This window comes from Phoenix dactylifera, chromosome 16, assembly GCF_009389715.1.
Source record: "Phoenix dactylifera cultivar Barhee BC4 chromosome 16, palm_55x_up_171113_PBpolish2nd_filt_p, whole genome shotgun sequence".
NCBI lineage: Eukaryota > Viridiplantae > Streptophyta > Magnoliopsida > Arecales > Arecaceae > Phoenix > Phoenix dactylifera.
The window spans coordinates 6,283,716-6,426,914 of NC_052407.1; the positions used below are offsets into that span (position 1 = coordinate 6,283,716).

General features: G+C 39.3%; 10 protein-coding genes and 1 long non-coding RNA gene across 20 annotated transcripts in view; 8 read left to right on the forward strand and 3 right to left on the reverse strand.

Annotated features, from left to right (window-relative positions):
- LOC103709162 (putative B3 domain-containing protein Os03g0621600) overlaps positions 1 to 3,630 on the reverse strand; it is a 6,872-nt gene extending 3,242 nt beyond the window's left edge. Inside the window, exons 1-4 of the mRNA XM_008794390.3 lie at positions 3,141 to 3,630; positions 2,669 to 3,047; positions 2,292 to 2,425; positions 1,365 to 1,635 (exon numbers count right to left, since the gene is read on the reverse strand). Of these exons, the coding sequence (XP_008792612.1) occupies positions 1,365 to 1,635; positions 2,292 to 2,425; positions 2,669 to 3,047; positions 3,141 to 3,209 (853 nt within the window). The 5' untranslated portion in view covers positions 3,210 to 3,630. The remainder of the gene's footprint in view (positions 1 to 1,364; positions 1,636 to 2,291; positions 2,426 to 2,668; positions 3,048 to 3,140) is intronic.
- Positions 3,631 to 6,175: 2,545 nt separating this feature from the next.
- LOC113462860 lies at positions 6,176 to 13,889 on the forward strand. 6 transcript variants are annotated; one of them, XM_026805442.2, is made up of 4 exons: positions 6,181 to 6,355; positions 6,436 to 6,600; positions 6,789 to 6,861; positions 13,592 to 13,889. In XM_026805442.2, the coding sequence occupies exons 1-2, from the start codon at positions 6,201 to 6,203 to the stop codon at positions 6,584 to 6,586; spliced, it is 306 nt and encodes a 101-aa protein (XP_026661243.2). In that variant the 5' UTR covers positions 6,181 to 6,200; the 3' UTR covers positions 6,587 to 6,600; positions 6,789 to 6,861; positions 13,592 to 13,889. The 6 variants fall into 6 exon arrangements, with proteins under 6 accessions (XP_026661242.2, XP_026661243.2, XP_026661244.2 ...); XM_026805444.2 differs by having other exon boundaries at positions 6,183 to 6,355; positions 6,436 to 6,554; XM_026805441.2 differs by lacking the exons at positions 6,789 to 6,861; positions 13,592 to 13,889 and adding an exon at positions 9,380 to 9,531 and having other exon boundaries at positions 6,176 to 6,355; positions 6,436 to 6,554.
- A 4,488-nt stretch (positions 13,890 to 18,377) lies between these two features.
- LOC103709192 (cis-prenyltransferase 4, chloroplastic-like) lies at positions 18,378 to 28,027 on the forward strand. The gene is made up of 4 exons (XM_039114346.1): positions 18,378 to 19,115; positions 19,396 to 19,463; positions 27,125 to 27,580; positions 27,703 to 28,027. The coding sequence occupies exons 1-3, from the start codon at positions 18,393 to 18,395 to the stop codon at positions 27,573 to 27,575; spliced, it is 1,242 nt and encodes a 413-aa protein (XP_038970274.1). The 5' UTR covers positions 18,378 to 18,392; the 3' UTR covers positions 27,576 to 27,580; positions 27,703 to 28,027.
- Positions 28,028 to 30,180: 2,153 nt separating this feature from the next.
- On the forward strand, positions 30,181 to 37,245 carry LOC120104043. The gene is made up of 2 exons (XR_005506445.1): positions 30,181 to 30,737; positions 36,572 to 37,245. It is a non-coding gene; the product is annotated as an uncharacterized LOC120104043 (long non-coding RNA).
- A 2,618-nt stretch (positions 37,246 to 39,863) lies between these two features.
- On the reverse strand, positions 39,864 to 44,099 carry LOC103709160. The gene has a single exon (XM_008794387.4). The coding sequence runs from the start codon at positions 43,207 to 43,209 to the stop codon at positions 40,378 to 40,380; it is 2,832 nt and encodes a 943-aa protein (XP_008792609.2). The 5' UTR covers positions 43,210 to 44,099; the 3' UTR covers positions 39,864 to 40,377.
- A 12,714-nt stretch (positions 44,100 to 56,813) lies between these two features.
- Positions 56,814 to 60,968, forward strand: LOC103709159 (CCG-binding protein 1). Its single transcript, XM_008794386.4, has 3 exons — positions 56,814 to 57,119; positions 60,257 to 60,330; positions 60,428 to 60,968. The coding sequence occupies exons 1-3, from the start codon at positions 56,888 to 56,890 to the stop codon at positions 60,752 to 60,754; spliced, it is 633 nt and encodes a 210-aa protein (XP_008792608.1). The 5' UTR covers positions 56,814 to 56,887; the 3' UTR covers positions 60,755 to 60,968.
- Positions 60,969 to 83,196: 22,228 nt separating this feature from the next.
- LOC113462856 (dof zinc finger protein MNB1A-like) lies at positions 83,197 to 84,167 on the forward strand. Its single transcript, XM_026805429.2, has one exon. The coding sequence runs from the start codon at positions 83,244 to 83,246 to the stop codon at positions 83,976 to 83,978; it is 735 nt and encodes a 244-aa protein (XP_026661230.1). The 5' UTR covers positions 83,197 to 83,243; the 3' UTR covers positions 83,979 to 84,167.
- Positions 84,168 to 88,012: 3,845 nt separating this feature from the next.
- On the forward strand, positions 88,013 to 110,519 carry LOC103709190 (nuclear pore complex protein NUP58-like). Its single transcript, XM_039114348.1, has 6 exons — positions 88,013 to 88,463; positions 89,021 to 89,135; positions 107,871 to 108,332; positions 108,773 to 109,268; positions 109,974 to 110,014; positions 110,106 to 110,519. The coding sequence occupies exons 1-6, from the start codon at positions 88,033 to 88,035 to the stop codon at positions 110,145 to 110,147; spliced, it is 1,587 nt and encodes a 528-aa protein (XP_038970276.1). The 5' UTR covers positions 88,013 to 88,032; the 3' UTR covers positions 110,148 to 110,519.
- Positions 110,520 to 114,761: 4,242 nt separating this feature from the next.
- Positions 114,762 to 118,293, forward strand: LOC103709189 (thylakoidal processing peptidase 1, chloroplastic-like). Of its 2 annotated transcripts, none has more exons than XM_039114350.1 (7): positions 114,762 to 115,898; positions 116,360 to 116,428; positions 116,536 to 116,604; positions 116,719 to 116,805; positions 117,085 to 117,152; positions 117,464 to 117,625; positions 117,868 to 118,293. In XM_039114350.1, the coding sequence occupies exons 1-6, from the start codon at positions 115,086 to 115,088 to the stop codon at positions 117,582 to 117,584; spliced, it is 1,227 nt and encodes a 408-aa protein (XP_038970278.1). In that variant the 5' UTR covers positions 114,762 to 115,085; the 3' UTR covers positions 117,585 to 117,625; positions 117,868 to 118,293. The 2 variants fall into 2 exon arrangements, with proteins under 2 accessions (XP_038970278.1, XP_038970277.1); XM_039114349.1 differs by having other exon boundaries at positions 117,464 to 117,620.
- Positions 118,294 to 121,973: 3,680 nt separating this feature from the next.
- On the forward strand, positions 121,974 to 124,259 carry LOC103709158 (protein DMR6-LIKE OXYGENASE 2-like). The gene is made up of 3 exons (XM_008794384.3): positions 121,974 to 122,521; positions 123,335 to 123,662; positions 123,793 to 124,259. Exons 1-3 carry the CDS (start codon positions 122,025 to 122,027, stop codon positions 124,060 to 124,062), a joined length of 1,095 nt encoding a protein of 364 aa, XP_008792606.2. The 5' UTR covers positions 121,974 to 122,024; the 3' UTR covers positions 124,063 to 124,259.
- Positions 124,260 to 133,985: 9,726 nt separating this feature from the next.
- LOC103709156 (autophagy-related protein 101) lies at positions 133,986 to 139,020 on the reverse strand. Of its 4 annotated transcripts, none has more exons than XM_008794380.3 (9): positions 138,741 to 139,020; positions 138,550 to 138,619; positions 138,186 to 138,222; positions 137,768 to 137,853; positions 135,661 to 135,756; positions 134,903 to 135,062; positions 134,605 to 134,767; positions 134,357 to 134,448; positions 133,986 to 134,230 (listed from the first exon to the last, which is right to left on the reverse strand). In XM_008794380.3, the coding sequence occupies exons 2-8, from the start codon at positions 138,580 to 138,582 to the stop codon at positions 134,367 to 134,369; spliced, it is 657 nt and encodes a 218-aa protein (XP_008792602.1). In that variant the 5' UTR covers positions 138,583 to 138,619; positions 138,741 to 139,020; the 3' UTR covers positions 133,986 to 134,230; positions 134,357 to 134,366. The 4 variants fall into 4 exon arrangements, with proteins under 4 accessions (XP_008792602.1, XP_008792603.1, XP_008792604.1 ...); XM_008794381.3 differs by having other exon boundaries at positions 138,550 to 138,605; positions 138,702 to 139,020; XM_008794382.3 differs by having other exon boundaries at positions 138,550 to 138,605; positions 138,692 to 139,020.
- Between the last annotated feature and the right edge of the window lie 4,179 nt (positions 139,021 to 143,199).

The window sequence follows — 143,199 nt, forward strand, 5'->3', positions numbered from 1 at the left end:
TCAAATCTTTAAGTGATATACCAATCAAAATCAAGCTTCCACCTAAATAGTAAGAAGCTATTGTGTTATTGTTTCCAAGCTTGGCCTGCTCTCCATGCACTTGAATTTTTTTCTAAAGGTCTAATGTACTCTTTTTTCTTTTGTGTTTGTGTGTGTAAGAGAGAAAAGGAGCGTAAATTCCACCTGCTCCATTTGAAAAAAATGAAGCTATGAAAAGGTGTAAACTTGTGAACTGTGTGCTTACGAATGCACTGTTATTAATCTAATTTTTCTCAAAACTAATAGTAAAGATCTTGTAAGCCTCCCGAAGTCCCAATTGCTTGACAAGGTGGGGAAAAATGGACAGGTTTAGTGATGTTAATGCTTAGAACCAACCAACCTTGTGGTACCAGTATTATAAGCTTCCCGGATCTTTTATATAGTGATGAAACAAAAGTGAAAACCTCACCTGAAGGCCATATCAATTGTTGAAATAAGCATCTTCAAATACCCAAATATTTACATAGATGAGGTTTATGAGAACACTGGGCAAAGTGGCATAAGCAGATGTTATGTGCATCAGCTATTAAAATTACAGCAATAGCGCTTCATAACAAAATACATATCAAAGAACTTAGGTGTTCTAATAAATTACTCTGTGAAATGCAGTTGCACCTCAACATAGCATTAAAGCTGATGACTGCATCATGATTGATAAGCCATGCAACTGATTATACTTACATTTATCTGCCTTGTTATTTTCCTGACATGTGCTAACTAATTTATCAGCAATAACCCAAAAAAATGCATAACTAGCGCACCCCCATTATTCAAATAATGCAAGAAGGGATAGATTGATGTACCTACTACAAAGTAGGGAAAACCCAATCTCAGTGGATTCCCAAAAGAAGGCACTCATAAGCTGATAAACAGAAAACAGAGCAAGGAATTCTCCAAGGATTAAATTCACAACCAAAATCAAAATCAATCAGTAAGCCAATTTCTTTCTTTCACAGATCTGATCTCATTCATGATAATCAAGCAAGATTTTGATCTGTCTCATCTTACGTGTCCTGCTGTTTAACAGTTGAAGCTTCTACGCTGCGCATGTAGCATTTAGTCCCAGGCATGCAAGTATGATTAGATAAACCATCAACCACACCTCTATACATGGATATTATAGAAAAAGGGCTCACTAAAGCCATCCATTGCGAATAAAAACAATAATTTAACATGATTGGATAACTAATATATTCAAAGCACCAAAATTAAAGCCACAAATATGGAAGCATGTAAAGATGATACAAAGAACATATAGCAGCTTCAAGCAATAAATCCATCCCACCATCATGAGATGGCAATAACAAGATTGAGAAGTTTGTTACCAGGTTTTTCATCCACTTGTGAAGTAACTTCCTTTGCTCGGAAAATGTGAACATGTATTAGGCTGCCATTTTGAACAAACTCAAAGACACAAACATCACCTTCTTGTAAGCAGTTTCCTTTGTAAAAATCAGACCACCCAGTTGCTAAGACCAATCGCCCACTCCTCCAAGATGCTATGCTTACAGGCCATGAACTTCCCAGAGGATCTCTAAGGATCACTAACTGTTTTCCAGTAAGGCCGTATTCTCTGACCAATGCCATAGGAATTGTCTGGGAACAAAAGGCGCAGCATCTAACATACACAATCTCATGCTAAAGGTAACATAACTTCAAAAAAGATCAATAATAACAGGGGAGAAAAGATGGAAATAATATCTACTCAGATGCATGACAGTTATGAAATAAAAGCATCTATTTTGCATCAAATAGAATAACGTGAAGTTTTAAAATTCAATTTTGGTTGCAATAGAAGTATGTTGTCACAAAAATTGCGATGAAAATAGAGAGTAGAAATATCTGCATGCATATACACATCTGAGAACTTATACATGAGAATGCATGAAGCCAGCAACATCAAAGATTGACAGCGTCAATTGAAGTGGATATTGCTATGGTGAAGTGAAAGTGATCCATCAACCATGTCTTACTAAAACATAGCCAAATTTCATTAAAATTTTCAACGTGGAGTTAGCAGTGAAACAGAAAATCCAAAATTCCACAAAGATTGAAGCCTTCTTGTGCTTTTACTGTATCAAAAAAAAAGAAGCTAAAACTAAAGTAAAAAGGAAAAAAACTTGAGTTTTGACATAAATTTTGTTCCTGTTGCTCCAGTCACAATATCAACCCCGGCTAACAAATCTAAACGGATTTATCCATTGTAGAGTGATGAAAAGAGCGAAAAATTTTGAGGAATGAAGCCCACAAACCATATAACTACTTCGAGACTTCCTGCAAGTAGCTATAAAATGCGGATGGATGAACTTCGTGGAGAATGCGGCCTCCAAAACACTCTCTCTTTCCACCTTAATCGACGGCCTTCTTGTTGCCTGGAAACTTCCACCTATCACTCATCACAACTGAAAGCAGTTAAAATTCACATTTTTTTCTTCTGAGAATGTAAGAATCGCACCTTTTTCTTTTGAGAAAGTAAAGAATCACCCGCTTTTTCTTTCGAGGAAGTTAAAAATCACACCTTTTTTTGTTTTCGGATTGTTAAAAATCTCATCTTTTTTTTTTTGAGAATGTTAAAAATCACACCTTTAGTGCAAAATTTTCACCAGGAAGCGAATCAAGTAACACTCACTGCTCGTTTTCCCGAAAATAAATTGCTTCCTTCTCTCCACAGTAGTCGTGGAAGGGCCGCTGCTCCGATTAGCAGGGAGGCACTGGACGAGTGTCTCGCTCGGATCCTTCTTGGGGGAAACCACCGCCTCCTTCTCGCACCCGTTCTTGCCGTAGATCTTGACGTCGAACCCGATGTCGCCGTCAAAGACGAAGACGAGGAAGTCGCCGACGGCAACGGCGTGGTCGACGACGAAGGCTTCCCAGCCGCGCTGGAAGAACCAGCCGTCGCCGTCGCTGCCTCCCACGGCGACGTGCCAGAGCCCGCCGCGGGCGCTTCGGAGGACGGACTTGGAGCGAAGTTTTCCTCTCAAACGCTTCTTAAACGGTGTCGGAATCCGCTATAAAGTCATTAACTTCATGAGATGTTTACAACAAAACAGAGCAATGGAGAACACACACACGCACACACACAGAGAGAGAAGGGGGGCTACCAGGTTCGTTTTGAAATCTCCCATCATGACCTTAAAGAACGAAGCTCGGTCTCTAAATGCCTTGCCCATATTGGGAGGACGGGGGGAGAGAGAAAGCAGGAAGGAAATGGAGTAGTTTTTTGCCTTCGTCTTGGAAGAAAGGTGAGTCCAAGGCCCCTACTTTCTCCTCTCTCCCTCTTCTCCGCTTCTCTTCGGTTCTCTCAGTTCCAAGAGTGCTAGTGCTGAGTTCTGTATGATTTGATGGGAATGAGATTGGTTAGATGGACGGATGTGGCGGCTACATGGAGAGCGAGAGGAGAACAGCGTGCATTGTTGTGCTTGGACGGAGTGCTGAGTGTTGGTGAGATGGTGACGGGATGAGTAGGGAGTGGCGCCTCCATTTTGATCAGCGTGAAAGCTGGTCGAGACAAAGCACTCCAGAATTGGGACGAGAAGTCTGTCTGCCTCTCTCTCTCTCTCTCAATTCATCTTTTTCTCTGTCGTCGTCTGTGACACCTCACATTATCCTTCTGGTGGAGAGGAGCCAGGAGGATCAATGGTGATTAAATATTTTTTTATAAATAATCTTCTAAATATCAAATTTTACACAGATATTTTCTCAAAATTAATATTTATATATATACATTTGTAAAACAATTATTTTGCCATTCTATTATTTTTTATTCTTATTTTTACAAAGATACCCATCCAATTTAATACCGTTAAAACAAATTAATAGTTTTAAATTAAAATAATTAAAATATCTTTAATGAATAGATGGTTACGGTGGAGACCAGAAAGTAATTTTAAAATTTTATTTTATTTTTAATTAAAATAAATTAGTTTTATTAATGGCGTTAGAAAAAGCGTTTTATTATGGATATTTGTGAAAAATAATATTTTATAAGGGTACAAAAATAATATAGATTTGAAGAGAATATTTGTTCAAATTTAAATTTGTAGGAGGATATTCATTAAAAAAAATTCTATTTTAAATAAATAGGATGATTTTATGATCATGCATGATTAAACAAATTATTTTAAATGGAGAGGAGGATTTTTCAGAAGGTGATCGAGGTCGGATATATATATATATATATATATATATATATATATATATAATTTCTTTGTGGGTGCTCACGAAATGGCAGTGTCTAAACTTAATTCGAAGGGACACCCTGAGCAGCCACCTAATGGCTTGGAGTTTTCCATAGTTCTCCGACATACGAACCTAGAGTCCACCACGTGAGATCCATGTACGTTTTTAAAACAGCCATATTTTATAAAAAAAAGAATAATAAAAATATTTTATTTATAATCTTATTTTAATGCATAGATCTTTTTGTACCTAGTTAAAGAGTTATCTTCGTGTTCGCAGTCTCGAGCCTATGCGCCTGGAAAAGTGAAGCCGAAATCGGGCATTCCATTGTATGCCAGTAATTCATAAAGTATTCTCATGAGATTTTCCTTTGGTTGGCAAAAAAAATATTAATTTTAGTATATTTGATTGATTATAAAAATATGGCACGTTCCAGGTTATATTTAGTTAAATATTTAATTTTAAAAAATATATTAAATATTTATTATATTCTTAATAAAAAAAAGACATTACTCATAAATTTTTGTGGCTTAAAGCTACTTTTAGAAAAAAGAACCCTAATTTTCAGTAGCTTTTCTATATATTTTTCTTTTCCGTAAAATATAAAAATTTTATTTCTTACTTTTTATTGAAAAAATTATATGAAATACCTATTATACTTTTAATAAAGAGAAAAACCTTATCAATAAATTTTGATGGCTTAAGGATATTTTTGAAAAAAAAATTCCAATTCTCAACTGATGGAAAAGTGGCTTTTCCATGTCTCCAATGAATTTTTCTTTTTTCTTAAATATATAAATTTTATTTTTATAGAAATGCAACTTTCCTATTTTCTTTCTTTGAAACCTTCAACTAAATAAGAGGTATTTTTTTGTTTTTTCATGGACCACACTTTTTCTTCTTTTTTTCGCGAACCAAACAAGTCCTAAAAGTTCTGTTTATCGTACACATATAGAAAGCACATATACCAAAGATAGCGTATCGTCCTCGTATCTTATATATATTGGATAAATATCCGATATGACAAGTAAATATCTATAATATTTTAATATTTATTTGTGGATGAATATATTTGGCTTAGGATATTTCTTACTTAAATATTGGGTCATGAAACTCAGGTCAAGAGGGTTTTGGACCCGGATTTGCATCCATCTGGTCCAGTAACTTAAAAAAGCCACCAAAATAACTTGATTATCTTTCTTTCCAATACCATAATCTAAGAAGAGAGCCAAACCTTTTGTCTCATGATGCTAACGAGAGACAGCATTTGTGATTCAGACTCGCCAATCTGCATGAACTGGTATTTGAATAATTAACTTGTATATGGACTAATTAAGACCAACCGAATTATAAATAGGTTATGTATGGGATTGGCCCTTAATTTCGATCCTGTGGCCCATCATGGAATGGAACAAACTTTTTAAATGTTGATTCAAATGTTAAGAAAGTCCACATAGTTAATGTTTTTTTAAAAAATGTAAATAATATTGCAAAAAAGGCACATGAAACATAGTGCCTAAGACTTGCCATGTTTGCTGCTCCACTTTAATTTTTTCTTGTTATTTTTTTTAGATACTCCCCCTAGTGATCATAATTATTTTATTTAATGAGACATACAATTGACAAGTCAAGTTGTAATGATTATAAAATATATTTGACACTTTTTTTTTAATTTGATTATAAATGGATAGGATATAGGTGAAGAAGAATTTTTAATCTCAACTAAATTAGATCAAACCTGAACCCAGTCCAACCGGACCCATTGCTCAGATCAGCCATAGCTCAAAGTCCAAATTTTTACGATCAAACATGTGACGGATGGCCTACGAAATCAACGGCGTATGTTTCTCAGTCAATTTTTGGCACGTTTCATACGGTGTCACGCTTTTTACGGCCACCGCGTCCTCCCCTGAACCCTAAACCCTAAACCCTTGGAGCCATCGTCGACGGAGACTTCGTCTCTCTCTCTCTCTCCACCCGAAATGGCTTGGCGCGGGTCGATCTCCAGATCGCTGCTCGCCACCGCGCGTTCGTCCTCGTCCACCCTCCGATCGCCGGCGGCGGCCCCCCGCCTCCGCCCTCCGCCGCTCGCCGGCCCTCGCGTCCAGCGCCGCCGTCTCTCCTGCGCCCCTCCCAGGTGAAACCCCAGTTCTAAATCTGTCTGTTTTCTCTTTCTTTCCTATAATTTTCGATTGCTGAAGTGGTTTTCTCCGGTAGGACTTTGGGAGAGCTGGCGTGCGCCCAGTCTCTCCTCCCGCTCCACAGCGTGGTCGCCGTGCCTTGCCTCACCTCGCATCTTTCCGTCAGCGCGAGAGCGTGCTGTGAGCTCTCTCAGGGTACCTTTCGTCGCACTTGTCAAGATCGCTAGTTATGTCCTTCTTTGTGAGTCTTGTTATTAGTCTAGTCTTGCTTTTCTGGGATGTGAATCGCACGATAGAAAGGAACAAAAAAAATGCTATATTTTTTATGTTGTTTTGAATCTATAAGTCTGATATGAGGGGATCTTGAATTATATGATTAGGGTTTTGTAGTTTCCTATGTTTATTGTTTTCGGGATTGAGATTTGATAGGGAAAAATGGAAAAGATGGTTGATGCAAGAGACAGGCTGGCATTCGGTGGGAAGCTTTGACTTCTAACTTGATGTAGGTTTCCTCTTTCTTAATTGCTCTTCCTGCAGTAAATGGCTAGGAAAGTTTAAATTCAGGGAGAAAACCTGGAAATTTGAATAATTTGAAGGGAACAAAGAAAAAGAAAACACAGTCCTGTTCTGTGGGTTACATGCGACTGATATATCTTGTTTCTATCTTTTACGTTATCAGTAATTCAGTATTGATCTTAATGCAGCTTTTAAGTTTTTGACATTTTTAAAGTATTATATATATGCTTTATTTTACATTTTGGGCTTTGAATTCGATGCAGTTGGTTCACAGATAAATCAGCATATTTTTACATGTACTTATGGATCCATTCTCATCTTTTTCTCATTCTTGTATTAACTTGCAGTCGGTACTTGACTTTGATATTTTCCCTTTCTTTGCAATATTTTAAATGACTATTAGGATGAACTAAGCAACTGAAGTACTTGGGAGACCATTTGAGGTATTGTTTATTGACTGACAATGGGATGTTAGATAGTATGTAATGGGATTTGCAGAGACATTCTTTACTGCTATCCTTTATTGATCCTTGTTATATGTTTCTGGGATGGCGTATATTAGAAAGTTATGACCAGTCTACTCTTTTTTCAATTTTTTTGTTTCACTTGAATTGATTTTTGGTTGATTTGAGTTAATTGGGATTGAGATTTGATAGGGAGGAATGGGAAAGAGGGGTGATGCGAGAGAGAGGACAAGATTCAGTGAAAACAGGGGGATGGTGATGTTTCAACCACTGTAGGTTTTCCCTTTCCTAATTTTTATGCCAAAGTTAAACAAATATATTAGGTATAAAAAAAAGAGTGGGACGGGGGAAAGAAAATTGAACAAATGAATAAAATGGAACTCTTTGGTAGAGATGATGTTATTGATATTGTATCTTGCTTTTGATATTGTACTAAATTGGTAGCTCATGCTAGTTTAGAATGGATTTTTTGATTTGGTTAAGAGGTTTCTGTGCATATCTTTGGTTCTTGCCAATTGAAAAATGTGCAATTCGGAGCATGATGTAAAGGACTTGGATATTAATGCAGTAGAGTAATAATGTAGCACATGAATATTTTCTTTTTTCTTTTCCTTTATTTTCCTGAGCTGCCTTGTGGAAGATGCTGTAATAGAACATATGCTTCTGTTTTTCAGATCTTCAAAAAATTATGTTTCAGAAATGTTATTTTTTATCTTTTTCTTCAGATATGAATGTGGAGTGGTGAGCTTTCTTGCATTCAAATTGATCTTTCCCTTATCCATGCTCCCACCTGGACCTTTTGTTACATTCCCCAATCTGAGTTTTATGCTTTGAAAATATGAAACTCTACATAGCATTTCGTCATGAGTTTTAGCAAAACATTGAAGAGCCTGTTTATTCATTTGATGAAGTCGATATTGTATGGCTATTGTTGGTTTGAACTTTAATAATTTGACATTTAATGGTGAGGACCGTCAATTTCAACAAACATTTGGCTGATTTCCATGACTTTTTGCGGGAAGGCAGAAGAAACATCCATATCATTAAATAAAAGAAACACCCTTGGTTCCTATTCTGTCAGGTTCCTTTTCTAAAGCTGATGTGCAACTTAACTTGAATGAGCCAATTGCCTTGTTTCATTATCATGTAGTACTTATTATGAAGAACCAAGTAGCAGTGTTTCAAGATGTTGCTTTATGTTTTCTTACGGCTATGGTGCTAATTGGTTAGACTGATATTGCTATATGCTTTTTTTTTTCAAAAAAAAAAGATGGAAAATTATGGGCAATGAGATTCTACACTTTTTTTGGAACTTTAATGCAGTGTCTGGTGCAAGTTTGACTGGAATTGTAATCAATGTTGATGCCTAGGATGCCTTGTTCTGTTGTTGTTGCTATTGTTTAATCTATTATTGTTCTGATCATGGAGAGAGAACAGGGCATCTAAAAACGAAATGGTGCCTAATGGATAATGTTGGGTGTCTTTTGTGGTAGAGGGTTCAGGAAAATATGTGCATTGTGGCTGTTTTGATACTATTGATCCTGTTATCTAATAAATCTGGATTTGAGAATATTTGAAGTTTATGTGTTGCCCACTCGTGGATATAAAGTGGAGCAGGATCTAGACATGCAATAGGCATACGAAATGAACTTTTAAGGAGGGACTGTCAAGGAAAGTGGCAAGGTTTTAGAATGCCAATGCCAGATAGTTCATTTACAGCTAACATGTGTTTCTATGCTTCAGTCATATGCAAATTATTTGTTCATTTAGTAATAAATTTTGTCAAATCAAAACAAAGATTTGTGACATAAAATCTGTTAGGCAAATAGTTAATCTGTATAGTTAACTGGTAGCTTTTCACTCTTTGGCACCTCAAGAAAAGAATATTTAACATTATGGAGGAGAGTTGGCTAATTGAAAGAAATGTTGCTAATTTGGTGGAATGAGTGCATCTTTGTGATTTCTTGCTGATGTATTTTTTGTTCTTTCTTGGTAGCTTGGGGTTTGAACATGGTTTCTCTAAAATCATTTGAGATGCAGAGGGGTTACTGAGGCTCCAAGTTTGTTATGGGCAATCGGCATGTGTTCTGGATGAAGGGTTATTAGTAGGCTCTTCGACTTCCAGCATCTTTCCATTTATAATGAGTAGTATGGAGGTAGAAATGATTGTACAGTAGTCTGCACTTCCCCTTAAAAAGTGCATTTTTGTTGTCCCTTTCTCGCCTTTTTGTGTATTCTATGATGTCTTTTGCATTATTGAAAACTTTGCATTTCTAAGAAACTTGAAAGGTATTATACTTTGTAACTTTATGGGACTATTGCTGGTTTATAACTAAATTTTGGGGTTTAGGGTGATCTTCTTGTTTTGAGATTGTTAAGCCTTGAAATGTATTTCAATTGAAGGTGACACTAATAATTGTAGTTTTAGGCTCACATTTCCTTCGTTTATTTAGTTTCTGAATGTAATAACAGTGTCATAACTGCATATCATGTGATAAATTTCTATCAAATGTCAACCATGAAACCTTACACATGAATTTGGTAGCTATACTCGCACCATCACAATTCTCTTTGAGTTTTCTATGCTTTGGTGTCAGTTTCATTTTTATTTATACTTATTTGTGTTACATGGACTCGGTTTGTCTGGCCGGTGCGGGCGTCTAAAGGATCTGATCCTTAAAATATCAAAGAATCTTTTCTTGCAGAAAGCCGTTTTGAAGTGTCACGCTAATGCCCGTGTTGAAGTGTCTGAAGACTAGGTGTTACCATATTGAATATGAATAATAAGTAATAACAGCATGACACTTCGAGTTCGATATGAGCAAACCATTATTATCATTTTTTTCATAACGTGAGATCTTATGTTGAGATAGTAATATGAAACAGAGATCATTTTGGATTTGATCTTGTGTCAGGGGCAAGGTACGCTGTACTAGCCCGAATCGGATGGTACGGAACGTACCATACAGGTTCGATATCGGTATCTGGTATGGGTGATATACCGACATTCGGTAGGTCAAAAAATTTCATACCGTATTGTACCGACACTCAGTATGCCAAAAAAAATTTTGTACCGTATCGTATCGACACTATGCTTGTGTGGCATCGATACGGAGTCCAATACTGAGACGGCAAACCTTGGTTAGGGGTACATTTCAGCATCACAAACCATTCTTTTCTCCACCAGAATTCTCTTTCTGATATTTATATTATGAAAGAAAAAGTACAAAAATAAAGAAAAGATCATTTTTTTCCTTATTTGATCATATCAGAAAGGAACTACGAAAGTAGTTGTTACATTTGGGGAAATGAAGATTTAGAGTTATGGTTCTGGCTGAGAAGTGATAGAAGATTAGGGTTATTGTTTATAGGAGTTTCATAAGGGAAAGGTTAATGATATTTGCAACAAGTCAAGCCTGAGATTGGGTAAAATGCGTCTATAAGTTATTGAAGATTAGGGTTAGAAATAAAAATAGAAATGGGCCTCTAAAGATGCTTAAAGGTTGTAGGTGACGAAGTCCTTTGGGGAACTTTGAGAATATTTATAAATAGAAAAGATACTATTTTTTTAATTCAGGTTTGGTAATGAGCTTTTAGTTAAAGATATTTTTGCATATGGATGATAATAGCAGATCAGGCTTGTGCAAGCAAGCTATTAGATCGAGACTTTCAAGTCCGAAGTGAGTTAAGGTTCCAAAAGTAGATGAAAAGTGCATAATGGATGGACATAGTGAAGCATAGTCGATTTGGTTAGTGAATCATATTCTTTGGGTTTTGACAGACAGAAGAATGTAAGATGAAGTTAAAAGCACAATATATTAAGAGCAAAGGGGAACAAGAATTTTAGACTGTGTTCTGATAGTTAGCTATTTATATGATATTTTAAATCTATCTGGGAGATTAGTCAAACAAAGACTAAACAAAGCTATTTTGATGGATTAGTCAAACAAATGCTAAACTGGAGTATTCAAAACCTAGTCCTGATGCGTAATTGGAAGGTCACTCTTGGGGCAAATCTCCTACTCAGGTAGTTGGTGGATTATTGTAGCAATGTACCTGGATATGGTTTTATTGATAGCTTGGCATATTGTGATAATAAGACAGTGTATTTGGAGGTTAAGTGGAAGGGAAAAGTATAGAGTATATGTGTTGGTAGTGTGAAGGACATGAGGAGCAACTCTATGCACTACATATGGAGCGGTTAGGAAGCTTCCAGCATGAAGAGGTCTTAAGAAAGGGTTAAGCTTTAACTGCTTATCTTAGCTAGGTTAATAATGATGTTAACTCTTTGATAACATAGGAGGTCCCAAGGTGCATGTTAATCAAAAAGATGCGGTATTATTTGGCAAATTTTAATCTTTTATTTATTAGAGTAGTTTTGTAGGAATAGATGCTTAGATGTCTGGAAAAATTATGATCTGTGGTAAAGTTTTCAAAGTCAAGATACACATAAGCTTGAGAGAGGGCAAATGATTCCTAAAATAAAGCAGAAAGATGTGGATATAGACAAGAATTTCTATTTTAGTATGAAGGCAATATATGGATGACGCTGAAATGGTAATTGAATGGCCCTTATGATCTTTATAATCATTGAGGCAAAGGAAACTTTTTAAGTTATGGATATGAATGGTCTTCAACAAGAATCAAAGTGCTAGGCCATAAAGATGTTGAGATTAATGTGTAGTACAAGGATGGATATAAAGAGAAACGAATCTTGCACAAGCTTATTAGATGAGGTTTATAAGTAGCACCAGTAGAGGATAGAGTGATGGGCGACTGTTTTTGCCATGTGAATTTTAGGATAAAGATGATCATGTTTAGGAGACTTTGGATTTAGATTGAAGGGGCAGCATAGATGAAAAGACAAACCTGATTGATGCAAGTGTGAAAAGGGGCATTGGAGATTAGTTGAATTTTGGTGTTGGATAGAAAGAATGGGGTAAATGTGATTCAGAAAGCATTCATAAAGTATCTTTATTCAACTTTGTAAGCATCTTTGTTTCTCTATCATGCTAGCACTTGATGATATATCATTACCTCTTTGATCTAATGATCATTTCAATGTCTTATGCTTTACCCTTGTCAGAGTCCATAAGCTGCTTTCCTGTTTGAAATAGTGATCTAATATGCAATCTGAGATTTAAGGAATAGTGATCTAATATGCAATCTGAGATTTAAGTTACCCAGCTTTGAGCGGAGTTGCAGAATTGTATTTGCACTTGACATAGCAATTGACTTGCATGTTTAAGTTCTGTTCGATAGATTTTATTGTCTCGTAAGCAGTGAACATTCTCTATGACATAAAACATTTTTCCTACCTCCAGCAACAGGATTGTAGAAACAAGAAACTAGGAGGTATAAATATCAGCATGTCATCTTATAAGTGCATAAGTTGAACTAGATGGTATAGTTAATCTTCATCGATATTTGTGACCATGGAAATCAAATTGAAGATAGTCCCATCACTATGGAGTATCAATTCTGCCCAAGACATTTTTGTGGAAATCCATTAAGCAACATATATGTGCTATGTCTTGTTCTATTCTCTTGGTATTTGGTCTTTGGTTCCATGTAAGTGCTGTGGCTGCAGTTAAGGCACTTGATTGTGCTGTATCCTTTCTCACTCCTTGGATATTTGGTACATGGGGAGTCAACCTACACCTGTTATTGTGGCTTGAATTTATGATCTTAATTATATGATTGTTGAAAGATATTACTCTTATGACCTCTTAAAAGCAATAAAAAAATGTTTAAATGCAAATATAGAATTGTACCAATTGTTCTATACATGGTAGTTAATTTGTAGTTGCATTGAATCATAATGATATTGTGTTTCATATATGTAGGTCAGAGATCATTGAGATAAAGAGTAATTTTTACATTGAATCTAATTACAGTGTTGCATATATGTAAGCCAAAGATCATTGAGAGTAATTTTTTACCCAGGTCAAATCCCTATACATGCTACGTACTGCTCATTTTTTTAAAAAATTTTATTTGTATGATATAAGAGCAGTTAGATGTCAAACATGCCTGAAAGCATTAGAGTAAGTCATGTTTGTGCTATAAGGTTTAGCAGCATCAGCATAAATTATTTATTACAGGAGCTTGTCCGCACAGTGGAAGTCTTCATCATGATTTTTTGAGATCACATTAAATCACAACTAATATGTTTGTCTGTGCTTGATTTAAATCATTTTGACTAAGTCATGATTTAAATTACTTGCTGAAAGCTACGTTCCCCACGTGCAGGTACTTGAAGGCAGTAGGATTGATGACAAGCTTGTCAAGAGCATTTGGAGCAGTTGTCATATGGGGTGTCTTTGAAACCTTTGAGCTAATATCGTTAGCTGCAGGACTAGAACAAACATACAAATGATTCTGCTTGTTTTTTATAAAGTTTGAATTCTTCCCAACTCTTGGATTCCCAATTCATGTCTTAGATGCTGTCTGCTTTTGTTTCATGTGGAACTCTGAAATTGGTGGCTTGCATGTTTGGTTGTTTAGTTCAGTCCTTAAAATGCAATGTTAAGGGAAATTTTGAGGTCCAGAGACTAAATTAGGTTCCTATATAATTAGGTTACTTTGTGTCATTTATTTATTAAATTTCATTTTGGAGAACAACTTTAGGTTTGCCAAATCTTGTAGTATAAGATTAGAGACTAGGAAACAGCGGTTATCGTGGAAACGAGCTTCTCTGTTCATTCCATAGTCTGCTTATTTTCCTCCTGACAATTTCAAATTTGCACTTTCACTTCTGTAAGCATCTACTTCTTTGGTGAAAAGAACTCTAAATGTTTTTGGGATGAACAAAACATTCTAAATGTTATGCCTCAGGGTCTGGACTTGGTTTCTATTTACCTTAGATTTGCAGAGAATGCAGTATGCATTGGTTGGTGCATTGCAGCTGGTAAGCCGTGTTGATTGTTTATTGATGGAAAGGGGTACGCAGGCACAGAGCTTGTTATTAGACCTCCTTAATAATCGAATCCGATGGCTAAACCAAAAGAATTTTTGATAAGTAGCTTTATGCTTGGATCATTGATTACCCAAGGGGAAATCAACTTGCATTCATTTATGTGAAAAGATGGGTGGTCGATGTGTGGGCGAGAGACTTTCAAGCTGTGGTCTACGTAGATTGCCAAGGTAAAGACAACGGGCTAGCAGCAAGTTTTTCAAGTTAGTACATAATGCTTTTCAGAGTTTATCCATGCTATCAATATGTCGTTTCTTCTGAAATACAACATAGTGCATTTGGAATCATTATGCTTCATGTTTTGATATGTTTTATTGATCTAAAACAATTTGTGGTATGTAACAAGAACGTTTGGTAGCGTAGTGTAGAATCATAAGGAATGAATCAACTGCTATGAATCTCAATGGGGTTTGAGGATCTCTCGCAGTATTCTGCTAATATTCATACCATATCATTGAGAAGTATAATGGGTTAATTTTTGCAAGCATTGTGTATGTAGCACTTTCGCACTATAATCGTTGCTATTCTCTTTTGATTTTTTTTTTAATAAAACAAAAATATGGAACTCTCCATTGTTCTAATTACAGTTCTTGTTGATAAAAATAAATCTGAAGTGTACATAACCAAGAATCTAATGTATAGTTAATAATTCTTATAGAGACTGTACTGGTCCAACTAAATTTTTTATTGAATATAAAAATTCAAAAAATAAATAAATAGAATGGATTTGGATTTATGTAAAATAAATAGGATGGGTCAGGTCTGGGTTAGATGTTTTTCTTAATTAAATCCGCTTTGATTGATCCGATCCAAACCCTGACTTGACCCATTGCCACCTCTACTGTAGTCTGTGGTTTTGTGGAAGGGCATACAAAAATTCATAGGCCCACAACTGGCGACCTAGTAACTCCGCATTTAATGAGCCATGACATATGGTAAAAAATGGTTGAATTGCATCAATTCCTCTCTCACCTAGTAAGAGGATTGTCCATGTAAATTTTATAGGAGCTGCATAGCATTTTTTGTATGCATAAAGTACTGTCATTAGTTTCTGACATAATAACTCAGAGTTAGGTGGATTAAGACATCATATTATCAACAAAGCAAGAGAAGATTCGAGGCCTCTCTCTTTTGTACTTGTTTGGAGAGGGAAAAAATCTTCCAACCAATTTAGTGGAGCCCAAATGTAAAATGAAAGATGAAGAGAAAAATATATGGCGCAAATATGCTGTAAAATGACCATTTCTTCGGCATACTAAAATATAGTCGCAACCTCCTTTGATGTAAATCTTCCTAAGCTTTGTTACATGACAATTCTTTCATATAATGAATCAAGAGTAAATAAAAACAACAAAGAAAAGGTCCCAGTCGATAAAGAATCAGAAGCTTGTTGTATTGGAAGTGTAGAACTAAATTAAAATACCTTTAGGCCCTCTCGGATCTTTTTATATGGCACCGAGAGGCCAGTTTTACTCATACCCTTCCCATCCGTGGGCCCGGCTCGGTTACCCCTCTGAGCTCCGACACGACCCCTCCGTGGAGTACGTCACACCTGGCACTACCAAGGCTATCAGTGGACCAATAAGCCCTCCCATTCCACGTGTCCCAGCGGGGAGCATTTGATCTCCATATTTAATCGACGCCCGCGTGTTTCGAACTCGGACTGCACGGGTGGCTGTTTACTATCTCTTCTATAGCTGTATATATATATATAAATATAAATATATATATATATATATTATATATATATATATATATATATATATATATATATATATATATATATATATATATATATATATATATATATATATATATATGCACACATACATAAATATGTATGTATGTATGTATATCCATTGTTACACATCTCTAAACAAGCCTTTTGCCTCGAAAATCCTTCCAACTAGAAGATTACAAGAATGTATCTTGCAATTTTTGTCAAACACTTCAAATGTTACAATTGGGGTCCTTTAGTGCGAAAATTTGTGAAAAATTCTCTAAAATGCTTCTCGAACTTCTTCTTTAGCATACACTCTACAGGCCAATCATCAACCCAGTTGAATGTCACATTGTTGTAGAAGAACGCAATTGCAAGCGGATGAGAGCATGGTTAGTGATACATGATGCCGTTACCATCTCGCGAGCGTACGTGGTATCGTATCTGTGATACGAAAAAGATCCAAGATTATAAGTGCAAGTTGGGTACCAATTCTGAGGGCATTTCGGTAATTTCAATAAGATGGTGCGGAACACACTGAAGATCTCCGATTCGAGGCCAGGCAATGCTAGTGTTACTATTGTTTATCAGAATAATATGTATATTTTTGCCTCCGTTGCTAACGCATCTCTAAGTAAGCTTTTACCCTCCAAAACCCTTCCAACTATAAATAATATTACCAGCATGCATCTTGCAGCCCTCATCAAATATGCCAAATGCTTCAATTTGGATCTATTACTGTTGGAAATCGATCCGACTAAGATGCCGAGCTAGTTGAGCTATTGAAGTACTTGGACAGTCAGCTGTTTAGATGCTCTGTTGCTCAGATTGTGGAGATTGGATGAAGATTGTGATGTGTATCCAAGATGATAATTTGGTGGCTGTTGTGCTCGGATGGTGATGGCTCCGTTGCCGGTCGCTCCTAAGGTGATGCTGGATGGAGGAGATCGTGTTCGGACCCTCAATCCGATGTTGGATTCGATCTGAAACAATAAAGACAGAAAGTCCGCTTGCTAGAGAGTATCCTATAGAGGATCCTTTGATGTTTAAGTCGGACTCTTAAAAAACAACGGAAGTGCTGAGAAAGGCAGAGTGGCAACCCAAGGGTGTAAAAAGGTGCTTGAGGGTATTTACTGGGAGGATCTTTCAGGAATGATTTATATAAGCTAGGATCGGTGTCTGTTGCTGAGAAATTTAGGTGTGCAAAATTGGCCGATTTTGGTAATCGATTGCGCATCTTGAAGATCATGCGCAAGTGTTTTGCCTGTGCATCTCACTCGTTCGTCACGCGGTTATGGAAACCATTCGCGATCATGGCCAAGCTGTCACCAATTAAGAAAAATATTTGAAATTTGAAGACCTTTCTGCACATTACCTTCATTACCTTGTGTGAAATTGCCTTCATTACCTTCATTACCTTAGAGAGATTACAGTTATGGAGACATGAATTCTCTCTTCATCCAAATGGCTCGAGTAATAACTTTTCCTCTTATTGTGTGAAGCTCCAACAACCCACATGCATTTGGAAGTGGTATGAACATTTTAGTTGTGGAAAAATAGAGAAAAATAAGCATTTCCCCCCTCCACTCTTCTTTGACAAAAATAAAAAAAATAAATATAAAGAGTTTTCTTTGTTGATGTAAAATAACATATCCTCCTCTCAGAATACTCCTTTTAATGAGATTGGTCTTCCTATAGATTTTTTTTGTTTGATAAATGCCTATAGATATTTTTATAGGACCCCTTTTTTGTTGAGATGAAGGAACTAATACATGTTGAAATAGGCAAATATGACTTTAAATCTCATGGAGAATCAAATGTTTGCATATTGAGATTTCATTATTAAAACGGTAAATGGAAACCAGAAAAGAAAGAGATTGACTGGCTTATACTTTTTTTACTTTAGAACTAAGGACGAAAGTATACCAAGTAATATCCATTTAGATTTGCTTTTGTATCCAAATCTAAAAAAAAAATAGATATGATATAGCAAAACAGTTACCTTATTCATATTTAAAAGTCCTATTTGATATTATTTGTAATTTTATTTAGTTTTATATAGCACGAACTTTAAAGAAAAATAAGTGATTAACTTGTTTTTTACTTATTTATATTCTAGTGATATCTTTTTGGTGGTTTACCTCTATATATATATATATATATATATATATATATATATATATATATATATATATATATATATATATATATATATATATATATATATTAAGGTATAATTTCTCCGTCTGAGCAGCGTTAAATCCACCACGACCCACAGTACCTACTCGAATAGTGACCCAATAATGGAGGTACGTATATAGGCAAATAATGGAGGTACTAGTTAGATCTGTCGCGGAATGGGAAACCGAGGCCCAAATAATTCCAAGAAGCTCCCCATCGGAAAACGACGTTTCTTCACCTATTTCACTGTTGTTGCATCAACGGTACGTGCCTTGAACAAAGAATCAGGCATAAAAGCAGTTTGCAGAGAAGGGGAAATTGAACAAACACTAAACGCTGGAACCATGCCGCATCTTTACTGGTATCGGTTTGGGTTGCCGCTCGCAGCTCTCGCCAACAGTAGCGAGCATGCATCCCATGGAGCTCTATTTCCAATCCGGCAATACTTCCATGAATCACACCCTTTGCGACGTGCACCATTGCTGCCATTTGCTACTAGTGGCAAGCCAACCCATTTCCCCTCCCTTCCCTTGCCCTCGATCCCACATAAGCCCCCCTTTTCTTCTCCTCGACACCACTCCAAAGCTTTCCTCGGCAAGTTGCTGAGAAGGTCAAAACATCCGGAGAAAGAGAAGATAGAGGGAAAAGAAAGTGCGAGAAATGGAGATGATAGCTGCGAGAAGCTGCCATCGGGCGTGCGGCGAGAGATGCTGCCAAGGCATGTGGCCGTGATCATGGACGGCAACTCCCGATGGGCGAGGACGAAGGGACTGCCAACTTGGGCAGGGCATGAGGCTGGTTACAGGTCCCTCCAGGAGATGGTCAAGCTCTCTTGCCGATGGGGGATTCGGGTTCTTACCGTCTTTGCCTTCTCCTTTGAGAATTGGCTCCGACCTAAGGTCTCTTACTTTGGATCCGGAACTACGCAGTGCATGTTTTGCACCACAGAGATTGCTCATCTCAAAAACGGAGAGCTCTCAGTTTCCAAGATTAGCAAAAAGCCCTCCGTTTTCGAGACGAGCAACACGACTGCTATCCGAGCATGCATTACCCTCCGCATTGCAACTCATGCATGCAACGTAAAAGATCTGGATTCCTCGCACTCCTCCCACTCCACCATGCAAAGTCTCTAATTTACTTGCAGCTTAATTACGTACGCATATTCTTGTTTCTTTGCAGGTAGAGGTTGATTTTCTGATGGTGCTAATTGAAGGTGCTCTCAAGGAGAACATTAAGTATTATCTGAGGTAGGTGTGGTTTGAAGATTTTAAAATATATATATATATATATATATATATATATATATATTGCGACCTTTATAGCAAATTTGGAGGCTTATCCCTTGCATATATAAGAGTAGAGTTTAATAATGTAGTTATTTTTTAATATAGATTCAAAGATCTTGATCATAATAATTATAAGGGTCGATTATATACTCAGTGTAGGTAAGAAGCGAGATCCAAGCCAAGATATTGGTCTGGAGGAAAATCCTGATACAGATGATGGGATAAACGTTTTTGAGTAACAACTGTTATTTGTTAGAACATAGAATGGGAATATTATACAATGTGAACAATAGATGTTAGTTGATATTTTAAACGTGTATAGATAAATATAAAATTTTAAATTGTAAATCTTAATATCAGTTTTAGATAACATGTATGCACCATTTATTATACTATTACAAGAAACTCTCTATGTTAATGAGTCTCCAAAATTCGTGAAGGCGATGCCCAGCAGGGCTCAAACCCTCTCTCCCCTCTTTAATTTTAATAGTAGGGGACCATGGATGGCCCATAGGAGGAGTTAGAGAAAGGACTGCCCACAAGCCCATAATCTGTCGGCCATAATTAAAGCGACCATGTGAAGCGGTCGTATGCCATAATTTGTTGGCATTAATTCTTCCTAGCCCTTGTATAATGGGAGGAGTTGCCGGTTCATGCCACATCAATTCAAGTAAACAATAAAATAAACTTTTTTATATAAAGAGATAGTTTGAGAAATCTTAGGTAGGTAACATCATTCACAGATAACTCAATTCTGCTAAAATCTCTTCCGTCCATACTGTTGTTTTTCTATTCTAACTTAGACATCGGAGGGTCTCCTGCTAGAAACTCTCCGACAGACGGACTTTTTGTAGGTTATTTTCGAAGGAGATTAACTTTCTACATCTCAGCCAACTACTTCAGCTTGGCTCCTACCGACTTCAGGGTCATCCGAGCTACGCTCCGACTTCAGTTCGGAATTCAACAGCAACAGATTGACACTAGAAGAAGGATCCCCAACTATACCACAGATCAAGTGAAGGAATAAATCGCCAATATGAGGTCGTGTGGAGCTCACGGTGCATCTCACCCCTCGCAACGCCACTCTTCGGCCTCGCGAAGCTCACTATAGAGCCTAGAATATATTCCGCCAGAACAACCTGCCGCACCGGTGAACAACGAGCAGTTCATCCTGCTCATTCAATAGGTGCAGGCATTGATTACAGCGGTTCAGGGGTTGCAACAAGCAGCAACACGACCAGAACCAGTTCGGCCGGAATTCGGTCAACCTAGCCACCATTCTTAGTCGTCGGTGCTCCACATGCCCCTGGATAGTCGCCACTCTCAAGGTCAGGACTCGGAGTGGTCCCGTTAGGGTCGGCCCACTCAACAGAGTAGTCCTAGTGGGGGCAAAAAATGGTGTACTCTAAGCCCCCATTCTGGCAAGGACTCCACTCCAAGCCTCTCGCCTCCTTGCCACATGGAGCTTTCGCCCCAGCAGGATGCCAACCTTGATAGGAATTATAGCATATGCTCTCATGAGGAGTCATTTCTCCGACGCTCTGATGATGACCTAGGAGCTGTAGTCATGTAAATTTACGGTGTGGGCACCATTCGCATGGGCGGCTTATGGCACTCACTGTGCGCTGGATATAGAGCTGCCACAACTGCCAGTTGCTGAAATTATTAGTTCTTGCTGGCACGTGTTGATTGGCTTCTTGGCAGGGGCTGAAGTTGTTCACCTCGATTTATGCCCAAGGTGAAGGAGGTTGATCCGGTCCGAGGTCGAGGTGTCCAATATTTTCTCTAGTGCATTAACATTTATAGAGTTGTCTAGAATAATATGTCTCACTACTTGATTACTTGCACTGGCATCCTGAGCAAACACTTGTGCATTTCCTTTTGGTTTATAATCGGCTGGTTTGGTAAGTTCTAGATTATCCTTTTTCTTGATAGGGCAATCTTGTACCATATGTCCCACCTCGCCGCACGAAAAATATGCTCCCAGCTTCTTAAGATAAGGTCCATGATGATTCTTATCACAATACCCGCAAGTGTTCGATCCATTCTTTTGGTTAGAGTTGTTTTCTAAGATTTTGCCCCGATCATTTTGGGTTCTTGTTATTCATTTTCTTCTTTGATCTCTTCAACTCTGATTCGACCTTCAGATCTCTTTCCAGTACATCTTTATAACTACTGAATAGGTGAGATGACAAACGCAACTAGATCGGATGTCCTAGGCCCTGCTCAAACTTATTAGCCTTGCTCCTTTCAGATGCCAAGAGTTGGGGACAAAATCGACCTAACTCATTAAATTTGTTTACATATTCTAATACTGTCACGTCATCCATCTGCCTCAAAGACAAGAACACATTCTCTTTTGCTAACTTTACTGACTCAGGAAAATATTGATCATAGATAATTTTCTTGAACTCCTCCCATGTCAATTGATCATCCTCATTCTCGTTTGAGGCTTTCATAGCCATCCACCAAAATTCAGCATTTTTCCTCAATATTGGTATTGCCATCCTGACCTTCACACTTTCGGAATATTGTAGTCCATTGAACATCTTCACCATCTTCTGAATTCAGATATTTGCGGCTAGAGAATCAGCTCCACCCCCGAACATTGATGGGTTGAGCTTCCTAAATCTCTCATAATAGGACTCTATAGGTGGTGCAGGTCGAGGAGTGGCCTGCATCTACTGCTATTACTGAAGGAGCTGAGCCACCACCTGGCATACTCCAGCAATGTCTGCTTGGGTGGCTACCGCAGTTGGAGCTTGCTCAATCAGCTGGTTGGCATCTTTTCTCATTGTAGCTCCTCTCCTCCTAGCAGTAATATTTGCCAAGACTTTATCATCTCTGTAGCTCATTATCACCTATTAAAATACTAACATTAATAAATTTTCTATGGTTAATCAATAGTAGAAATCAGAATATCTATCTTTCCTTATTCAATTACGCGGAACCTAACTACACAAGACCTAACTACCCATAGCTATATTTTAAGTTTTACCCATAATCAAACCTATTGCTTGGATACCATTTTGTCGCGACTCGGATCTGAAGTTTGTTCTGTCGCGCTCTAGATCCGGAATATGACATGGTCGTGTTACTGTAGAGTATTGCCCACAATAACACGAAGCCCATGATAACAATATTCTTTCATATAGCATGATAGAATTTGTTCGATTCCATTTGCTAATCAAAAAGAAAGGAGTACAGAGCATCTAAAATCCAACATCATGCCTGTAACAATCTGGAACCTTACCCAAAATGGCTAGTCGGAAGATATTATTTGGGTTCTTTGATTTTGTATAGGTACCCAAGATCTACCAAGCGAATAACCAATGTGGAACTAAACACACATCCGCACGGGTCCTCACATACCCTCTCCGTTCAAGTCCTGACGTCCTCGTTAGGCTAAGGGTTCAAATTCATTCCAATTTCATCACAAACACCACGATTGGCTTATGGTCAGCCTCAATAAATTCGTGCCGCAGTGTCCTCTAGTCTACATAGGTTATGAATCGGATTTGCTCTGATACCATTTGTAACAACCTATAATCTCATCCAAAATGACTAGCTGAAAGGTATTATTTGGGTTCTTTGATCCTGTATAAGTATCCAAGATCTACCCAGTAAATAACCGATGTGAGACTAAACACACACCCGCACGGGTCCTCACAATGCCTAACCCATCATTAGCTACACCACTAAAACTTTTCCATAATATTGTCAAGCTTGCTAGTGCGACCTCCAAGCCAACTTTCGTCCCTACTGATCTTATTTGCCTAGGGAGAAAAATAAAACAGAGGTATATAAGCGACACAGCTTAGTAAGTAAACCTTTTACTGTCTTACCGGATCAAGTATAAATTTAAGAAAAATAATAGATATTCTAAAATAAGCATTTCATAATACCGTATATTAAAACAAGTCATAAGCAAATCATGCATGCATAAATCATTTATAATTCATAAACATAGCTTCAAATTTATTTTTCAAATAAATATATAGATTTTTTTTTCCATTTAGCCATATCGTAGTTCAAAACATTCCTCGTAGATATTTGTGCTATGGTTCTTTTATATCCGTAACAGAGCTAGTGTTCATAATCGATATAGATTTATGTTGGTATGCTAATTTTATACTTGTTGGCAGGGCCAGTGTTTGTATGGATGCTAGATCCGAATGTCGATTTTTTCAATTCAAAGGATCATACATAGCTATCTCAGAGCCTTTCGAAAACTTATATATTTTTTTAAAACATACACATAGATAGGTGAAAAATACTAAATGACATGATCTAATTCATAACAAAGTTATTTTTATCAAAATATTTATGAAACTATTTTTTATAATAAATCATGATTTTTATAACACATATGTTGATCCATAATTTTTAGAAAAATATGATATTTCTACAAGTAGATTTTATGTATGAAAAACATAATCATAACTTTGAAAACTAGCAAGGAATATAAAATTTACTTACCTCTATTCGCTCAAAGATTTCTAGATTCAGTTGAACAACTCCGCTGCACCTATCAAAATTGTTTTAAAAAAAATTACTCGTTATTCACCATTTAAAATCTAATTAAAATATCTAAACAATCCGAAATGGACTTGAGCAGACTTCAGATCCTGACTGGGTAGGTCGGACCTAGATCTACAAATCTAATAGAGAGAAGATGATTTCACCGAGGACGGAACCTCTCTCTCTCTCTCTCTTTAAATATTTTATTTATTCTTTCCTATTTTTTTCTTTTTTTTCTTCTCTTCTTTTTCTTCTTTTCATTTTCTTCGTTTCTTCTCCTTCATCACCCTCCCCTCTTTTCTTCCCATAAAACAGAAGGGGGAAGGGCGAGAGCCCCCCATCAGAGGGCAAGGGAGAGGAAGGGCTGAGGGCTTGCGCTGTCTACAGTGTCTGTGGCCGAGGGCCGTAGCGATTGTGGTCGCTGTGGATCGACCACCGGTAAGTCCTTCCCCTTTTTTCTTCTTCTTCTTCATCCTTATGTTGGTGGCCCTTTGTCGGATTCCGGCCATTGCTAGTTGATCGGAAGGAGGGGAGGTAAGGGAGGAGATGTGAAGGGCACAGGAGGCCTTACCTTGCTTCGATGGCATCCGACGGCCCGATTTCCAGCAGACACAAGTTCGGGCAGCCGTGAGCTCAATCAGGAGAAAGGAGAAAGGAGAAAGAAGAGACAAAGAAGAAAGGACGGAAGGAAGGAAGATGGAGGAGGAGGAAGGAAGGGGAAGAAGGAAGGAGAAAGAGGTTGTGGGAGCTCGGTGGAGTCGGAGGTTTTTATAACCCCCTTTCAGAATGGATAAGGATGCCAAATGGCTATAGCAGCCATACTGGCCATACCGGTCGGCCGTTGGACAGTTGCAATTGCCTCTAACGGCCGTAGCCTTCTTTCGGCCAGCCGTTCGGAAGCTCGGATAGGAGATCATGCCTCTGTTCTTTCCCTCTTCTTCTTATCTCTTTTTTTTTAGCCTTTGAATCAAAAGCTGGCTGGGCTTACCGACTTTGGTCCAGGTGAGGCCTAACTAGCTTGGTTCTTACATATTTAGAAGGCAGCTTCCTTCCATAAAAAATAATTAGGAATACATTCCTAAAGATTATAATCCTATCTTGTGCGTAAAAAATCCTCTCCCTCTAAACCTGAATGGGAATGCACGACACTTCGACTAATAAAAAAAAAAAAGCTTTTCAAAACTCCTCCAATGTTGACATAGCAACTTATAGTTGAATTTACATGTATTGCACAAATTTCCACCAGGCACACCAATCCCACTACCATGGGGCACAAAAAAAAAAAAAAAAAAAAAAAGTCATGCAACTGAATAAGCATCCCCTCGCTATCGCAGTCAACTGTAGCAACAAAATTTATATTAGATTTAAATGTCATTGAGTCATAGCTTAATTGTGCCTGATTAGAGGATGCCGATATAAGAATTTTGATTTTCAACTGAACTTCCGGTACTTGTGTTTTCAAAAAAATTAAAAAAAGAAGCAAATAACCTTATGTTGGCAGCAGCGTTTGGACGACAGTAATTGGAAGGTTGCCTTTACTTGCAACTCATGCGCAAATATAGTTTTCCTTCAAATGTCAAATGAGATTATTTTCATTCATACATAACATAAACAAACATAAACGTATTTAAATTAATATTGGATAATTTCTAAATGTAGAAAATCTAATTCTTTCAAGATAGAAATGCACAAATTGAATGCTAGCAGAAAATTTTTACAATAACAATATATAGTATCACCAAGCACTTGCTCACATACTATCATCTCTTGCCACTTGAACAAGAAATCTAAGGGCTCAGTTCTGGTAGGAGTCAGCCCTCAAGATCTGGAGTGAGTATACAAGGTGGGGATTAGTCTCCTCTTACTCTTGAAATGACAGAGAAGGAAAGAAAAGTAAGCGGAAAGAAAAGAAAAGAAAAGAATGGTAGATTTTCTTTTCTTTTCTTTTTTTTTTGGTACAACAGCGATTCACATCCTGCAGGTATGGATGCGGCAACAAATTAGAAAACAATAAAGTAGATAAAAAAACTCGACACTCTATCAAATTAGAAAACAATAAAGTAGATAAAAAAAACTCGACACTCTATCAAGCTCCATCCATGCAACCCAATCAGCTGCATCATTCGCTTTTCTGTAGGTGTGTGATCTGATGGGTGCTACACTCCTGCAGTAGTTTGCGAATATCGAGGAGCAGCGGCCTACCCTTATTTGCACGGCTCCGATTTCGGATCCAATCAATCACTGTGGCCAAGTCGCCCTCGAGAATGAGCCGATCTGCATCCAGTGTCCGTCGAGTAAAAGAAATGCCCTCCCAGGCAGCTATGAGCTCGGCACATACCACCGAAGCATCGAAGATCCGCTGACCCCCTGCCGCTACTAGTTTGGACTCGTGATCTCTGATGACGAAGTTTACGCCTCTGTATCTCCCATTGTCGGCTACATTGCTATCGAAATTTACCTTCAGGAAGCCAGGGGGTGGGGGCACCCAAGATACAAACATATAACTGGGCACTGCAAGAGCTGGAAGGGGGACCCAGATATCCCTGGCTAACCCGATGGGTGAAATCTCAGCAGTACTAATGAACTCTGCTGCATGTAGTAATGCTCTAGCTGCTACCACCCTCGCAGGCGAGCTACTGCTCTCAAAGACTCAAGCATTCCTGTCCAACCACGAGTGGTAGGTCAGGTAGGCAGCACGAGTCCCTCTCTCCTCCCACCTAGATCCTGATGCTGAATCCTTCAGAAAAAGCAGGAACTCGTCAATAGACGACTACCTCTGCTACTGATCATGATGTACCCCTGCACTCCTCCATATCTAACTAGCCCGTGGGCACTCGATCACCATGGTATATGGACTCCTCCACCTTTGGGCATGCTCCACAAGCTGTAGCAATCCTCACTCTCCGTCGGGGCAGATTTTCTTTGATTGTGTCATTCATGACTGCATCCTTAATTGACATTGTATTGGTTTTAAATTAAATAAGAAAAACTGCCCTAATCCATCACATTTTTTTTTTTTGCCGTTGCCTATATGTGAAGGGCTAAAATCCAAATGCTGCTTTGAAGAATAACATAAATTAGACTGCTTTTGTTATTGACAGCGAAGGTATTCGGGTACGCATAATTGGTGATTCCTCAAGACTCCCAAACTCTCTACAAAAGATTGCCAAAGAGACACAGGAGAAGACAGAGACCAACTCACGGCTTGAATTGAACATTGCAGTAAGCTATAGTGGAAGAAAGGACATAACACAAGCATGTCAAAAGATTGCGTGGAAGGTGCAGCATGGTTTGCTGGACTCAGCAGACATCAGCGAGTCTCTAATCGACCAAGAACTGGAAACGAATCGTAGTAACGAATTTCCTTGCCCTGATCTACTTATCAGAACTGGTGGTGAGCTGAGGTTGAGCAACTTCTTGCTGTGGCAGTCTGCTTACACTGAGCTTTTCTTTACAAAGACGCTGTGGCCTGACTTTGGAGAGCCTGAGTACATTGAGGTTCTATGCTCTTTCCAAGAAAGAGAGAGGCGCTTCGGCCAACGAATCACCTAAGAACGGTATAACATCCTCCAGTTCTCTTGATCAACATCTTTTGTTTGACACTTTCCTCGGTCAATATTTACCTCATGACTTGGATGTCAGATTTTTCCTACAATTGACTTGTTTGATGCTTCTACAGAACACCATATTATTTGGCCAACTAGATCCCGAGTGAAGCTGTCAATGGATATACTCAATAAATTCAGTCAGATATACATTGCAAGTCCAAGTAAACCATATATGTGTAACTTTTCACTATGTCCTTGATAGAGGGTGGAGGTGTTCATGCCTCTCGTAATGCTTTATACATGAGTGCCTTCTTTTCTGAATTAATCTGATAAATGAACTCAGCTTGCCTGCATGCTTTTCTTGTACTGAAGCATGGCGTGGATTAATTACATTATCTAAATTGGCGCCCAATTCTTTAGTGTTGAAATGGTGTTCGATCTCAGTATTGTTGGGTACTTGAAAATCTAACAGCTTAGGGTCCTGGATTGCAGTTTACTTGGCTCGTTTTTATTTTCCTTTATTTTGTTTAATGAGCAATTCTCTCCACGGAAGCATGGGATAAGATATTATAAGCAGAGGATGGTCATTTGAAATTGCATGAAGGTTTAATTAAAAAAGGTTATGAGAGGAAAAAGAATAAAAATGCTGCCTTCTCTCTCTCTCTCTCTCTATGTGTGTGTGTGTGTGTGTGTTTCCCTCTCTCTGCACACACTTTTAGCGATGGACTATGCTCTTTTGAGAGCACGTATTTTAATCTTCAGGGAATTATCGGGTACCCAAAGCAAAAATCTACATGATTATGATTAATATGATTGGAGATATCTATAAACTAAAAGTTAAACGTTTTAGCGGTATCTAAACTATACATCAAGGAGGCACAAAAAGGAAGGTTTTCATTATGCTAGTGCGCTGAAATACGAAAATTTGTATAAATTAAAAATTAATAAATTTTAATGCTTAAACCATAGCAAAACATAATTTTATATCATCTTAATTGTATATTTTTCTTCTCGTTTAATAAATAGGTTTAGAGACCACCAAAATATGCGATTTTTATTTCAGATACTTTTAGCGGTATTAATCATGATGAACGTGTAGATTTTTAATTTAGATGCTTGGTTATTTTCAACTTGAGAGGAGTAGTGCACTCTCCTCTCAAGAGCGGAGTAAGCCATCTAATATCCTACTGATTCTCTGTGAAAACATTTCAAGCCATCCCTCCTATTTTAACTTGGTATATTTGAGCTAGTTTCTATAAGAGGAAATTTCACGCCAATAAGATCTAGTAACATCTTACCAAACCTGGGGTTTCATGTGTGACGGCCTAGATTTGGAACATAACATGATTGTGCTATCGAGAGGTACAACCCACGAGAACACGAAGCCAACATTACTTTTAGCTTTCAAATTATCACAACAAAATATAATAATTAAATATCTAATTTTATTATTTATTAAATAAAAAAATTGGTTCAGAGCATCTAAATTCAATATCAATATCAAACCCATCACCCTCAACATTCAGAAGATCATTAACTACAAATTTGTAGTCAATAATAAAATTTTTCTACAAAATCATCAAGCTTGCTAGTGCGAGTTCCAAAACTAAACCAACCTTTGTCCCTACAGATCCTATTTGCATAAAGAGAGAAAAATGAAAATAAAGATATATGAACGACACAGCTCAGTAAGTGAACCTTTTACTACGTTACTAAATCAAGGATAAGTTTTCTATGCCAATGCATCATTGAAGAAAAATAACAAAATTTTCAAAATAAACATTTCATAATACAATATATTAAAAACGGGTCATAAAGCAAATCATGCATGAACAAATCATCCATCTTTCACAAACATAGTGCCAAGTTTATATTGCAAATAAATTCGTAAATTGTTCTTCATGTCATGTAATTCTATTATGGATCAAAACAATGCTCACAGATATTCATGCTATTGTCACTATAATCCGTGACGGGGTCATCTTCGTAATCGACAAGATATCATAGTTCATATCCGTTACCAACTTTAACTCGTTGGCAGAAGGTCATTTTCATTGGATGCTAGCTCTAGAATGTCGATTGACCCATATTTCTAGAGACGGTCATAGCAATCTGTGAGTTTTTGAAAAATTATATCTTTTTGTTAACATATACCTATAAATAGATGAAAAACACTAAACGGCACGATCGGATTCATATTTCATAATAAAGTTATTTTCATCAAAATATTAATGAAACAATTTTTTATAATAAAGTATGATTTTCATAATATATATTATGATCCTTAATTTTAAGAAAAGCATGATATTTTCATAAGCAAATTTTATGTATGGAAAATATGATCATTTAAAAAAAAATAAGGAGCGCAAGATCTACTTACCTTCTCCGTCTTAAACCATCTAGGTAATTTAGTTAACCTTATAAAAATATTAAAAACATAATTAGTTTCTATTTGACAATTTTAATCGAATTAAAATAATAATAAATAGGGACAAACGTTCGATGATTTTAGGTGGATCAGGTCTGAATTAACACCAAAATAGCGCATCATCAGTGGATTCCATGGATCTTGGCAAGGCTGGGTGATCAATTCAGCAGGCAGCCTCGGGCACCAAAGCAGTTTAAGGTTTTTTTCAGAGTCCAACTCCGATTCGAGATGACTCGCCTCTCCTTGGGCATTCTAGAGAGAGAAAGTGGAGAGAGGAGAGAGAAAGTGGAGAGAACAAGGGAAGGGGAATCGTGAGGTCCCTCTCTCTCTCTCTCTCTTCTTCTTCCCGTGAAGTGGGAGGAGCTCGGCGGCAGAGCCGGTCATGGCCGGCGACCCCACGAGCCTAGGGGTACCGGCGGGTTCCCTGCCTGGCGACGGCCGGCCGGAACGGGAGAAAAGAAGGCGGAACAGAGGAAAAGCAAAGAAACTTGTCCGAGACCAATCCGGTGATTCGCCGACCAGATTCGGGGTGGTGACAGTGGCCCATAGGCCGGAAAAAGGGATAAAGGGGGCTTACCTCGTCTCTGGCGAGCTTCCCCGGTCGGATCGACGGCGAAACCTCCCTAGATCTGCTGCGGAGAAACAAGAGATCTCAACCTTTAATGGGAGATCTTCCGAGGTGGATGCCAAAGGAGAGGAAGAGAGGTCCTTTTATAGATGAAATTCAGTCCGAAGATGGTAGGTTCTTAAGCTGCCAGTCTCTCACCTTTTTCAAATTTATTGATTCATCAACGTTTTATTCATCTTAAAAGTGACAGTTGGTACTGAAGTTATCTTAACAAAATTTGCAGATATTCTTTTTTCTTTTAATAACAGAGCCCAAGAAATATCATGCTGTAGATATGAAGCTGCCCTCAGCCTAAATAGATTTCTTCATCACACTATTTTGCAATCCAATTATTGATTTTCTGATCATTAAGTTTAAAGAAACCCAGACATTCTAGTTGAAGCATAGTCCAAAAAAAAAAATGTTGTAAGGTATCTTGGCAATTACCATAAAGCACCCATTCTGATCTATGTTTCATTATTGTGAAAACAATTTATCCCCTTGTACTGAAAGTAGACCAAGGCATTCGCAACCCAAGCAATGTAAATGAGGCTCTTTTAGGCTTGCCTCCCAAGATTACTTCCAGTTGAATCAGTTGAAGTTTCTTTGTACCTTATCATGAAAGGAGATCCACATGAGTTCAATATTTTCTGAATACAATTACTTTCAGTCTTCTAATTTAACATCTTTTGGAACTTCTTGCCTAATGCACCTCCTTGTCTAGAAAGAAACCTCCACTACAGCTTTCCTATCAGGTGGTTCAGCCACCTGATTGAAGCCATGCAAGGAAACATCAAAAAGAATATAAGGGAGAGTAGGAAAAAGAAAACAGAATCGGGAAAGTTGTGCGCACTAGCCTAGTGTAAGCAGTTTCCTTAACAAGCTAAAATCACTAGAAACTAATGCTTGTTGAATTCGAATAATATGTCACTCACCTTATCCACACAGAACTCATTTGCTAAGTAGTATTGATTGCATAACTCATCCTCACATATGGACTGCCCACAATTGTTATCTTTGTTGGTTGGCACTGCTACGCTAAGGGCTTGCTCCTTAGATGAGGTCCAGAGTTCAAATCCTGCTTATTTCTCAAAATAAAATAAAACAGAATAAAAGGCTCATGTATGTGCTACTAAATTGGTGATTTATAGAGAAGCATCATTTCTCAGGGTCACAATGTCCGCATAGCATTGCTCAAATGTGTTATAACTATTACCTTAAAAAAAAAGAAACTGTCATAACTAAGCTTTTGATTGTTCAATAACAAACATCAATCTAAAGTAATCCTAGATGAATAAAGGTGCATACAAAACATCACTATTTTTTTGTAGATGGCCCAGCCAACTTAGCGGGTGATATAACCTATTATGTCATACTCAAAATTATATGTTAGACACACATCTCATGTTGGTTTTGTAGAATGTCATTCTGATGCAATTTATGTGTTTGCACAATTTTATGGTATACCACCGTGTCTAGTTTACAGAAACAAGAAAAAGGACTATATACTAGCATTTTTGGGAAATGCATCTAAACAATATTGTTAATGTAAATCTCCATTCATAGGAGACTAGCTAGGCGCCGCCCAAGAGATTTATCAAATTTGTGTAATTTATGCAAATTTTACAGTATTACCAAAAGAATCATTTTGAGCTAGCCAGCAATTTGCTATTTAATAGAAGTGGCCTTAATCATTAGTAGTATGAATGCGGCCTCTTGGGAATGATTTTAATTATTGGAGGTCTAGCTGCATATCTTTGGGCGAAGGCAAAGGAGTCTTTAGCATCGGAGAGCAAGAACTCACAAGAAGTTTCATATCAAGCCATAAGAGAAAATCTTTGAGGGCATGAGGTAAAGTAGCCAGCTTAGTCTTTGATTTTAAAGCATCTTCATGATTGCGCAAGTTTTGCCATGTTCAGGAAGCCTACCTAACAAATGTCTCAGGTGAAACTCAATGAGAACTTGATTGGAATTATCCTAAAATACTATGATTCGATAAGATAATCTAATCACTGATAGGGGCTTTTCCTTTTCTATTGTAGACTTGTGATGTTGATTTCTTTCAATCTTAAACATTAGTGTAACTTTTGATAATTATGTTGTTAACCCATGGAGCAGTTTAGATTTCAGAATATGATTGGATTTTTGGACATGAAAAAACACCATTCATTTTCAGATTGGGCATCAAACCCAGCCCCTATCATACAGCCTCAGGTCAGTTTGCCCTTTTGCCTTGCCTGAATTAACTTCCCTAGCCTATTCCCTTCTTCACCTATCTACGGATAAGTGGATAGTTTCCAATTCAAAGGGAAAAGTCCCACCTGCTCTAGCTTTGCTAGGCAGTACTGGAAACAAGGCTTGCATTTTAGTCACTGAATGATTTCAGTTAAGCTGATTCTTCTTCCCATTTGTTTCTTCCCCTTTTTGGCTATGAAGTTTACCATCTAAGTTTTGATGGATAGAAGCATAGGTGTTGAGCTCCCAGCTTTACATGTGCTTTTAAGAGAAAAAACTTTGTCAGTGGTAAGAAGAGACTAAGAAAGGGGGAGAGATTCTGCTGGATATATGCATGTACAAAGTTTGTGCTTATATGCGCCCACATAGATGAGCATGTCTTTATGATAAATTTTTGCATGCATGCTCTTTTAATTTTTATGGCTTGAGTTTTATTTCAAATTCGTAATTTAGATCAGATCTCAAAGAATGCATCAAATCAAGTCATGAACAGCTTATCTTCTAGTCATTCAGGTCAATTGCATATGTTAGGCCCTGATGCTTATCCTTGGAGGTGTCCTTAGTGCATGGAAACCTATGGACACATCACAGTGCATAAAAATGAAATATTGCCAGTAACTGATGCCCAATGCGGTGGACAGTGTCCTAAAGAGCATATAGTTACCGATATACTGAGCCACTTTTGCAGTTATAGGATTTGAATATACTCGACTATGCTGATTAATTCTTGCTGCCTTGCATGGTATGCAGCATGAACTTGTTGCAGCTTAGTCACATCGATTTGTATTCATAGTATTCCATCACCAAGCACATCCAATTTTAAAGTCACCCAAAACATCCTGAGTTAGTAAAATAAGTTTTCTTATCTTTTCTTTATGCATTTGTAGAGGATCCATCCCTGGACAAGGCTGCATAGGATTCCATTTTTTATGCTTGTATCAAGTGCCAATATAGTAAGGTTGCTTCATTCTAACCTGAGTGTCGCGGGTTTGAAACACAGAAATGGTGTCATTGGAATGGAAACAACCTCTCTGCATATGGGGGTATGGCTGCATATGTCTGACCCTCCCAAATCCCGTAGTGGCGGGAGTCTTGTGCACTAGGCCGCCTTTTTCTATCAAGTGCCAGTATGGTATGACTGAACATATAAAATTGATCTCATGTTTCATTCTATCTCGAACATTAATGAATATCTTCTGCCAGTGTCTTTGATCTGATCTTCCTAGTACATTTCTGTCACTTTGCTGGGTAATTTTCCCTTTTTAGATGGCTGCAACACCCTTCTTTACCCTATTTTACCTCTCACTCCTGTTGATTTTGAAGAGTTTGGCTATCCTGTGGATTTTCTTGCCATCAAGAAGTATTCCCCCTATGATAATATTTCAGAAGGATGTCCTTTGTCCATCGGTATTGGTACATCATCTTTCAAAACAGGGCAAGTTTCATCTGAAATTTGCAAATTAGGAGTATTAAAGTTATTGTTTAAGAACTGAAACACTTTTTTCCCCATCTTCACAAATAATAGGTTTGTTTTATAAAACTAACTACTTATGTTGTCTATTGGCATATATATAGGTAATATAATTTCCTAAGGTGGTTTATGTCTGAAATAACATTAAATGCGTCCACCTTTGCAGCCATCTTAATGTTTTGCATCTTATGGAGTCTCACCTTGATTAGTCAAGTGCCCCTGAATATAGAGATGATACGCCATGGTTCTGGAAATGACTATCCTTTCTTCAAGATAACTGCAGTTTAGACTTGTTATAGGCATCAATTAGATTAAAGGAAGCACTGGAACCAGCAAACCTTTATCAGTTCAATTAATCGTTTGTATAAGACTGTATATGATTTAGGTTTTAGCCTAGAAGAGTACACGAGTAACAATGGAACTTCAAACAAGTATTTCTTTTTATCAAACTTATTAATATCTATAGTTAATTTTCTTTAATAGTATATTTGTATTTCTTAATAATGCACCTAATTCATGGCTTAGTCAAGTGCCCCTGAATATAGAGATGATACGACATGGTTCTGGAAATGACTATCCTTTCTTCAAGATAACTGCAGTTTAGACTTGTTATAGGCATCAATTAGATTAAAGGAAGCACTGGAACCAGCAAACCTTTATCAGTTCAATTAATCGTTTGTATAAGACTGTATATGAATTAGGTTTTAGCCTAGAAGAGTACACGAGTAACAATGGAACTTCAAACAAGTATTTCTTTTTATCAAACTTATTAATATCTATAGTTAATTTTCTTTAATAGTATATTTGTATTTCTTAATAATGCACCTAACTCATGGCTTAAGTAGGTTATGTGCAACTTAGAAATCCTTGATTGGAGGCCATCCTACCTTAGAAACATTTTCTTTTTCTCCCTGATTGTTCCAACTTGTTAGAGGTTGTTGATGATGACCCACTTCATTGCCATTATATAATTTGAGCTACAGTAATTCCAGTGGAATTTGACTGCAAGTCCTATCAGTACAATTTGCATGATGGGCATAATAACTGAGATTGTATCCACTATTAAGATCTACGACATTAAAAGTTGCCTAAAAATCGAAGTTTTTGGAGGTTTCTATTAATGCCTGAACTGTAAAATGGGCAGAAAATGTATTTTATTGGTATGGCTTGAGAGCTGGAATGCATGAGGGCTATATAAATTTAGAAGCCGCTGCGTGAGCTCTATCATCTTAAGCATCCAAGGACCAGGTTTTAGAGGTTTTGCCATAGTTACAAGTGTAGCCATTGGGAAAAGTTAAGCGGGATGTAATGATTTGGAATTTAAAAAAAAAAATCCAGAAAATTCATTAAAAGTTCAGAAAGAATTTGGATAGCAAAGAATTAGAAAAGAAAGAGAAATCGAAAAAATATGGACTCTCTAAAATTCTTTTAAGTGTGCTTACTTAAAAGTAAATTTATGAGAGGAAAAAATATCAAATGATAGGAGAAAACATCACCCCTGGCAACATTATATGGTATTAATAATTTGTAACACACAAAAATTTCTTAAATAAGCCATCAACAATTCGTGAATAAATTGTAAAATTCATGTTTAATTGGAAAACAATTGAATTGTTCTAGATTAATTTGTTTTTGGATAATTTGTTCTAGATTAATTTGTTTTTGGAGAATGAAGATAATTGGATAATTTTTCAATAATTTGGAGAATATTGTAACTATGGGTTTATTTAGCTTCTAAATCATATATCAAATTAATATTGTATATTACTTATACCATAGGTGTTATTTATTTTGAGGCCGCTCTATGCATAGTTAAGAAATCCCTAAATACGTGATCTTTTGGCATCAAGCATTTTAAATGGAGTAGATCATGATAGATAAGGTGGAATGGTCATTCAAATGGTTCATCATATATTTTGTGCTCATGTTTTCAAATCCTATTGGTGGGGAATCTACTAGCTAGCGAAACATTGGCACAGCATGCATGCACAGTTATACTAGCCAAATTGTATACTTCCAAATCAATTGTGGAAATGATGATAATTTTGGTGCATATATTATGCAATATATCTATTATTTGCATCTTGTTTTATATAATTCCCCTCTCATGCTATTAAAAAGTAGTTGCTTTGTATTTTAGCAATATAAAACCACTTCCCTCTGAATGTTAATTGTTATCAAATCTATTACTATGCATAAATAGACTCATCTATATGCACACTCAGAGACAAAAAAATTTTATATCTAAATGGGTCGCAGAGGTACGTGAGCACGCTATATATGACCTACAACATCCGATACTGCTCAATTTAACAACAGATACAGTTAATAAAAACAAGTATCTACAGTCCAAGGAATCGGCATTGGAGACTGCTTTTCTTATCAGATAGGTTACAGAGAGCTAAAATTTGGGCCATCCTATGCATCTCTCGACAGCTAAATCTTTCAAAGTTTATGGGGCAGTTGTGCTATATGAGAAATTGTTCTTTGAAGGGCTTCATATTGCGATCCCAAATCAAGTGATGCTTCTGCCACCAAGCTAAGTTGATTGATGGCCTGATTTTGCTGCTCTGCTCAGCCCAGAATTGTTATGAAGAGGATGACAATTTATTCATCTACTTATGATTCGATCCGCAAGATGCTTTTGCAAGACTTTGTAAAGTTTCCTTCCATCATGAAGTTAAAATGGGTTCATCATCTCCACTGTCGTCATCACCAAAATCTTTTCCTGTCATATATAACTAAGTTGAGTTCGCCCCACGTAGGCAACTGGTTCTTTCTACAAGAAATGTTGAAATTGACGCAAGAGCTCGATTGCGAAAAAGAAAAAAGGGGACCAGAGTGATGCTGTTTGTCGTGTATGAATGTAATGTATACTCAGCCTTTGATGTCTTAATGGAAGAAAGAAAACATCGAAATAATTTGAATTCAAATGGCTACCTGGTTTGCGTGGCTGTTGTCAATGGCTGTGAAGGGCCACGCAATTGCCAATTGCCATCCGTGGAGCTGGTATTACAATTAATCCTTTGTTATCTCATATTTTATTATGTTCGTTTTGTTTGTCAATGCCTGTAAAGGCCCACGCAATTGCCATCCATCGAGCTGGTATTATGGGAGGTCTCGGGGAGTTGGCATGTCGATTGCGCAGTAAAAAGTCTGATGATCTCTGGAAAAAAAAAAAATTTCTGTCAAAATATGCTTTTTAAAAAAATATTTGATTGATCATAAAAAAAAATAGCCATTTCAAAACAGCCTACGTTTGGGTGAACATTTAATTTCTTAAAAAAATATGAAATAACTATCATACTCTTAATTAAAAAAAATATTATTCATAAAATTTGATGGCATGATAATAATTTTTTTTAATACGCAAGTAGTTTTTTCATATTTATCATAAAAAAAATTTTATAAAATATGGCAATATCGTTTCTATTATTTTATTTTTGAAAAAACTCCAACTAAATATTTTTTAATTTTTTTATTAACTATACTTCTTGTCTTCTTTCCTCGGAGAACCAACCAAACAAGTCCTATCCTAGAAGGTATCAAACCTCCCCTCTCTTATCAACGGCCTACCGTTCTCTCCTAAAATGTCAACTTTTACCGAATTCCTTTGTACGAGAAAGTATGGAGGAAAGTGCTCGGAAAGTAGCTTTGCAAAGTCCATTTCAACTTTGAATAACAGGGAGTTGACAGGTGGATCACGACAGGTTTGTTTGTCTAAGCTGCGTCCAACTTCCAATCAACAGACCACAGCATTCGCGAATCCAGGAAGAGCATTGGCGAACTTCGGAAATGTCAAAGAAACGAGAGCGAGACTTTTGGACGCTGGTTTGACTCCAGTAATTAGCTGTGAAATGTGATAACAACGGAGGCACACCTTCACATCATAGCTGACCTCCACTGCTGCATGCCGGACACAATATGGAACCGAACTTTTGCCGTTTAGCTAGATATCAAGTATTTGTACTTCTTTGACTTCAATCCTTGCTGATGCCAGTGTTTTTGACTTGTTCTCAGCAGCGATTTCTCAAGCAACGACTTCTTCCTGTCTTCCATGCTGTAAAATGTGTTTTGACTAACATCTCTTAAGCACACAACATCCAAAGAAAACAAAACCAGAGGTAGCGAGGGAGATTCCAGTAGCTGTATCATCTAAAAGGATGTGAGAATGGAATACCTCAACAAATGGAGGAAAAAGAAATGATGCTGCAATTGACTGCCACAACTGGTGGGGGGCTAAAAAATTCCATGTTGCTTCCCATTCAGTGTTGCAAGTATGTCTTCTAAAACATGCAATTGCCACCTGTTATGAAGATTATTTATAATCAAGTGGAAGATTATGTATAACCAAGTGGTGCATCTTCTGGTTGGCCCTGCAAAGTATCTTTTATTCCAGAAGGGGAACTAAGCAAGCTCTACAATCTTGTTTTATCTCTCGGCTCTTCCTCTCACATCACTGGAGTAAATGTTTTGCTCCTCTCCACAAAACAAATCTACTAGAAAAGTTAATCAGCCATTTAGATCCAGGGGCCCCCTATGCATGTGTCAATGAAATAGATAATTCAAAAATTTTCACAAGTTCTCATGTCACGATCTCTTACAATAGTTCCCAGCCATTTCTGGGAATGAAACTTTGGCACCGGCTAATGGAGAAACTGACCTCAATGTATGTCCCTAGGAGAAAGAACAAGCAAATTCAGAATATAATAATTATTCAGACAAGTACATAGACAAACAAATAAAATAACTTTCCTATCATATATGTGGTTATTGATGTGCCAGCATTGCAGGTTATTCCTCCTTGAATACAGGTGAAGCTTGTGTGCTCTCGCTTGAAGAATAAAACAGTTTATATGCAATGAGACGTTGGACGATGAGAGGATGACCATATTATCTGTATCTCATTAATCAATTGCCACTTGTTAGTGTGTATCATATACCTAGACTTAAAGAAAAACTTGGCCTACAGAGATTTATATATTGATCCTTTCTGGTCCGCACAGAATCTGACAAAAGAAATCAGTTCTCATACTCTGTTAAAGTATAACCTCAGGACCAGCAAATTGGACTGAACACATGCCTACAGGTATCTTTGCACACTAGGTTACAAGCAACAAAATTTTTATAAAAGCCATCATGCCATCCTTCCTATCAACTAATTTCCATTTATATCAGCAAAATAATGGAATTAAGGTTACTGATGGAAAAAACTTACCCTGAGATGGTAAATGGAGTATAGTTCTGCTTGGCATTCATGACCATGACTCCAACCAATTGATTCAACTTAAAGAAACAGATAAACTGCACTCCGATCTCTTTTTAGTGAAAATGCTAGATGACATCCTAGATAGTCACAGAAAAAAAGTGTGACACAATAGGGATAAAACACAAAGTTAGGGAAAATCAAATATATATATATATATATATATATATATATATATATATATAGATATATATAGATATATATAGATATATATATATATATAGATATATATATATAGATATATATAGATATATATATATATGCAAACAAGTGTACTTGAAGATCTCTCTGAATAACCGATACACTGAAAACATTTGATACATCACCGATTGCAGACATGAAACCAAACCCATAAGAATGGAAAGAAAAAGGGTTAAAATTGTTTGCTTCATCTTCCTATCTAAGCAATGAGAATCTTACAATGCAGCAGAACTGTTCCTGCTCATTCACTTCTGCTTTACAAACATATTTGACTGAAAAGGTGCTCCACTGGTAACTTGGTGATACATAGCTTTTAACCAAACTCTACATGAAACAAAATGATACATATCCAAGGAACAGTCCAAGAATAAGCAAGTTCACCTGCGGAACCATAAACTATCACCCCTTTCTGATGGGGAAACTCCTCTAGGATGCAAAACAAACAGATGAAAAGTTAAACTACCCCTTTGGTTCTGTTACTGCATCCCCCAAACAAACCATTACCAGCATTCATGATTATTCTTGTATGTTCGAGCTAACCGGGAGGCCGCAGGCCTCCATAGAAGTTTGACAGAATCTGCATACCAAATTGTGATGGCTATGTTTTCGATGCCTCCACAACTGTGGATAGTCTATCACTTTCAAGAAAGGCTGGATCCAAAAATTTCGCCACAAAAGCCCACATCCTGTACACATCTTCAAAGTTTGTGAGGAACCCAAGGGAAGCAGTAACAACCTCCACTCTGATAGCAGCATTCTTAGTTTTGCTGTCATGGCGACCATTTGATGTAGGCCGGCAGAATGAAGTATCAGTCAAATCCACTGCCCCGTGTAACTGTTTCTGGTTTTCCATGACCCTTATATGACTAAGAAAGCCGATGCCCAAAGAAACGCCATTCTTCTCAGCCAGCCTTTGAACAATTTCTGGGTTAACCAGCGATCCACTGCTATTCTTCACACTGAATGCCACAGCTGCACCTCTTTCATACTTGATTTTTGGACCATAGATCTGGACAAGAGGCAGGCCATTGCCCCCACCTGCATCTGGAAAGCGCAACTGCAGTAATGAGGTAACCAGCCAATTGATCAGATAGCGCAATCTAAGTGTGGTCTTGTTGAGACCCATCATGTTCACATGATCAAGATGCCTACAAATTATTTCAGGCTCCCTTCTGCTCCACTCTTGAGCATCCTCATCATCACCATCACTTACGGCATCATCATCACCCAGTGCATGCGTAGAAGCTTCACCAGCATCTGAAGTATGATGTAATCCTTCTGCATGCTTGCCGTCCTCCATGCTGAAGGATACCCTACGTCCCATGCTTGTGACCCCTTCACTCTCTTCTACACCGAAAAATCTACCTCCAGCAAATCTGTTATTATTTCCTTCTCTCCTTCCCAACAGCCGAAACTCACCTTCTGTTTCCCTTCTTATGGCACTTTCTTTTGCCTCAACATGGCCGTCTGGGCATATTTTAGATGTTGAACCATTCTCATGACTACTGTGGCACCCAAACACAGAAGCCGAGATGCCGGTTTTCATTCCATTGGCAGTAGCAAACTTCACAGCTCGTGTACGTGCTGCTTCTTTGGTTACAGGCTCTTCCTCAATCTCACTGATATTCTGGAAATCTGCATTCATTTGGCCTTTTTCTGGATGCTCTTCTTCAAGATCTTCCTTAACATGGTCTAGTTCTTGTGAGACTGATAAGACAGCTGCATCAAAAGATAACACATGATCATCATAAATTGGGCTCTTTGATATCTTGGACATTTTTGGCGATACCTTCTTATGGTTTTTCCTCCCAGCAAACCAAGTAGGTGGTAATGGAGATCCCAACTTCCCTTTCTGCAACTGCCCTGAATTGTCTGACCCATACGGGCTCTGGCCCAAATCAATCCAGAAGGAGTTCTCCGATGACTCATCCTCGCTAAAAACTGGGCTTTTCATGACCTCCCCGACAGAAATGCTCTCTGTCTCCTCGAAGATGGTACTCGCCTGATCCCTGTCAGAGCTGTTATCATGATCTATCTCACTTTCAAACACATCTCTTACTTGAGCCGATGTGAATGCACCAGAGAAAGCTGGCAATCGGGATCCTTGGTGGGCATCAGACTGCAATGATTCATCATTTCCATTGACTGTCTCATCTTCAAGCCCATCCAGTCCATCCAGACCATCCACAGAGTCACTCAGATACTGGGGAAACACTGGAACAATCCTCACCATTCCCGACCCTGTGCCACCACTTGGGTTATGCAAGCTTCCCATCACTGACTTCTTGATAAGGAGGCATCCGAAACCAGTTGGGTCAGAGCCGAACACCCGGTAGAACGACGTTATAATGAAATCTGGCCGGAAAAGGGACAGCCCGAGTGAATCCATGTCCTTGGGACCCAAAGAACCGGCGTCAAGCAACACATGCCAATTATTCTGCTGCGCTAGTGCCATCCACTGATAAGAATACTTAGCTCCAGTAACCCTAGACTGAACTGGGAACACAAAGAGACCAACAGCCGAATCCCGCTTCCTCCTCTTCTTGGTTGAGATCTGCTTCCTCAACTCCGTGGAACAGATCTTGAGCGTCGGCCATTTGAACCATGCATTGCATATCTTCGCACCCTTCTCCCTTGCAGCCTGAGCCATCCAATTCACAGACTGGCTCTCATGATCAAACATGGTCAACAGCTTCTTGTTTGTGTGAAATGGGTAAGATTCGGCAAGCAATTTAAACGCAGAACCTCTGCTGACAGTAAAGACCAGACCATACTCGCTCTCGGGAATGTTCAAGTAGTCCATTATCCGGGTCTTGATATCATGTTCGGCAGTGCCCTTCTCAGCACCACCATAGAGAGCATGGTTGCTCAAATTGGCGGTGATCTCTGATAGACTAAAAGCAGAGGACTCCCAGCTCTCAAAGCTCTGGAGGTTAGAGAAGAGGCCAAAGCCACAGTAATCGAGGCATACCTTGGCGCCGCCATCGGAGAGGTGAGAGTACTCGTCGGATCTCAACTTGTCGATCTGGCTGGAGGACTGGTACTTGGGGTACATGGTGAGGAACTTGGAGAAGGCTTCGTCGAGGTCGGGAATGGCATCGGCGGCGTGGAAGGTGCGCTCCGCAGCGAGGGCGGTTGCTCGGAGGAACTCTCGCTGGGCGTGGAGGCGGGCGAGGGACCGCGACCGGCCGATCGAGCCGTCATCAGGGTTGCCGAGCTCCGAGTCGACGTCCTGGGACTTGAAGAGGGAGCCATCGTCGCAGGCCTCCTCGAGGGCCTCCCGGAGCTTGCTCTCCTGCAGCTGCCGGAGCATCGAGGGCCGCCGCTTGCCCTCCTCGGACAACCCGGACGACCCGTCCCGCCACCGGTTCTTCTTCTCCAGGATAAGGGCGGCGCAGTGGGATATCGGCTTCCATAGAGACAGATGCATGTACGCCACTCCTTCCAATCTCCTCAGAAGACCATCAAATTTGGATCAAAACCCTAATCCTGGAAAGCACGGAGGGGGTCAAAATCCGAGCTTTCGTTCAAAAACCGAAACTTGAGACGGTGGGGTGGGGATTAGGGAAAAGGAGGGAAGGAAGCGCTAGAGATTCAACAACATTCCCTAACTTTTAACGAAGTTTGAGGACTTTTGGAAAGAAGAAAGAAAAAAGGGCATTCAAACCCTAGAACCAGAGATTCCCATTGACGAAACCCCCAAAGATGAGAACTTTGAGAGGATCAAGAACCCATTAAGAGGTAAAGAAGAGAAGAAAAAAAAATAAAAAAGAAGCAAAATGGAGCAAGATTTGATTTTGATTCCAAAACTCCCTTCTCTCCTTTTCTCATCAGCTCAAGAAGTCCAAGAGCCAAACCCACGTCAGTGGATTCAAATCAAAGGCTTTTACTTCCTCTCACAGAAGCCTCCGAAACCCTAACACCTGAACCCCATTCAAAAGCAAAGAAAAATACAGCTGAGATCCTGCAAGAACTAAAGAATCCAAAGAAAAAAAGAAATTAAGAAAAAAAAAATCAGCAAAAAAGTGTCCAAAAACAAGTCCCAAGAACCCTATTTTAAGCCCCTCAGAGCAGCCAAAAGAACAGATCTTCCCCCATCTCAACAGAACCCAGATCCCCCAAACCCCTTCAAGTGAAACAGATACCAACCCCTCACTACTCTCTCTCTCTCTCTCTCTCAATCTTCTCTCTCTTCCCCTATTTCTGTTTGCTTTTCTCCACCAACCTCTTCCTGCATCAAATTAAAAGATGGCCAGCTCCATTACTCCATTGGTCAAGCCATTACAAGTTTGCATTCATTATTCTCTCCTGTTCCCCTCCCTTTGCCCATTATAACCCCTACCACAGCACCACCTACTCTCTCTCCTCTTTATCAACTCACAGTAAAAAAGAGAACAAATAAGAAAAAGACAAGTAAAACAAGGCTTTTATTAACTAACCCACAAGTAGAGAGCATGGTTATTGACTTCCCATGACAAAAATATTCTATTTTTCTTTGTTATGGCCCCTGCCACATCACTCTCATCAAACATCCAATTAAATACTTGTGGGGTGGGGGCATATCTTGCCACCTTTTATTGCTAGGCCAAAAGTCAATCACCAGCCTTGGTGCAATGCTGGGCGCTCTCATGGGGATGTCCATGTTATCTTGCATGTTGTTGAAGAGATCTTGGCACATGACATGGCTTCCAAGTTCCATTTTTCCTGTTTTTGTGCTGACAATTCACGATTCGTGGGTTAGCAATTAAGCTCCTTTGCTTGGCAGCAACGCATTGGTTGCAGAGTCATCTCATTGAGCATTAGAACAGGCTTGTTCCTATCTTTGTAAGCACGGTGGAAAACTATTTTGGGATGGTAGGTGAAGGGTTGGTTCCTATCTTTGATATCTTGGTGCCAGAAGCAGAGCTGAGAGCAGCCTAGTTAGTGTTGAGATATGTGCGACACGTGTTGCGGGCGGAGATGTTCTCCTGGAGCACGACTTTGCGACGATCATTAGATGGTTTCTACAGAATTCAGGCGGGGTCGGAGACTACCATCTGTTGGTGAGAGATGTTCGGGCCATAGTGGGTGATAAGATGATTATTCAGCCAAAACATGTGTTCAGAAAGGCAAATGCGGCTACGGATTGGGTGGCGTCCTTTATCGCCAACCATTCAGGAGACCTTCTTTGGATAGGAGAGACGGAGTTGCCTAGTGCCCTTGCGATGTTTTGCTTTTTAATTTTTTTGGCTGCATCCATATATGTTATGTATGATACTTCTGTTCTAGTGTTAAAAAAAAAAAGGGAAGAGAAGAAAAGAAAAGAAAAGAAGGAAGAGAGAGGCTGGTTATGGTCGCAATTTATGGATTGAAGCCAATTGGGTTAGAGGTCAAACCATGGCAGCTTGTTATACTTGGCCCGTTGGTGGCATGAGATGGTAACTGAGCTCATGCCCATTTTTTGAAATGGATAAAGATATCACTTTACCAGCACTTTAGTAGCAGCATTATGAAAAACGACCACATGAATATGTCGTACCTTCCTGTGGACCAAATTTTCAATTATGTTATAGTTAAGTGAGCATGATTTTTTTTAGGTTGCTGTTGTCACGAAACTGCACTTATTTAACCACTATAGATATATTGGAGATATATATTTTAATATGTTTTAGATATATTTAATATATGAGCTATATTTTAGATATATATTGTCTAAACAATATCTATTGGCTATGCTCAATCTTGGAATGCGACCACTGCATGCCACTTTTTTTTAAAAAAAAAGGGAAAAAAAACCTCAAGAAAGTAAGAGAGTAGAGAAATTATTCATAAAATACTACATACATACATACATATATATACATATATATATATATATATATATATACATACATACATACATATATATATATATACATATATATATATATATACATATATATATATATATACATATATATATATATATATATATTAGTTTTCATGTAAGTTTCAAAGCCACAATGATGACCAGATAAGATCAAGTAACCTAGTGTTCCAGCATGTTTCAAAGCGGCAATGATGACCTAATAAGATTAAGTAACCTAAATCAAGGCCTCCATGTTCAATGTGCATCATCAAATTTCGACATCTGATAATCTACAATCTGTCTTTAAAAGCTGAAAGTAAAATTTGTTTTCTAGTTCTTCTAATCCAAGGTCCTTCATTGGTCATTTTCACTTGGTTACAAGTATATAAATTTCTATGAGTCAAAAGTGACACATCTAGTTGAATTAATTAGCACTGAAACACCCAATCAGCAATAAATTGGAAGCTAATACAGGACCTTCATTCCTATCCCATCTCATTGGATCATTTATTTTTATCACTATCATCCATGCAATTATGGTCATTTTTTAACCCAACTACTCGAAATCACAGTATAATTAAAGCATATAAGTCAGTTTCAACTGTGGAATACCTTCCATCACAATTATATATCATATGCCAACTTTATTTTTTCCTATTCCCTTCGGCATTGATGAGTTAACAAACATAGTTCTATTCTTTTCTTCGGAAAAATACAAGCTTGGTGGAGTGTCAGATATTTAAGTCACCTGTTGTTGGTGAGGATCTTTTGAGATGGGAGAAGTTGTGTAGGTCAGCGCATACTTGGAAGGAGGTAGGCAAGTTTATTCATCCATCCAAGGAAGAAGCCTTCTCTAGCCTTGGGACAAACGTTTGACCCATTTTTTACGTTTCCCATGTACAAAAGTAGCTCTGATACTTGAAACAAAATACAGCTGGGGGCAGTCCAATTTTTGCATCATAATATGCAAACGAGTACCAAAGCAATTTGACCGTTGGAAAGGCATGTTCTTTTTGTTACTAAAATAATAGACGGTAAGAAAAAACTTATCGATTGAGGCGTGATATCACTGTCCTTAAGAATAGATCGCGCCTCTCGAAGAATAAATCTCGGTGTAGCAGGTAATGACGGCCTATCCTTCGGAATACAACAACCGGATCACTCCAAACATATACTCGCAGGTGCAGTGACGCTAGCAAACAGCCCATAATCGCTCAGGAACACAAAAAACAGAGAAAGTATGAAGAGAAGAAAGAGATAAGATTTACTTCTTATAGTCCTCGGATCGAATATAGAGTAGAGAAAAAAGAGGCGTTTATTTAAAAGACACGATGTTTTACCAAGAGACACAAAAAGTTATAAAATTTAAATTCAAACAAACCAATTTTGAAGATTATATAAAGAACTTTTGAGTTTCATCTCTTTTCAATGTGGGACTAAAGAAAGTACACTAGACAAAAAACAAAAGAATGGTAGACTTGTAATTTTGAAATACTCCAACACTTTCACCACTACATTGTATGTATATGCAAATGAGGTGTAGGCTAACTTCAGTGCTCTTTTCCATCTTTTCAAGTACATAATCTAGACATTGATCGATGAATAAAATTCTTCTCTCTTAACCAAGTGACCTATTCTTCTCTAGAGAGAGAGAGAGAGAGAGAGATAGATGAGTCTGGTTGCCACTAAAAGTTAATTTGATTTAGGCACCAAGCTAACTGAATCATTGGAGAACTTGACAATCGATTGTTTCGATCGTAGAAATCGGCAGAAAGTTGTAATGTTCCGAGACCATATGGTAGTCGATGTGCTTGGATGGCGACGGCTTTACTTCTGATATAGTGTTGGAAAAAGAAAATCATGCTCAGACTTTCACTTCAACATTAGATTTGATCTGAAACGGCAAAGATGGAAAAAAAAAATTTGTTGAAGAGTTTTCGACGGAAGACCATTCGATATCTAATATAATACAGTAAAATGACTTGTATATGATTTTCGGAATGACCTACTTCTTGTGAACCAGTGACCAGTCAATGTTGTCACGCGGCAGATCTCGTTATCTTTTTTTTTCTCGATGAAGACAGCATATCCCATTATCAAGTTTTGATATTCATTTCCATCAACTTCCCAGAGACTATTTATTTTCTCTTTTGTACTTCATTTTTTTGTGTCAACGTGACATTTAGAAGTTCTCCGCCTTGGCTTATGCAAGGACTCAAATATATAAAGAGCATTCTTGGTCTTAGCAAATCACTGTAGCTTAAACAATTGCTACGTTGCTTTTCAAAACGTGTGTTTTAATAGTGGGCCACATAGTTCAAAACTTCAGTTACGTACACGCAATTGTGAAGATTCCAAGAAATGAGACACATTATCTTGCAATTATACTTCCAAAGTTAAAGCATATATAGGCTTGGTCTCCTGAAAGAGAGCATATAATCTTGGATGGAATTAGTAAAAACTATCTAAAATTTTATAAACTGATTTTGCATTGAAATAATTTGATTCCTTTTTTATGCTCATGCGAAGGTGAAGGCATGATAAAAGTTGTGGAGTGAAAATCATGAGCTTGCAAGGGCCTGGAGAACAAATTATAATTTATTTTGACTGCGTATTTGGGTGTGTTTTGTGAAGGAGCAAGCGATTTCCTTTTGACTTGCAACTGGTTCTCTCCACTTTACCTACTAATTAGCTGGAAGATGCCGACTGGTTATGCTTACATATTTTTTCATTTTTTTGGGCCTCAAGAAGACTTGTATTATATGTCAGATACGAGTGAAAATATCTCAAAAGGGATTTACATGGACACTGGTACTTCAAAAATTTAGGTGTTGCACCCTCTAGTGGGAAGTATATTACATCTGAAAAACTTGTGATTGGGACTCAGCCCAATCCTCTACTAATTTATTAACTCAAATAAGTCAATTCAATGAATCAATATATATAAAGAGAGAGAAAGAGAAAGAAAGCTAGACTTTGCTACACTCGAACCGACATTCATTCAGATCTGATCAAGTCTATATTGGACAATAAAAGTGATCCGTATCATTAGATATAATATATTATCTCTAAATTACTTATATACTAAAAATTATATAATTTAGTCGCTTTGCCCTATACATTAAGTAATAAAAATATATGTAATTTGGTGTTATTTAGGCTGTCCATTTTGGACCATTTAATGCATAGGTTAGGCCTTTCCAATTTATATGATTTTTTATTCATAAGCAATCTATAGGTAGTTGGATGTGAGATTTCTATCGTCCAAACTAAATTTAATCAGATCTAAATGGAGTTAGTTTGTTATAATTTTATATACAGAGAGAGGGACTTGCAAGTTTTTTTTTTTTTTTTCCTCCTTGATACTCTTGCATGGTGAAGTGTGCCTCTTGTGAAGTTTCAATGCTAGAATATTTGGATATCTACCCATCTTCTCATTTTCCAGATCACAAGGCAACCACAAAAAAATAACCGTGCGACGGAGTAGACTTAATTTTTTCAATGGGAGCATGTCCGGGAAAAGTCTCCACCTTGGGGGATTTTTCTCTAATCGAGGCGTTTACCGTTTCTTCGCTTCCTCTTTGTTCTCATGTGCTTGCTTATAGCTCATGTCCATTTATGGTGTGTCGTCTAAGGCCTTCCATTTTATTTTCTCAGTTCCTCATTTCCTAAGCAAAAAGGTGGCGTAAGCGTAAGGTTTGCCTGTGTTGAAGAAAGAGGAGATAAGTTTCTGATACCATTCCTCTAGAGTGCCGAAACTCTAGGTTTTCCCACTTCTTGTTTCCTTAGAGACCACAACATCTCTTCAAATCTTTTAAGGCTACTCATCTATCGAGATTATCCGATCTTATAGGGTGTTAGAGAAACTACGACAGAGACGAAAAATTGAGGAGAAATGTTTTCTCTATATATTTCATAAAGAAAAGCGTACAACATATATACACAACTCTAGAGAACAAGGATTTCTTTAATGATGATTGAGATATGGGATATACAGTAATGATAAATTTATATATAGAGGTTCGATTTGATGAGCTGTGCTATTTGTATGGCTATAATATATCCTTTAAATGGTGGCTAAGATATGGGATACATAGTAATAGTGGATTTATACATGGTGGCTGAGATATACCTGGGATATATCCCTTAAATGGTGGATTTGTACAGCTGTAATATAGAGGAACAGTTTAAACTGTGGCTTACTCATCTATCAGCATCTGTGATCATGGGTGCATATGTTTAGTGGAAGGTGAGAAGCATCACTTTTCTCTTTGGGAGTGGAGCTGAGAACCAATCTCAGTGCAATTGAGCGGTAGACCTGTAGTCCCTTTTGCATCATGCTTCTTTGAGTGCTTTCCAACTTGCTCTTTTATTCTTTTCCTGTAATTGCTGTACAGTTTAGGGGTTTAGTCTAAAAGTTGGCATCTAGATGGGCTCCTCTACAGTATTATTATGCTCACAATTATAGCACATCTAAAGAAGAGAGAATAATTTGATTGGCATTGTGGTGAATGGAGGAAAAGAAGAATGGCAGCTTTGGCATTTGACCCAGACTCTTGAGGAACTTGGACCTCGATATCTGGGCTTAAAAAAATAAAGTGGCCTTGCTGGCTGCTCTACTAGGCATAACCTTAAAGTGATTGGCTGGACTTGTCAAGAGGACTGTTTTCTTCAAACAGATGGCATTTGGATCTGTATACATTAGAAGTACGACCCCATCCAGAAAAATAAAAAGGTTTCTTTCATAGACCATAAAGATGACCTTGGAATTATTTATGGGGCAAGGAAACCTGAAGAACTACAGGTGAAGTCTTAAGATGATTCCTGTCCTCAGGTTAGGAAAGAGTACTCTTGTGTTCATTTTTGCAGATACAGGCAGGCTACATTTATTTATATGTTTAATTGCCGGAATTGTCTGTTTTGAATCTTTTACCAAGCCATTATTCTTCTGTTCCTAAATGAATACACTTTTTCTTTCAACATTGGGTGCACACATTGGTAATGGATGCACATGTACAATATGTATCAATTCATATTCAAAATGTTCTTATAGCAGTCATAAGAGCACAAGGTTATATTGGTTCGACGAGGTTAATAGTAAATCTTTATTGCAGAAACTTAAACTTGATCCATTTTCGCAAAATCTTCATACTGGTACCATTTCAATTCATTTGTTCTTTTTGCTCTAAAAAAAACAATTTTTGTAAAAAATAAAAACAAATTAAAATTGTTGCCACCTTTTTTTTATTAACTGGAGCTGCAGTTATGAATTATGCCCCCAACAAGCAGGACGGATCCAATTTGATATTCTTTATTTAGTTCTATAACATTCTTAGCATGACTAAATATGGCATAATCTTTATTTAGTTCTAGGCAGATTTACATGAAGTAGACTAAAATGATCAAGGAAAAGCTTCGTATGTATGGATAGCCAATTGATGTTAAAAGAATTCGAGGAACAATTGCAAATCCTATCAAGATTATAAGCATATTTTCCGAGTAAGAAATGTTTAGGTTCCCGTAAAACAAAGTAAAGATGATTTAGAGAAAGACCTAATTCATCACCAAGATGGTGTTCTCTCTGGCATCAAAAATAAGTGGGTGGTAATACTATAGTCCTGATTCTAGAGTGTCCTCTAAGTAACAAAACAGGTATTGCATGGATATCAGACATGTTGATGGTATGAGAGTAAGAATGCTTGGGTATATTTGAGTAGTGAAAGTGGAAACATGTGGATTAAAATGAAGGGGTTGAAACTATCCTTGAGGTATTGAACACAGTTCATGGGATTTGGAGTGATCATGGTCCCCTCAATTGAAAAAAGTCTTCCATATTGAGACAAATTACAACATTCCCACTTTCTTTGGTACCACTGGCAATTTAGTAAAATTTTTAGACCATTTTTGAGAGAAAGAATGCCCATTCATTTTAAATGGATGGTTGGTTAAAAATAATTGAAATTAGCAAACAAGACCCCTAAAATATTATATAAATGTACATTGGCAATATCCATGATGTTAATTTTGCTAGTATTATTCACTGTTTTATTAAAACAACAAATTTCAATGTTATCACCTATTATTTAAAATATATATATATATAATTATTTATATTTTTCCTATTCTAAAAACTATATAAGTGTGTTGACAATGATTTGAATTTTTTTTATTATATTCAAGATTTGGACCTAGAACCTCTAGCTGCAATCAGAATGGTATAACCACTAAGATGAGACTTATTCCTCAAAATGCCCTACCACCGTTGCTTCTACCATGTTTTTTAAACCTCTCGATGCTCCTGCTGGATTACTTATACCTCGCTAACTCTTCTAATCTTTGCATCTCCTCCCATCTGATGAAGCTCCTCTATTATTCTACATGCAGCATTTTTTTTTTTTAAGCTCCTCTATTTCCTTCTTTGTTTCAACTTATTGCTTGCACAATCTTGTAAGATGAATAGTAGGAATGTTTTCCAACAAATGAACAAGGATACAGAAAAATTTTGAATTTTTCCATGATCGAGATCCTAAGAGGAACGATTCTGAGGAGTCTATATCAAGATTAGTGGGAATGGGTCAGGGCAAGTCAGAGTTAAAACAAGGACCAAGGGCTCATTTGGTTTGCTATAAATGGGCTGAGCAGGAGCCACTTTGCTAAAATAGGTCCTGGGCCAAAGCCGTTTCAGGCCACATAAATAGGTCCAGTGTGGGAACTCATTACAGCTTCACTTTGGACCAACCAAATGTCTCAAGTGGGCTATCTTGGGCCGATTTGAGCGCGGATGCCAATCAAACAGGCCTTAAAAGAATGCTTCATGATGGGAATTGATGGGCCTTATGATTGCAAGATAGACCTAAGGGGTAATAGATATGGCATTTGTTGGCAATCCATGAGCAGGTATTAATGCACTGCTATATAACCTTCTCAGCTAGGAAATTTCCATGGCAAGAAACATGCCATTAGTATACTAATATCAAACTAGATCATAATATAGTGATTGAAAACCTTATGTGTGAAGGGTTATAGTCTGGTTTTCTGTGACTAATTCATCTCTAGTTCCAATTGAGCGAAATCTTAACTAAAATATTTGATGATCAAACTATGACTATTTTGGAGGAAAGGTTATTAGTTGAACTAGTTCCATCATCACTCAGCTAGTGAACCAGTCTAACTGCGAAGCAACATGCACAAAGCCATAATAAGAATGTAGTTCTCAATTTTGAATTTGATTAAGATCTTGACTATTTTTCTTTTCTTTTTTTTCATCATGTGCACCACATCAATATATTTAATATCTATTTTAATATATAATGAGTAATGCTATGACAAGGGAAGACTAGGAAATCATTGTTGCCACCGCTGTATCCAGTTACTACCCTTCACTCAAGCTTAATTGTTGCTAAACTCCAAGCAAGTAATACTAATCATGTCAAAAACAAATAAGATAATATAAAATCCTATTAAGTGATTTTTAAAATTGAGATTAGTATATATGATCATTATTAGGGGTTGCCATGTATCTTCATGCAGAGCCCCACATGTGGAATTTGGATGAATCAACCTTGTTTTTCATAAATACTATTTTTGCATTGTTCTTGTACCTCCGAAGACCACTACACAATCGAGAGGATTTTTTATTCATAGCATGAATGATTCATATACTTGTTTGTTGCTATTTATTGCAGCATAATGCTTGTAATTTTGCTTTGTACAAAGTTTTCCTTCTCGCTCCGATAGCATCTAGGAGTTTGGTCCAATTCTTCTTAAAGATGAGATATCAGCTATAGTTGGAGAACGTAACGTACAGTATGAGGATATATGTCAACTAAGAAAAAAATTGAAAACGTTCAAGATGCGTCGAGATAGCAACTGATATATTTCATTCAGAAATTAAAATTTCAACCGATATAATAGTCTAAAACTGTTGCTAGATATGAGCTTTGAAATTTATTGGTTAATATAATATCAACTGAGATAAAAAAAAAAAATAGATCAAATTTTCCATAATTATACCGGTAAATTTCATATATCGAGATAAATCAGGATCTTGGGCTAATTTCTAAGATATATCCTTGATCCCCATTATCCATTGTAATACCTTGTATATGGGCCAGTCCATTTGACTTGCCAAAGTATTGGGCCTGGAGGATTTGGCCCAACAGAAAGAAAAGCAAAGAAAAAAAATGCACGTGCCGCATGCGTGTGAGGAGGGAAGAGACTCCAGATGGGAGTTTGCTTCCTCAGTTTGTCAGACGGAATCCAGCTTCAGGTTGAATTCCAGTCGCAACCGAGCTTTATTTATAGGTTCCCCTCATCCCTCTTTCACTACATCGGAGATCACAAGTCCCCGATTGAAGCCGTTGTTTGAATTCTTCGATTTTCTTTCCAAATGCCAGCCGCCATCGATGTTGTCATCACTGCAAATTGTTGCTAGAAGCCATGTAAGAACCTGACAATCTCTAGTTAACTCTTTTCTCTCTCTTTTATGACCTTTGGGAAGCTCGACTCTAACTAATAATTGCCGGATTTTAACAAGGAAGAGCGATGACCTATCTTTTCTATTTTCAGATACCACCTCTTCTTCTTTCTTTTTCGGGCTATTTTAGCTGCTAGCGCTTGTCATCGTTGCCTTCCTTCGACCTTCTGCAATGGTTGGTGACCATGGTCAGAGTCTTGGCCGCCGGAATTTGTCGTTCTTGAATTTCAACTGAAGCCCTATTTTGAACATTTCGGTTGATCTCTCCGCCATCGGCCGCCATTTATGGTGGCCCAACCGTCGATCCTCCTGCCGGCAAACACCACCACAACCATTGAACTTTGGTTCCGGTTCTAATGGGGGAACAAGTTCCCCTATTTCGCTAAAAAAATTATAATAGAGATAGAAAGAGAGAGTTTAATTTCTCTCTTATTTCAGCCCTTTTTTCTTTCTCTCCTCTCTTCCCACTTTCTCTCTCTTATTCTCTTCCTTGTTTCTCTCTCTACCTGGACTTTCTCTCTCTAGGATTGTTGGACCTTGTAAGTATACCTCTTAGTGATTTTTGGATCGATCTTGATAAAGGGTCCTGATCTATGGTCATTAGGAAGTGTGCCTACCCCTACTTTGGCCACTCTCGATTTCTATTGAACCACCTATATCCTAGTTGAGCATGATCGGATGAAATTTGCCTTGATCGAACAGACCGGGATGTTGGACACTTCCGTTTAGTCAGCCCTATAAGGGTCTCAAAACTTAAAATTTTTATTCTTAAATCAATTATGATTAAATTATAATAAAATGATAATGCAATTTCGAATATTAGGTTCTGAAGGAGGATTTAAGGATTAGTTGGATTGTCTGCTCGTTGTTTGTGCAAGATAAGTAATGGTCACCTTTTCTAAATTTTTATTTATAATATATTATTTTTATATCAAACAAATTGTTAACTGATTCATACATGATTTCTAAATTGTATGAGATAGTGTTTTGAATTGAAAATAGAAATATAATTTGGAGTAATATTTTTAGAATCGTTGTTATATTATTTACTGATGTTACATCATACATGCATATTTTGATTGGATTATGATATAAATGCTATATTGTAAAAAGAACTTTGATATGTGTTAGATTTGAACTCTCAGCCTGACTATATATTGGACTTTACTAATTAGAGGTTATGCATTAGTACTTTAACTATTATTGTGCTTATTGATTCTGCTTGTGACCCCACCACATAGTATAAATATGGTATTCTGATCCACTCTATAAGGTATAAGTGCAGTATTTTGTCCCACTTCGTAGGGTATAAGTGCGATTCTATTTCTGGTCTAATTAGAGGGTATAAGTATGCCTTAGTTAATGGTTGTTGAGTTGATTATGATTTGTTTCGAATTAGATTTATGATTACGTATATGAATATTTGAAAAATATGGATTCTAATGTATTTGTATTTTGAAACAAAATTAGTTGTCTTTACACTGATTTGTCGTAAATTATGTTTTACTATTGTATCTTATTTTAGTACATTAATTATCTAGTTAGGGTATTCATTACTTACTGGACCGTCGAGCTCATTATTCCTTCTTTTCTTCACATATGCAGTTACTTAGTTCTAGATATGGGTCTTACTATGCGAATGAAACTTATCTACGTAGTTTAGATTTAGTGCTATTATAACCTTTTTATTGGATTATTGTTTGAGGTTTAATTGAGGTAAGATTTTTAAATATTTTTTGTTAGTTCGATTTGGTAGTTAATCAAATTATGATTTATGATATCACGATGAGATGTCTTGTATATTTATAGAGAAAGTTCTGTATAAATATGCATAAGTTGCCACAATCCATGACTCGCGAACTTAGGGACATACCTACAATAATTTTTTTTGGCATATGGATTAAATTCATGATAAAGCCAACTCATACAATGGGACCATTGTTTCATGGACCACTAGCAATATAAAGCCTAGAAGCTACCAACAATTAAAAAAACAAAAAAATCGAAAAAAGGGCACAATAGTCCAAGTAGATAGTGACGTCCGCAAAAAAATCTTTCCTTATGCCAAAATATCTACAACTCAGCAATGCGGCCAAAAATCTATTGCTACATACCATGTGGCTGTATATGGAGCCGATAAGAGCTGCTGATTTATGTGAACCTTTTTCATTATGCGTATATTTTAATACATCATTATAAAGACCAACGGTAGCTGATCAATGCTCTCCTCCAACCTCCAATATGGTGCACATAATTTTTTTATGCGAACACCAGATCTACAGTCCCTATCCGCATATCGTCGGATGGATCCATCCAATCCGTAAATCCATAGCGTCACCGATGAGCAAAACAGGCGCCTCAACGCAACGCTGTGTATTAACAGATAGGTTATGCATCATGCCCTAACCCGAATCCTAATGAGCGACGTGGCTGAGATACGGTATTTCCATCTTTCCAAGTTTCGGCACCTTCAGCTTTCTGCGGATTTGTAGTCTTTTATTTTCTAATTTTGCTAGCCATGAATGGGCTACCGATGTTAAAAAAAAATAAAATTCTCTAATTACACCTCAACTAGGTGCTCTTAAGTAAAATATCTTGCCACGTCACTGTCACCTGCCCTTGGTCATTGTAGGGGTTCCTTTCTAGAGTCGATACAGAGCTTTAATATAAAGAAATAATAATTATCTCTGAATCTTATCCGTTTTATCCCCGGCCTTCCGCTATCCGTCTATAAAGTCGACCCTGAAACGGAGTTTGAAGAAGACCGACCAAATCGTTGTGTGATACGAGCGGAAGGCGAGAGAAATGCTGCGATCCGTTGCTATCCCATCTCCCTCTCCCTCTTTTGCTTCGAGTTTTTTATTGGAGCCCGCCGCCGTCGATCTCTTGCGGGGTCGGCCGGCGAGACCGAGCGTGGTCTGCAACGCGCAGAGGAGCAGCGCCTCCATCCCGAAGCTCGAGCCTTTCAGCAGGAGCCGGATTGATAGGCGGATGAAGGAGCCGTCTTTTTTGCAGAAATCCGAGAACGATCTCACAGGTACTCACCGCCTTCTTGTACAAAGTTTAAACCTTTACTCTTTTTTCCCCCTTTTTTTGTCCTCGTTATATTCTTTGAGTTTCTAGGGAGTTTTGAGTTGAGGTATATGATGGTGCTCTATGTTTTTCTTTATAAATTCATGAATTTTTGGTACTAGCTTCTTTTTTTTTTTTACATCTCGGGATATGATTTGAGAAATATGTTGTTTTCTTTGTTTTTAACTCCATAATCATGCATTATTTTTTCATATATTATGTGATTTATTTATTTTCTTTCATGATAAATTCAATTGTAGATGTACAATAATAACTTCCCCTGTTGTGTGAGAAGGAGTTTAAAATTAACAAAGAAATAAATAAATAAACAAGAAGTTATGAGAAGAGAAGAGAAGAGAATAAATAAATAAATAAATAACTGGGGGGAGGTGGGGTTGGAAATCACAGTGATGCATCAGAGTCTGAAGAGAGGTTTAGGAAAATTAGCACTGTCTCCAGGACAAAGGGATAGTCAAGGGAAGGAAAATTAGCACTCTCTCCAGATCACTTGTTCAAAGTCAGGGTTACTGGCACCTTTGATTTTTAGCAGATAACTGATCAGGGTTAAATAAAAACTTTAAAGAGTAAAAATCCTTCAAAACACCAGAGATTCAACTTGATGAGGTATGTCTTGTTGCTACTTTTATTTTTTTTACTCTTTGATATAAGCAAATTGAATATCGTAGAACCATTTCTGGCCTTACTTCGCTCTTTAATAGATTTCAAGTTTGGTGAGACCTATATGATTCGGTTTGTATATGGACACAGGGATCACCATCATGTATCTTGGGCCCCTTCTTGGATGGGGAGTGAGAGACTGCTCGAGTCCCTCTTCAGTTCTGTTTTATTTTATTATGTTTTTTCTTGAATGTTGATGGAGAGGGCAACACCAGTTTTCGATTTATTTGATTAATCCCTGTGTGTATTTGATACATGGAGAGGCGATCCACATACCAGGCCCTAAAACCTTTCCGAATGTTGGAATAAAAACCTGACCTTTATTTTATGCCCTGGAAAGAGAAAAAAAAAGTGTGCATCATTCTTTTAGGGTTTCTTGTGATTCCCTTATTTCTAGTGATTGTATTTTTTACTGCCATTATTTGTTAAGAATATCTCCTACAGTGTCACAAATCAAGACCTCACCCAAAAAGGCTAATCGGAAGATAATATTTGGGTTTCTTGGTCCTGCATAAGTACCCAAGATGTAACCAGTACATAGCCGATGTGGGATCAAGCATGGTTGTATGGGTCCTCGCATGCAGGCTTATAAGCTTTTGGGAAGATATTCATTTTCTGTACCTATTTAAAACAGAGTTTCTTGAGAAAGATGGTGCTGTACTTGTATAACATCCTATCTAGCATAACTAATTGTGCTGTTTGGCTACAGTACTAGGAATAGAACTGCTTTTTGGTTTGAATGACATATTTACCCTTATCATCTATCACTCACCTATAGATCTTTCTAGATACTTTGTTTAAATAAATAATCAAGTAACCAATGAGTGCACAAATAATATGTATGTAGAAGCATGAAAATTTATTTAATGTTCGCTGACAAATACCTTACCACAAGTGATATGTTTCTTAGATGGGTAAATGACATGCTCACCATTGTCACTTGCCTTTTGTTCAACTTTATGAGTTTTTTTTTCAGAGGGGAGGGGGGGCTATCAAAGTCCCCTTTGTTATAAGAAAATGTATCCATTGCTTGTAGTTCAATTAGAAATAACAGTTGTCCTTTGCATGGCCAAATAGCTAATAATAGTCCAATTTAGAAGTACAAGCATTTACAAAGGACCAGGGTGAAGGATAATTTTGTTGAAGCATTTATGATACGAATAGCTTGTGATAGTGTTTTTTTTTTTTTGGTAGAACGGTGAATCATACTGATCTAACATGAGTACAACCAACAAAATCAGAAAAAATGAGTTGTCTGAGAGGAGGGGCAACCTCATGGGTCTCCTAGAGGACTCCACCTGAATGCTGAGCAACGAAGGAGGCAACCTAGTTGGCAGCTTTATTTGCCTCCTAGTAGATATGAGCGGCCTGAAATACGCCGCAAATCATTGTCAGCCTACGGATATCCTGTAGTAACGGGTCCCATCGTTGGTCATGTGTTGGCCCTGGATTCACTCGATCACCATGGGGGTCCTCTTTAAGGTGGATTCTATCCACTCCCAAGACGAGCCTCGCATTGGTAAGGCCTTCCCAAGCGGGTCTCAGCTCCGCTTGAGAGACGGACGTATCCTTTTTTCCGAGATGGAGAGTTATCCGTATCCGAGATGGATGATACTGCAGCTATCTAGGACCGACTTTTGTGTGCTACATTGCACATCATGAGATAAAGGAGAGTCGTCCATCTCTAGCAACTGTTCAGGCTGTACAACCTTCTGCAATCCAAAGCACACACCACAAAGGATTGGGATAAGCCTTATTCCAGACCTTATGGCCGCCTAATGCCAACCAAATGCAACCAGCATTCTGGAATATCATAGCCATGTTACACCAATAAGATGCCTTTCCGCCAGTATTGGGCAAAAGTTAAATTAAGTGCCTTTCTAACTAAAGCACCAATCAGGTTGTATATATTTGCATAGACTAACATCCTATATGCACAAAATCACATTGAAGGCGTTCTGTGGAACTGGTTCATGAATGGTACAGTATAAAATGCAGATATGTGCTGATAAAAATATTGAAAAAAGTATATTTATACTCTAACGAATATTTTGTACTATGTTCTGCTACATTACATTTATGGCAAGATATTATGGAAGTTTATTCTAATACTTAAGTGGATCAATTTTGGATCTAAAATAGAACAGATGATTTTCTTGTGAAGCTTCTATATGAAATTATGCATAGAGAATGCATTGATATAGGTTCCCGGCTAGGTCTGAGGCTTTTGGCAAGAGATCTGTTAAACAAACCATTAGTGGTTGAAGTAACTGTAACTTATCTGAGCATTTATTTAATGATATTATGATAAGTTTCTTCTATCTTTATTTATTTTTCTTTTCCTAACTGTCTTCTTCATGGTCATAACCTTATATTTTTTTTTGTCCCATTTCAACCATTACTATTTATTTTTTGGCTCTGCAGATTACTGTTCAATACTTGAAGGCGATGAGTCCTACAGCTGTTGGAGGGCCTATTTTGAACTTAAGGATCTTGAGGTATGTCTTCCTTCGGTTGTCAAGCTGTGGAATGCTTCCCTTGTGGTTTTAACCTCATTGTGGCCATTCATTTATTGATCTGCTGGGTCAATAACAGAAGGAAATGCCAAAAGAGGATGTGGAGAAGTTGGTGAGGCAATCTGGTGGAGTGAAATCCCTCATCGACTGTTTGCATGGGATCACAAGAATGCAAAAGAAGAAAGATAAAGAAGTCCAAAATCCCACATTATTGAGAACAGAGACACGGGGGGGAAAACATTTCCCTGTGCCTGATGGACTGCCCAAGACCCCTGAAGAGCTGGAAGAAGAAGAAAAGGCTAGAATGCCGGACTCTCCTTTCACCAGACTACTTAGAAGCAAGGGTAGACTTCCTGCTTGGTATACACAAGCCCCAGAACATGAAACTGATTTGAGTTGCTTCTAGTGTTAGTGACTGAATCATTGTAAATAAACCTTTGCATGTATGAGTTATCTTCAAGTGCAACTTTACAGCTTGGGATTCAGGTTAGTGCAGCATCTAGAATCAATCATAAATCTTGTCTCAAGTAGACCAGCCAAGTGTAATACCATCAATGGTATATTTGGTGGTTACTTTTTACCGATCAATGATATATTTGGATCAAGTCTTCTCTGTCCAACATAAATCTCATCTTGCTAAATATTTATATATGTTTGAAGTGTTGAATGTGAAAATCTATAGGGTGTGTTTTCCTAATCGATAATCTATGCTTTGTCATGTGAAAATTTGGGTTTGCAAAACAAATCTTGCATATTGGAGATTGTTCAATGTGTGGCAGTCCTGTTTCTCAAATGAGGTTTTACGATGCGTTTACTTATTGGATAGCTAATCAAGGATAATTAAAGTTAAGCAATAATAAGCACCAGTTGGTTAGCTAATTGCAGGGCTGGTTAAATTGTAGTTCAGTTGCAGCTCAGTTAACCACATTTTTTTGTTGAGCTGGCAGAATTGGTGTTTGGTTGCCAAAAACATGGTCAAGTTCTATTTTAGCACAACAATGTCTTTGGATGAGGCCTTCACTTCTATAAAATGGTTAAGGACTTCACCATTCGCATAATTTTCATACATATTGTTGTCCAACACAGTTTGATATAGCTATGGCTCAACCATGATTGTCATCATCGGGATCCATGTTATTTCTCAGATGCAAATACATAGGGCTATTTCAAACATTGATCCCTACCAACCATTCTATCATCATCTCTACTTTGTTCTATGATGCCCACAAATCAAAAATATGAAGTATGAGATGCAAAATATCATATAAGCATAGGGGCTCAGATTATAACATCATCACATCGACGCATGGGCTGCACAAGTATCATACAAACATGCACCCATCTGATACAGACACATCATCATAGCTAGGGTTAAGTAGATAACCACATCTTAATCAGGGTTTATCCAGGAACTAACGCAGCTTAGGGATTGTTCATTAGTTAAGTGTTGATCGAACTTCGCATAATTAAAAATCTTTGGCATTGAATAAAATCTCATCCTAAGTAATTCATGATTGATAGAGTTATGGGTTGTGCAAAAATATTCCTCAATTAAAATGATTACATGTGATCAGAAAGAAGTGAATGACTGAAACATTCCATCATGCATCCAAGCATACAATAAAAAAATCAAATGGGAAATAAATTCAAAAACTTACATAGTAGATCTATATATCATATTATATATTATCTATAAATATATATGTTTAATATATGGGTTTTTAACAGCAAATATGAAAGGAAACTGAAAAGGGATGGCTCAAGGTGTAAAGGAACAGCCATAATAGTCTCATGTTACTGTGTAAATTAACAAATGAACTGCAATCTGGTCATATGTATCCTGATGGATGGATGGATGGATGGGAAGAGAGGATGGCAGGGAGAGAGAGAGAGTGCAAATAATCAAATAAACTACATGCTTGTCACTTAAAAAATATTAGGCCTCATACTGGCATTTTATTTCAACTAGGGAGGAAGCATGCGTGTTGTACGTGCAAATTGTTTTTTAGTAATAGTATTGGCTATTAGCAAACCAAAAAAAAGTTGTTCAAAAATTGTAAAATATTTCGATTTTTTGAAGTAAATAACTTTTTATAGTCTCAAAGGTGCTGTGATATAATTATAATTGTATGGAAAGCATAATATACCCATCAACAATAATCATGAATGACTTGCATCCATTGCTACTAATAAATGCAAACATGAACCACATTATGACTTGCATCCATCGCTACTAGTAAATGCAACCATGAATCATGGACGAAGAATTAAAGAAGCATGACAAACTATGCTTTCTGAATTACCTTTAATTATCTTGCAAATATTTTCAGTGGCATCATGGAGGACACAACTGGATGAATGTGAATGATTCTAGAGAATCTTTGAACTTGCAAGGGAAAGCTTCATATTATAGTTAGCAGTTAGCTATAGCAAAAATACCAATGGTTGAAGATATAAAAGAATAGAAACTTCCATTTTGCAGAGATAATGATTCAAGACTCGAATGGTTTCGAACTTTCATGATTTACTTGAAAAAAATTGTCACAACCCAGGATCTCATCCAAAAAAACTAGTTGATAGTATTATTTAGATTCTTTGATCTGCTATAAGTGCCCAAAATTTACTCAGTATATAGCCGATATGAGACTAAATATAAGTTTGCATGGTTCTTACCAAAACAAAAGAGAAAAAAAAAGAGAGGCTAAGTTAGGCATTTGACAAAACATGTAAAAGGCCAATGTTGCAATTAGTGCTGCAAATGGGTCGGGTTGACCTGTGACCCGATCCGAATTTTAGGACCCGCGGAGCCGAGTCGGGTCTTAAATTTAGACCCGTTCTATTTTTCGAGTCGGGTCGGATCCACCCAATCTCGACCTGGATCCGGACCCGACCCGACCCATTTTTTTTTTAGGTTAACCTAATTTGCACATTTTTCTTGAGATCTAATTATGATCAAAAGTTGTAGGTATGGACCCGACCCGATCCGATTTTCAATCGAATCGGGTCTGGGTCCAAAATTAGAATTTGAATAAGAAATCGAGTCAGATCGGGGTCACTCAGGACCCGATCTCATCCGATCTATTTACAGCCTTAGTTGCAATGAATGGAAGGTTGTAAAGTAGCAAGCCAAGCAACCAAGTGTCCTATTTCACCAAGAGTTGTGGGCTCAGACCTTATTGATAATGCAATGATTGGGAAAGAAAAGTCTAGTTCGACTTACAATGAAAAAGATGCAACTCTTTGAAATCCAATGAGTAGACTCCAGCTCGGAAAGCAGAACTAAACAAGGATAAAAGTCACTTGCCTCTGTCAAACCGTTGCCAAGCATGGAGACTTTTCCAGCATGAACAGTTTTATTAGCTTGATCTGCTCCATAAAGTAGCATGGGTCCAGGCTGTAAATTTCATATGATATCCGACGGTCAAGATACTAGGATGATAGCGGGACAGTATCCTATCTTGATATCCCGCGTGATGTCGCACCAGGATCTGAGATCATATTATAGGATATTTAATAGAGTAGAGGAAGATGGAGAGAGTCGACCGCAAGATAGAATTGCTAAGTAAACCTAACAAGTTTGCCTCAAGCCTAGATTCTACGTGTTGGATCCACTTGCCAAACTCATTTGAGGCGAGATCCATTAATTTTATTCTTATTTTTCATATATATTATAGATAGATTATGGTTAGAAGCGACAATCAAGTTGGGTTAGATCAGATACAAGTTGAGATGGATTAAAAGTCTCCAAATCCAAACCTGGCATATTTATTAAATAGGTCAAAAATTTAAAGTTGAACTTGACAATTTTATTGAACGGGTTACCTAACCCACCTACAAAAAGATAATCAAGTTAAATAAGTTAAACGGTTAAGCATTATCATCCCTTACTATAGTTATACTAATTATAATTTAGACATAAATGAAAATCATAATCTACATTAAATTTATTAACTTAACTAAAATGTAACGAACTTCTTAAAAAAAAAAGTCAGGTATGTATAAGGTTCCAATCAGCTCAACAATCAAAAGTCCGACATGATAATCGTCAAACAACTATACGACGGATGACCAATCTGAATGGTTATCCAAAAAAAAGTTCCAAAGGATACTATCGCAGCCACGCCAAGCTTCCCACGCCATCCCACTGGCCACTCATAGTGTGAGGATCCGTGCGAGTGTATGTTTTGTTCCACATCGATTATTTGCTAGGTAGAGTTTGGGTACGATCAAGTAATCCAAATAATATCTTTCAAGTAGCAGAGCCGATCTGGTCCATAGCCTATGTGGACTAGGAGACACTATAGCACGGATCTATTGGGGTTGACCACGGGCCGATCATAGTATTTGTGATTCAATTTGAATGAATTTAAACTTTTAGCCTGACGAGGATGTCAGAGACAGCCATTTTGAGTGAGGTTTTGGATTGTTGCACACAGCTGGCTTAAAGAGAAAAATATATTTTTTTATTGTTTTAACTAAAGAAAATTTTATTTCCAAAAAAAAACCCTTCGCAGAAACTTCATCATCTCCTCTTGTCCAAACTCCAATCTTGCCTTCTCTCACCGACTTTTCCCTCCATGTAACCCATCTTGGAATGGACCATTTTTAAGATAAAATCACAATGATTAAGCTGTCAAACCGGACTTAACGGAGGAAATCACGATCATCCTTAAGCTATAGCAGAATAATGTTTGAAAAAATGGCCGAGGTATAGCTTCCAGCCTTCCCTGATGCGGTATACGGCCATGCCAAGTTCCATGTTGCAGGTAAAAGCTTGAGATATTAGGCCTCGACAAGTTGGGAACGCAAGGAAAGATCTGAGGCTCCCAATGACAAGACTTAGAGAAGAATCTCATGGTCATTGTCATACATACGGCCATGGGAAGGAGCAGACATGTACATCATTGAAGGCCACTGGGCCCAAACAATTTTGCTTGTAGCACAGTATGCTTATCTTAGTTTCTCTTTGGTGGTAATAATATTATAAACAAGTTTTGTATCTTCTAGATTGGAAGCTGGAAAAAACTTTGATTCTTTATCGACTTTGTGAGGACCCATGTGGATATATATTTAGTCCCATATCGATTATTTACTAAGGAGATCTTAAGCACTTATACAGGACTAAGGAACCCAAAAATACTTTGTGACTAGTTTTTTTGGAAGAGATCCCAGGTTGCGACAAACTTGATGTGGTTGATCACTAGGTACCCCCGTATGAAGACAAACATGGAATCAATGGAGTGAGATAAAATCACTCCATCGGTCCTCTTTTTATTCCTACATATAAAAAATGCAAATGTTTGATTGATCATTATATTGCTAAATCTGAAGCATTTTCAAAAATGCTACATATTTTCTAGATATAATGATTATGAACAAATAGCAAACCATCCCACATATTGGGTTAACCTATTAGGCATGACATTGCAAATGGTACTAGATTCTAATTTGCAAAGATTTCATGATTTATTAATAGCAAATGACACAAGAATTTTATTTCTTTTACAAGGAAAATGGCACAAGTTGCTTGTAGCGGGGAATCCTATGGCCTGCCTCTCCTACCTTGTCTAAAGAAAATACAAATAAATAAAAGTAAAAATCTCACTTAAGTGACTAAATATAATCTAAAGATTTTTTTCTTTTACCATGATAAGGGCCTATTTGGAAAACTATGTAAGATATAATTGGGATGGACATATATAGAGTGAAATAAGAAAAGGGCCAACTAGGAATCCTCTGGATCTGCAAAGGGTCGGGATAATCCATTCTTTTTGAAAGGTGACTTAAATTACACAAGTTTGAATAAACAAAGTTTTTTCTTATTTGATTTAGTTCTTTCTCTCTATCAGAAATTTCTCCTCAAAGTACCAATTGTTTTGCTAAACAAGACCTAAATGAAAAAAAATGGAATGTAATGTTCGCAAACCTCACCAAGAAAGGAGAGTGGCGAGAGTCAAATTTATGTTATCTGCCAAATGATTTAGCACCTAGATTTTGTTTGGCACATGGAATAGTGGAGGATGTCTCAAAAATCATTTTGAGATATCCTACCTAACATCATTTAAGAACTACAGAATAGACTTATTTGACTAGACAGGATAAGTTCCAGTTAGTTGGGATAAAGTAAACGGTCATGTCCGATTTCCTTGTACCCCATATCCGCTTTCGAGACACATGGCAGAAGTGTAAGACAATTTTATTCTTGTAATTAGAAAAAAAGAAAAGGTGTTTTATGCGCTTATCCTTCCAACTAAATACACAAAAAATTCTATCTGGTGAAATATTATTCTATCCTAATCAGACAGGATAAGTTCCAGTCAGATGGGATAAATTATTCCATCCCCCGCTCCAAATAGTTTGAATCCATAGAATAAAGGAAGTTATCCTTTTTTTTTTTTTCTTTTCTTTTTTTTGCGTGATGGTGGTGGTGGTGGTCGTGGTTGTATTCTATCCTCCAATGATATTTAGATAATTTTTATGTATCCCTTTCAAATGTATTCTACAGCTAAAATCGATGATATTGCCCCATTTGGCAAAGTTTTTGGTGGGCTAGAAAGTTCTTTCCGACCCTCCAAAAATACTTTTAGATTGAATGGAGATGTTTGATAAAAAAATCGAAAAGCTATTTTAGCTTTGCCAAAAAGCTAAAATAGCTTCTCAAAAAAAGCTTCAAAATGGAGCTTCTTCTAAAAAATACTTTTAGCATTCATCAAAAAGCTGTTTTGATTTATAATTTTTTATTTTTTAGACCAAAATACCCAAGATAAAATATTATAATTACAGAAAATATTCCTTTGTATTACAAAAATCTGCAGAAATCCCAACAAAGCAAATAAGAAACCCCAAAATTAGTTCCTAAAAATATTATATTAATAAACTATTAATATATAATAATAATAATAATATTTTATATCTTTATTATTGTATTATAGTATAAATATAATATTATATTACATTATATCATAATACATTGATATAGTATGTTATAAAATATCAAATTATATTATATTATTATGCTATAGTATACAATATTATATTACTATATTATAATAATATTATATTACATTACAGTAATATTATACTATATCATATATTTATATATTATATTTTATTATTTTCTATTGTACAATATTGTGTAATATTTTTTATAGCTATTTTATTATATAAAATATATTTTCTTAATTTATTTATTAAATAGTAAATAGTTTTTGATAAATGCTCAGCTATAAATTTTTTTCCGGTGAAGAGCTCCGCCAAACCGCTTGATGAAATACTATAAATATACTGTAGATCTTTGAGTACGGTCTACGGTGGCACTACAGTAGTTAAGCTTCGCAGCAGTGGCGTTCATACAGGGACCATGAAAGGGATTTATCCGATAGAATAAAACACCGTACCGTTTACCTGTACGCCTCCACCAAAAAAAGCCACCGACCCTGGGACCGACCACAAACACCCACTGTAGATCGGACACGCGTCCACTCCCCCCAACGTACGCCCCGCTCGGCCGCTCCCCTTCCCGAGACCCGAGAGCGCCAAGCTGGGGACGGCCCGCTCCGGGCGCGGCAGCGAAGCACCTGATCCCGCCCCCCGCCGTACGGTTCGCGTAAGAGAAACATAGCCTCGGGAATCGGTCCGGTACGGCGGCGACCGGACCGAGAAACCCGTGAACGGGGAACAGCGGCCTCTGCCACCGCTTGCGACTCGTTCACCGCGCCGTACCACATCCTATCGGCAATCGATCCGGTCGCTGGCTCCGTCCCCCTCGCCGCATTCCCCAACAAACTCAATTATTGCCGCGGGGTCCCTTCACCGCTTTAAAAAAACCAGGGGAGGAATATAAGCCCGGGACTGTAGATGGAGGGTTTATGATGCCATCATAACGCAAAATTTTCTTCAGAATATTACAACAATGTTACGTAACGCTTCGTTGCTCTTCTATCTCGCAGAACTTGACGTGGGATAATTGAACTTTTCCTTGTGATATTTGTGTTACTGAATTTCTCTCTCCTGTATCCCTTGTCTCATTTGACGTGCTCCAAAACAACACATATTACAGTCATGGCCGCCACTGAAAGGAGGAATAGGAGTCATGCAGAAGTTGCACATCTTTAGACTGCATGCATGAGATCCAGGTGGGCCATTCGAGCAACTTGCACACGTCAGCCTGCAAGCCTATGAGCACGTAGCATCACTAATGCAGACCATGCATGCATGCATGGCGTAGAGGGGTTCCTTAGTCTTGCATTGATGAATAACAAACAAGTAAACATTTAGTTAGAGATGCATCATAAGTGTTGGTGGAAAAATGGACCACCCCACAAATGTAATTATAGCGCCCAAATCCATCAGCAAGCTCGAGCTCATCCTAAGTGATTGAGCTCTTCCGCTTTCGAGCTCATCCTAAGTGATCGGGCTCTTCCGCTCTCGAGCTCATCCTAAGTGATCGGGCTCTTCTGCTCTCGAGCTCATCCTAAGTGATCGAGCTCCCTAAGTGATCGAGCTCTTCCGCTCTCGAGCTCATCCTAAGTGATCGGGCTCTTCCGCTCTCGAGCTCATAGACCAGAGAGCCGAGACCAGAAGGCCGAGACCAGAGAGCCGAGACCAGAGAGCCGAGACCAGAAGGCCGAGACCAGCAGGCCGAGCACAGCAGGCCGAGCCCATGCCTTAGCCAAATATCCAATTTCCACCTAACCCTCTAAGGGACCTGACAACTCCACTATAACCTGCCACTATCTCCAAGCCATCAAGGCATAAGATCTTCGCAGGTATTCGGCACGACCTGCCATTAATGCACGAGACTCTCTCAAGTCTCCGATGCACTTAGTCATTTAATGAACACGGCCCAAGACGATCTCCGGATCACTGAACCATCAGAGCGTATGGCTCTACCTGGCCGCCGGTTCATTCGGTAATAAATGCACTTACCATCCACAGACCCCAGGCCCGCTACGGCCGGCGGTTCAACCACTCCAACAGGTCCGATCGACCGTGACAACTCTCTGGTTCCGGTCTGATTCGGCCCCGTTCTCCACTATGCCATAAATGGGCCAAATCGTGCCCAATTATCACAGACAGGGACAAATCCCCCGGTTACCTCCCAGGTAACGTAATCCCCTCCTATAAAAGGGAACCTGGGGAGAACCAAGGGGGGAGGACAACAAAAACGGAAACAGACCCCCGGGACTGAACCCTCCGGGAAGCACAGACACAATTGAGGACATCATCCTCTTCGTCTTCTTTATCTTATCCAAATGTTCTTGCTGCCTTCTCCATATACTCTCTTCCCTGCTCTCTCCACATATTGGCCCCCTCTGACTTAAGCATCGGAGGGCCGGCGCCGGGGAGCCCGGCCACCGGCTTTTTGCAGGACTTACACCCTCCAGGAGGACGTCGCCGGCCGGCGCACCGCCGTCCGCCCCCTGTAGCAACGGAGCTCCTCCTTTTTCGACTTCGCGGCGGTCCCGGGTCCAATTTCCAGCAACAATAAGAGATATCGGAAACGCATTCAGCTCTTCAAAACTGTTCGTGCTCGCTTGCTGCTGACACGGCAGTACATGGTTGCCAAAGGTGGTGGCCCACCAGGGAAAAAAAACCCAGACGTGGCTCGACATGACTTGGAGCCATCAACGATTACACCATGTCTGGCGTGTCAGCGGGAAAGCCAGGTTGCTGTCCGGCGACATGCAACTCGCACGGGTTCTGATCACCCTTCGTGAGGTCCTTACGAGTGCCCCGTGGCACCATGACCGTCTGATACTTCGATCAAAGGTCTTGCGTACGCGGTAATGATACCGCCTGAGTTCTGTTTCCGAACAGGATAGCGTCTTTCGGCCGCTTGCGACCAAGGGAGCGGTGGGGCCATTAATCTCAATCTATCTCCGTATCTAATATGGAGCGCATCACTCCATATGGTGTCAGAAAAATTCCAAATGCGAGCGGCCAAAAATGGCCGCAGCGGTGCCGCCTGGTCACGGAGCAACCGGTCAGCTGCGCTGGCGTGTCAGTCAACAATTGGGAACTGAGGTGGGGTCCATGGGTCCTATAATTGGGCTACACCCCGAGGGGCTTGGGTCCCGACGGTCTTGGATGTTGCAGGCTTCAGGGCCCCACCTTGACTGCCGAGTTGCACTCGACAACAGGGATGGTTTGCAAGTCCTGTAGCTGTTGGCCTGGCTGACCTTTGGGTGGTCTTGGATATGAGCTCATTTAATAGGCTGTGAACTCGGATTTCGGGTTTGTATTTTAGACTTTTAGTTGTGGCGTTCGCAGGCCTCTGATGCTAGCTTTAGCTTAGTTTTCTTTCTTTCTTTCTTTCTTTTTTGTAAGGAATATTGTCATTAATGAAACATTTACAGTATCTTCTTTTAGCAGCATGTGCCTTAAACTTGTGAAGTTCATGTTTAGTGCTTGAAATAATAATTGCAGCTTCTTATACTTACTAAAGACTGAAAGTACTTGATCGGATCCTTAGTGAAGTGGTTGTGAATTATCCAACTCTACATCAAAAGAAAACACCAGTTTATTTGTTGAATTCAACTAAAAGTATGAAGCTTGAGTTTTCCAAGAATAGTTTCTTCCCTGTGCAAATAAAATAGTTTCCTCTTAATTACATGGATCTTACAATATCTCCTTCAACTGCTACTGCATACATTAGAAGGAAAAACGAGGAAGCATCAGGGCTTACCAGACTCATTTCCCAGGAAAGCTATCCAACTTTAGATGTTTCATATATTTGAATCATATCTAAAATTAGGGGAGAATTGAATTACGTATAATCCAAATAGTAATATCACATTGCTTTTGTCAGATGAAATAGTCACTAGAGGTATTATTGTTGCATGTTGCAATCGCTTCACGATCGATGGTAGCATAATTCCATTATCCTCATCACATGTGAATCACCACTAATTAAAAAGGCGCGGCATAGGCTAATCAATTCTAATGAACAAGCTAAAGGGGCGTTCGGTATGGGGTGATAACCCCAGGATCGGGGGTGATTCGGATGAAGGTGATAAAATCAACGTGTTTGGTTATATCTTAGTAATCCCACATGGCAATGATATCGGATCACCCCCACTTTTCAAATCACTGTTCAATCTAGTGATTGGAAACCCGTCCTTGAGGACGGGTATCCAACATTAACGAAGCGCGGTGATCTTAGATTAAAATATGCTGACCAAACTATCCTTCATAGCTGTGGGAGACTCCACGAAAAAAATAACAATTTTTTTTTTTTGCTGCGAGTCGTTTGGGTTACTTGTGCATCATCCTGTCGTAATTAATAAGAGGAGAAACCCTCCTCTGTGTGTTGTCCTCTTTTTTGATTAAAAAGAAGAGAGATCGTGGAAGAGGGAAGACCATGGAAGTAGACAGATCAAGAAAGACGAGAAAAGGAGAAGACCATAGATGAGGTATGCTTAGATCTAGTGTGGATAAAGATCTAATCTTAGGTTTTCTTGTTATCTTTATTATCTGATCTCTTGATTTCTTATTTTTTGATTTTTTGTTTCTTGATTTTTTTGTTTCTTGATTTCTTGTTTTTTGATTTCTTTCGTTTCTTAATTTCTTATTTGAAAAATAATATAGGATTTATTTTTCTCTCAAGATATGTAGGTGCATTCCCGTTTCCCTTTTTTTTTTTCTTGGTGCATTCCCTTCTAGATCATAGAGATGGCAGACATGGGAGAAAGGGAAGAAGTGGAGCCGAGACACACCAAAAAAAAAAAAAAAATCAAAAAGTTAGATGACAAGGCATATCTTGGATACGGTAGACATGGGAGAAGTTAGTGATAGGAAGCCTTCTTTTATTCAATTAAATATGTATAATTACTTGTGTCCAATGTGTGCAATATATTATTGTTTCTATCTAATTTTTAGGATGGAAGAACAACTTTTTCAAAAAAATAAAAAAACAAACTCAAGGGCAGACAGAACTACTTTCTTGAAAAGAATTTGGACAAAAATTGAAGATGCAAAGCTGGTTGAGTGCCTTATTGAGGTGGTGAATGCTGGTGGTTGGAAGGGTGATAATGGCACATTTAGGCCAGGATTTCACCAGCAGTTGGAGAAAATGATAGAGAAAAAGCTCCCTGATTATGGACTGAGAGGAACTCCATACATTGAAAATCATGCATGTGAAGTTACTAAAAATGCAATGCAATGCAATTGCAGAAATGTTACATCCAAACTGCTTGAGATTTGGGTGGAATGATAGAGAGAAATGTGTGGTGGCAGACAAAGATGTATATGACCTATGGATGAAGATATTACATAAATATCTGTTTTCTAAGTTGGTTTTCAATTTATGCCTTTTCAATATAATTCTTCACTTGTTTGTATCTCTAAAATTGTTTAATAATCTTTATTTTGTTTTGACAGAGTCATCCCCATACAACTGGCCTGAGAAACAAGCCTTTTTCTTATTATGAAGACTTGTCAATTGTGTTTGGTAAGGATAGAGCAAATGGAGAGGGTGTAGAGGATCCACCTGATGCTTGTGAACAAATTAAGAAAGAGAAGGAGCCTTAGGTGATACTATGAGTTTGGGAGATGATATGGATGCTGAGGAAGGTTCTCCTAATGCAATAGATTCACCACCATCTATTTGCCAACCTACAGGTGTTGATACTAGTACTGCAACAATTGGAAAGAAGAAAGGAGATTTACAAAGTAAAAAGAGAAAGCACAATGATACTATCATAGAGAACTTGGTCATTGAGATTGGAAGGATAAGCAGTATATGTGAAGGGAGTAGGGAAGACTTCAAGAGAAATGCAAACTTTTTTGAGAAGAAGGGACAAAGTGATGAGAGGCGTATGGCTCTATTCAAGGAGACTATGAAGATTGAAGATTTGAGTGAGGATGATATGTTGATTGCCGGCGAGGTCATTAGCAAAGATAAGTTAAAAATTGACTTCTTTTTTATCCTACCTCAACAATTCAAGAGAAGATATGTGCTAAAGCAGTTAGAAGGCGGTGCATATAGACCCTCATTTGACTTTGATCCAGTGTGATGCTACCTAAACCTCCTCACAGTTATAGTTGGTGGTGGTTTCTCTCATTTGACTTTCATGTTTAATTTTGCCTAGTGTAAATCTTATGGTTTGTTTATTATGGATGCTTGTAGTGAAAAGAATACTTTAGATGGTTGTGGATTTGGTGGAGTTTTGATGTTTAGCTTTTTAATGATTCGGGTGTTGCAATTCTTAGTCATATCCCATTTTATTCATGTGTTGGCCACATAGATATTATACATATAGATAATATCCAATGGAACTAGTATACTGAATTTTCACATTTATTTACATAGACATTTTATTCATGTGAAACCTGAACCAGCTAGATGAGCATATAACATCCATTCTATCTTGAAAAGATCTTGAATTCCTTCTCCTTGAATAGTTCTTAACGACTACAATTTTTTTGAATAGGACCCAAACCATAAAACTAAATTCTTTGGCACTTGGGCCGAGTCATGGTAGTCTTAATAGAATAATAAGAACATGTTGGATATTGTAACAATTTAACTATAATTCAATTTGTTCAAACTTAACGTCATGAAGAGTATTGTTGATAGAACGAGAATATGGTATGATTTTCTTGTGATAAGGGCTACTAAAAATAGAATATGTAACAAAATTATGGAGCTATTATAGGACTTAGCATATTGACTTATATTTTTGATTTATGAGAATTAAAAATACATAAAAAATCCATCTAAGATATATCAGGAATATTTATGGTATTATGTGGTCGGTGATCTTGGATCCCCGTACCATACCAAACAAGTTATTTATGGATATTCGAGGATTTTTAATCACTGGACTATGGCCTACCAAACACATTGATCTTAGATCACTGGAGATCAAATCACTCCAGCATTCAGATCACCGGAGATCTTAGATCACTATGGTGATCCTGTTGGGGTTACAAACGCCCCCTAACGGGAAGAGTTTAGTTTTTTTTTTGTTCACATCTGAATTGGATGTCCAGTTGAAATCACGGACCACTAAAATATCACTGAATGAGAGGAGTTAGGACAAGATAAGACATGTAAATCTTGGTTTCCCCTATCTGCCATTTCATTCACCTGCGTTGAACCTCTTTGGTGATCGGAGAGTCTTGATGCCAAAATTTTCTCCAACTATGGAGATTTGGAGCGTGCCAATCAATCTGCAAAGAGATGCCGATCTGTACATAAAAAGAAAGGCTCACCGGATTGGCTTTGGCCGGACCCTTCGATGTCTATGTCAGAAAGGACTTTGGAATAATAGTAGGTGTTGCCGTAGAATCTAGACCAAGGTTGAGATGCACCTCGAACGACCCTAAGGTCAGCTGAAGATGAGTTGAGCAGTTTGGTTAAGGCATCGGGCACTGGCCTCCTTCGCAAATAATTTATAGGAAGTCCGCTTGCCAGAGAGTTTTCAGCAGCGAATCCTCTGATGCCTAAGTCAGAATAGTGAGCCAACAGTATGGAAGGAAAAAACTTCAGCAAAGTATAGTTCTGATATCATGTAGTATGTATGATTGCATAATTAAGGTCCCCAAGACTGCCTCTTTATATAGGAAAGCTGGTTTTGTCGCTACCTGGGTTGGCGCACACTAGTGGTCTAGTAGCAGCCAATAGTATGGCCTCGGCATGGGCGGCGGATGGTACTGGCCATGTGCCGAATGCAGGATTGTTGCAACGACCCGTTGTTGTCACAATGATTGATTGCCAAGACTGTCAGTCCTTACCGGCACATGTCAATTAGTTCCTCGGTTGGAGGTGAAGCTGTTCATCTCGGTCGGTCGACTCCTCGGATGAGGCCGAAGTTGTCTGCCTTAGTTTATACCGAGGTTGTCGAGACCGGTGTGGTCCAAGGTCGAGGTGTCTAATATTTCTCCTATCACATGCCCTCCACTCTTGAGGCCGAGTGGCATTCCAATTTGAGCAACGAAAGTTAGATCGTTGCCTCAATCGAGGATAGGGCTCTCGTCAAGGGGCAATAAATGTGTCAATTGGTCTTATCGAAGTGTAGCCGCGTACGGGCTATCTCGAGATGTCATTAGTGCAAGGCTTTTTAGAAGCGTCATTATGGTAGCGATCCTGGTAAATCGTCTGCACCGTACCTCGAAATGACATGTGGCTCGATCTACCCAAGTAGCCGAACCGGGACTCTAATTAGGGTAGTTTGCGCCTCTAAATAAGGGTGGCACCTCCCTTTAGCATATACTTCTTGCTTCATTTGCTCTTTCGCTCGAGTGCTCAAGCGTGTAGGCTCCCGGGTGGTGCTCCGGCGTAGTCCCTCATTTCCAGCTCCGGCATCCTCTATATTCTCTGGTTTCTAGTGGGTACTACCTTTGGGTGCTCGTCCCTTCTCCTTATCTTCTTCCTCACTCCTTTATCTTCTCCTTCATATTTTTCTTTATTTTTTTTCTTCATCACCATGAGTGGAGTCTAGGTTAATGCCCCAGAGGAGATTTGGTTGTCCAGACACTCTTCTCAAGTTTTCAGGAGCTGTCACCTCTGAGTGAGTCTGAGTCCAAGGTCCAGTGTGGCCCAGATTATGAGGTATCCATCCTTACCCAAGAGGAAATGGACCTCATCCAAGCTCAGCATTTCGTTCTCTCCAAGTTCACCTTTGAGCTCGCTGGTCCCGATGTTCAGGTGACTAGTCCTTCGCCTTCTCGGCTCGGCCTATACGAGGAAACAATAAGGGCCGGGCTGAGATTACCTCTCTACCCCTTCTCTGTCCAGCTGATGAGGGCCTATAGCCTCATACTGACACAACTAGTCTCAAACTTATGACAGGTTCTCGTCGGCTTTTTTTCTCTTTGTCTTCTTTGGAATATCCGAGCCCCGATTTTTCTCTTTTGGGCGTGCTTCACTCTGAAGAGACTTCCTTGGGACAGCATCTGGTGGTACTTTTCTTCTCGGAAAGACTGTCAGTTGATCCAAGGCACTCCCTCCTCTATTCGTTGATGAAAAAGGAGAGTTTTCTTTGTTTCTTTCGAGTAGTCATGGCGGTTCGAAACCATATGGAGGATGCCTTGGAAAGAATTAAATCGACCTCCAAGGTTGTCTGGTGACGACCAAGAGGCCTTGAACAAGCTCCTAAAATTCCAATGCAAGATTTTTGCCCTATAGGAGTTGTTATCCGAGGAGATATTGATCGGCGTCAGTCTGAGCCCGACCAATCCCCAAGATAAGCTTCTTCTTATTTTTTTTCTATTTTTTCACCTTAACATTATTGACTAATATTGTCTTTGATTTTGCAGCTCTTTCCACCATGAAGACTGACCTCGCGTTGATTCATCAAAGGAGGAAATGAAGAAGAGGTCGGCTGCAGCAGCCAAGGCGAGACCCACCCAGAGAAAAAGGTCTAGGGGGGAGTTCTCCTCGACCCCTGATGCCAAAGCTGCCATCAAGGTCACTGTCGAAGCCCTGATTCTTGAAGTCTCCCCCAAGGTATCCGTACCTCGGGTGGGGACTGTGAAGCTCGATCCCGAGGTTGAGTTTGTAGAGCCAATCAGGTCAGCCCCTCCGGAGGGGGTTGTCTTCAGCTGCCACATCGGTCATCCCTTGAGGCCTGTGTCCTGGCTCGGTCCGATTTGAGCCGAAGAGGCCCCTCCACTTCGGCCCGCGCCTCCGGAACCTACTTTCTAGCATGGTAGGCCGAAGAGTCCAATTTGGCCTTGGAGTCTCCTGGGGTGGTGAGAGAGCTAGTCCGAGCCTTGCAGCTCCGAGCCGATAGGTTGCTTGTACGTTCCCTCAGCCTTGCTAAGTTCTTCAGTGGGGCCTTTGCCACGGTCATTCAAATAAGTTTCTAATCTATAAATCTTCATTAAGTCACATACCTTGGTAACTCACTCTCCTTCTTCTTCTTAGCATGCCCTTGAGATTGGCTGCATGCATGAGAGGATCATAATACTTTTGAGGTGCATCTCGAAACTCGGGGAGAGGGTGGAGGGCACCAAGCAGCTGACCAAGGAAGGTCAAGAACAGGGCAGAGGCCGCCAAGCAGCTGACCAAGGAGAGGGCAAAGGCCACCGAAGACAAGGTTGAGTTGGCAAAAGCCAACGCCTCGGCTGTGTAGGTTTAGGCGATAATTAAGGAGAGCTACCTGTCTGCAGCCAGAGTGGCCTTAAAAGTCGCCGAGCAGAAAGTCACGAAGCTTTCCGCGAAGCTAGTCCAGGCGGAGCGGAATGCCACTAAGGCCTAGAAGTTTGCTAGCCGAGCTGAGGAAAAGTCACCAAGGCCTAGAAACTCGTCATCCGAGCCGAGCAGAAAGCTAGTAGAGCGGTTGAAGAGTACCACGCCTCTGAGGAGCTCCAAGAGGAGACCTTGGAGAATGGGACTGATGCCTTCGAAAAGGGCTTCAAGGAATGTCGAGCTCAGGCTCAGCGGATCTTCTTAAGGTTGGATTCTCCGGCCTTGACGACGACAATGATGGCGACGACGGCACAAGCGGAGGCAACAAAGATGGTAACGTCGATGGTGGTGGCAAAGGCGACGACCTCGACATCAGCAAACACAGTGAGGTGGGGGCCAACTCCGACAAAGGCAAAGGAGTTGATTCAAGGAAATACCCTCCTTATCCTGAATCTTTGCCTTGATGTTGTGGATCATGTCCGAGGAGTAGGCCTCTAGGGTGAAGGTTCTGCCGGCAAGGGTCTTCATGAAGATCCCCATCTTGCAAGGTCGGATCGAAAACTCTTCTTTTCAACCAAAGAAAACTAGGTATTTGACAAGTCAGGCGATGGCGATGAAGGCGAGGAATGAAGTCCCACCTTTTTACCTTTTTTCTTGTTTTTTTTCTTGCTCGAATAAATCAAGCTCAATGTATTTTTTTTGTTCGGCCTCTACTGAGGTCAATATAAAAATCCAAAACTAATAAAAGCATAAAGTACCTGACTTCGACTGTTGTCATTATTGTCTCTTTTTCTTGCTTGAGTTTAGGTCGTCATCCCAAGCTTCAACCTTCTTATAGCTCTTTTCGCTCAGCTTCTACTAAGGTCAATGGGCATACTAAGAGCCCAGGTCAATGTTTATACTAAAAGATAATAAAAAGTAAAGAATTTTCTAAAGTACCTGACTCCAGCCTTTACTTGTGTTGTTTATCTATTGGTTTGAGTTTGGGTCGTTGCGCCGAACTCTTCCCCTTATGTTTAATTTTGTCCAAGAAGAAGTAGCATGGAGTTTGGGTCGTTGCGTCGAGTGAGCTTAGCTGAAGGAGGTCCCGGGATGGCCCAAGACGTCTACTTAGTTGTTGATCTTCTCTGAAGTCCTACTATAATGAAATTCTGAATGAGCTCGGTTGAAGGAGGTCCTGGGTTGGCCCGGGGTGTCTCCTTAGTTGTTGATCTTCTTTAGAGTCTTGCTCGAGAGAAATTCTGAGTGAGCTTGACTGAAGGAGGTCTTGGGTTGGCCCGAGGCCTCTCCTTAGTTGTTGATCTTCACTGGAGTCCTGTTTTAGAGAAATTTTGAGTGAGTTCGATTGAAAGAGGTTTCGGGTTAGCCCGGGGCATCTTCTTAGTTGTTGATTATCTTTGGAATCCTGCTCTAAAGGAATTCTGAGCTCGACTGAAGGAGGTCTCTGGTTGGCCTGAGGCATCTCCTTAGTTGTTGATCTTCTTCGGAGTCCTGCTCCAGAGAAATTCTAAGTGAGCTCAGCTGAAAGAGGTCTCAAGTTGGCATGAGGCATCTTCTTAGTTGTTAATCTTCTTCGGAGAGAAGTTCTGAGTGAGCTTGACTAAAGGAGGCCCCATGCATCCTAAGGTGGCCCAAGTCGAATATATTCATCATAGTCATCCGATCTGAAAAAAAAAACACAATCAAGAGAATTCTTATTGAAAATAAGATCGGACTATAATATGCCTTATTGATAATTGATGCGGAGGTTAGCGGAGTTCCAAGTTTGTAGGATCGGAGCATCGTGGAGATGCTCTAGTCTATATATGCCTAGTCGCATTGTTTTAGTTATCCAGTATGGGCCTTCCCAATTCGAACTCAAGCTCTCCTAGTCGTGACACTTCGATATTTCTCAAGATGAGGTTACCAGGTTGGAAGAGCTTGCCTTTGACCCTAGAGTTATAGTATCGGGCCGCTTTCCTCTAGTATGTCGCTAGGCATACTTAAGATTGTGCCCTAATTTCTTCCAACATATCGAGGTTAGCTCGGAGCCAATCTGAGTTCATTGGTTGTTGAAGCTTTCTACATGGTATGATGGAAGTCCAATCTCCGGTGGGATCACCGCCTCTGCTCCTAGGTGAGGTTAAACGGCAACTCTCTGGTGGGAATCCGATGTGTTGTGCAGTATGCCTATAGGACATTGTATAGCTCTTCAGCCCATAACCTTTTTACTTGGTCAAGCCTTGCTTTCAACCTCTGTAGGATAGTCTGATTGGTCACCTTAGCCTCCTCATTGGTTTGTGGGTGTGCCACCAAGATGAATTGGTGGGCGTTCCCGATTTCGGAGCAAAACTCCTTGAATTAGGTATTGTCGAATTGACGTCTATTATTTGTAACGATCACTCGAGGGAGTCTGAACTAGCAAATTATGGCCTTCCAAACTAAGTCTCGAGCCTTTCCCTCGGTAATCCGGACCAGTAGCTCGGCTTCTGCCTACTTGGTGAAGTAGTTCACTATCACAAAGAGAAACTTGTACTGCCCTATTGCCAACGGAAAGGGTCTGAGGATGTCGATTTTCCACTGTGTAAATATTCAGGGGATGCTGATCGACCTCAACAGTACGGCCCGCCATCATTCGATGCTCGCATGTCATTGACATCAGTTGCACTTTTTAATGAGGTGGTTGCATCCTTTTGCAAGGTTAGCCAGTGGTATCCCTGGTGCAGGACCCTGCAGGTCAGAGATCTGCCCCCAGATGATTGCCACAAATGTCCTCATGCACCTCCCGAAGTGCATAATTTACTTTGGTTGTGTTGGCACAAGTATGGCGCATCCCAAGCAAGAAAATACAAGAAACTGCAGTGAAAACAACAGAGGGGTCGACTCATGCTGATCTGGGGTCAACCCCTGAAGAGTTGGGATCGACTCATCCAGAGCTGAAGTCAACCCCAGAATTGGGCAGCTAGGAGTTGTGGCCTTTTCTCTAGTACCAATCTATTGTCGTAGAAATCAGACCGAGGTTGGAGCGTAGCTCGAAGAACCCTGGGATCGGCTAGAGACAAGCTAAGCATGTTAGTTGAGGTGTCGAGCGCTAGTCTCCTTTGGAAACAATCTGTAATAAGTCTGCTTGTCGAAGACTTTTCGACGGGCAACCCTCTGATGCCTAAGTTAGAACAAATAGGCAACAATATGGAAGAGAGAGAATTTTAGTGAAGAGTAATTTTGATATTGCGTAGTGCGTATTATTGTGTACTTGAGGTCCCCTAGACTACTCCTTTATATAGAGGAGCCAATTTTGTTGTTACCTGGGTCGACACACACCAGTGGTCAAGTGGTGGTCAATAGTATGGCCTCAATGTGGGCAGCATACAATACTGTCCGCGCGCCGGATGCAGGACTGTTGTAATGGTTAGTTGCTATCACGACGGCCGATTGCCAGGACTATCAGTTCTTGTTGGCACGTGTCAATTGGTTCCTCAGTCAGAGACAAAATTGTTCACCTCAGTCGATCAGCTCCTCGGCTAGGCTGAAGTTTTTTTGCTTAGGTTTATATCGAGGTTGTCGATGTCAGTCTGGACTGAGGTCGAGGTGTCTAATATTTTCTCCATCAGTAGAAAATAAAATTATGGAAGCAAAGATTAGTATAGAATATTTCTTTCTTCTAGTTGGCCTTCATCTCGGCCTTCTCGACTTAGCCTTTGCAGGTCGGCCTTCTCACCTCAACCTTCTTAGGTTGGCCTTCTCAAGTTGGTATTCTCACCGTGGCCTTTTCAGATCAGCCTTTTCACATCAGCCTTCTCTGGTGGGCCTTTTTAGGTCGGCCTACTAGTTAGCTTTAGGAGCTCAACCTTTGAAAGCTCAGCCTTTAGGAGTGGGCCTTCTCACCTTGGCCTTCTCGGGTTAGGCTTCTAATCTCGACCTTCTTAGGTCGGTCTTCTCACCTCAACCTTATCAAGTTGGCCTTCTCACCTCGGCCTTGGACTTTATCTTGGCCTTGGACTTCACCTCAGCCTTGGATTTTACCTCGACCTTGGCTCACCTTGGTCTCGGAGTTCACCTCGGTCTTAGAATTCACCTCGATCTCCACCTCAGACTTCATCTCGATCTTAACCTTCACCTCAGCCTTAGCAGCTTATTGACATGCTAACCTGCTAAAAGAAGAAGAGCAGAATGATGGATAAGGGCTTGAGAACCTTTTACCATGAGAGCTTTGAGCTATGAGAGCTTCTAGCTATGGGAGCTTCTGGCTATGAGAGCTCCTCTTTTGGGGTCCCTTGACCCTCTTTTTATAGGCATGGGAGTCATGATCCATTACAATTTGAGGCGGATGGCAATTTAGGGATGAGCCATAACTTCTTTCTTATGAGTCTTAACCATTTTTCTATTTCTCCATTGTCTTAAGTGCAAAGCTATAACCGCCCAAAATTCAAATATTTTCAAAATTGTTTGTCACGTGTCCATCCATAGTAGGAGAGTCTGTTTTATGCCCTACTAGAGAGTATCCAAAATTTAATCAAAATATAAACAACATAGAACTAGCCTGCCTTAAACCTGGCTCAACCCAACTAATACCATTCTAAATGATAATTTCATCAACTCGTGATTGTTTCTCTTAATTAAGTGATCAGAGAAATATTGGACACTTCGACCTCAAGCCAGACCATCCTCCTTAACCTCGGACCTAAACTGAGGTGAACGACTTCAGTCCCAGTTGAGGAGCCATAACCAAGGAGCTAATTAGTCGAGGAGAACAATCAGAAGTGTCAATGACTGACGACCCTAACAACCTAAGCCCTGGCAGCCTGCAGCCTTGGCAGCACTACAGTCTACACCCGACCAACGTTGCACGCTGCCCACGTGGACTTACCTCACACCGTAGTCATACTACCGGCCGTTATCTGGCCATCAGTGCACGCTACATCAGCCTAGATAACGATAAAACATGTTCTTCTATATAAAAAGACAGTCCGGGGGGTCTTAGGTATGTTATTCATTTCTAACAGAAAACTACATTGTTGAAATATCTTCCGTCCATATTGTTAGCTCTTTGTTCTGACTTAGGCATCGAAAGGGCCTCTGCCGGAAACTTTTCGGCAAGTAGACTTCTTGCAGGCTATCTCTAAAAGAGGCCAGTGCCCGACCCCTTAATCATCTTGCTGAGCTCATCTCCAACCGATCTTAAGATCATCTGAGTGCACTTCGACCTCGGTCCAAATTTGATGGCAATATAAACAATGTAGAACTGGCATGTCTTGAACTTGGCTCAACCCAACTAATGCCATTCTAAATGATAACTTCATCAACTCATGATCGTTTCTCTTAACTAAAAAGAGTTCGCCAAGCCCGACCCACTTCTTTTAGGAAAATGAGCAACTGAATGCGGCAGATCACTCTCAGCTCTCGTGATAGGTCCTACTCATTCTGAAGTACAAAAAAAATTAAAAAAGAGAGAATAAGAATGGAAGCCCGTTGATAAGGGCCAAAAGTTTGAAGCCAAACGAAACGCTTCACCACCTGATCACCCTGGAAGAATTCCCTGCAAAGCTCCTCTCCTCATCACCTCAGCCTTTTCCGACCCTCCGTACAACCCACGACAACGACGTCGAATCTCTCCCCCCCCCTTCTCTCTGTCCATTCACCGTTCCTATCTCCTTCATCCCAAGCTGAGACCACTCCCTATATAAATCCAAACCACCCAAAACCTCTTAAACCCTAAACCCAAACCTCTCCTCCTCATACCACTTCCAGAGAACAACTTAAAAGGAAGCAAACAAAGAAAATGCCGTCAGAAACTGGAGAAGGACGTCGGCGGCCGGCGGAGGGGCTGGCGGAGGAGGAGGCGGCGGTGGAGCGGGGGAGGGAGCGGTGCCCCCGGTGCAACTCCCGGGACACCAAGTTCTGCTACTACAACAACTACAACACCTCCCAGCCCCGCCACTTCTGCCGCTCCTGCCGCCGCTACTGGACCCTCGGCGGTTCACTTCGCAACGTCCCCATCGGCGGCTCCTCCCGCAAGCGTCTCCGACCCTCCCCTGCCGCCGCCGTCGCCGTCGCCGTCACCTCAGCCGCCGCCGCCGCCGCAGTCCGTTCCCTCCGCCCTCTCTCGTCTCTCGCCTCGCCAGCGCCTTCCTTGGACCTCCCTGCCACCACCTCGGCCCCCTCTGCCTTCGGCTCGTTCCTTCCCGGCCCGGTCTCGGCCGGGTTCTTGGCGCTCGGTGAGCCGTTCCTGGGGCGCCGGACCGGGTTCGAGCTCGGGCTCGGGCTGGGGCTCCGATCTGGACCTGCGGCGTCGCCGTCCATCGAGGAGCTGGGCTTCGGGCTGGGGACCACGCTGCTGTGGCCCACCGCGCTGCTGGACGAGGAGGGGGTCATCGGCGGCGGGGACGCGTGGAGGGTGGGGAGTGGTGGAACGGACTGCTTCGCTGCTCCGGCACCGGCTGCCGTTTGGCCGGATCTCGCCATTGCCGCGGCGCCCGCCGAGGGGAGCGGCAGAGCTGGAGGCGACTTGCGTTAGAGTGGCATCGTCGTGAATATTTCGGATTTGGGGGGCCTTTCCGGTTTTTGTGCCCCCTTGGGGTGGCCCACGTTTGCTTCTGATTGGTGCCTCAGGTGTACCGAAACGTTAGAAGCCCAGTTCCTCTGTTATTTTTGTAATCAAACGTTAGAAGCCTTTTCTTCGAAAAAAAGAAAAAAAAATGTTTTTGCCGTAGAAAGTGAATGATTTGGTTCATGGCAATAGAGAACAGCTAGAAAATCCTGACATGTGAAGCCAGAACGAGGGACTAAATCTATAATAGGGCGTTCGGAAATATTTCTTTTCGACCTTTTTCTTTATTAGAATATGCACATGAGCTGCACGTGGTGAGGAAAATAATATGTAGAACCTCAATAATGCAACATCTAGAGTTTGAAGCATATGTTTTTCTATCATGCATGGCGAATCCTATTTAGGTGGAGTTTTCTCCCATTTTCGTTATATCATGCTTGATATATCCAGGACGGCCCAATATATTTGGAGGCCTAAGGCGGATTCAGCGAATGAGGTCAAGGTAATGGAAAGAATTTGTCCAGGAAGAGGCTTCTCTATAAGAGAAAGTAGGGGTATTATGGAAATTTCACTCCATCTAATTAATAAAAGTCCCATCCCACCATCTTTCCTTCAAGGGAGTACCCAAGCAGCAACTGCAACATCAGCGGCCATTCAATCCCCAACCTCCCTCCTTTTCTCTCTCTACCAACCAAGAGGGGAGAGGGGAGAGGGGACCGAGAGGAGAAAATTAAAAGAATCTCCACCCTCCAAGATGTCCATCTCTAATCCCCCTATCTTTCTTCCTGATGGCCCAGCTGGATTAGGAGTAATGTGAGGGAAGGAAAACTAAGACCAAAACCAAAAAAGAGAAGGGATGAAAGATACGAGCAGCTTCAGACGTGTATCAAGCCAACCAATTCCCTCCTCTCTCTTTCTCTCTACCTAAAACAAAACTACTATCCCCAACTTCCCAAATTGCCCCTCTGCAGCCAGGAAACTCTCTCCACGTCCCTTCCATCAAGGGGGAAGACTCGCAGCCAGCTCCTGTTCCCGTTTTATATGGAGCCTTTGCTTCCTTGGTCATTAGCCCGAGGCCTTAAGCGACCGCCTCGGTCGAGCGGTCGCTTAACGCTCTGGCCGGTCTTGGATATATCTTGATCATAGCCGACATGGCAAATCCACCAATGAGAGCTCGCTATGAGATCTTCGACCAACTAGTCAAAGTCCGTCATATGGTTGACTCCAAAAATGTGTGGAGAGTCCTTCGAATTTCAAACTCTTTTTTTAATTGGCGATGACTCGGTCAGGATCGTGAATGATTTGCATAACTGCGTGGGAGGAATGCCTATTTTATAGTCTTCGAGATGCAGCATCGGGGTACGAAAAACGACCCATCCTATGCCTGATTTTCTCGGCGACGGGTACCGATCCTCACTTACACAAACAATTTCCGAGAATCCACCAGCTAAATGCTCTTGTGCTTTTTTTTATTTTCTTACGCCGCCACTCTGCTGCTCTTATAATATCTTCACTGTTTCTTGAAAGTCTGTCTGACTTAGACAACGGAGGGTTATCCATCGAACACTCTCTAGCAAGAGGATTTTTTTTATTCTTATTGTTTTAGGTTGGATCTCATGTCGGAGTGAAGGTCCAAGCATGATCTCTATCATTTAACATCACCTCTAAAGTGATCGACGTCGAAACCATCACCATCCGAGCGTAGCAGCCATCGAATCACTTTGGTAAAATTAGATTGTGATCTTCAGCCAGCCTTTATGGTCTCAACAGACAATTGTCTGAATACTCTAGCAATTCAGTTAGCTTGGCATTTATTTTTCACTAAGACCGAAAAAGTCATTCAGTCCCTCACGGGTTAAAGACTCCGCTCCTCCCTCCGATGCCGGTAGATAAATTCCAAGACCAAACCCAAAGTTTCTTAAAGGAAACTTTCAACTATTCACTTTGAATTCGAGCCGCAACCATGTTCAATAAATGCTTATTAAAATGTACATATGGATTATACCATGCAATTGGTTTGGACCTTAATTAAGGCACAGCAATCCTTGATTAATTTTTTTCTTATTTAATCTTATTTTAAAATAAAATATATTTGTTGGGGATTATAATGACTTATCCCCGGAACTGAATATCTCGTTATGAAACCATACCCAAAGACTTGGAAGTCAACACGGGTGAAGGCCATATTGTCCCACGTGTCATGCCTAATTGTGCTGCACAGCATCTTTCACTCATTGCACCTTTGCACCTTCATCAATGAATACTATTCTTGCCTATATCTTATCTAGGATCTAATCATATCTTTGAAGCCTTATACTTAGCTCTCTAGGATGCAAGCTCTAGTTCTTCTCATAATCCAATCCAATCCAATCAGAAGTTGTTTCTCATTATGACTCGAAATTATGCATCCAATATTATTAGGATATGTTTTCCAAAAATAATTAAAAAGGGTGGGGGATAATTCGATTTTTTCCCCCGCATTCTTAGCTAAAATATTTTTTTTTCACTATCTATGTAATTTTCTTTGGAAGGAAAGTTTTATACTTTTCTAAAATAATTAAAAAGACTTGTGCATGCCTAATTTTCCCAAAAGAAAAACTTTTATACTACCATATTTTTTTCTACATTTTTTTTTTTGCATGTGTAATTTTTCTTGAAAAGAAAAATAATTCTTTCTCGAATAAATAATAAGAGTCCAATCAGCATGGGAATATTTCGATTTTTCTATTTTTCTCTGTGTGTAATACAATATTTTTTTGTAAAATAATTAAGAAGAGTCTACTTGGCATGAGGATATTTAAATTTTTTTAATATTTATTCCTTTTTCCAAAATGATTAAGAAGCGTGGGTTCAGTAATGGCATGGATCATGGCTCACCCATCAGACCCCTCCAAGAACGGACCAGTGGGCTCGTATTTTTCACCAACACGGTTGGGTTCGACCACCTTTTTGAACCGCTTTTTTTAAAAAATGAAATAAAGGCGCTTCCGAGGCACTCGATCCCCTCCACAACCGTAGATCCGAGACCCGCACCTAAAAAGACGAAAGAACCCAAGAGTTTTCCAAGAATCAAGAACCAAGAATCCGATCAACTCGGGGAATTCTTCCCCTGATATAGGGGTATATCCGTCCATCCGTCGTGCCGCGCACCGAAGATTTCGAAATCTTTGGGTTTAGCAATGAAGGAGGTGTTCATCTACCAAAAGGGCCGATTCCGAGTGACCGAAGAGGTTGATCCCGACTACTACGCCCCCCCGCCGGCGCCGGCGCCGCCGGAGTCCTCTTCCCGGACGGATTTTACACCCCGGCCTCCGACGACGTCGGGCCTCCCCCTCGCCTGCCGGATAGTCGGCAGCGCTCCTCAGCCCGCCCCCCTCGCCTACCCGATTGGCAGCAGCCCTCGTCGTCCCGCCAGCCGGATCACCCCCAGAATGCCGATCAAAACCTTCCGGACGCCGACGCCCCGAGGTTATCCCAGAAGAGGAAGCAGTCGCCTGGGCAGTTGGCCGGAGAGGGAGAGCATAACCTAGCGCCGCCGGTCACACAAACCCCGCCGGCCGAGGACAGCCTGGGGTTAACCGAGAAGAGGAAGAAGTCAACGGAGTTGTCTAGAAAAGAAGTCCAAGAACAACGACCCTCCTTTGTCCAAACCCCCCAACCCGAACAGCAGCAGCAGCCGGCGATCTTGCACCACCCGGAACCCCAACAGCAGCAGCAATCTTCGCCGTTCCCTTCGTTTGTTCAGCAGCCGGCGATCTTCCAAACCCTCCAACCCGAACAGCAGCAGCAGCCGGCGATCTTGGACCTCCTCCAACCCCAACAGCAGCAGCAATTTTCGCCGTTCTCTTCGTTTGCTCAGCAGCCGGCGATCTTCCAAACCCTCCAACCCGAACAGCAGCAGCAGCAGCCGGCGATCTTGGACCGCCCCCAACCCCAGCAGCAGCAACAATTCTCGTCGCTCCCGTCATTTATTCAGCAATGTTCGCCGTTCTCTCCGTTGATCTTCCAATCCCACCCACAAATGGCGTTCGCCTTCTCCACTCCTCAACTCCAACAACAGCTGCCCTCCCTCTTTCAAACCCTTCAACCCCAACAGCAGAAGCAGCCGTCGATCTTCCAGACCGCCCAACCCCAACGGCAACAGCAGCCGTCGATCTTCCAGACCCCCCAACCCCAACAGCAGCCGTCGATATTCCAGCCCCCCCACCCCCAACAGCAACAACAGCAGCCGTCGATCTTCCAAATCCCTCAACCGCAGCAGCAGCAGCAATTCTCGCAGTTGCCTTCGTTCGGTCAGCAGCCGCAGCAGCAGCAGGCGCCGCAGTCGCAGCAGCAGGCGCCGCCGCCGCAGCAGCAGTTGATGCTGTTCACGGCGGATGGTTCGCCAACGAGTAATAATACTAAATTTGTGGATTTACATCCGGATTCGCAGAAGCTTCTGCTGCAGATCGAGTAGGGGTTTCTTGGCTTCTTGTTTATGCTTTCTTGCTGAAATTTGGCTTTCTTTTGCGTTAGGTTTTATGAATTTTGGTTACAGGAGTCTTCTTTTTCTCAATGGCTGTTGCTTTCTTGCCCTCTTTCAAGATATTGTGGGTCATATGCCTTCTAGATTTCTTTTCCTTTTTTTTCTTCCTCACTTTGTTGGTTTATAGGGAAGAAGGAAGAATGTTTCTGATATGTTTGCATAATTTGCACTGGGGTTTCGATATTTGTTTCAGAAACAGGCTTTCTGCTCCTTTCCTGTCATGCAGGTTCTTTATCTTTTTTATTGTCTGCATTGTATTTAGTGTCTTCTGTTGTGTTTTCCTTTCAGTTTTCTTATTTGAGAGGAGGGAAAAAAGGAGTGCTTTTAAATTCTTTGCATCGTTTCAGTTTGGGTTTTTATACTTTGTTTTGGAAAGTGAATTTTGTTCATCTTCTTTCATGCAAGATTCTTCTGCAATATGATTTCCTTCATTTCTCTTGTCTTTATTGACTAAGGGTAACCATAGATGTGGTTCATGATGCAGGGAGCGAATTCAGGAGTACAGGGCCGAGAGCGAGAGGCTGGATCAATGCTTCCGACTTTATGATTCATCAGTATCAAGTGACCATTTCGAGCTTGATGCTAGTCGTATTCTTCAGGTTTTGCCATTATCCTTTCACCTTGTTTTGTCCATTGCAGTTTTGTGAATATTTGAGCTTTTATATATATCTGTATCATTAATCTTCCCCTTTTTACATGTCATGCTGGATATATCATTTCATTGTTTGCTTAGTCTGAGGATGACATTATTAGTGAATTTCATATAGAAAAGAATGCGCATTTTTATTGGGTTTACTCTACTTTCCAAATAGTTGTATAAGTCGAGGTACACTGTTGGGCTATTTTAAATTGAATAGCTCAAATATTTTTTTCAATGTTCATTACAATAATTACTTTGTATATTTGTATAGACTTGGAAGCATGGAGCTGGAAGCACATCTAATTGAGAATTGAAATTTGGACGGAACATTTTGATTTTACATGTTTCATATTTGTAAATGGGAATAAGAATGGGAGAGGCTTTTGGAAACTGGCCCACCACCATAAGTAAGACATAGATACCCTACCTAAATCAAATTATTTGAAGAAAATGTGGATGTTCACTTAAAATTTGTTGCTTTATTAAATGAAATAATCCTATGTATATTTGAGCGCATTCTTGTGAAAACCCATGCTTTTGCGTGTGACAAATGAGTTCTTCAAATGAAGAGAATGTACAAACATCTTACTGCAATTTAAATTCTTCTGTTGATGTCCTAAATAGGGAGGTAGACTGTACTATGTTCGTATTCAAGAACATTAGAAATCAAGAAGACAACAATGTGCACCGTTTTCCATTTTCATATTGTAGACAAATATAGATCTTTAAACAACGAGTCTAAGTCATGTAGTTTAGTGTTCCATGGTTACTGGGGTAATGTTGTCATGAATAATATAAAAAGTCTGGTTCACTCGTCCACTATGGAGGGTACCATTTGTTAGCACTATAAAAAGAAGTACCTTCTTTTCTTAAATAGTTTAGCAAGGCTGTTCGACCATTTACTTTTGGTGTGTTGACCATATAAAGAAACACTTCTTATTCATGAAGGGTTGATGGATGGAGTTTAATGTTTTAAAACAAAGTTGCCTAGGCACCCATGTCCATGTTCTTCATCATATTTGAATATGGAGGAAGAGATTGATTTATGTGTTGGCCCTTTTTGGATGTCAAATGGCTAATCGGGGGTAAATACTTTTAACTCTAGGTAATCATCCTTTATTCGGTTACCCATGGGATATTGATATCCCTTGTTTGGTTGACGATTGAGGATTAGTGGATCAGTTATGGAAAAAAGTGAAAGAGTAAGAAGGGAGAAGAGAGAGTTCTGGTGATTAGACATATTCCGCCTTCCACCATGAAATATACTTAACCAAGGTATGTGATTTTTTAGGGTGTTGACTAGATAAACTTTAAATACCACCTTTTTGCTTGTGCATGGCTAGTTAAGTGGATAACCACCACTTAACCACCCTGATGACCCAAAGATTGATTCATAAATTGATTTTGATGATCACAAAACCTTGAAGTATAGATACTAATGCTTATGTTGCAAGGAGAAAGATATTTATTTTGCAAGGAACATAGCAAGTTGGGAGAACACAAGAAGGCCTCCAAAGCTCTCAAGTTGGAAGAAAGCTACAATTTATTGGCCCAAAGTTTAAAGTTCAAAGGATTCAAATTGGAGGAGTAAAATCAAAAGAAAAATTCAAAAGAACAGTCTTCGAGTCGACTCCAGTGGAATTCGAGTCGACTCCGGAGAAGTATGAGTCGACTCCGGAGAAGTATGAGTCGACTCCTAGGAGTCACAGGCAGAAAAGTCAGAGAGCAGTTTTCGGGTCTGAGATTCGAGTCGACTCCAGTGGAACGCGAGTCGACTCCGATGGTTGGTAGGTCGACTCCAAAGAAAGCAAGAGTCGACTCTCAGCGGAACACAAGGAAAAAGTCAGAGAGCATTTTTGGGACTCTGAGATTCGAGTCGACTCCCGCATTGCACGAGTCGACTCCGAGACTCCGCGACCATCAACAGACAGAAAACCAAGTTACTGCCTCTGAGATTCGAGTCGACTCCCAGACAGTTCGAGTCGACTCCAAGGCAGCGCGACCCCAAAAATGCAGAGGATCAGTTTTCGGGCTCTGAGAGCCGAGTCGACTCCAAGAGAATCCGAGTCGACTCGAGGAAGAAAATCAGAAAGTATGTCCTCTGGATTCATGGGATGAGCCGACTCCGAAGATGCCAAGTCAGCTCCAGATGTTGGCGAGTCGACTCCGGGTTAAGTCGAGTCGACTCCCAGTCAAGGCATGCACTTTAATTCAAATTTGGAACAGTAGCCGAGTCGTCTCCAGTAAAGCACGAGCCGACTCCTGCAACAGGCGAGTCGACTCCTGATCGCGCGAGTCGACTCCGATCCCAACGGTAACATTGTCAGGAAATGCAGACTGTGTCCAACGGCTCTTTTTCTTGTCTCTAACGGCTATATTCTTGTTTCCACGCCATCTAAAGCTATAAAAACAAGAAGAGAGCTAGGGGAGAAGGCATGGAAGTGGGAGAGAACTTTTAGGGAAGAGATTCCAAACAGATTACAAGGGAAATCTCCCAAAAGCACAAAAGGGCCATTCAAAGTGAAATAGAGGGAAGAAGAGCATCCAAGTGAATCCCAAAGCTTCCTCTCCATCCGTGTGCTGCCTCAGTGATCCTCCACTTCGTGCCAAATCAGAAGAGGGTCAAGTAAAGAAGAAGCCGAGCTCCTCCATCTTCAAAACTCGTTTGAGGGCTTCTCTTTACTCTATTTGTTTATATTGTCATATCTGCTTGTTTAAGAAGCTTTGATTTGTTTTTATTCTTTGTTTTAATATCTTGTAACTTGATTCAATCAAGGGATTGAATCAAGGGGTTAAAGGTTTGTTGGTGAGCCAAAGGGAAAACCAACGGTGTAAGGTTTGTTGGTGAGCCAAAGGGAAAACCAATGGGATTAAGGTTTGTTGGTGAGCCAAAGGGAAAACCAACGGGGTTTAGGTTTGTTGGTGAGCCGAGGGTAAAACCAACGTGTAAGGGTTTGATTGTGATCCCGGGAAAACAATCGGAGTGGTTCTAGTCGGTGAGCCTGGGAAAACCGACCGAGTTCGTTGTGCGCTCGTAAAACAACAAGTTGGGTTGTGAGCTTGTAAAACAACCGGCTGTAATCGGTAGGATTATAGTGAAATTCCCAAGAGGTCTTGGGGAGTGGATGTAGGTGCTGGAGTGCACCGAACCACTATATGTCCTTTGTGTTTGTAATGCCTCTAGTTATTGTCTAACTAACACACTTACTTACTTAGATAAATTGCTTGCTTAATTCTTATCCGCACATCCTTTAGTTGCAAGCATATTTAATCAAGTCGAAGTCTATACATCAAACCCTTGCTAAGTTTAACTTTCACTGTGCATCTATACAACTTAGCATAGTTAATCAAAAAGTTTTAGAAGTAGCATAAAAGTTTTGAAAGACCCAATTCACCCCCCCTCTTGGGTTGTATCTACTGGGCAACAAGTGGTATCAGAGCAGGTGCTCAAATATTATTTGTAGTCTTAACCGACTAGAGCCAAAGATCATGACAACTCAAATAGATAGTTTTCTAGGAGAAGGACAATCAATTGATACACCTCCACTGTTTAATGGTATAAACTACCCACATTGGAAAATACGCATGCGCATTTTCATTCAATCACAAAACTATTATCTATGGAAAATCATAATAAATGACCTTCACACACTCTCTCATATTAATGAGAAGGACTTAGCACAATTAAATGCTAATGCTATGAACATATTATATTGTGCTATTCAAGAAACAAAGTTTAATGAAATTTCTGCATGCTTATCTGCTAAGGAGATCTGGGATACTTTAGAAAATATTTATGATAAATCTCAGATTAGCTCTCATATGCTTCAATTATTAATTTTTGATATCATGTCTATATGTGTATTGACTGACTTATACTTTTAGAAATTGTTTCATGGTTTGCTCAATCTAAAATATTTCTATGGCTGTATCATAACCATGAAATACACAAGTATATGATTAAAACTCTGATTTAGAATGACTTGTGAGAAGCTACGAATTCTTGGGCATAATGAAAATAGTGTTTGCATGATATACCTCTATACGATACATTTCATTATTTCTTTATTCTGCTCTTTCATGTAGATTACTTGAGAATAACAAAAAGAGAGAGAGATAAAGAAAAGAAAATGGATATTATTCAAGAGAAGTAAAATCCAAGTAGAGGCAAACACTTCAACCTTAAGGAAAAGCAAAACAAACTTAATATATTCGACACATTTGTGAGACTTGTGTGAGCTTTCTTTTGGAAGGAATAAAATCCATAATTAATTACACTTAAACAGGGAGTTTTTGAAGTAAACATTTTAACCTTTCTATATTGCTTATCATAGGGATGGTGCCAATGGGGAGGCTAGTGGTAGTACCCGGCACTATTTGACCCAACTATTCGGTGTAGGGCATATTAGGGACGGCACAAGAGGGAGGCTAGTGGTAGTACCTCGTGCCCCTTCCCAACTCCACCGGATAGGGAGCAAATAGAGTATAGAGCATAAGAAAGTTATAAATGAAAAACAAAGTAAATGAAAGTAGAATTAAGTCAAATTTTTAATCACTTGAAAACACACTTTAAGGATGAAATCATTGCAAGATTATATTTAAATAGGGGGAGTTTATTTGAAAAGAATTGATTTTGATCCTTGACATTCTTGTACTTAGTATTTTAATGCATGACTTAACACATGGTATATTTTGCATATGGTATGATGTCTTGATTTATGGATTCTCAATATTTTGTAATGTTTCATACTTGGACAATTTGATTGAATGTTTGAATTGCTACATAACATCTTTTGTTTAGTTTTATTGAAAAGAAATTTCAGATTTGTCATTCACAATCATTGTTAAAATCTGAAAGCTAAATAAAATTGCAGAAAGGAGAAGAGAAGAACATCTCTATTTAGGAAAAATAAACTGATATTGATCTATCTTTCTACTTGCCTAACTTTGATACATAATGTCCTAATACTTGTTAAAATATCCTTTATTTTGTATCGAAACTCAAAATTAAACACAAAGATTCTGAAAGTGCCTTAATGTTATTGAAATATGTATTTTTCAATCGTAACAATTTAAGATGAGCTACATTGTGAAAGATACATATCTCATATTATGACTTAGAAAGCTTCTATTGAAAATCCTATGTAATTCAGAATCCGATTTTGTATAAAAGTTTAAACTCCATATGATTACTAAATAAAATGTTAATGTAAGAAAAACAGAATTTATTTTGATTGCTCCGATACGCATCCGAAACATATCATTTCTTATCTTCAAAGTATACTAATTTTGATTCAAATGATGTGTCTTACGATGATCTTGATTGCAAGTAAATATTTTTAAAATATATGACTTTATTTTAATATTTAAAAAATTTTTTGAGCTTCATGTATACATTGCTGAAGAACTGTGATTAAGAAATTGAGTTCTATAAATACACATACCTCAATGATCATCTATATGTTTTTCTCTCCTACATTCTTAGAAACTATCATCAGAATATATATATATAGAGTGAATACTATAAATTTTGAATAATTCTAGATCACTCTACATTCTCGATAACATAGAATTTCAGTTTTATTCACGTTTATTATTAAATTCTGAAATTCAACCAAAGAAAAGAATGATTAAAGAAGAATGCATCTTTTGAGGGGGAGCTTTAGATATTCAGTATCTTATCCTAAAGAAACTTTAATTTGATGCATACCTTGAATTTTATGGATTGATTTTGATGAACCTCCTTATATTGCAAGACATGCTTTAATTACCTTGAGATGAGTTCTATAAAGGCTGTCTTATCTCAAACCTTGAGTCTTATGAAAATGAGCTGAAACTTATAGAAAATATATTTTTGAGATTGACAATTTTATGAACATTATCTTCAAATTCTAAACTCTTAAATGGAATGATCAATAGAGGGGGAGAAAGAAAATTTCAGAAGGAGAGGTCTCACGGAACTTAATTACATAAATCTATAGAAGAGGGAAAGAATACTAAATGAAAAGTGATCCTAATACTCTCCAATATGTATCATCTGAAATTTAAATCTGAAAATCTTTATGATACACCTTGAGGCATGTTATTTGGTTAATATATCTTCTGCACAAATCATGAACCAAATTGCAATTCAAATAGTTGATCTTAAGAGCCTCTAATTTAATGAAAAAAAGGGGAGAATAACGTGTTAAATTTTCTTGAGTATCTCGTAGAAAATCTATTTTGGAATTCACTAATGAGTCCTAATTGGCTTGCTCTTTAGAACTTCAATATTGTGCCAATTCATATTTTTATATATGTATCAAATCGTGCTTATTTTCTAAAGGAATAAAAGAAAGTCCTTAAAAGAGCTCTAAGATATATCATAAATTGCATGAATTCATATTTTGGTATTTGTGCCCCAATGCTCTTATTATCATAAAAAGAACTTTGAAGTCATGATCCAACATGATGATATGTTTTTCAAGTATATAAGTTTTGATCTTTTACTCTGAAAATCAATTAAATTGCTCTCATGTTGATAAAATACTTAATAGATTGGGCAAACGTTCTTCAATGAACAAGCTTTCATACTTATTATTAAAGAGAGGTTAGATTTACACTCATGTTTTTCCTTGAATATCATTTGTGGTACTTCTTGAATTAACCTAAGGAAGATTCCACCTACACTTGATTAGAAAACTATCTGTGGTATCAAATTAGAAAATCTCTTGAATTCACACTCGATGTGTTCTGATCTGATCTTTGTACTTAATGTTTCACTATCTTTTTGATGTTGTCAAAAAGGGGGAGAAATATCTAAGTATATGCTATATACTCAGAATGCTTTATTACTTTGAATTGAATACAAATCAGCTTAAAATTTAAATATGTTGATTGTGTTAAGCTGATTAAATCTAAAGCATTATCATGAAGTATGTTTTTAAATATATATGTTTTCTACTTCATGCAACTTAGCTATGTATTACTTCTAGAAATCAATATCTTTTATATTGCATATACTCCAAGTTTTGTCATCATCAAAAAGGGGGAGATTGATGACCCAAAGATTGATTCATAAATTGATTTTGATGATCACAAAACCTTGAAGTATAGATACTAATGCTTATGTTGCAAGGAGAAAGATATTTATTTTGCAAGGAACATAGCAAGTTGGGAGAACACAAGAAGGCCTCCAAAGCTCTCAAGTTGGAAGAAAGCTACAATTTATTGGCCCAAAGTTTAAAGTTCAAAGGATTCAAATTGGAGGAGTAAAATCAAAAGAAAAATTCAAAAGAACAGTCTTCGAGTCGACTCCAGTGGAATTCGAGTCGACTCCGGAGAAGTATGAGTCGACTCCGGAGAAGTATGAGTCGACTCCTAGGAGTCACAGGCAGAAAAGTCAGAGAGCAGTTTTCGGGTCTGAGATTCGAGTCGACTCCAGTGGAACGCGAGTCGACTCCGATGGTTGGTAGGTCGACTCCAAAGAAAGCAAGAGTCGACTCTCAGCGGAACACAAGGAAAAAGTCAGAGAGCATTTTTGGGACTCTGAGATTCGAGTCGACTCCCGCATTGCACGAGTCGACTCCGAGACTCCGCGACCATCAACAGACAGAAAACCAAGTTACTGCCTCTGAGATTCGAGTCGACTCCCAGACAGTTCGAGTCGACTCCAAGGCAGCGCGACCCCAAAAATGCAGAGGATCAGTTTTCGGGCTCTGAGAGCCGAGTCGACTCCAAGAGAATCCGAGTCGACTCGAGGAAGAAAATCAGAAAGTATGTCCTCTGGATTCATGGGATGAGCCGACTCCGAAGATGCCAAGTCAGCTCCAGATGTTGGCGAGTCGACTCCGGGTTAAGTCGAGTCGACTCCCAGTCAAGGCATGCACTTTAATTCAAATTTGGAACAGTAGCCGAGTCGTCTCCAGTAAAGCACGAGCCGACTCCTGCAACAGGCGAGTCGACTCCTGATCGCGCGAGTCGACTCCGATCCCAACGGTAACATTGTCAGGAAATGCAGACTGTGTCCAACGGCTCTTTTTCTTGTCTCTAACGGCTATATTCTTGTTTCCACGCCATCTAAAGCTATAAAAACAAGAAGAGAGCTAGGGGAGAAGGCATGGAAGTGGGAGAGAACTTTTAGGGAAGAGATTCCAAACAGATTACAAGGGAAATCTCCCAAAAGCACAAAAGGGCCATTCAAAGTGAAATAGAGGGAAGAAGAGCATCCAAGTGAATCCCAAAGCTTCCTCTCCATCCGTGTGCTGCCTCAGTGATCCTCCACTTCGTGCCAAATCAGAAGAGGGTCAAGTAAAGAAGAAGCCGAGCTCCTCCATCTTCAAAACTCGTTTGAGGGCTTCTCTTTACTCTATTTGTTTATATTGTCATATCTGCTTGTTTAAGAAGCTTTGATTTGTTTTTATTCTTTGTTTTAATATCTTGTAACTTGATTCAATCAAGGGATTGAATCAAGGGGTTAAAGGTTTGTTGGTGAGCCAAAGGGAAAACCAACGGTGTAAGGTTTGTTGGTGAGCCAAAGGGAAAACCAACGGGATTAAGGTTTGTTGGTGAGCCAAAGGGAAAACCAACGGGGTTTAGGTTTGTTGGTGAGCCGAGGGTAAAACCAACGTGTAAGGGTTTGATTGTGATCCCGGGAAAACAATCGGAGTGGTTCTAGTCGGTGAGCCTGGGAAAACCGACCGAGTTCGTTGTGCGCTCGTAAAACAACAAGTTGGGTTGTGAGCTTGTAAAACAACCGGCTGTAATCGGTAGGATTATAGTGAAATTCCCAAGAGGTCTTGGGGAGTGGATGTAGGTGCTGGAGTGCACCGAACCACTATATGTCCTTTGTGTTTGTAATGCCTCTAGTTATTGTCTAACTAACACACTTACTTACTTAGATAAATTGCTTGCTTAATTCTTATCCGCACATCCTTTAGTTGCAAGCATATTTAATCAAGTCGAAGTCTATACATCAAACCCTTGCTAAGTTTAACTTTCACTGTGCATCTATACAACTTAGCATAGTTAATCAAAAAGTTTTAGAAGTAGCATAAAAGTTTTGAAAGACCCAATTCACCCCCCCTCTTGGGTTGTATCTACTGGGCAACACACCCCATTACCAGCACCCAAACATGGCCTAATTGTTGCAATTACCCAGTTGACTTATATCTTACGTGATATTTATGTTTCATTTTTTGGACTCAACCATTTTCTAGATTTCTACATATGTTTGTTTGTTTTTTGAATTTGTTATTTTATGGATGCCTTGATCTCCATGTTTTTGCATAGAGCCTAGATGCTAGACAATCACCTAGCTACCTTCCTACCATCTACAATCTTTCAAAACACTTGAGTGAAAAAGGATTTTGCTAGTTACATTCACTTGTGATGATGACCATGGCTCTCATAACTCTTATAATACAATCAACCAGCCATGTGTGATTCCAATCATCTTTTTAGCGTGAAGTTTAACTATTAGGCATTGAAAAATATCCCTTATTTATGCAAACTTTTTTTATAAAAACAGTTATCCCTTGTCATGTCCAAATCCCAACCCTTAGCTAAGAAACAAGATCCTTAAATGCTTCATAATGATGTGGGAGAAGGTGAATAATGTGTAAGAGTTCTTTCAGCCTATCAATCAGGCCTAGTCCTTGTTCTTAATTGTAATGTCCGGGCCCACAACCTACTAGGCCCAATAAGAAATAGGCCCAGTTAGGGGTTTGGGCCCAAATTTTTACTGTGGGCAGTACTATCAGAGTGGCAATCGGAAAGAGGTTGCCACCTCATGCCGGGAAGAGAAAGGATAAGGCCACAACTGGCCGACAGGGGAAGGCCACCTCATGCCCCACGTGGCAAGGCCAGGCCCAAAGGCAGAGCAAGGGGGGGCAGCTGTTAGTCCCGGAACCAGAGGGCAGGAGAGATGGGACTTCACAGAAGAAAATCCCCAGCCATGCAAACCCTGGGACGGCCACCTCACCCCCTGCTGGCAGCCGATTCCGGCGGGCCTGAGACAAGGGGGGCGGCTGTTAGTCCCGGAGCCAGAGGGTAGGGGGGATGGGACCTCACTGAGGGACCCCCAGCCATGCAGAACCTGGAGCCGCCACCTCAACCCCCCTGCTGGCAGCCGATTCCGGTGCGCCTGAGACCGGGGGGGCGGCTGACAGTCCCGGAGCAAGGAGAAAAGGAGAGGATGGGACCTCTCAGAGGAGGTCTCATCCCTTAAACAAATTATTTAAGCCTCTGCCGGCAACCCCAAGTCACAGACCCCCTAGAACACTGAACGAGAGAGAGAGCCGAAGCCCTGGAGCCGAAGGCAAAGAAACCCTGAAGCTCTGAGAAAGGAGGGACTACTAGGGAGGAAGCACTGCCCGACTGCAACTGGCCAAGGTAAGGAGTTTTTAGGGTTAGAGTTTAACAGAAGTAAAGAAACCCCTCAGTGGGGTGCTCTCCCCCTCTGTGTCAACAGTGAAACAGAGGGGAGGAGGCCGGCACAGGAGAGGGAGAAAAACCCACAAGCCCCGGGTCGGGCCGGACTCACAGGCCGCGTACTCAACGGCCACCCGGGCCGAACCCAACCGGGCTCGGCCTGCGGACGAACCGGACACCGCGGCCTCGGCCACGGGTACCCTAGGGCTCGAGGGGCAGCCCCGGGCCGCCGGTCAGGTTGAGCCGGCAACCGGCGTGGCCACAGGGCTGCCAACCCCGGCCGGACCACCGCCTCTTCTCCGGCAAGGGGTGGTGGTGCCGGAAGGAAGGACCAAGGAAAAATTAGAATGAACTCACCGGACTGTAGAGGCTTCATCCTCGGACTGCGGCCTTACCTCACCGCGGTCGGAGCAGGTGGAGACCTCCCGGAGGAGATCCAGCCGTGACCCCACCTCCCGGCGCTTCTCCTCTTCTCCGGCATCGCTTTGGAGAAGAGGAAGGGCCGGCCTTCCTTCCGCCGGCCCTCCAGGGGGGGAAGCTCCGCCTCGGTCGGTGGATCGGGGGGAGCCTCGCCTCCCCGGCCGCCTGCAAAAGAAGAAAGGGAGAAGATGGAGGGCTACGGAAGGGATGAAGGACCAGGATCTAGGGTTTCGGTGGGAACAACAAAAGAAAGAAAGGAAAAGAGAAGGAGAAGGAGAGAGGGAAAGAAGGGAAGAAAGACCGGAGCCGGAGAAAGCCGAGGGCTCGGCCGGAGGCTAGGGTCTCGGCGAAAACAAAGAAGAAAGAAAGAGAAAGAGAGAGAGAAGGAGAGGGAGTGACCGAGAGGGAGAAGGCCACAGATCTGGCCGGAGGAGAAGAAGGGGGCCGGAGGACCGGCCGGAGGCGTGGGTTCCGGTGGAGACGAAGGAGAGAAGAGGGAGAGAGAGCGGCCGGAAGAGAGAGAGGGGAGCCGGGAGACGAAGAGGCGAAGCCTCTGGAAGGGAGGAAAAACCCGGATAGCGGGTTCGCGGGTCGGATCCAAATCCGAACCCGCAACCCGTTAGGCCTAAAAGTCAAATTGGGTTAAGTAAACCCAAATAAACCAAGTCCAATCTGTTTGGGCGAACCCAAATGACGAATTAGGTGAAATCTGAACCCAATTGAGACCAATTTAAGCCCAGTCCGAACCCAATTAAGTATGTGGGTCTTAACAGACCCGATTGAATGTAAATCAGGCCCAATTCGAGCCCAAACCAACTAATTTGAGGCCAAATTGACTTTGGGCTGACCCTGACTCAGGCCCAAATAGGCCACATTGACCCTTAAACCCAAAATTTGGCCCAATTAAACTTGGGATTAAGCCTATTGACCAATTAGAAGGCCAATTAACCCATATGAACCCAATCAAGGCTCCAATATGGACACATTAGACTTGGGCTATAATTCGGGTAGGATCCAAACAAGTAAAAAGGAAATAATATGCTTATTATGATGTGATTTTAGGTGACTCAGGATCCGTCACCAGAACGTAAGAAACTTGGGAGAAAGCGAATCACTGTAAGTAACCTGTCCTAATCTTTTATGGATCATGCATGAAATTTAACGTTATACTTGTATTGTAGGTCATGTACCCTAAATTATAAGCTGTGCATGGTGAATGTATATGGCATGCTTTAGTTATACAAGTTATGATTGTATGTGCTTTATGATTTCCATTATGCCTACGAAATAAGTAGATTACATTATATCCTAAGATATGGATTATGAATCATGTGTATGAGTGGCATGTGTGAGCCATATAATTGGTGATTGTGCATATATCATGCTTATGTAGATTTCATGATGCATGTAAGGTGAATGGAATTACATGTCATAATTTTCATTAGCATGAGCATAAAGAATGATGATGAATTGCCTCCAGTTATTTGCACATCTTGCAAGGGGTACCTAAGGGTTCTCGATGCTACGGGCCGAATGCAACTGAGCCGGCCTTGCCAGTGGCCGATAATGACTGAGCCAGCCCCGCCAGTGGCCGACTAATAACTGAGCAGGCCCCGCCAGTGACCGATAATGAATTCGCCGTAGCATCCATGAGGTACCACCTATAAGAAGTATTGTCTACGAACTCTTAAGAGCTACTGATCGAATGCAACTGAGCCGGCCTTGCCAGTGGCAGAATGACTGAGCCAGCCTCGCCAGTGGCCGTCTAATAACTGAGCTGGCCCCGCCAGTGGCCAAGAATGACTTCGCAGTAGCATCTGAGAGTATGACCACGGCATGCCGGTGGCACGATTTTCTTTATATATGCATGTTACAAGATTTCTTGATAATGTAGGATACTGATTTATTTACTCAGCATGAATATTTTATTATAATGATTTATTCAGTAGTATACATGTCAGCTTCTCAAACCCTGATTAAATATGATCAGTATGGTAGTTGATCCGATAAGATTATGCAGGACCACTTACTGAGCTGTGTAGCTCATACCCGTGCATTTATGTTTTTTTTTAGATCCCCACCAGTGACCGCTGCTAGGAGCATTTTTCTTTTGTAACAGGGCTTCCTTATTTTGGGTGATATGAACATATTTATGTACATAAACTGTGTAGAAGCTCTGTACCTTATATGAACCAGTATGTTGTAATACCTACATTTTGATATATGTAAGTTTGACTGCTTTTGACTACATGTTGACCATGTACGAGGCTGCGTGCTATTGTGGGCAGTAGTCGGCAATGGCACGGCCGTGTCACGGATCCGGATCCAGGGCGTGACATTAATGGTTGTATAACTTAGGGATGATTGGCAAGTGCTGATAGTTGTGATAAAGATTTTTAAATTGTGGCATAAAATTTTATGGAGGAAGATGATGTTCAACTAGTTCTGGCTCTGAATTTTAATTTTATATTAAGATATTTTTAACCTTGTAGTTTTGAACAGTACCAAAGGGCATAAAAATGGGTGATGATTGTGGAGAAGCAAGGATTTAGAGCCGTTCAAGGAATTGCTTACCTAAATGAATAGAAAGGCCATGTGTTTTGAGGCACAATTTTGAGATACATATATATTGTTGCTGAAGGAATGCTACTATTTCTCCTTGTCTTCCTCCTCCTTGCTCCTTTTAATAGTGATGGCTGAAATGTCAACGGTTGTGGCCTTTGTTGCTAGTGTGCAGCGACGTTGGTCGAAGTCTTTTAACAATTGCTGCCTTGAAAGGTATTTATACTAAAAATTTCCAGCTACCTCATTCCTGAAGTCTCTTGGTGGTTGTGCCAGAGACATAGGGTTAGATCTTCGCATTGTAAGTGTTGTGGGAGATTAGGGGGATTGGAGGAGGCCGACAGCTCATTATGTAGCCTGAAATTACGAACAAATCTTACCAACCAAGAAAGGCATTTGAACATAGTCAAGCAAGTAAAGACAGAGGTAGGTGAACCAAGTGAAGTAGCTATCTTGCATAAAACCGTACTAACAATGATACATATGAGCTAGTTTGTGATAATCTGTTTCTTGTTGACGATGTTATATCCTTTGTCATGTTGAAGCTTGTCATTATGATTGGAAAAATGTTCAATTGAACATGGAACTGAAAATGACTGTGTTTCTCCTTCCTATCAAGAAGGTTATTGTCCATCTATTCCTCCAATTCCTCCTTTTGTTCTTGTCACTAGTTGTTAAGTGCTGAAGGGTCTTTTAGCACCAAAATATGATTTAATTGATACCAGTCTATGTGCTATAGTATGGGCAAAAATCGTGGATTTTAAGTTAGTTACAATGTTTTCTTATATAAGATGGTGATAGAACTCAAGCTCGACTACAAGTGACATAGATGTCAAGTGTCCTAAAGAATCCTACATAGAAATCTTCTAACAGCTTTATATGTGTGTGTGTATGTATCGGTTTATGCTGTTATGCATATCATAAGTAATAAGCTAGATTATTCTCCTTGAGTGCTTGAAGTTTAATAAAATGGTAGCTGACTGTTATGTTGGTATTGATAGCTTTCATATAAGTGTCAAAAGTAGACACATAGTGATGCTGACATGATGGTTTGATGGTATGAAGTGTCAAGAAGTGTTATAAAGTGTCCCAAGTATCCAAGTGCTCGACATGTTGAAAAGACCCAAGATTTTGAGTGCCTAGGTAACCATACTTGACAAGGAAAAACATCATGATGTGCAAGTTCAATTTGTTCATGAAAGTGTATGGTAATAATGTCTTGTTCTTTGGGGGCAAGATATGGCAACTTCCAATATGTGCTTTAGGGCCCCTCTTCTGTATTTTATTGTTTTTGACTCTTCCACACGTGTGGGGGTTGGAATTGAAACGTGTTGGTTATACCCCATCCTTTTTAGAAAAAATGCAATGAAGTTAACATTATTATTGTGTGGTGTACGATAGATTGGGTGGTTTTGCTACTCTACTACATATTATTATTTAAGGTTTTTGTAGGGAGTTGTTTAGAAGCTTTTTTTTTAAAAAAAAAAATTATAGTTTGTTTCACATTTTATTTGTAAGGAACAAGGTTTTTCGTACCGGTACCGGACCCCATACCGGTGTCACACTATCATAGTGTCGGTATGGTACGGTACGCGGTACGCCTAGCGTACTAAGTGTTGGTACACCACTGATATCGGTACGGTACGTCCGATACCGTCTGTTACAGTACAACATACCATGGTAAGGAAGAGGCCAAAAGTGGTAGATGGACATAAATCATTGTCCACAAAAAAGGATAAGAGGGAAGGAGATGAAAAGAAACACGAAGCAAAAGTCAAGTAGGTTTAGCCATTCTTCTTCAATGTCGTCTTCTTTCCCTTCGCAATTTCTACTGAGTGACTCCTAGCTTTTCTCTATTTAATTGTCGTTTAGTGCTATGCGAGTCCCCTGTTTCCATATTGCACTCTATGGCCACTATGCCTTGTTCTAGGTTTTGCTAATCTTGTAACTTAGGTCTGCTTTTTGGGGCTTTTTCCTTCTATTTGTAGTTTGGGTTTATTTTGCATGGGCACTTTTTATATATATATATATATAAAATATGTATGTATATATGTATGTATGTATGTATGTATGTAAGTAAGTATGTACGTATGTATGTATCTATATATATATATATGTGTGTGGGGGGGGGGGGTGTGGGTGTGTGTGTAGATATATGTATTTGTGTGTGTATATATGTATATGTATATGTATATATTTATACATGTATACACACACACAGATATACATACATACATACATACATATATATGTGTATGTATATTATGTTCATATGTATATGTATGTATGTATGCATATATATGCATATATATATGTATGTATGTATATGGATATTTTTATGTATATATATGTGTGTGTGTCTCTCTCTCTCTCTATATATATTTATAAAAGTGCAGCTTAGCTTTTGTTTTGATAACTTCACTAAAAATTTTCTCAGGCTAGTTAAATAATTGATTGGATGATTGAGTTCCAGACTCACTTGGGACATAAAGGGGCTAAAAACTATATATTCATTATTAGAGGCGAAAGCCAAAGCTTGGTTTAATTGGTTGGCCTAAACTCCAAAAATATGTACATATTTTGTTAAAATTAACTTGAAAGGCTATGATATTGTAATATAAACAACTTGTGCTATGTATTTTGTTGTTTCTTCATTTGATTGCATTTTTGGAAGCATTTTGTCATAATCAAACTTGAATCTTGCAAGTTTATAGGAGATTTGGGAGTGCGTATTGATGTCAAAGTTTAAAAAAAGTTGAAAGGAACACTAATTTTTTTGACCTTACTAACATTATCATCAAGCAATAAAATGATATATACCAAAATGAAATATTGCAGATCATATTTTCTTATTGTTATTGCTTAAACTGTGTTTTTGATTATTTAAATGTGAAATCAACGAAATTGATGTGCCCTTCTCGATCAAAAGCAATATAAGATACTCAAATGGTGTCTAATATTTTCCTTTATTAGGTTCACCTTTTGTATTGTTTTTAATTAGTCTTTGAAGACCCGGTCGACTCACTTAAGTCGACTGAATAGACTTGTCAACTGGCACACTTTACATGCTTGTTTGGTGAACAGCCTAATTGTTGGACAAACCCATTCACCATTCGACTTAGGTGCTTCAACCATCCGAACTGCCCAGATTAGATGGTAATGGCCTGTGGGTTATGTAGGAGGATAAGAATCCATCCTGTCACCCTTTGTCTTGCTTGCGCTGCTAGATCTAGTGGTCGTTGATGCCACAAGAGATTAAGTGTTGATCTCCTCTCTGCCTTTTTCTCGTTGAGTTGCTGTAATACTTGGAGAATAACACTGTTGCTGGAAATTGGACCCGGGGGTGGCCACTTGGCTGAGAAGGAGGAGCTCCGGTGCGAGCGGTACGTCGGCGGGCTGCATCCTCCGGTAGACCTACAAGAAGCCGATGGCCGGGGTTTCCGGCGCCGGCCCTCCGATGGTTAAGTCAGAGGGGGCTTTTGTGGAAAAAGAGAGAGAGATTGCAGGCAGAGTTTCAGAGTCAGAAGTTTCCGATCCAGGGGAAGAGGTTTCCCTTTTATAGGAGGGATACAGGCTTACCTGTAAAGTGACTGGGCGAATTAATGAGTCGCCGTCATGATTGGGCGTGGTCGTGTGAATTAATAAATTGCCATAGGTGAATGGACGATGTTGAGTGAGTCAGCTAGTTGCCATGAATGGCCTGAGGTTTTGAGTAAGCAGGAGATCTGTGGAGACCATACGCATTAATTGTTGAGTAAGCCGGAAATCTGTGGAGACCATGCGCATTAATTGCTGATGGTTGTAACAGAGCATGGTCCCTAGTTGAGCTGGTGCGGTGAGGCTGCTGCAGGGTATGGCCGTAGCAGGTGGACGACAAGGTCGGCCTTCTGAGGTCGGCTTGGCCTGCTGAGCTGGGTTCGGCCTTCTGAAGTCGGGGATGCCGAGATCAGGCGCCTGGAGGTTGGGCGCTTCGGGGTCGGACGTTTGGAGGTCAGGTGCCTGAAGGTCGGGCGCCTCGAGGTCGGGCGCCTCAGGGGTTGTTGCCGGGGCGCCTGTCATCACGTGCCGGCGATGCGCCCACGTGTTTCGGGGCGATCTGTTTTTCTCCCCAACAAACACAATGGTGGAAGACGTGATTGGAGATGGCGATCATCATTAGAGGCGTAGGAGATGGGGAATGGAAGGTGGTTGCTGATCCAACTTGCCATTGAACTGCAGTTGAATCGTTAACCCTTGACCCATTCACAAAAATGGGTTGGTCTTGGTTGATGGGTTCAGAACATTGTTTCTAACTTCTTGACCTTTTTAATGTTTTTCAATATTTTTTTTGTTACCAAACCAATTGAAAATTTGAAACTTACCGAAACTGGAACTCGTTTGCATGGTCAAATTCAAATTAAATCTGAGATTTCAACCTTACCCAACACTATAATTTCTACTTCACTATGTAAGATTTTGGAAGGCCTGTTATGCGTTGTTGGTTTATTGTTTCCAAGAGTTTAAATTTTGCAGAAACCGATCTGCTCGCTGAAACATATTGGTTTAGACCAATTTGATCCAGATTCTGTCGCTGATTTTAGGTTTTGGCTGGTTTCACTTTCTTTGCTGAAACTGCTTGGTTTCTAGTCAATTTCTCTTTCTCTGGCCAGATTCTTTTTTTCCTGGGGGGATGTTCGTTTATTTATTTCTCTATCTATATTTAACTAATTAGTGTAAATTTCAGGCGGTTGTTCTTTTTCTCTTGAGCTAGATGAACAACATTCAATCTCCATGGTGGCATTGTGTTTATGTGAATGACTTGTTTGTTTAAGCTTCCGGATCTTGTCAATTATTGATGAGCTAATTTAAGTATAAATATAATAACTAAATGGATATATATCCTCCAATGTTCTAGAAAGATAGGAACTGATACTGGCAAAGTTTATAAAGATACTGATGTGATTTGGTAATGTTTATAAAGTCTCGTGTTAATTGATGTTCTGTAATAGGTGCCTATTATAGACTGCAGCAAAAGAATATAAAGATTCTGTCCTTTTGAGGTAAAAAAGCTTCTCTTCCCATTTGATGTTTGAGCATTGCTTCACCTTTTTTTTTTGTATAACTGTACTTCCTATTATCTTTATAATAAATCTGATTTGTATTTTTCAAAACGAGTAAAACTACCCATGCATGCAGTTTTTATCACCTCATCATCATTTTCCTTTATATGCTTTTAAAATTTGACCACCTATTTGTGCATCATTTCAGTGGTTTTAGGTTTTATTTTGTAATGATGATCATGGGATCTTTTGTTGCTTTATAGGAACTAGGAGGGATCACTACGTCAATAGAAAGAGAGAAGTTCTCGGTGCAAGATCTGATGAAGAAAGTGAACGATATGATGTGGCATACAGAATTTGCTGTCCGTTCATATATGATGCTTAGGCCAAGGTTTCTTCGTCCAAATGTACCAGCTGCTTCAGGTATTGGTTCAGCAAGTCAGACTGTGGGTGCAGCAGGAACTTCTGGCCAAACCAATCAACTGATGACAAGCTCCATATCACCAAGTTTTGAATTCTATAGTGGGATTCCAAAAAGACCTTCTCAATTCATGCACCACACTGCTGCTAGATTCAAGGAGTATCTTACTGAGTGTTGCCGGTGGATTGAAGAACTAGAGCAGCTGGTCCTGATGGATACTGACAAAACCTCATCAAAGTCTTTAGAAGCTCTTCCAAGAGTAATGACAAATGTATATGATTACTTCATCCATGTCGCTACCAAGGTAGAATTCTGTATGCTTTTCCTGTTATGCTTACTGACACTCCAATAAAGGAGTCAAACTTAATATCCTAGATGCACATCAACTTCCATAAAAATCTCCAGATCATGCATATTTCTGACCAATCATGTGTATATTCGCTACAATTTTGTGGTATTGATTGGAATCTCTTATTTTGGTTTTAACTCTCTCTCCGTCTCTCTCTCTTCTGGGAAATCCTATGTAACTCCAAAATTGCATAAGAGACTACCATAAGGTGAAGGCACTTGTATTATGGTTCCTGACAGTCTTATGATTGGCTTTCGTAAATATTTCCATCAAAGTTTTGTTTCTAGTACCGGGGGACTAATTTGAGTATGAAGTTATCATGCTACAAATGCTTGCCTTATTTTGAATGCTTTAGAAAGAAAATATCTTGCTATTTATTATTTTTGTTGTTACAGGTTGAGAACCTCCATCAGTATGTTGAGTCTATGAAGATGGCCTATCTTGCTGATCACCAGCGTCGGGGTGATGGTAATGATCCATTTCTTGAGGCCAATAGAAGAGAAGCAGCTAAACAAGAATCTGCTGCCAGAAGAGTTCATCCAACATCGCATTTACTGGCTAATTATTCACGACCAGTCACCCAAGCTGCTGGTATCTTTGCCAGCTCAACAGCTTCCATATCAAGTGCACCACAGCTGTCTTCAGGGACTACTGCTGCATCCTCTGCTTCATCTTCTTTTCTCTTTTTGACTCCAACCGCATCTGCTCAATCATCCAGCCTGTTTGGCTCTGCTGGGTTTACACCTCAGTCAACTCCATTTGGGACTGCATCTACATCTCTATTTGGGTCCACTCGAGCTCCCTCAGGATTTGGAATTAATACTGCCTCCTTCTCATCCACCCCTGCTGTGGGTAGCTCTCCACTGTTCACCACACCCTCATTTGGCACAGGTATGCCAAAGTACTCATGATGTTTATTTTATTCTGACATCACTAGTTTAAACGTGAAGATAGTACATGCATCAGTGGTGTTAGTGCTCAGGTGAGGCCAGGCTAAGATCTGTTCTACCCTGATTATGGCAAAGGCTGGTGGCCCTACAGTTTTGAGGGAGAGCCCCGTATACTCACAGCCAAAGTTGTAATTATCTTAAAGTGAACATAGATGAAAAGTAGGCTTATACTGAATAATCTGACCTGTTTAAAGTTAAGAATGCATGCACACTGATTTGATTATTATTTTGTTCTTTTTTCTCCACCTAAGTGGTAATTTCTATTGCAAAAAATAAAAACAGAAAGAAGGTGGCAAACACAACGGGCACTTCTTATTGGTGTTGTTATAGTTTCTTCTCTCATGATATTGTAATATTTAGCTTTATGTGTATTCCCATTTATTTATTTCTAGAACTGTTTCCATATCCTGGTTTGTGCCAACATACAAAAAATTCCCAGCCAAATCATTGACAGTGGACTTATGAATACTATGTTATCTTTCTGCCTTGATTAACTTGTATAGTATTAGGTATTCTCAAATGATGCAAGCTGCCCTCCATGTGTAAAGACTTTTTTTTTTGCCATGCACATGTTAAGATTAGTTCTTATGGTTCTTCCCTGGCTTAACTTGATTATGCTTAACTTTAGTATGCTATCTACTATTAGGTGCTGCAACTGGTTCAGGTGCCAGCTTTGGTGCTGCATCTGTGAGTATAACTCTGTCAATTAATTTATCGAGAAATTTAATTTAATTTTTTGACATACTTGTCTTACATATTACTTTTTCTTGCTTAATAGTATAAATCGTCCAGGCCAGAGTCTCATTCAACCCGGCACTGATCACTTCCAACAGAAAATGTGTCCAATCCCAAAACCTTGCTGCAGAATTTTGTGGACCTTAGCATTTTGTGCACCATATTGAGATGATTATTCTCCCAAGTAGATGCGCAGCAATGATTCTTGATAGGCTCCAGGATTTTTCTTCTCTCTTTTTTTTTTAAATTTCTGCAGTGTCAGCATCAAACGTGTAAATAACTTCATGGTAGTGCCATCTCACTTTCTTTTTGCCTTCCCCTGGAATAAGGTTGCGTGGTGAGTGTATGTAGTAGTTGCGGGTGTCATATAACAATATTTTAACATTTTGAAACTTGTAGTGAGCAGATGTGAGAACTGAAAAAATCTGTAGATTTTCTATTGAGGCCATTTAGTCAACCAAAATTGGGGTTAATCTATTTCCTACGAGCAATACTGTACCCTGCAATCCTCAAGCCCATAATGCATGTAATTTTGAAATGGGTTTACTTGCGTTTACAGGACTATTTTTTGCCCCTTCAGCAGTCTAGCAGTTGTTGCTGGCAACCTGGAAATAGGTTTTTTGATCAAAAGAAAATTTGGAGATTGATTTAGATGCATACGTATTATTTTCCTCCATCAGTAATTGCCATGACAGTTCTTCTTGAAAAGTAAAGTTTGTGCTTGTCTTGCAAAAAAGAAAAGTAAGTGCCATATGTTTGGAAACAGAATATTGACATTACTTGCAAAGGTGGTTGCATCTGAGTCTAACAGGTGGTACATATTGTTATGTAATATTGGCATGAAGCCATTAAAGTCTTAGTTTAAGCCATTTATATTCTAAGTTTATGCACCTTTCATTTAATGCAAATTATATAGTTGTGGACCAAGTTGGTATCACCTATAATAACTATTTTTTGAATGTTTATAATAAATAGTGATCTTTAACATGTGCTAAGTATTGATTTTGTCCTGTATCCTCGTTAGATATCAAGTACTCGAATGTTCTTCATTCAGATTAGGCTAATCAATGTTTTATATTGTCACTCCATATGTACAGTATATTCAGATTAGGCTAATCAATATTCTAATTCTTTATAAACACTCTGCTCTCGTGGATTTATTGTTCAAGTATCAACAACTTCGGTCTTTAACAGGTTTGAGAAACATGTGTGGAGATTGTCAAGTTGGCAGAGCAACGATACGGTGTCACCTACTTGAAAAAGTTCTCTCAAAGTTTCGTGGAACGTTTCCAACCTAAGAGAACTCATGCATTCTCTCCTGCAAAATTTATTAAGCAAGTAAGCGATATCGGGAGCTATAGGTAGGTGCTCACCAAATTGAAAAGGCATTTGGTAAAAGGTGGTCATTCTAAGATTAAGAATGATATAGTTGGTGGCATCACGGTAATTCTACATGACAATGATCTCAGATCATCCTCACTTCTCAAATCATCATTCAATTAAGTGATGGAATATCCATTCTTGAGATTGAAAATCCAAAATCACCCCAAAGCAGTGATCTTGAGCTAAAATTTCAGGATAAAAATATCCGTTAGTCCAACAAAAAAATTGGTACATCAATACAGTTAATATTTTATATTGATATTATTTTATATTATATTAATATTATATATATTGTATTTATGAGATATATTATGTTATAATATATTATTAATCATATTATTGTCGTATTATTATTCAATAATAATTTTAAATTATTGTAAAAATATATTGCTGTACTTTATATTTATATGATAAACTTATTTAACATATTATTTCTATTTGCCCTATTTTTCTAATCAAAATAATATTAGTATTAAAAAAATAATATATTTATAAATATAAATAAAAATATTAATTCTATAATAGCAATTAATATATCTTTTAGAATGAATAATTTATAGGATTAATAAATATATTTTTATAAAATATATTAATAGATATATCAATATTTTATTATAATATATTTATATTATTAATAAATATATTTTGATAGAATATATTAAGGATAATTTTGGTATTATATAATCAGTGATCTTGATTTCTATAGAATACTAAATAGATTTTTTTTTGTAGATATCTAGAAATTTTAATTATTAAAATATAGGATAATAAATTATCTTAGATCATCATAGATTATACTATTCTGAGATAAAGATCATAAAAAAAAGCTGAAAAGAGACGACCAACTCTGATGGTCAAAGCCCTGACAATCGGGAAAATGTCCTCTCTGCCTAGATGGATGGATGGTCGTGATACATTTGACGCTGGATCTTCCTTCTGCTCAAGGATTTGAATTTGATCCACGAGGGGTTGAAAGCCTCATCCTGACCATGTCATCATATGTCCGACTCGACCGATCAAAGAAATCTTTGGATTTTATGGTGACATGCTCTTTTTTTGTTTTTTGCTAGACGTTGACATGCTCTTTTATTGGTCAAAATCTCCCTCGCTATTGTTTTTATTGCTGTTTGACAAAGCATGCAAGCTTTGGTTACGCATGTGCTTACATCAGTCTTTCGGTAGTTCCACGCTCTTCTCCCGTCTTTTAGTTAAAATGGGTTTCGACGGGTTTCCTCGTTCTCGGGGAGTTGAACATCATGTGGTGGATATCTTGGGCTAACTGCTAAGCTTTCCAGGATGCCAAGAAGTGTGTATCTGGGTAACTTCTAGGCACTCACGAGAGAAATTGAAACTTTCCCAGCGTTGCACTTTTGATGCTACTGTTGTTATGAACAGTGCTAAAATATGAATTGCGTCGCTTTCTTATTGACAATAAGCATTCTCTTTGATGGCCAATTGTGAGGTTCTAGTAAGCTTTTTAAAATCCATGCTATTGAAGAAGTTTTCATCGAGTATCTAATTTAAATTATAAGTGTTATATTTTTTTTTTATAGAACCTTACTAACCTCGAAAAATTAGATTTCCACTTGATTAATTGTATGTAGAGTTCAAGAAAGTATGTAACCATAAACCCTTAGAAGTAAAATGTTTTTTTTTTTCTTTTTTTTTCTGTGAGAGTTGTTTGCTATGTTAGCATTCTTTCGGTATTATTCTAAATATGTAATATAACCTAAAAATTGAAAGAGAAAAAAAAAGAAGCTTATGTTAGTATTTTATTATGAATTATTTTATTCATTCAGAATATATATATATATATATATATATATATATATATATATATATAATTCTTAGCATTACTAGTACTCAAGATCTATACAGTGAATAACCAATTCAGTCTTCATAGATCCGTGTTGTAGTGTCTTCTAAAATATATAGATTATGGGTTGGGTTCACTCTGATACTATTTGTAATAACTCAGGACCTCACCTAAAATAGTTAGCCAAAAAATATTATTTGGATATCTAAATCTTGTATAAGTATCGAAAATCTAACCAACGAATTTCCAATGTGGGATTAAACACACGTCCACACGAAATCTCACCAGACTAATATACCAATTCAACCCCACAACGTGGTATTGGAAAAAATTTTGCAACATGTGATTTTACTCTTTATAGCATCATTATATTATTTAAATAATATTATAGAATAATAAAGTGATGATGGAACGGAATATTAACTTCTTTTTTTTTTGGCTAGGAGGAATATTAACTTTTAGAAGCAAAGATGATGCCGCATCGGAATCTAATTACTGGGCCGCGGCAGTCATTTAGATCTTGAACACAAAAATGTAAATATCTTCAGAATTAGTGGCATTTACAGATCTCCTTCCCTCCTCCCCAAGATAAAACCCGGGTGGTTCTATATACACCCCCCCTATTGCTAAGGACACCCCCCAAAAACCAAAAAAAAAATACCCAAACTAACCTTTAGTGTAATTACCATATTGCCCTTGAAATTTTCTCATACACCCCCCTTCCTCCTCCGTTTCGTTTTGAAAAGAAAAAAAAAAAACACCCCTCAAACCTCCCTTAAACCCCTCGATCCATTTACATCGTTTAGGCGATCTTTGAAGGAGATTTAAGCCCCATTCGAAGCATGGACAAGCAACTAGTGATTTGGGACGAAGAATCGGCCGCAAAGGTACGTGTTCCACCTTGTTTCGAAATTTTTTTTTTTTCACGGTTCGTGCTCCGTTCGGCATTGGATCGCCGAACAAAAGGCTTCTGTTCGGCTGAACAGTGCCGAACAGAAGCCTTCTGTTCGGCAACCCTCAACCGAACAGATCTGTTCGGCTGCACAGTGCCGAACAGAAGGCTTCTGTCCGGCACTGTTCAGCCGAACAGAAGCCTTTTGTTCGGCGATCCAGTGCCGAACGGAGCACGAACCGTAAAAAAAAAAAATTTCGGGAGAAGCCGGCGAGGTGGTTCCGGGAGAAGCCGGCGAGGTGGTCGGAGATCGGGAGAATGCCGGCGACGAGAGGGAGAAGGGAGAACGGGGGGGTTTTGGGCGTTGGCGAGGTGTTTTGGAGGGGAAGAGCGGGGTGGGGGGGGGGGGGTTTGGGGGGTGTAGAGAGCAATTTAGGTGAGGGGGTGGGGAGAGTGGGGGGTAATTTAGAAATTTTTAATTTTTTAGGGGTGTCCTTAGCAAATGGGGGGTGTAGAGAGTATTTAATTTTTTTTTAATTTTTGGGGGGTGTCCTGAGCAATAGGGGGGGTGTATATAGAACCACCCATAAAACCCAGGAGGCCAAAACCCCCCGTGTTCTCCTCCTTGTTTGCTCCTTTCACCTTTGACCCCCATCGCCTCGCTCTTTGCCTCTCCTGAGCCCCCCTCTCTCTTCTTCCCTCCGAGGGAAGAAGAGCTCGGGAAACCAACCAAACCCTAACTTTAATCCCCTCCTCCATCAAACCCTTGTCTTCTCGCAACCCCTTTGATTGCCCTTTTCCGATCTCGATCCGGTGGTCTTTTCCGCAGAAAGGGCTTATTCTCTGTGATCTCGAGCCTCCCCTCGATCCCTCCGCGCTCTCCTCCAGACCCCGTGCATCCGACCTTGCTCCGTTTCTCCAAGATCGCAGCCATGGCGATTCGCGCCACCGTCTCCTACTCCAGCTACCTGGCCCAGTCCATCGCTGCCTCCGCCGCCCTCCGCTGTGGCCACTGCCGCCTCTTCTGCGACGTCGCCGGACGCAGCCCCCTTGCCCTCTTCGCCGGCCACCGCCGCTCCGACAATGATGATCCCCCCGCCCCGGGCCGCGGTCCCAGTCGATCTAGGGTTTCCGATTGGTCCAAGACCCCGGCTTCCCGGTTCTCCTCCTCGTCATCCTTCTCAAAGGACTCCTCGGTGAATGATCGCTGCGTGCCGAATCTGACTGTTGGCTTGCTCTCTGTCATGGTTTCCGGCTCTGGCTCGTCGACTGCCGGCGTCGGATTTTTCGGGATCTCATCTTCCATGGGGATGGGGTTCAAGCCTTCGTCGCTGCTTCCGTTCTTGCAGGCAACGAAGTGGTTTCCTTGCAGTGAATTCCTCCCGGGGTCGGCGAGAAGTGCCTCGGTGGATGAGGGAGGGACCGTTCCCAGTGATAAGAGAGACATGATTCCTCTCAACAGTAATGGTGGGATGGTTTCTTCTGAGGGAAGTGGGGCTAAGGAGAGTTCGAGCTCCATGATGACTGCGAAGGGGTTGGATAGCAAGCTCGGGGAAATGAATTCGGGTGAGAGGCATGGGTGGCTTTCGCGGTGGATGAATTCCTGCTCAGATGATTGTAAGACTGTTCTTGCAGCGCTGACTGTTCCGCTGCTGTACGGGTCGCTCATGGCAGAGCCGAGATCGATCCCTTCTAGGTCTATGTATCCGACTTTTGATGTTGGAGACAGGATTCTAGCAGAGAAGGTAATGAACTTTTTAAATATGCCGATTCAGCTGGTAGATTGTCATTGCTTGTTTACATAATTTTGGTTTAAGTTTGATCCGTTTCTCGGTTTTGGTTGCACAGTGTGATGTTGATTGTTACAATTAGGAATTAACAACTCAATTCTATGGAAATTATGTGTTCCTCTCGAGGGATAAAGTCAATCAAACGCTCCATGAGGGGAAATTTGCTTTATTAGGAATATATAACTTTGTACTTATTGAATAACAACTTTGAAAAATGATTGAGGAATCACTTAGATCAATTAATTATAAATTAGATGAGTCACTAAAGTGTACAAAAGGTTTACATATTTTACTTGCTGTATGTGGATGCTATGTACGCAACTCTTGTATTTGTGTTGATGCTGTTTCTTGGTGATTAATTTTGTATTCTGAAATCTTTATGTTGATTTATTTTGTTCTTGTTGTTGAAATTGCAGGTCTCTTATCTATTCCGAGAGCCAGAAGTCACAGACATTGTTATCTTCAAAGCTCCTCCAATTCTTCTGGTATATTATAATTTTTCAATTGATGCAGTTATTTACGCATCCTATACCTATAAGCATTAATTGTGCTATCTGCCCTGTTAGGTTCACTAGAAATTTGCTTTTTATAGGAAATTGGATACAATTCAAGCGATGTCTTCATCAAAAGGGTTGTGGCTAAAGCTGGGGACTATGTCGAAGTAAGTTTCCACTATTGATGCGGGCCCTTCCTTTCATTTGCATATGTTTCTTCTAAATTGACATTCCACGATCGAATGATAAGCTGATGATGTATGCATTTTCATTCATGATAGGTGCACGATGGTAAATTGTTGGTGAATGGTATTGTCCAAGATGAAGAGTTCATATTAGAGCCTCTTGACTATGAAATGGATCCAGTGGTATGACATCTTTATTGTAATCGTTTTTTTTGTATGTATTTAGAACCAATGGATGTATGTCTTACATTGGATATATCCTAGAGATATTGTTATGTAAATCTCCTAGTTTAAAAGTTTAGTCATGGGTGAGTTGAATTTCACTTGCAATACCTCAAAATGTAAGATCTTTGTTCCAAAATATGCTGGGGGTTTTCTTTTTCTTCATCTTTTCTCTCTGTTTTTTTTTTCAGAGAATCGATGTTGATTTGTATTCCTAACTGGCTGCCGTTGCTTATGTAGCTTGTACCTGAAGGTTATGTCTTTGTGCTGGGAGATAATCGCAATAACAGCTTTGACTCTCATAATTGGTAAGTCCTGAAACCCAAAATAAAAGCTGTTCATTTCTCCATGCTGGAATTGTTTAGAAGTGTTGATCCTAAAATTGGAACAACCAAGATCTGCAACATACCGGCCATATATCCTGTACGCACAACTGTACCACCCTAATGCTCCACTCGGTTCAGATTGGTATGGACCAGTTTGGCTTCGATACTGAACCGAACCTCGTTATCGTATTGATACTTTATCGGTATGGCGGTATGGCAGATCTTTGGAACAATTAATGTCTGCAATGCTTGCTAATATCTTCTATCGGATCATTATTTCATTGTTATTTCAGGGGTCCACTTCCTGTCAAAAATATTCTTGGAAGGTCAGTGATTCGATATTGGCCGCCATCAAAAATATCAGACACTATTTATGAACCAAATGCAGTGCAAAATGTGCTGGTAGTTTCTTGACACATGCCCTTCCGCTTGAAGAACAAGATCTGACTGGTAAGGTGGATTTTTCAAGAGCCCTCCCCAGAGCTTTCTTGGACTTTTTTTTTTTTTTGTTGTTGTTGTTTATCCCTGGAAAATTCCTAATTATATTAAGTCATCCTTGATTTTTTGCCTGCCTGCCTCATTGGCAGATGTTTGCTTAAGCATCTCTCATCATTGTCATTTGGAGCACACCTTGTGTTAATTGTGGCCAATGAAGGAGCAGTGCATTTTTTATTAATCCTGAAATTTGACGTTGCAGGATGATTCTGATGGTTGCCTGAGATGTTAATAAGGCGGACGTTCTACTTCCAGCACGAGTTGTTGTCTCTCTCAATGATTTGTGCACCATTGGGCTTTCTTTTTTCTTGAGACGGCTTAAAAGATGATGAAATAGACCAATGGACGAGCCACGTGTGATATGTCTCTTGGGATTATGGGGATTTGAACAGGTTCCTTCTGTGCTCTCGAGCCCAAGTCGAGGAGCAGAACAATGGGCGGACATCCTGAGGGGGCGTTTGGTAACCCAACATGATCACCACAGTGATCTAAGATCTCCGGTGATCCGAATGCTGGGGTGATTTGAATTTCAATGATTTAAGATCAACGTGTTTAGTAAGCCATAGTTCAGTGGTTAAAAATTTCTGGATATCCCTGAATAACTTATTTGGTATGATGCGGAATTCAAGATCACCGACCACATAGTACCACAAATACTTCTGATATATCTTAGATGAATTTTTTATATGTTTTTAATTCTCATGACTCAAAAATATAAGTCAATATGCTAATTTCTATGGTAACTCCATAATTTTGTCATATATTCTACTTTTAGTAGCCCTTATTAATATATTCTATAAAAATATATTTATTATTCCTATAAATTATTAATTTTATAAAAATATGTTATTTTTCATTATAGAATTAATATTTTTATTTATACTTATAATATATTTTTTAATACTAATAATTATTTTGATTAGAAAAATAAGATAAATAGGAGTAATATATTAAATATTTTCATTATATAAATAATATATAATAATATATTTCTACTATAATTTAAAATTTTCCTTTAATAATAATATGATAATAATATTATTAGTAATATATTATAATATAATTTTATATCATTCATATAATATATAATATCAACATAATATTATATATATATATATATATAAATTTTTCTGCTAAATTGAGGAATATTTTTATCTTTAACTTTAAATTCAGGATCACTGTTCTGGGGTGATCTTAGATTTCCGACCTCAAGAACGGATATTTCATCACCGAGTTGAATGGTGATTTGAGGAGTGGAGATAATTTAGGATTACTGCCACGTAGGATTGCCGTGGTGCAATCAAACGCTGTGATATCATCACCTTCACCCATATTATTCTTGATTCTGGGACGATCATTCTATACCAAACATTCTTTGAGTGTCATGGCTTTGTTCTACAGATGAAGAAAGTGTTCCAAGTTCTAAGGATGAAGGCATTTGGGGTATTTCATGGATACGTGCTCTTGTAGGGGCTATGATGCCACCTTAATGTGTCTGCCATTGCCATCTGGTTGCTTCATGGGGATCGGTTTGGTGGTAAAATGGTTTTGCAGCATTGTTACTAAAAAAAATTATGCAAGATTGGAAGATTTGCAATGCTTCTTGGTTCCGTTCTCTATTTTAGCCGGAGGAAGTGAAGCTTTTCTTTTCTGGGTTGAAAAAATTGAAGCCCTTCAAACTAACCGAAAAATCCTAGAAGGATATCCTCCTCTCTCTTTCTCGTGAAATCTCAATCTCTCCCCTTTCTCTCTCGATATATTCTGGGTTTTAAAGGAAATCAATGCGGGAAGGAATTCAGCTGCGAATCCGAGCAGGTGAGCTTTATATGCTTTAGAATTCTTGGTTTATGAGGATGTGGAAGCATGACATAGGTAATGCCACTAATGTGATCGTAGATAATGATGGATTGAAGACATCAAGGTTGGTTTTGTGACTTAGGATTTTCTAGGCTTTTAGACATGGTTCTTTGAGTGGTCTCAGGTTGATGGGCATATCTTTGTTGGCTAAGGCCATGAAGAAAGGCATCCATGGATTTGAAGGGTCTTTTGATATCTCAGGTGTGCGGTCGCAGGCCAGACGACGGATGGGGATAAAACTTAAAAAAGTAAAAGCGGACAAAGAGGGGTTGACCGCTAAATGGCCATAGGCAAAAGATATAAAGCAGCAAAATTCGGTCCATTAGAGAGTCAACCTATGAAAATAACGAGTCAACTTCTAAACTAAAAAAGTTGAACCCATAATGGCTGCAAGAAAAAGATAGAACACAACAAAAGTAACAATTAGTCTGAGTCGATCTCTGAAGATCACAAGTCGACTTTTAGAGATAATGAGTCGAGACTTGAAAATTACGAATCAATCTATTTGCGCTTGACAACAGTAACAACTGATTTTTCTGTAAATCAAAATGGCTATTTTGTCTTACAATGGCTCTTCAATCTGCCTAATGGCTGAAAATGTCTTTAATTGTTTCTCAACGGTGCAAAATAAACACATGTTATAAGAGCAGCAGTCCAGATACAACAAGCCCAACACCTATGAAACAACCCAAGGCATCAAAGAGAAGTTACGCTTATGGGTTCGCCAGTGGATGGAGCCTTCGCCCAAGCCCCTAAGCACCGGCCCAAGCCCCCCATCTCACCCTCCATGCCCCTAAGCGTAGTTCTTCTACGTATTTGTATAATTTTCTGGTATTCTATTTCTTGGTATTGCTATAATAAATTTTTCTACACAAGCCAGCTTCATCTGCCTCAACCACTACCCTCCATGCGGGAACTTTATCTTCTATAGATTGCTAATTTTTCACATAACAGAACATGCATCTAATTTATCAGTATTTAATAAAAATAGAGTGTTGAGTTTGACAAGAAGCATTAGAGCACCAAAGGAATTCTAATCACGATCATTGAGTCCAATAGGTCCATTGATGAGAGTTGCCATCTAAAATCTCGTAGAGATATCAGATTTTCAAAAAAAAAATGTTGAAAATAGACATCATATGCAAAAAATTATGCCCTTCAAAGTTCTCAAATCTACCCAAAATGACTAAATTGATCCATAAGGGTCCATTGATTATCCTTGATCAAAATGCTCCACCATCCAGTTACTTGCTAACTAAATTACTTGGAGAAGTCACCATTTAGTGCAAGTCTAGTACAACCGATAAATCGGCCATTCATTTCTTTATTTCTCTAGGAAGATTACGAGATGATAGATGATGGACACCGAGGGCTATATCACACTTGTACCTTCAATGATTGTTATTATCTTTGAAAAGAATGCTAAACTAACATCAAGCCAGACAACTAACCTTGAAAATTTGGGTTGGTACCTAAATTGGATGGCCTCTTTTTAAGAAAAGAACTTTTTTGGATGCTAATATTAAATTTTTATAATTGTTCACCTGCCTAATCTAGTGCAGCATTATTGATGATCTAAATTCTGGCCGACAAACAAGTTGACTCAGGTTAATCACTCTGCTTGATCTGATTTCTAAGTTTTGATCAACTAAATATAAGATGGTTGTCTAAGCATGTAGGAAATAATCTGCTTGTCATGATACTTTGGAATGCTCTTGCACTATGACCATATATGCATAGGGTTGTAAAAGACCTAAGTTGCTTATATTTCGATATGCTAAGAGCTCGTTTAATCTCTACTCAACGAGCATAGATTCTTTGCAATGCAAGATTTATATCATAGGGTGTTTCGTGCACCTGAGAATGATGTGCAGTAGTACTTGGTGCTCTCCATTAAGAGATAGATGATTATTAAGTAAAAAAAAAAAAAAATAGATACCATATAAGGTCCATCATTATTAATAGCCATCTATTTTCTTATAGCTACTATCAAATATTTCACAATATTTTTAGGTGCAAATCCTATTTCCTACACCTAACTACCATATATGCCCAAGAAGAAGAAAAAAAAAAAGAAGCAGATTTATGATCCACTGTCTGTATTTATTTTATTTTATTTTATTTTATTTTGCGCTAAGGTGGACAAATTAAACTATATGAGTTCGGACACATGTAAATAAAACTAAAAATAACACACCGCAAAATACTCTAGGCAACCCTTCTTTTCGGGTCTACGATCCCTATTTGCTCCAAGAGATGCGTATAAGCTTGAGACTTGTTTGATTGGTAGAAAATAAATTATAAAATAGTTATTTTGAAAGGAAAATATAAAGAACATAAATTAGTAGATTTATTTATTTTTTACGTTAGATGTCCAGATTCATTCCTGAATGGGGCCAACACGAGGGTCTAGATTCGTGGTGGACGTTCTTTTTGTCTGTTTTAAGAGGTGGATGCTGCAGCCACTACACACACCGGCGGCGGGTAAGGGAAAGAGGTGAGATGGGACTGGAGGTGGATCCAGCCTTCGTCCAATCCCCCGAGCACCGATCGGACCCCACCGTCGTCGAGGCCAGCGGTATCCCGCTGATCGACCTCTTCCCCCTCCTCCACTCCCCCATCCCGGACGCCGGCGACGCCGCCCCGCCGGCCCTGTCGGGTTTACTGGCGGAGGTGGAGGCCGCGTGCCGAGATTGGGGCTTCTTCCAGGTGATCAACCACGGGGTTCCATCGGAGCTGGTGGAACGAGTGGAGGCCGCGGCGAGGGGCTTCTTCGCCATGCCGGCCGAGGAGAAGCGGGCGGTCAGGCGGGACGAGGTGAACCCCTTAGGGTACTACGAGTCGGAGCACACCAAGAACGTCCGCGACTGGAAGGAGGTCTTCGACTTTGTTGTCGAAGAGCCGGCGGTGATCCCCTCGCCGGCAGAGCGCGCCGGCGTTGGGGGTGGTGGGTTGATCGAGCTGTGGAATCAGTGGCCCAAGTATCCTCCGGAATTCAGGTGAGACTTGATCCTTTTTTTCTTTTTTAAGATCAGAAATAGCCGTTGATCCAAGGGAGACAAATCTAGCAGTTTGGGCTCAAATCTGGATCAAATCTATTACTTTTTGCTCGTAACTCAGGGGTCTGAACTTTTGGTACAACCAGAAGTGAGCGAGCACTTCCTTCTGTTCGTTTTTCTATAATCGAGCAGTTAAATCCCTTTTTTTTGGGTACAAATTTTGTGCAAATTAAGAAGAGCTTTGTTTTATATTTCCTTGTATCTTTTGGAACTTTTCATCTGCAATGATTTCTAATATACTGCACTTTCTCTCCACACCGCCCCCCCTCCCCCCCCAAAAAAAAGATTTTAATTTTGGTTATTAGCTTTGAGCTACTTTTGATCATAATCACAATGTAATACTTTTCTGGTCCTGTGCTATGCATAAATAAATCTAAGAGTCTAAGTCGACAAGTGATAATCCAGGGGGATTAATCTCACCATCAATTCCCAAGGTTGACAGGACTCGGACACTTCCAGGAAAACCAACATTGGAAATTGGCAAAACTGCATCCTCTGAATTGACCCTCCAAAACAAACAATGGCAGTAGCCAAAATTTCAGTGCAGTAACATGAAACAAACACATGATCAGAACTCTTGTTCTTGGAATTCGAGTTCTGGGAATCCAAATTCAGAAACTTGCAACATTCACGAGCACAAATGCATGCACTAAATAATTTCATTTCAGAAAGCTCTCTATATGGATTTAAAGCTACGTCAAAACTTAAACCAAATGCTGACGTTCATCAATTTTTCCAAATGCTTGTGTGTAGAGAAGCCTGCGAGGAATATGCCGGAGCTGTTACAGGCCTGGCTTTCAAGCTGCTCGAGCTCATTGCGCTGACCTTAAAGCTGCCAGCGAAGCGATTGAACAGCTACTTCAAAGATCCAACCAGCTTCATCCGCCTCAACTACTACCCTCCATGCCCCTCCCCGGATCTTGCTCTCGGTGTCGGCCGCCACAAGGACTCTGGAGCCCTGACCGTCTTGTATCAGGATGATGTCGGCGGTCTCGATGTCAGGAGGCGGTCCGATGGCAAGTGGATCAGAGTCAAGCCCATCCCCAACTCTTTTATCATCAATATTGGTGACATTGTTCAGGTGCCCATGCATCAATTGAATGCTTGAACTTATATATATATATATATATATATATATATTTGATGATGCTATACATTGATTTCTACCATATAGTTTTCATGAGTAATTTACTCTGTTGTAATGGTGACAGGTTTGGAGCAATGACAAGTATGAGAGCGCAGAGCACAGGGTATCGGTGAACAGAAAGAAGGAGAGGTTCTCCACTCCATTCTTCTTCAACCCTGCTCATTACGTGATGGTGAAGCCATTGGAGGAGCTGGTGGATGATGAGAAGAGCCCGGCCAAGTACAAGGAGTATAACTGGGGAGAGTTCTTTAAGACGAGGAAACTTAGTGACTTCAAGAAGCTTGAGGTGGAAAACATCCAGGTCTCTCATTTCGCTGCTACACTTTGTCATTAATAGTGGGTAGGCTGTCAAATAATCAGTACAAAAGAGTTGGTTAATGGTTATTAGCTGAGGTGATATGGTAGCAATAAATTTTATAAATTTCATAATCTTACAAACCAGCTGTTTGTTTGTTTTTTTTTTTTTAAAAAAAAAGATCTTGGATTATAAAAAAGTAATACAGGAAAATGAGACTGCACCGAAATTCTTCATAACCAAGTAAGCATATTTGATGATGAAACTCCATTATGAAACATAAACAGACCTTATAATCCCCTTGTCTAAGCAGTCATTTAGACATCAATGATTGTGTGGGTATCTTTGCTCTTAAGAGTATGACGGATGGTTTTATGATATGAAAGAAGTAGAACTTGGGAGAGTTTGATTGCCCGTGGTTCCATTGGAAGTACTGCAATCCAAATTGCTGCTATCTTGTATGGTTTGCCGGCATTTGTTGTTGTGAAAGAGTGTTGTTAGATATCTCCAACTTAGGCTTATATGGTTTCGCTATTTGGTTGTCTAATACTGAAAGGGATGTAGATCCTGCAATTAAAGTAGGTAAAGTTAGCTCTTAAAAGTAGTGAACTTTTTACAATTTTAATATTCATGAAAAAGGAAAACGGACAAGGTAAACATAAATAATAATAAATAATATATGTTTAATCATTACAAGCACTCTAATTTATTCTTTGGTGAGGGTTTAAATTGAGTCAAGAATTTATACAAGGTTAGTTTCTATATTGAGTCAAGAATTTCCTATATAAAACTTATAAATATACTAACACCTAATGTCTTTCTTGTTTTTTTTTTAAAAAAAAAATTGTTTCTATGCAGACTAAAGATAAATGTCTGCTATTGTACCCTTGAGGTCTAAACACATCTAATTTCAAAACTTGTTTTAGAAGATCTATTAGAACGCTACTTTGTGTATGTAGCGAGATACACACTAGCTACGCTTTAAAAAAAAAAAACAAATTTATTTGCTTTTTTATTCTTATTTGAAAGCTGCTCTTTTCAATGTTATTCTAAAAATTAAGCTCTATTTTCATTATTTTCTCCTTTTTTAAAAAAAAAATTATACTTATAGGATATGTACAATGCACATACTAGATACTAAAAAGATATAATCTAAAAAATTATTATAACGGAAAGAGTGCTTCACAAGCTAAAGCCACGACAAAACACGTTGCTTCACCGCAAACTATATCAACGCTATCGGATCACTTTTAAAAACCACTCCATGGATATTCGTTATGTATGAAATGCCCGTTTTAGCAAAAAAAAAAAAAAAAACCACTCCATGGCCCCAAAGCATCGGCCCAAGCCCAAGACCAAGCCCGGGCCCACACATTTCCGACTCTGGTGAAGCCCCATCGATCGGCCCCTCCCCTCTCCTCCACTTCCACTTCCCCATACCCAACATGGATGGCTCCACCTCACCGGCAAGTGGCGGAGGTGGAGGTACCACGCCAGCAGTGGGGATTCTTCCATGGGATCAACCATGGCATTCCGCCAGAGCTCCTTAAGAGCTTCATGACAAGATCAAGGACGTTCTTCGCATTGTCTGCAGAGAAGTAGCATTTTTAAGAGAAACGACGTGAACCCACCAAGTTACTGCAACGCAGAGCACGCCAAGAAAATATAAAATATATAAATAATTAAATCTACCTTATGTTATTAATTTAAGCTTTTGGGACAAATAGTGATTTTAATATGGTATCAGAGTAGAGGTCCTGAGTTTGAATCCTGTCTCTGCACTCTTTAATCCCATTATTAAAAATTTCACATATTAGGCTCACCCATTAAAGAAAAGTCAGGCCCACATGTGAGGAAGAGTATAAAAATATATAAAATATATAAATAAATCTACCTCATTCTATAAAGAGTTTCTTAACTTCGTTGTTGTTTCCACCCAATATTTATTTTTGAGTGTAAAGTGTTTACACCCAAAAAATGATCAGTCATCGTCCAATTATAGTAAATAGTTCAAAAATATAAAACTGATCAGGATGTGATTAATCATTTATGCATAATATAAACTTGAAGGTACTATACTAGGCTATTTATCAGTTATACAAGGGACCATAACTTGGATACTTATTTGCTAGAATTAACTTATCAAAACAAGTTGCCGGTAGAGGGAGTAATTCATGCAATAACTATTGACAACCATCAACAAAGTAGTTACCACGGCAAGCAACCACCAAAAAAGAGTGGCTGTCGCAGAAATAACTACTATCAACTTTATTCGCTCTCTCTCCCATCTACATACATGAATACTTAACTATTTAGCTATTGGACAAGGTTTTTATGCCTACCCAATGTAACACAATGAGCATCGAAAAGATTCTACATCGATGACCTAATCTAAAATTCTGTAGCATGACATCTTATTCTATCTTGGGGGGAAATCAACCGAGCATCTGGATCCTTGTTGGTTTATCCAGTTCTCTAGCACGACGGCAATTCTATTGTAGAAAATATTTGTCAATATACTTAAGTATATTTCTTCTTTATGATCATTCTTTTTATTATTTTATCTCATGAGATATTACTTTCTTAGCAACTTTTTTACAATATTTATGTCCTATTTGAAAGCTTCATTCCTTTCTTAAGATGCTTTTCTTGATCCACTATATCTATCTAATCGGCCTGATTGGTATGATATGCTTGCAATTGTCAATCCACAAATTTATACTCTTTAAGGAAAAAAAAAATTGCTAAAGTAGATTTTTCATACAACACAGGTACAGACACACTCAATAAAAATCATAATATAAAATGCCACAGAATGGCTGGCCACATAAGCAGTCATCCAACCGCAGCCCCATTTGCTTCCTTAAATACATGCTTAGCCTGAAAAGCCACGCTATCTTTACTTATCTTTCAGATGTTTGGAAAAAATTATTGGGAGCCGGTGGTGCTCCTCTCTCCGGCGTCTTCTCTTCCTTAGCGTTAAGCGTTTGGTGAGAGAGTTGCTTTAACGCGTTAATAAGGGTTTATTGCACCCGCCTCATTCCCTTGACGCGATCAGGTAATTTCATTAATGTGCTTGGATTTTTATTCATCAGAGGTGCGGGCAGACGGATAAGCCGCGAGTGCACGAAGGGCGGGAGAGGGGAAGAGCGGATCTCCCGTGTATGTATAGCCACTTCAGTCGTGCTTGTCCTTTCTCGAATGGAAAAAAAGTATCTTTTTTCTGGGAACATGGTAAACCAGAAATTCTTATGTTCGTGATTCTTCATCCACCGATGCAGAAAATGCTCCAGTTTTCCATTACCGAGGGGGTGGATCGAAGCGATTGCAGCGAAAAATTGACCTGAAACGAAGCACTTCGTCTATTGGCATTGTAGAAAGGATCGAATATGACCCTAATCGTTCTTCTCGGATCGCTCTAGTACGATGGATCGAGGGGGTGCTGCTACGCCGCACATGAAGAAGATCCCTGCTCTGATGAGCATTAAGGATTAGCTGCGATTCTCGTCTGGGGCTCGTCTCGGCTTGCGTTAAGCTTTCTTTCTGCCGCTTTCAGTTCCGCACCAAATCGTAGCAAAGCGCAGTACCCGATCTCGCCCTCGTACCATTTCCTTCTGCTGCTATAGCCTCCATTCCAGGTTGGCAGAAGACAATTCCTGCTGCTAGAAAGAAAGAAAATAGATGAAGTGAACCGATCTCCTATTTTAGTCCCCCGCCTCGCTTCTCTTTAGAAGGCCCTTTGTCTTACTTCGATTTCATTTCTTCGACCAAAACAACTACTTGTGAGGAAAAGTCCCAACATCTAGCTAGGGGGATATGGGTCTCTCCACTACCCAGATAAAAAAAAAAAAAAAAGAAGTTCCCCTTATCTTATTTATTCCTTACCGGATTCCATTCTTTCGGTTAGGAAGGATCTGTTTAAGAAGAAGCAGCTCTTTCATACAGTGTGCAGAGTGCTTGCTTCAGCTCCAGCTACTAAAGCCAATCGGGATACGTTGGACTGGAAAAAGGCAATGGCCTCCTGTACTTGGCCCGAGATTCGTTGCCAAAGCTAAAGCAAAAGCATCCTTTGGTGATTAATTGGAGTTACACGTGTAAGCTTGCGGCTTCAAAGTCAGGCCGTAGCGTGTCAGGTTTTTGGTAAGGTTACTTAGTCTTATCCGAAAGCGGCGGAAGGCAAGGCATGTTTTAATCACTTTAGTCTAAAAGCCGAAGCCGGAAGTCGAAGGGCGAAGACAAAAGCTACAGAGGCACGTGGTTATGAATTCCAACGTGGCGGATAAAATCATATATCTGCATGGCCCAATTAATAGTTCAAGTCACACACTCCCATAATCCATCCTCTCTTCGAAAAATCCACTTCAACTATTCAGATTTGTGCAGGAGCTGGCCTCTGATGGACTCAAACTCTAGGCGAAGGTGCATGAGGAACTGAAATAGACGTTGCTGATCTCGGGCCTTCTGCTGCTTCTTGGCATATAAGGCTTTCTTCAATCGGAAAAAAGGGATGGATCGGAAGTCTGATAGGGCTTTAAGAGATAGGGACTCCAGCGGTAAGAAAGACTCACTCAGTGAATCGGTGGATCACACACTTGGAGACAGGGACAGGGACACGCCTGACTATTTCGAAAGTAGACAAGTGTTGAAAGAGTGAAGTCTGGGGACAACGGTAAACGTGAGGAATGGGATCTCCAAAGCTACCCGCCCTACTAAAGAAGTTCGCGAGCAAGGGACATGCCGTGATTCCTACTACACTGCCTATGGCTTACGGTAGTTTCTATTCCCTTGTTGCCTTCGCCCTCGGAAATGGCTCGAGGGGAATCCGGGGAGAAGATTTCAAAAACTGTGCTTTAAAGGGCAGTCTCACTACTGACTAGATCTGGCGATATACCTACTTGACTAACTAGGCACAGGAAAGGGCGAGAGGGTTTTCCATTCAGTCCTTTCTGAACTCACAGTACTGAGAAGGTTGGGGTCCGTACACATGTCATTACCAGACGAATCCAATGGGAATAAAATCCCTTTTTATATAGTATAGTCTCAAGGAAGTCCAAATTCAGACTGTCGTATGCCTTTTCGATGTCCAACTTGATACACATACAACCCTTCTTTGCCTTCGACCGTCGTAAATGGGAAAAAGGCAGATCCAAAGCCAGTGGCTTACCTAAGAGCATGACCGCTAAGCATTGCTGCTTTCTATTCTCGCGCGGATCTTGAATCTAAAACACTCTTCAATACTGTTTGGAAAGTCGTCTTGTATTGATCTTCTTTTTTCCTGGACAGATGCTGTGGGGTAGCTCTTACTCCTCATCTTCATTCTACTAATTCTTCTCGGTGTAATAGACAAAGGTGTAGGCTTGACATCTCAGCTAATGGATTGGATACCCGCCAGAACATAAGACTCAAAACGATCCTCCACCCCTCGGTCTGTAGAAAGCTGAGCCTTACAAAAATAAAAGGTCGATAGATCTTCACTAAATGAGTAAGTTGCAAGGTTGGGAATCCGCTGTGCGCCTAAGTGCGAAAAGACAGTGCAAGCTTTGTTATGCCGAAACCTAAATGTAAAGTCAGCAACACTTCTAAATGCAACAACCTTTCATTGCCACTGAATCCCCCTTTTTGATCAGCCGAACTTTCCTTCTGCTTGACTTAGAGTAGATTTCATTCGACATATGCGACCAACTGCCCCAGTAAGGACACTAGTCTCGGGGGCATGCCCAGAATCGGATTGATGGCAGAGAATGCGCAAAGTGACAAATGTGAGAATCAGCAGCAGGAGCAGTAGGAGGAAAGCGAATAGTGCCTCACTTGCCTGAAAGCAGGAAGCATCCCTATTTCTTCGATAATAGAGTTGGCTATCTCTGTGGCATTGATTGTACAAGTTCGTGAAGAGGGCTGGACGAGTAGAATGAGGGAAAGCGGCTCGATCGACAAAAAAAAGGTAAAGCAGCGGAGGTAGGGAGAAAGAGATTGAGTGGTAGCGATCCCTCATTCCATTCTTCTTTCATTCTCGGGTAGCAAGGAGCTCAGCGAACGGATAAACCCCAGAAGTAAGGGACCGCAAGGCGCGAAAGAACAAGCAACGGCTTTCGCCGTTGCGCGTTAGCGCAGCCGTTTTCTTTTTCCGACGCTTCAATCGCCATTTCGACACCGGGTCATTTTTTTATGTCTTTACCGGACGATCTCGTAGCGGTGGCCATATAATTAATAGGTTCCCTCGTTCGTAGAAGGGCACGATGATTGAATGCATAACCCATTCTTGATTAAAGCAATCATCAAACCGTAGGAGGGGACTGCTTCCAAAATCCTGTCTTGAAGCGGGTTCAAAAGATCAACTCTATAGTATAGGGTTTCGGTTGGTTGTTCCAAAGCAGTTCAAAAGCTTAGCCGATGACTCTCTCTCTTTAATAGATTCCCAACCTTGCAACTGCGCGCTAACCCGAGCGGGACTCAAAATCTTCCCCCTCCGATTAAACATATCTTCCCCTCCTTTGAGGGATTGAATATTCATCTCTAAAAGTCTTTATCAATAATCCTCAATACCCTCCTAGATTTATGTAAGATTCAGTCCGTTTAGAAAACTAAATATGCCACTTAGAAAGCTTAACCCTGAGCTCAGAAACCAGAACAAACCTTAAGCCTAAACTAGCAAGGTGTAACGAGTTTGGCTTTTAAGCTGCCGAGCTTATTACACCAACTTTGGACCTGCCGTTTAAGCGACTAGATGGCCAGCCACTTCGAACATCAAACCAGCTTCATACGCTCAACTACTACCCTCCACGGCCTTGAGGTCAAGAGGCAGCTCGGTGAGAATGGGTCCAAATCAGACATTGTTGAGGTGCCCAGAAATCACCCTTCATGAATAATTGCAGTGTGTTACTGGTGATAGGTTTGGAGAAATGTCAAGTATGAGAGCTCGGAGCACAGGACGCCGGCGAAGCCGGAGGGGCACAGGTTTTCTCTCCCACTCTTTTGTGGCTGTTAAACAACAGGGAGGCTGTCCCCGATCGGTTGAAAAAAAATGGCTAAAGGTAGAAGAAATTATATCCTACACCATATGCACCACTTGGTTTAGTCATGAGAGCTACCGGAGATTGTCTATTAGCAATCTAGAGCCCAGTCCCATCTTTACTGCAATTCATAATCCCAAACTATGTACAAAAGAAATGGCAAATGGTGGTAGATATAAAGGTTTATTAATATGTTTGTGTTAATAGATAGGAATGGCTACCAGATGGAGGAGAAATTATGTTCTGCACCACGTACAGCATGTGGCCATGTGCCATGGCAATGATGCCATCTTATTTCTGCAAGCTCCATTTATCATGCGCTTGCCTTGATGGTTGGTCTATAGGAATGCGATGGTGTGATTGATACAGTGCACAGTTATGTTGCTACGTGCCCCTAGTTTAGTTGGAAGTGAACGGTGGCTCTGATACCATGTTGAAATGAAAGAATTAGAGAAGAAAAATATATTTCTGCCTATCAATTATAATATACAAAAGCAGCCCTTATATATTACTTGGAGGCTGATGAAATTTAATAAGGTCGATTATATTCGACACAATCAATCACAAATCAATCAAGGTGAAGTTTGGTAAGACCGACTAAGTTTGACACAATCAATCACAAATCAATCAATGGTCCTACAATAATTCTAACAGAAAGTTACTTGAGCCCGTCCCGTCTTTTGCTGCATAATCTCAAACTGCCAAGGAGCCACGACCCCTTCTCTTTCTCTCTCTCACTGCCTGTTTCCATCAAAAGCCAAAATCAAAATACGCCGTTGACCAACCCCCCACTTCAGTAAACGATTCCCCTCTCCCCTGTCTCCTCGATAAACTCTCAGTCTTCTAAATGCCCCCATTGCCACCCTCAGGAGGGCCCAAGCTTACAGGAGAAGAGGTTGCATCGAGCTCCAGCAGTGACCGAATCCTCTTTTAACCATCAGAGTTATAATAGCTCATCATCTTTATTCTAGATGAGCCAAGTTTTGGCAGGGTGATGAGAGGAGCGCTTATGTCAGGGCTAATTCGGTTGTATCTTTCCAGCGAAAGGATGATTGATCCTTCTTCTTTTTTTCTTTTCATGACCGTTGGATCATGAACTGCACAGATCTTCCAAACTGTCTGCACATATCTCAAAGTGATCGATACAACCATGGATTCCCCAGCCCCTAATGTCGAGAACAGCTTAGAAGAAGAAAGTTCTATTTCAATCCAATCCTCTCCCCTTTTTTTTTTCCTTTTGAGTCTCATAAGGATATGTGTAAGCCAGGAAAGTTTCTGGAGAGTCAGAGAGACAAAAATCGTTACAAATTACTGTTAGCAAAATTACTAAAGTATTTCTTGAAGGGAGTTGCTGCGGAGAAGCCAGTGTTTTCTATTGATCAGAACTTGACTGGCTCATTTGTCACCTAGTGCCCATGACTAGGAAAGAGCACGGATCCGCCATGAGCAGAGTACTGTACGATTCTTAATATCTACCATCAAAAGATAGACGGCCATCAAATAAGATGGTCCACAAGCATGTATCACATTATATATGATGTATTGTCTGACAATTGTCTATCTCTTGATAGCAGCTATTGAGAGCTGTACGGTACTGTACAGAGCTGCACAGTACTCTGCGATGCATTTGCACACCGCAAAAAAAGCACAGATCTTTTATGGTGCATGAGGACCCACTGCAGAGTGCTCTGCATTCCTCAATAGCTACCACCAAAAGATGGACATCCATCGAACAAGATGGTTCACAAGCACGTATCTTATTATATATGATGTGTGTTATCTTATAACTGTCCGTCTTTTGATGCTGCTATTGAGAGTTGTATGGTACTCTGCGATGCATGCACACCGCAAAGAATCATGATTATTGTGGGAACCATGTCTGCATTGACTTCTCGTCTTCATGTAATAAAGCTGCAATGTGACATTAATCATCTACCTTGGCTCAAGTTATCTACCTATCCCATCAATGTGACAGTAATCAAACACTTGGCCAGAGGTTTCTAGCTGCCCCAGCAGTGTAAAACACATTGACTCCCCCTTCAAATTCCACTGTTTAAGAAAAGACCCCATCACTTGGAAGAACGAAGCTTTGGCAAGTGATTGGAGTTAATACAAGCTAGCTAACATAGGACCTGGATTCTGAAATAAACCAACCATCGGCATTGCAAGTTTGTGTCATTAGGCACCTCAGGTGTGAAGCTTTTGTTAGCTATTATTTTTCTCCTAGGGATGACAACAATGATAGCAATCCAGAATCTAAAGCATAAAATTCCCAGCATTGCAGTAACCAAATTTGACAACTTTGGCACCAACACAGAGAATTGTTATTCAAGCAGTGCCGACATAAGACAAATATTTAGATATTCATATAAGATTGAGCTGAAAATCCTATGAAAATCGGATTGGCCCATCTAGGCCTATCCAAATTCAGCCCAGATCCTAACCTCTGAAATACAAAAGAAGAAAAAAACCTACAAATACCTTTTTTTTATTCTTCTCATATGATTTGGGCTAGATGATGCTTGGTTGATATAAGATCACGCTTAAATAGACGCCAATCTATGAATCCTATATTTTAGTCCAATCCTGTAGGAATTTTCAAACAAACCCTTAGGTGCAAACTTTCCAACAGTGTTGAAAACAAACCGACTATAGCTGACCATCATACCAATCTTCTCGAATCAAATTCCTACAACTTGATGTGACCGAGCCACTGAACTTCTAACAAAACTCAGCAAACAGCATCTCAGATAAATGGAATCAATGTGTTCTCCCGACTTGATTTTTTTTTTGTTTTTCATTTAGAGAAACTCGCTTGATGCATGTTGAGGCCAGAGGAAAACAAAATAAGCATTATCACTGCATACAGCATGACTGGGTCCATGATGACGAATTTCATCATGCCAGCAGATGCTGAGTAAAATACACTCTCAAAATCAGTAAGCAACCAACTCAGCTCCAAAGGTTGGTTTAGTAAATATATTGTGTAAGAAATTGCTGAAAGCTATCAGTCATGAACATGCATGCAATTGCTTTTCGTTCATAGCTCATTTATTTTATATATTATGTCCAATATATACAAGACTAAAACTCCAGAGACTGTACAGAAGTATTGAGATCAGAAAGCAATTCTTAGATGCCAAACCTCCCCTCGGGAAACCTAAGTCCAGCCAATGTCAGCTGTATTCCACAAAATCCTGGATCAGATGCACAAATGGTGTTTATGTGCTAATATTTCTTTTTACAACAGATTCAATCTGAAAAGCATATTGCGGGAGAACAATTAAGATAGCACACAAATATGACAAACAATGAGAGCTTACACGTATATGGTCAGCTGATCATGGTTGGATGCCCAGTCTGTAACATCCTCTTGAGCACATCCGTGTGCCACCCAAAGGGAGAATCCGATGAACTGGGCAGCATTATGGGAAAAATTAATCAATGAAATATGTAGAGAAGTTTTTAAGAAGAGAAATTAGGTACAACATGATGTCAAGCAAAAACATCTAATACGGAAGTCATATTTTTGCTGCTACAATAAAAATATGAGATAAAGATGAACACATACCTCAGAATTGTGATTTCATATGGAAATGATATACCCTCTTGATTTGGTATTGGAGGTAAGTGATCCTTCTTCTCATTGACAAATCTTATTATCTGAAACAAGACTTCACGGAGTGATGACTCCAGTGCAGCACGTCGTGAGGTCCTCTCTTCCAAAGCTCCTCCTAAAATCAAAGGACAGCAAGCATCTCCATAATAAAAATTGGCAGCTATCTTACAAAATGAATAGATGGGACATGTAAAAAAAAGAAGCAAAGATGCCATTAATGATATTAGTAAATCAAACAAAGAGGCTCTACCTCCAAGATCTGTGGTTGCTTTATTGTGATGAGACTTGCCCTGTGCTTTGGGATTAATCACATGCAAATTAATATACCACTGCTCCCAATATAGGCGCTCAACTTTGTTGCTGAACCATGTAGCCTGCTTGTTCTTGATCTCGTAGAAAGATAGACATATCTGCACAATCATTGTTATAGGTAAGATTGAAGGAAACTAGGGAAGGCATCCATAGAATCCAGATATACTGTATCTTCACAGATAATGAAAACAACATGCACGCATAACTCAAAAGGAGACAGACAACTTCACTTAGCTGTAGAACAGTTTACTTGTTTATAACATTTTGGCAACCTTAGTTGAAAACTGCAGGATGTTAAACACTTTTTATGTATAACTAAAATTCAAGATTGTACTTAAACGAGTAAAAGGGCATGATTTACGTATAAATTGCTCCAACAGTCATATAGCTGGTACAATATTTTACAGAATTCTCAATAGGCACCAAGCATAGTTGCTAGCAGTCAAAATAATAGATAGACGTCATTCAAATGAATGACATCTTAGGTCAATGTCTCACAGTAATGATCTCTTCATATTAAATGATAATAAGGGAGTGAAAGACACAGCTAACAATAAAACAAAAAAGCCTGTTATTATATGCCAATCGCTCAATTCACTGACTTTGGATAGACTCAGATTGCTAGAAAATAGCTTTCCTAAGATATGCATTGTTACTTAGAGATAGAAATCAAATTTAATTTAAAAAAACACAAACCTGGCTCTTCCTGTTTGGATGTTTCTCCACTTTATTCATGAACTCACCAATCTTTTCCTCAATTTTCCTTTCTACTTCAGCATCTCCACATTGTACCTGTACAAAAGTATTCTAAGTTTACGCAGGTTTGGTTTCAACAAACATCAAGTACAATGAAACATGTAACTGTGTAAATAAGGAACAGTGGAAATTCAACATGCTAGAATTCTTAGAAGCATAGACAAGAGAACACAGGAATCTTCACAAGCCACAAAGTTAAGTTTAATTAGCTGATTCATAAAATGTTCACCCAAAATCCCAGATACCAGAGATTTTTTATATGTACCAGAAGGATGCTTTTTTTTAGTAGACTAGGCAATAGACATTGCACTCATCCTTGTCGTCACTCTATTCGACAGTATGGTGCACCATAACACATGCCTTTCTCTTGGTAAGTATAAGAATTGAAAACTCAGTGGCAAATGTAAAGCAATAGAATTGGTAAAACATGCATCAAAGAGTGATTGCAATTTTAGCTCAAAAGTGAGTACAGAAGAAACTTTATTTCCAACAAAAAGTTTCATTTCAGCCAACATATCTTATCTTTTTAAGCCATCTTTGGATGCGGGAAGATATTATCAGCCTGATCAGACCGTTCAGGCAACATTGCTGTTTTAAAGATACATAAGAAGTGGGGCAGTTAAAAGAGATCAGGCAGCCACAGCAAAATCAATCCCTGAAAAATAGGGATAAGTTAAATCATCCTGGCAAAAGGATTCAGGTATCCTATTTTTGAGCAATATGGTGCGTAAATCCCACCAATATTTCATTAAGATGAAACGAGAGAACACAGCCAATATAGCCTGAGAAGGTTGGTCGGAGAAGCCTATAAAGAAAGGAAAAAATTAGGGGACCATGCAGCCCAATACAAGCTGGACAACAATCCAGAAATCCCAGAATAGAAACATAAGCCCGTATACAATCCCTAAGAAATGCAAAAACAAAGAAATTAAAGGAAAGTATTTAGTTATCCCTAAAGGCATGGATTAGTTCTGTTTCCAGCTTCCACAAACTCATCTAGAGACCTCAATTCCAATGTGTTTTTACATAAGCTTTCTTTGCGGGAAGATCTTATCGGTCCAGAATCCTAACAGGGCCTTAAGTAACAGTCTGATACTTCAAATTGCATGCAGGTATTGAACCACTTTCTGAACAAAACTTGTTGAAGCAAGCTGTTTCATTTAAGAACTGGTATTTTTCAATTAAAATAGTCAAACATGCAGAAGTTTCACTAGAATGACAAAATCATTAGGTATGGCATAAAAAGGCAGAGGATGAAAATTAAAGTTTCCATGCTGCAAACTTGAAAGTTCTTTCTTAATTTTAATCTACCATAACAAAATAAGTGCACATGAGATGGAGCCCAAACTATAGAAGTATAGTTGAATCATGAGACTTTCAGACCAAGAATCATGCAAAAATTTCAACATACCTTTTTGTGTGTGCGGGCATGCATGTAAATCTTCACAACAACTGCTGTTTCACATTATCATCATGAGGGACAATAATATTACACATGCTTATGACGCCATTTTCTTGTATGATTTAAGATCAAGAATTGACAATTTTATCTGCCAAGATATTATGACAACTAAAAAGTATTCAAATGCATTAACAAAAGTACAAAAATGCTCTATTATATGCTCCATTGGGAGGAAGCATTGGAAATATTCTAATTTCAGCATCTGAAATTAGTCAAACACCCTGAATAGGGGGGAGGGGAGAAGAGCTAGAATATTTGCTATTTTGTCCAAATGCCAAGTTCTTTTTCTTAATCATGTGTTTCTTTAAGTGATAAAAGTGACTAAAGTGCAGCTCAAGAATCTATAGAAGAAAATATTAGATGGAAGAAATAATTTTGCAAATCAGACAATTATTTTAAAGACTGCAAGCTGTAATACTTGCCCAGAGAACCTCACAAGAGAATTTGAATGTGCAAACATGATGAAATACCATTAACCTTCAACAAATTCATAGTAATAGATGCATCAGAATGACAATCAGTTACATGCAACTCTAAAAATTCCATTCAGTGTGAGCAGCTATTGAAGGTTTAACCACTACTTACATAAGTGATTTCAAAAAGTTCGCAGTCGATATCTTTTGGCCGGATGAGACCTAATGCCCTGTGAAATATAATAGTGTGCAGAATACCTGCAGACAGCTTCACACATTTAATCAGAAAGAAATGTAATGCGCTTGGGAAAATCTAGTGAAAAATGGGAACTAAGAAACACAGCAATTAGGAAAGATGAAAGGCACTACTAATGTGTAAGTCAAGCATTCTATAGCACAATTAGAGGCAGCTTTGAGGAACTGAATGAAACCAAAAAAAAAAAAGAGAACCTGTGAGGCACTAATGTTGTATTGAAAATTCTCTGTCCGTTTTTCATTCTTTTGCGTCAAGTAAAACTATAACGATCAACAAAGATATAAAAGAAAAGTAGGTACATATGGTTATCAACAGTTGAAAGTAGTTCACTTACAGCGCAAGACTTCTCGGATCTCAAAGTACTCCACCTCCTACATCCAAAAATTTTACAACTGGTCGGCAAAGTACAAAAATTGTAACAAAAATTATACTTGCAACGCAATGAATGGTCACGCTAAAAAGTAAGCAGAATCATTTCTTTCCTCCAAAACACGACACAGACCGATAAAGCTAGAAACAGAGATATTTCACCAGCGATTTATGCAAATAGCAAGACAGAAACACCATTAAAAAAAAGAGAGAGAATTTACAATTCTTATTAGAGGCAACTTAATTAAGAGTTCCAATGGAAACGGCATAAGCAAAATCAAATCTTGGTTATAAATATAGCGTAGATCGAACCAAGAGCAGAATCTCACCAGTTCTTTAAGCTCGCACACTTCGCAATTCATGGCGTCTCCCTCAAGCTTTCGCTCTGGACCAGACGACCTTGGAATCACAAAAAGAGACCACCAAATCCAAGACTTTGGATCAATAAAAAAGTTTAAACGAGAAAAATACCAAAACGCACGTTAGATCCAGAGAGGGAAAGACAAAGTCGGGATCCCACGATCGAAAGAAGACGAATCTCTCGATTCGAAAGTGGGCAGCAAGTCGGGGGAGAAGGATGGTTGAGGGTTTTCTCCGCGGCGACGCACGCAGAAATCTAGGGCCTGGGGAAAACTTTGGAACCCTAGCTCATCGATCGCATAAAAGCCAGAGAATATGAATAGTTGGGGAAATCGAACGGGATATGGAATGGAGCGCGACGTGTTAACGATGAAGTCGCCCTACTGCGGGCACTTGCAGCAAAGGGAAAGGAAGAGTTGCGTTGCCGCAAAAAGAGTAATACAATATTAGTTTTATAGTCTTTTATGAGTCTTTTCCGATTATAGGGTAACATATCCATCGGCGGTTCCTTGGAGCTGAATTAACTGATGGTAAAATTAGCGGAATCTGCACCATTTATATTTAGGCCCCAAAACTTTAAAAAATATCAATTAGCAAAGTAGAGAACTTCTAAATCATTAAACGTGCCCAACCGTCTATGGGTTCGAATTGTATCTTTCACACAAAAGGATGACCGCAAACGGATTAAATGCTTTAAGATTTATGCATGTGTAGCGTATTGCAATGAGGTCTATGCAAGTAAATAATTGATAAAAGATAAAATGCTTTGAGATTTGCGAGTGCTTTTGAGATTTGTGCAGCAGATGCATGATAAAGGATAAATTATTTTAGAATATGTATAGGTAGACGGATGATAAAGGATGAATTGCTTTGAGATATATACAGGCATATGAATGATAGAGGATGAGCGCTTTGAGATTTGTGCAGGACGGATGGATAATAGAGGATGGAGTGCTTTGATATCTATACGGGTGGATGTATAATAAAGGATACAATGCTTTGACATTTGTGCAAGTGAATGGACGATAGAGAATAAAGGGCTTTAAGATCTGTGTAGGTGGATTGGCATCAGAGGATGGAGCACTTTAAGATCTGTGCAGGAGGATAGATGGTAGAGGATGGAGCGCTTTGAGATATATGCAGACGGATGAATGATAGAAGATAAGTACTTTGAGATCTATGCAGGTCGATAAATAATAGAAGATGGAGTGCTTTGAGATATGTACAAGTGGATGGATAATAGAGGACAGAGTGCTTAGAAATCCATGCAGGTGGATAGATGAGAGAGGATAGAGTGCTTTGAGATCTATGCAAGTTGATGGATGATAGAGCATAAAATGCTTTGACATCTGTACTAGTGAATGGAAGATAGAGAATAGAGTGCTATAAAATATGTGCAGAAGAATGAATAATAGAGAAAGAGTGCTTTGAGATCTATGCATGTGGTGGGTTGAGAAAGGGTGGTATGCTTTAAAATTTGTGCATGTGGATGGATAATAGAGGATGCAGCATTTTAAGAGTTGTGTAGGTGGATGAACGATATAGAATATGATGCTTTAAGAGCTGTGCAAGTGGATGATGTTGGAGAATAGATTGCTTTGAGATTTGTGCTGGAGAATGGATGATAAAGAATTTTTTGAGATCTATGCAAGTGGATGGATGACAAAGGATAAAGTGCTTTGAGATTTGTGTAGTGGATGGATGACAGAGAATGGAGAGTTTTGAGATATATGCAAGTGGATGAATGATGGTAGGCTTAGCACTTTAAGATATATGTAGGTGGATAAATTATAAACAATGGAGCACTTTGAGATCGCATGAACGCCAAGATCTAGTCTTTCTGAATCAAGAATATTTTGGTCTTTTTGCTTCCTCCATTAACAGTGTCAGGATCCAGATAACATTCATCATTTGTTTCATAAACATCATGATTTAGAAGTGCTAATTAATTCAGTTGATAATTTTACCAAAAAAAAATCAGTTGATAAAATATTGATAATTAAAATCAATGACTTGGCTTTCAAATCTTATGTATATTTAAATTTACTATTCAACAAATTAGATGGCAGCTTGAAACATGTTTCTTGTAAAAAAAAATCATATATTTTCAAGACCAACACATGTCGGATTTTAAAGTTGCATGACCCTAACATTCTGTTGGCTATGTAATAACAACATTACAAATTACACTTGTGTGATAGAGTAAGGTGAGTGGAGCAAAGCCATGTTACAGGGTCACATAATTTACTTTCATGGAGAGTAAGAATTCTTATCACTCATGCAAGAAGTTGGGGATTCAATTCTAGTTGAAGTTAGCCCCCTAAAGGTGGGATCGAAATAGAGTAAAAAAATGGTGGGAATTGATCCTTTTTAATCTCAAAAAAAATGTTGCCGATCATGTGACCTCATTAATTAAAACTATCTTTCAACTGCTCATGTAAAATATAGCCTTTTCTCACGCCAAAGAACAAGCAAAGTCAATGATGACAAATCTTCAATAATGTATAGAATATTTTGTTAATCTACATAAGAAATCAAAATTTTGGATTCCACGAGAAATGTTGTTGCTAAGTATAGACTTCCAAGGATTGTTAAAAGTCACAACCATATGTTGGTGTTCGGTGACCCAAATAGGATCACCGAGGTGATCTTAGATTTCTGATAATCCTTATTTGAGGTGATTTAATCTTTGATAATTTAAGATCACCATGTTTGGCATGCTATGTTTGAGTGAATAAAGATCTCCGGCTATCCACAAGTACTCTATTTCGTATTCCATACGGATCCAAAATCACTAACCATATATATCAAAACTGCCTTCGATATATTTCATAAAAATATATTTATTAATCCAATAAATTACTAATCAGATAAAGATATATTAATTGTTATTATAGAATTAATATTTTTTATTTATGCTTATAGTATATTATTTTTAATACTAATATTTATTTGATTAGGAAAAAAAGTAAATAGAATAATATATTAAATGATTTCATTATATAAACATAAAGCACAATAATATATCTCTATTATCATTTAAATTTATCTTTAAATAATAATATGGCAATAATATGGTTAATAATATATTATAATATAATATATCATAAACACAATATATGTAATACAATATAATATTATATTATATTATATATTGATATAATCTATTAATTGTATATTAATATACCAATTTTTTTTGCTAGATTGAGGGGCATTTTTGTCCTCAAATTTTAGGATGATCTTGGATATTCGATTTGAAGGATGAGTATCCCATCATTAGGTTAGGTGGTGATTTGAAAAGTTGAGGTATTTTGAGATCGCTGCCATATAGGATCACTGTGGTGCAACTAAACACGGTGATCTCAGCACCTCTACCATATCACCCTTAATCTTGGGATGATGACCCCACACCAAATGGCCCCTACAAGTATTAGTGGGAGGACAACAAAAAAAAAAAGAAAGAAGAAGAACAAATTTGCACTGAAGTTGAAATCAATTCATAAAAATTTGCTAGGTATAAACCCATTGAAGATTGATGGTAGAAGAAGTCTTTTTGATGTTATGGACAGTATCATATGCCACTCTTGGTTACAAAGACATTTGTTTGTTGTATTTGTCAATAAAGGAGACCAAAGCCTACTAGTTGCCTATGCCAAGGTATCCCACTAAAATGAACTTTCTTGGAGAGGAGGGGCTACTTGAATTGGAAGTTTAAAGCAATCTCACAAGTAATGGCTGTAGAATCAAATAATTTTAAGTACAATGATTAAAATGGATAATGAATCAAAAGTTGTTTTTACCGTCACGCATGTTCACCGTATGGAGGTTGATGAAGAATATAAGATATAAAATGATAGAAGATAGGGTTCACTTCACTTAACCTAACACAATTTTGGGTAGATGGGGAGGAAAATGTATAAAGGAATATTTGAACTATATTGTCTAAATGGTCACACCAATCAAAGATTCTAAATTCATGCTTTAGTTGATCCATCTCCAAGTATTTAGGCTTGGGTAATTATAATGTAAGTTGATCTCTTTTCCTTTCTTTCTCTAGTTTGAAAACAAAAAAAAAAAAGGAAAAAGAAAAGAAAAGACAATGAAACCTGCAACTTTTTAATAGTGATAATAAGAATTATGTAGAGAGATTGATCACAAGCTATCACCATCCTTAAGAATAAGATAGACCTTTATTGGCTAAGGTGAAGGCTAAAAACACAGTATTTGGAGTCTAAGAGGTGGTAAAGTTGGTTTTGAAAGTTTCAATAGACGGTTTTGTAGATTCACGAGATTTGCTTAGTTTATTTATTTGATACATAACATCTGAAAGAAAAATTATGGTATGATGTACACATTATGGGTGGCAACTAGGGTTGGTCAGACCAGATACAGATTGGGTGGGATACAAGATAGGTCAAAAGTTGTAACCCGAATCCGATATTCTTATTACGTGGATCAAAAATCTATATTCGAGTCTAGACATTTTATTAAACTTGTCTCGATCTACAACAGGTTGAATTAAGTTAAAAGGGTTAAGCATTGCCACATAGTAGACATGTAGATGGAATTAAACAAAGTTCTACAATCAAATAATTTCTTGAGTTGGACAATGCTAGCAT

Bases quoted from the DNA above. Each gene is read 5' to 3' on its own strand.
- LOC113462860 (XM_026805441.2), top strand. From the start codon at position 6,201: ATGGCTTGGCGCGGGTCGATCTCCAGATCGCTGCTCGCCACCGCGCGT. The intron at 6,356-6,435 runs GTGAAACCCCAG...TTTCTCCGGTAG, and splicing joins CTCTCCTGCGCCCCTCCCAG to GACTTTGGGAGAGCTGGCGT. The intron at 6,555-9,379 runs GTACCTTTCGTC...TTTGAGATGCAG, and splicing joins GTGCTGTGAGCTCTCTCAGG to AGGGGTTACTGAGGCTCCAA.
- LOC103709192 (XM_039114346.1), top strand. From the start codon at position 18,393: ATGGGAAACCGAGGCCCAAATAATTCCAAGAAGCTCCCCATCGGAAAA. The intron at 19,116-19,395 runs GTCTCTTACTTT...GTTTCTTTGCAG, and splicing joins AGAATTGGCTCCGACCTAAG to GTAGAGGTTGATTTTCTGAT. The intron at 19,464-27,124 runs GTAGGTGTGGTT...TGTTATTGACAG, and splicing joins AACATTAAGTATTATCTGAG to CGAAGGTATTCGGGTACGCA.
- LOC103709160 (XM_008794387.4), bottom strand. From the start codon at position 43,209: ATGCATCTGTCTCTATGGAAGCCGATATCCCACTGCGCCGCCCTTATC.
- LOC103709159 (XM_008794386.4), top strand. From the start codon at position 56,888: ATGCTGCGATCCGTTGCTATCCCATCTCCCTCTCCCTCTTTTGCTTCG. The intron at 57,120-60,256 runs GTACTCACCGCC...TTGGCTCTGCAG, and splicing joins ATCCGAGAACGATCTCACAG to ATTACTGTTCAATACTTGAA. The intron at 60,331-60,427 runs GTATGTCTTCCT...GGTCAATAACAG, and splicing joins TTGAACTTAAGGATCTTGAG to AAGGAAATGCCAAAAGAGGA.
- LOC113462856 (XM_026805429.2), top strand. From the start codon at position 83,244: ATGCCGTCAGAAACTGGAGAAGGACGTCGGCGGCCGGCGGAGGGGCTG.
- LOC103709190 (XM_039114348.1), top strand. From the start codon at position 88,033: ATGGCGTTCGCCTTCTCCACTCCTCAACTCCAACAACAGCTGCCCTCC. The intron at 108,333-108,772 runs GTAGAATTCTGT...TTGTTGTTACAG, and splicing joins TCATCCATGTCGCTACCAAG to GTTGAGAACCTCCATCAGTA. The intron at 110,015-110,105 runs GTGAGTATAACT...CTTGCTTAATAG, and splicing joins CCAGCTTTGGTGCTGCATCT to TATAAATCGTCCAGGCCAGA.
- LOC103709189 (XM_039114350.1), top strand. From the start codon at position 115,086: ATGGCGATTCGCGCCACCGTCTCCTACTCCAGCTACCTGGCCCAGTCC. The intron at 116,429-116,535 runs GTATATTATAAT...TGCTTTTTATAG, and splicing joins AAGCTCCTCCAATTCTTCTG to GAAATTGGATACAATTCAAG. The intron at 116,806-117,084 runs GTATGACATCTT...TTGCTTATGTAG, and splicing joins ACTATGAAATGGATCCAGTG to CTTGTACCTGAAGGTTATGT.
- LOC103709158 (XM_008794384.3), top strand. From the start codon at position 122,025: ATGGGACTGGAGGTGGATCCAGCCTTCGTCCAATCCCCCGAGCACCGA. The intron at 122,522-123,334 runs GTGAGACTTGAT...GCTTGTGTGTAG, and splicing joins AAGTATCCTCCGGAATTCAG to AGAAGCCTGCGAGGAATATG. The intron at 123,663-123,792 runs GTGCCCATGCAT...TAATGGTGACAG, and splicing joins ATATTGGTGACATTGTTCAG to GTTTGGAGCAATGACAAGTA.
- LOC103709156 (XM_008794380.3), bottom strand. From the start codon at position 138,582: ATGAATTGCGAAGTGTGCGAGCTTAAAGAACTG. The intron at 137,854-138,185 runs GTAAGTGAACTA...AGCTGTCTGCAG, and splicing joins GATCCGAGAAGTCTTGCGCT to GTATTCTGCACACTATTATA. The intron at 135,757-137,767 runs GTAAGTAGTGGT...ACTTTTGTACAG, and splicing joins AACTTTTTGAAATCACTTAT to GTACAATGTGGAGATGCTGA.